This window comes from Gossypium arboreum, chromosome 7, assembly GCF_025698485.1.
Source record: "Gossypium arboreum isolate Shixiya-1 chromosome 7, ASM2569848v2, whole genome shotgun sequence".
Taxonomy (NCBI): domain Eukaryota; kingdom Viridiplantae; phylum Streptophyta; class Magnoliopsida; order Malvales; family Malvaceae; genus Gossypium; species Gossypium arboreum.
In genome coordinates, this window is record NC_069076.1 from 103,593,556 (window position 1) to 103,709,248 (window position 115,693).

At 31.1% G+C, this 115,693-nt stretch overlaps 15 protein-coding genes and 1 pseudogene across 19 annotated transcripts; 9 read left to right on the plus strand and 7 right to left on the minus strand.

The window, feature by feature from the left end:
* Positions 1–1,661: 1,661 nt before the first annotated feature.
* LOC108471668 (probable magnesium transporter NIPA9) lies at positions 1,662–5,236 on the plus strand. The gene is made up of 9 exons (XM_017773255.2): positions 1,662–2,054; positions 2,280–2,378; positions 2,532–2,661; positions 2,926–3,014; positions 3,731–3,787; positions 3,878–3,936; positions 4,106–4,226; positions 4,484–4,632; positions 4,794–5,236. The coding sequence occupies exons 1-9, from the start codon at positions 1,944–1,946 to the stop codon at positions 5,011–5,013; spliced, it is 1,035 nt and encodes a 344-aa protein (XP_017628744.1). The 5' UTR covers positions 1,662–1,943; the 3' UTR covers positions 5,014–5,236.
* A 2,259-nt stretch (positions 5,237–7,495) lies between these two features.
* Positions 7,496–10,550, plus strand: LOC108468380 (IQ domain-containing protein IQM1-like). Its single transcript, XM_017769270.2, has 8 exons — positions 7,496–8,046; positions 8,145–8,259; positions 8,376–8,441; positions 8,626–8,714; positions 8,823–8,910; positions 9,011–9,241; positions 9,656–9,757; positions 9,846–10,550. Exons 1-8 carry the CDS (start codon positions 7,748–7,750, stop codon positions 10,242–10,244), a joined length of 1,389 nt encoding a protein of 462 aa, XP_017624759.1. The 5' UTR covers positions 7,496–7,747; the 3' UTR covers positions 10,245–10,550.
* An 8,931-nt stretch (positions 10,551–19,481) lies between these two features.
* LOC108467112 (protein IQ-DOMAIN 6-like) lies at positions 19,482–21,854 on the plus strand. The gene is made up of 5 exons (XM_017767630.2): positions 19,482–19,761; positions 19,852–20,100; positions 20,536–20,763; positions 20,846–20,959; positions 21,031–21,854. The coding sequence occupies exons 1-5, from the start codon at positions 19,678–19,680 to the stop codon at positions 21,685–21,687; spliced, it is 1,332 nt and encodes a 443-aa protein (XP_017623119.1). The 5' UTR covers positions 19,482–19,677; the 3' UTR covers positions 21,688–21,854.
* A 1,380-nt stretch (positions 21,855–23,234) lies between these two features.
* On the plus strand, positions 23,235–27,446 carry LOC108459834 (ATP-dependent zinc metalloprotease FTSH 4, mitochondrial-like). Its single transcript, XM_017759231.2, has 7 exons — positions 23,235–23,438; positions 23,940–24,003; positions 24,103–24,366; positions 24,593–24,829; positions 24,918–25,039; positions 25,133–25,609; positions 25,960–27,446. The coding sequence occupies exons 1-7, from the start codon at positions 23,412–23,414 to the stop codon at positions 26,899–26,901; spliced, it is 2,133 nt and encodes a 710-aa protein (XP_017614720.1). The 5' UTR covers positions 23,235–23,411; the 3' UTR covers positions 26,902–27,446.
* Positions 27,447–28,741: 1,295 nt separating this feature from the next.
* LOC108485366 (LOB domain-containing protein 22-like) lies at positions 28,742–32,061 on the plus strand. 4 transcript variants are annotated; one of them, XR_008286063.1, is made up of 5 exons: positions 28,742–29,226; positions 29,313–29,388; positions 29,479–29,629; positions 30,296–30,421; positions 31,645–32,061. XR_008286063.1 is itself a non-coding variant. In XM_053031230.1 (4 exons), exons 1-3 carry the CDS (start codon positions 28,923–28,925, stop codon positions 30,399–30,401), a joined length of 561 nt encoding a protein of 186 aa, XP_052887190.1. In that variant the 5' UTR covers positions 28,742–28,922; the 3' UTR covers positions 30,402–30,421; positions 31,645–32,061. The 4 variants fall into 4 exon arrangements, 2 of the variants coding, with proteins under 2 accessions (XP_052887190.1, XP_017644688.1); XM_053031230.1 differs by lacking the exon at positions 29,313–29,388; XM_017789199.2 differs by lacking the exon at positions 29,313–29,388 and having other exon boundaries at positions 30,296–30,360.
* Positions 32,062–38,986: 6,925 nt separating this feature from the next.
* Positions 38,987–41,069, minus strand: LOC108470793 (NDR1/HIN1-like protein 13). The gene is made up of 2 exons (XM_017772268.2): positions 40,143–41,069; positions 38,987–39,328 (listed from the first exon to the last, which is right to left on the minus strand). The coding sequence occupies exons 1-2, from the start codon at positions 40,891–40,893 to the stop codon at positions 39,228–39,230; spliced, it is 852 nt and encodes a 283-aa protein (XP_017627757.2). The 5' UTR covers positions 40,894–41,069; the 3' UTR covers positions 38,987–39,227.
* A 4,941-nt stretch (positions 41,070–46,010) lies between these two features.
* On the minus strand, positions 46,011–46,873 carry LOC108486513 (extensin-like). The gene has a single exon (XM_017790605.2). The coding sequence runs from the start codon at positions 46,771–46,773 to the stop codon at positions 46,183–46,185; it is 591 nt and encodes a 196-aa protein (XP_017646094.1). The 5' UTR covers positions 46,774–46,873; the 3' UTR covers positions 46,011–46,182.
* A 20,458-nt stretch (positions 46,874–67,331) lies between these two features.
* LOC108452214 (protein ALP1-like) lies at positions 67,332–69,239 on the plus strand. Its single transcript, XM_017749984.2, has one exon. It carries the CDS (start codon positions 67,556–67,558, stop codon positions 69,020–69,022), a length of 1,467 nt encoding a protein of 488 aa, XP_017605473.1. The 5' UTR covers positions 67,332–67,555; the 3' UTR covers positions 69,023–69,239.
* A 3,954-nt stretch (positions 69,240–73,193) lies between these two features.
* LOC108452195 (aminopeptidase M1) lies at positions 73,194–79,635 on the minus strand. Its single transcript, XM_017749966.2, has 19 exons — positions 79,261–79,635; positions 77,911–78,056; positions 77,722–77,824; positions 77,433–77,619; positions 77,197–77,290; positions 76,893–77,046; positions 76,700–76,804; positions 76,502–76,618; positions 76,283–76,396; positions 75,767–75,949; positions 75,307–75,583; positions 75,108–75,229; positions 74,929–75,026; positions 74,465–74,642; positions 74,258–74,372; positions 74,111–74,178; positions 73,933–74,007; positions 73,742–73,819; positions 73,194–73,608 (listed from the first exon to the last, which is right to left on the minus strand). Exons 1-19 carry the CDS (start codon positions 79,474–79,476, stop codon positions 73,423–73,425), a joined length of 2,616 nt encoding a protein of 871 aa, XP_017605455.1. The 5' UTR covers positions 79,477–79,635; the 3' UTR covers positions 73,194–73,422.
* A 1,611-nt stretch (positions 79,636–81,246) lies between these two features.
* LOC108472288 (uncharacterized protein At4g33100) lies at positions 81,247–84,314 on the plus strand. Of its 2 annotated transcripts, none has more exons than XM_017773796.2 (4): positions 81,247–81,435; positions 81,518–81,602; positions 81,700–81,840; positions 83,982–84,314. In XM_017773796.2, the coding sequence occupies exons 1-3, from the start codon at positions 81,341–81,343 to the stop codon at positions 81,805–81,807; spliced, it is 288 nt and encodes a 95-aa protein (XP_017629285.1). In that variant the 5' UTR covers positions 81,247–81,340; the 3' UTR covers positions 81,808–81,840; positions 83,982–84,314. The 2 variants fall into 2 exon arrangements, with proteins under 2 accessions (XP_017629285.1, XP_017629280.1); XM_017773791.2 differs by having other exon boundaries at positions 81,248–81,435; positions 81,700–81,818.
* A 1,417-nt stretch (positions 84,315–85,731) lies between these two features.
* Positions 85,732–89,133, plus strand: LOC108461771 (protein PLASTID MOVEMENT IMPAIRED 1-RELATED 2-like). Its single transcript, XM_017761733.2, has 3 exons — positions 85,732–86,070; positions 86,174–88,352; positions 88,462–89,133. Exon 2 carries the CDS (start codon positions 86,249–86,251, stop codon positions 88,082–88,084), a length of 1,836 nt encoding a protein of 611 aa, XP_017617222.1. The 5' UTR covers positions 85,732–86,070; positions 86,174–86,248; the 3' UTR covers positions 88,085–88,352; positions 88,462–89,133.
* Positions 89,134–89,387: 254 nt separating this feature from the next.
* LOC108488116 (probable WRKY transcription factor 50) lies at positions 89,388–90,946 on the minus strand. The gene is made up of 3 exons (XM_017792425.2): positions 90,565–90,946; positions 90,034–90,175; positions 89,388–89,944 (listed from the first exon to the last, which is right to left on the minus strand). The coding sequence occupies exons 1-3, from the start codon at positions 90,818–90,820 to the stop codon at positions 89,821–89,823; spliced, it is 522 nt and encodes a 173-aa protein (XP_017647914.2). The 5' UTR covers positions 90,821–90,946; the 3' UTR covers positions 89,388–89,820.
* Positions 90,947–92,422: 1,476 nt separating this feature from the next.
* Positions 92,423–93,119, minus strand: LOC108470271 (17.1 kDa class II heat shock protein-like). Its single transcript, XM_017771571.2, has one exon. It carries the CDS (start codon positions 93,030–93,032, stop codon positions 92,556–92,558), a length of 477 nt encoding a protein of 158 aa, XP_017627060.1. The 5' UTR covers positions 93,033–93,119; the 3' UTR covers positions 92,423–92,555.
* A 4,214-nt stretch (positions 93,120–97,333) lies between these two features.
* On the minus strand, positions 97,334–99,864 carry LOC108482610 (PHD finger protein ALFIN-LIKE 4-like; annotated as a pseudogene).
* Positions 99,865–101,240: 1,376 nt separating this feature from the next.
* LOC108464321 (pentatricopeptide repeat-containing protein At1g05670, mitochondrial-like) lies at positions 101,241–103,767 on the minus strand. The gene has a single exon (XM_017764603.2). It carries the CDS (start codon positions 103,625–103,627, stop codon positions 101,912–101,914), a length of 1,716 nt encoding a protein of 571 aa, XP_017620092.1. The 5' UTR covers positions 103,628–103,767; the 3' UTR covers positions 101,241–101,911.
* Positions 103,768–105,447: 1,680 nt separating this feature from the next.
* On the plus strand, positions 105,448–109,346 carry LOC108488702 (omega-amidase, chloroplastic-like). Its single transcript, XM_017793021.2, has 10 exons — positions 105,448–105,786; positions 105,868–105,984; positions 106,677–106,901; positions 107,233–107,326; positions 107,459–107,533; positions 107,619–107,697; positions 108,226–108,241; positions 108,603–108,683; positions 108,788–108,870; positions 108,978–109,346. The coding sequence occupies exons 1-10, from the start codon at positions 105,535–105,537 to the stop codon at positions 109,054–109,056; spliced, it is 1,101 nt and encodes a 366-aa protein (XP_017648510.1). The 5' UTR covers positions 105,448–105,534; the 3' UTR covers positions 109,057–109,346.
* Positions 109,347–115,693: the final 6,347 nt, after the last annotated feature.

The following is a 115,693-nucleotide window of genomic DNA, read 5'->3' on the forward strand; positions in this document are numbered from 1 at the left end:
CTACTATTAGTATTAGTTTTAGTTCGAATAGATATTTTAACATTCATATATATATACTTGTATGTAATATTGTTAATGATTATTTTAATATCCTTATTATTTTTAATACATGCGTATATATATGTGTATATTCTTTTAATATATATTATGTATATATTTCATATATTATTTTTAACTTTGCATTATATATGTATTTTTAATGTTATCCTTTTATATCATATACATATTTTCAAAACTATTAATGCGTCATTAATACCTATTATGGTATATATCTTAATAAGGTGTATATATATAGCACTATTAGTATTGTTAATATTATGTTTACGTCATTTCATTTATTATTATTATATGTTTATGTATATATATTTGTAGTTTTATTTCGTGTTTGATACTATTACCATGTTTAATCTCGCATGCATGTTTATTCCTTTTAATATTATTGTCATGTTTGTTAGGTGTTTTGATATATTTCTAACTCTTGTTTCCTGCCCATTTATATCATTTTGTTATTCACTACTTTAAAGACCCTTTTTTACTCATATTCTTTTAATTCCAATAAGCAAGGCAACGTATCGGTTTAACATTAAGTTATCGATTTCATCGCTATGTTGGGTGAACATCAATTGACTCGTGTTAAAACGGTATTTCCTTCTCAAAAATCCAAAAAAAAGTTATTAAAAATTCTCGTGTTTTAACTGGATCATGACTAAATCTTACATTGAACTCGTATTTTTGAAAATCAAGACAACACGTGTTTATAAGATACCAATTTTGGGCGTCGCGAGGGTGCTAATAGCTTCCTCGCGCGTAACCGACTCCCGAACCTTAATTTTTTCTCTGGATTTTGACGTAGACCTAAACTTGGCCTTCTTTTTGTTTTAAAAAATAAATTTATCAAGTGTCCGATTACACCTATAAAAAGGATCGGTGGCGACTCCCCTTTTTATTTCAAAATCAAACTTCAGCTTTCAAGTTTTTACTAAATCACCACAATTAGCGACCAAGCTAAAAAATTAAATTTTTACGTCGCTACATATATTATTAATTGAGTTTTAATTTTGAAATAATAATTCTAAATATTAAAATGTTTCGTGTTCAAATTAACAAAAAATTAATAATAAATTTATGAATTGAATTTTAATTATTAAATCAGAACTTTGAATATTAAAACATCACATATTCAAATTGAGGTAAAGTAATATTTAGTTTCTTAAACTTGGTAATTTTTTCTACTCTGGTTTTCAAACTTCTTTTTGGTTCACATTAGTCTAAAAAATTGACAACTTTTCTCAATTTGGCCTTTAAACTTGGATTTCGTTAAGATATGGTGATATAATGCTCCAAAATTGTTCCATGTCATCAATTGAAACTTTTTTGAAAAAAAGATTATAATTTCTTTATATTTTTAATATCAAAGTGTCATGTCATCGTACTTTAATAAAACCTAAGTTTAGAAGTCAAATTGAGAAAAATAACCAAGTTCGAAGACTAATGTAAACAAAAAAAGTTTAAGAACTAAATTGAGAAAAGCTGACAAATTCAAGGGCTAAATTTTGTTATATCCTATTTAAATTTAGCAAAAATTGATTAAGAGTATTATCAGATAGACTTAAATTTATAAATCAAATAATTAAAGGGATTAAATTTTAAGTACAAGGACTAGGTGCAAATTTGAACCAAGATCCAATGTTATTGCAAGACACGTTTCTACAGCTGAGGGTAAAGCCAACCCCACATGGGATTTGAGAACATGCGATGTGACGAGCAAACGACCGCCTTTGCCAATTAACCAACCCTTAATTATTAAATAAAAGGGGTTAACGTAAGGCAACAACAAGCCTCTAGCCCACTGCCCTCACCCATAAATCCCTGTTTTTAGGTACAAAAAAGAGAGATTTTTTTAAGTTTTCAATAATAGAGGTAGATAGCAAAGAAGAAGAAAAATGTGGGAATCGATCTGTTTAACATTGGCCGCTACCGCTGGTAATAACATAGGCAAAGTTCTACAAAAGAAGGGCACCGGTATTCTCCCTCCTCTCTCCTTCAAGTTCAAGGTATCATTCACCCTTTTTTTTTTCTGGGTATCTTTCTTTTTGTATATTCTGCAATGATTCATACAGCCATTATACTTTTTTAAGCTACCGTAATATTGGGTTTGGTTTGAAACTTTTCAGTATGTGTGATTTTTGGGATATTGATCATAAAAAAAATTATCAATCTCAGCTTCTGATCAGGCCTTCGCTTGAAATTTTGACTTGTTTGTACTTTTTTTTATGTAGGTGATAAGAGCATATGCTGTTAATAAATCATGGCTGATTGGGTTTCTGATCGATATATCCGGTGCCTTGTTGATGCTGAGAGCTTTATCGTTGGCTCCGGTAAATTGATGTTAATGATATATAAGATTACTACTTTACTACTTAATGATCAATGCTTGGCTGCAGAGGGATTCAATTCTATATATGATGATTGATAGTGTTAAATGTTTGGTATATTCTTTTATCTTTGTGAATGACAAAAGTGTTGTTCAGGTATCTGTCATTCAACCAGTTTCTGGATGTGGACTTGCCATTCTTTCAATCTTTTCACACTTCTATCTACAAGAAGTCATGAATGTTATTGACTGGTTGGGGATTACATTAGCTGGCATTGGCACCATAGGTAATCCCAGTTAATATATTCGATTACTCCCTATAGAACCAACCATGGCATGATAATTCTCAATAATGTATTTATAATCTTCCCCATTAATATCTCCATATTACATTTTGGGTTTGAACTCTGTTAAATGCACCTTCTCCTGATGGTTATGCTTACAGTTTCTTCGATAACCAGAATCATCCAGTTTAGCTTTATGATAGCACAGTAGAAAACTATTGACCTATACATAGTAAATAGTAATAATCTCTTTTTTTGTTCATTTAGGAGTTGGTGCTGGTGGAGAGGAGCAAGTGGCTTCTTCAGTATCTATTTTACAGTTACCATGGTTGGCATTCTTTGTCGTAATCTTGTTTGTAGGTACCTTTTTCCCGCACTCTTATCTAATAGTGTTGCTTTTATATTAATATCACATTTGTAGGATTCACTACTCTATTTCATGATTAAATTCTTTTCTTGCGAACTTGAAACTATTAAGAAATTCGCAAATTCAAAGAAATTCTAAAAGCTTTGATGCATCATACCAAAAATGTTGTTCCTTTACAGGGAACTTTTAGAAGTTATCTGAAGGACAATTTCCACTCAATAATATCTACACGGTTCATCTAATAAAACAATGCAAGTACTAAATCTCAGTCTGTGTAGGACATAATTGGATCTTTAGTTTAATCATATTACACCAAGTGATATTAACTTACTGCTGGTGCATCCCTCCTAGGTGCAAGATTTATTGGGTGGCATGATGATGGCTTTTATTGATGAATGAATTGTTTTGTAAATCTAGTATTGAAGCTGTTTTCTTGTGCTCCTTAAAATACTTGTAAATTATCAATTCCTGTTGGATTTTATATTTATTGAATATACAATTTAGAAAAATTTGAACTTCAGTCAAGCTGAATTATTTTAAAGAAACTAAAAGAACTGTTGTTGCTGTTTGTCATTGGAGTGCCCTACTCATGATATCTCCAATCATCCCTGTTTTTCTGCTTATGCTATGTTCTTTGTTCCTTTGATTATTTATTGTGGGCTAATCCATCCTGCATGCTTTTGTGCTCTGTATATGGTTATACAGGTACTCCTGAATGGGTGGCTTCGCATCTGCAAGCGTCAGCGGAGAGAGCAAGAACTGGTAAACTCTTATGCTATATTTCATTGTTCCTTTGATTATCCCCCCTCTTTTCTCGCATTTGTGCACTTATTAACAATTTTTTTCATGTAGATGGAGTATGAGGTTGTTGAAGAGATCATATATGGCTTGGAATCAGGAATTTTGTTTGGGTAATCTTTTTTACCTTAACTACTTTTATTGGACATGTTATTGTTGCTCTTCATGGTTTATAATTGATCCCTGTAGCACCGGAATGTGCCTGCATGGCTGCATCAAGACTGATGGGGTTATTGTGGTTATGGATGTTCATTTTAAATGTAGCTCCATTTTTCTTTTCAGAATGGCATCGGTGATATCAAAGATAGGATTTGTCTTCGTGCAGCAGGGCTTTTCCAAAATGTTGATTCCTCTATGTGTCTCAATCAGTATATGTTGTAGTGGTACTGGATTTTACTACCAGGTATTTCCGCTACTCAAAGTGGTTCATCGAGTTATCCAAGCATGTTGACACCTTTACCTTGTATTTAACCGTGTCCATGCGTGTGATTAAGAAAATTCATGTTTAACATGGTCCACTTATGTTTTGATTTAGCGGAAGAAAGGTTCATTATCAGGAATTTATGTTTAACAGGGTCCGCTAATGTGTTACTTTGCCAACTATTGTTATATACTTGAGCCTCTTGATATGTAACATGATCTTTTACACCTTGTGAGCAGACTCGCGGCCTGAAGCAAGGTAGAGCAATTGTGATATCCACATGTGCTGCTGTGGCATCAATTGTGACTGGTGTACTGGCTGGTATGCTCGCATTGGGTGAGCGGTTACCTTCAGCACCAGTTGCTCGTCTTTCTCTTCTGCTTGGATGGTATATATGCTCATTCTATTCTTTACACAATTTCTGTGTCGAACGTTCTCTCATGTGGCTTGCCACTTGTATCGCATTTTTCTTGTTTGAAATAAAAAGAAAAATGAAGTTTGGATGAGACTGCTGAAACAGCAATTTACCTGAAAATTTTCTGATTGCAGGTTATTTATCATGATGGGTGTGATCTTGCTTGTGAGCTCGACGAGACTGATGCGGCACCTTCCATGGCCATTGCAGAACTTAATACCAAGTGGAGCAGACCGGAATTTCAGTCTGAGGAAAACGGGGTCTCATCGAGTCAAGGATCCTAGCCCAGCTGCTGTTATCCCAGCAACAACATTGCACCATCTGTTACCAACACCGGCTAAGGAGAAGGCATAAGCAAAGAATGCAAAAGATGACTGCATAAGCAGACAAATATGACAATCTCCGATCAACTTTTGAGTCTTCAGTCTGGGTACTGTTTCCATTTCGGAGGGCATGAAATTTTTTAAGATCACTCTCCCATTGATCTGTTTGACATTATTGACATTATAACGTTTGAAAATTGTAAAATATAACCATTCTAAAATTACTATAATACAATATACTTAGTTTCTTGCAATTATCATTTTTAAACTTTAAGGATAAACTACACCAGTTCTTGATTATTTAATTTAAAAAATTATAATTTGGTTACTGAAGTTTTAAAATTATTTTTTACCCAACTGTTAAATTACATTTTTTAGCTGGTATAATAATAATTTTAGTTTTTAATTTTATATTCTTTTGTCAATTTGACCTTAATTATATAAAATGAGAAATATTGAAATTCTTTTTAAAAACTTAGAAAATTCTAAAATTAAAATAAAAAATAGATAAAAATTTTAAAATAGATAAAGTGAAAAGGAAAATTTGTTATTAAACCCTCCAAAATTTTTCTCTTATTGGTCCTCTGTTTTTACTTTTTTTTGCTTTTTGATTTTGCTTTTCTGTTATAAGAAAAAAGAATCAAAATATAATTTGTTTTTATAATCTGGGTTTTGGAAAATAATTTAAATGAATTAAAAATCTTAATTGAGTCAAAAAGAAAAAGTTGTGATATATTTTGCACTTTTTGCTAAAAAAATACCATCGAGTCGATTTTACAAGTATTTATAATATGAATTTTGGATGTTATTCAAGGGCATGAAATTTGACTTGAAGATATTATTAATTTAATTTCGGAAACATGTAATGATTTAAAATTTTTGTTTTGTTCTGTTTTTAATTTATTATGGAATTCTAATAAACAATGATTTTTTATTTTATTTTCCATACATATTAGTCCTTCAACAGCAACATTTTATTTTTAAAAAATAAATTTGGTTTTTAAATAATTTTATATAGAATTAGAGTCAAATTGATGAAAGTATAAAAGTAAAAGACTAGAGTTGTTATTATACTAACTAGAAAGTGCCACTTAACAATTGGGTGACCTAAAAAATAATTTTAAAAATTTTAGTGACCAAATTGTAATTTTTTTCATTAAGTGGTCAAAAAAAAACTTACACATAATTTAATGTCTAATAATATAGTTTACCTTAAACTTAAATTACTAGTGACAAAAATAAGTTTCACAGGTGTGTTCATGACCGAAGCTAAATATGATATTTTCACATTTTATGCTTTACTCAAGCTTGACTTGTCCAAAATATTGGCTTAAAATTTTGCCCAAATTCTCTTCATATTTGTAAATAGTTAACTCAATCTCATTTTAAACTTACTCATATTATTATTTAAAAATATATTTGTATTATTTTTAATTTAATGTTAATAATTTTATATAATTTTTACTTATTAAAATTTTATATATGATCGTTTAACATTTTTAGTACTTACATTATACTATCATATATTATTATAAATTTAATTTTAAAATTATAAATTACATAAAATATAAAATATTATAAACTAAAAATAATTCAATTAGATTAAATTCGGACCTTAAATATTTAAAATTGGTATATTTTTAAACTTTATTTTTATCTAAACGTTTCTAAATTTGGAGCCCAACTTCAAGCAGCTTTTGACATATCATTCAACCAAAGATATTTTATAAAATGGGTACTCAGCTGTTGGCCGCATGGTAGCCTTTAACACGTTTGACCTGACACTAGATTTCAGTAAGTCAAAATAGACTATCAAAAGGACGCGGTAGAAGACTTTCGCTAATTTTTATTGCGGATAAAATGGTCTTTTTAAAGTATTTAATATTATTATAAAAATAATTTTGAATAATAAAATATATATGTTAAATAGGATATTACGAAGTAAAAATATATATTTAAATGATGTTTAAATTTAATAATATTATGATATTTTAATAAAAATATAAAAATAATTTATTATAACTTATTATTAATATTTTAATATATAAAATATAAATTTTAAATATTTATAAGTAATTAATATAAATTATTTGTAAATTTAAATTTGAATTTATAATCTATATTTTAATAATTATTAAAATATATTTATTATAAAGTTAAATATATAATTTTATATATTTGAAGAAAATTCAATAGAAAAATAATTATATAAAAGACGTTACTTTGAAAAACAAAAATTGCTTTTGCTTTTTTACTTTTGAAAAATCAATGACGTACAAACAACTCCACCTTTATTACAATTACAGGGATCCCCTTGTCTAATTTTACCATTATTATCTGCTTCCTGTATGTGTTGTTGTTTCTTCCTTCCTTTTGAAACATGTGTTATTCCTCTCAACTGATGTTTCTTCATTCTTTCTAATCAACTTCTTTGAAGGTCACCCTTAAACCTCACTGCCACTCGTTCAGTGGAAATCAGGTAAGGGTTAACTATCTTTATGCATGACTCGCCAACTTTGAATTGTTTTTAACATGGTGTCCTTTTCATAGTGTATTAAATTTTCCACGGTATAGCTTGAATTGTTCAACCTGCCACCCAATTGCCTATATATTAAGCTGTCTGTCTTCACCTACTTCAACAAGTTGAATTTACTTTGCAGTTGAGCTCAATAAGTCAGAAGAAAAAAAAAAAGTTTTCTTTTTGGTTTTTGGACTGCTTTCTTTATTGTAGGTGAGGTTCTTGATTTTTTTCCTCTTTGAAATCAATGGGTATTTCCCTTCCTTCGCTTTTATCAACACGGGAGGAAATCCTTGAACACGAGGTTTTTGGTAGTTTTGATAATGGTGGTGATTCCCATGAAACAAAGCTTGAACCATCTATTAAACCAAATAGAATAGTTATACCAAAAAAACCCACCATAAAGCTCCCTGAACCAGTTGTATTTTCTTCTCCAAGGCCTGTAACTGAGCTTGATTCTGCTGCAACTAAGCTTCAAAAAGTCTACAAAGGGTATAGGACAAGAAGGAACCTTGCAGATTGTGCAGTTGTGGTTGAAGAGCTGTGGTTTGTCTCCATATAATCTCAATTTTGCTGTTCCTTTTTTCAGTGTTTTCGATTTCGAGTAATTTGTTTTGGTTCTTACATTCACTCAACATTTGCAGGTGGAAGACCTTAGATTCTGCAGCACTAAAAAGGTGTTCTATTTCGTTCTATGAGATTGAGAAACAAGAAACTGTGATATCAAAGTGGTCAAGGGCTAAAACAAGGGCTGCCAAGGTACTTTTCTAAGCTGTTTCCAGTCCTTAAAATACATTACTTAGTTCTTTTTTCCCCCAATGGTTCTTAACATTTTGCTTGAAGACTGACAAGAACATCCTTTTTTGAATTTGTAGTTAGGAAAGGGTTTGTCTAAGGATGAAAAGGCTCAAAAACTAGCACTTCAACATTGGCTTGAAGCTGTAAGTCCATATCATCCTTCTTGATTACTCCAAAATTGGCTTTTCCATTTAGTCCCCTTTTGTGTGTTTATAGCAAACTCTGCTAAGATATGGTATCATTAGAACTCACATGGACCAGATCTGGATGTTATGTTATTTTCTTAGATTTATGAGTAACTGTTTTTTTTCTTTTATATTGCTGCAGATTGATCCGCGCCATCGTTATGGACACAATTTACACTTCTACTATGATGTCTGGTCTGAAAGCAAGAGCTCACAACCTTTCTTCTACTGGTAATTTACTTTCGTAAAACTAAACTCCGAAGTTACATAAGTGAAGGCGACTCTTTTTCACCCTTATGTTCTGATATTTGAAATTCATTTTCTATCATGGAACTGAAGGTTGGATATCGGTGATGGCAAAGAACTAAGCCTTAAGAAGTGTCAAAGAACTAGTCTACAACAGCAATGCATTAATTATCTTGGACCAGTGAGTCTTATTAGTTCTATCCCATTTGAAATGCTCCAATTCTGTTTAAAGTTTTTTTTTGTGTATGTTTTTAATCATATCTGTTTTTTCTTGCTTGCAGAAAGAGAGGGAAGCATTCGAAGTGATTGTTGATAGTGGAAAGCTTGTTTACAAGCTATCCGGATTACTTGTTAACACCATTGATGATTCCAAGTGGATTTTTGTACTTAGCACATCAAGATCCTTGTATGTTGGGCAGAAGAAAAAAGGTGTTTTTCAGCACTCAAGTTTCCTTTCCGGTGGGGCTACAACCGCAGCCGGAAGATTGGTGGTTTCTCAAGGAGTTCTTGAGGTAAATACTGTGCACACTGCAATTCCAAATACCTTGCACCGGATTTTTTTCCCTTTAGACTTTGTTTCGTTATAAATTTATATGAAGAAGAGTAATCAACATGAGATCAACTCATATGCACAAAAGACACTATTTTAATGAAGTTTGGGCCTTGTTGCTTACGTCCATGAATGAGAGATGAAAATCCACTATAAACGTAGAGATTATAAAGATCTCCAAAAACTTTATAAAGAAATATTAAACCTGAGCCACGAAACAAAACCAATTTTTATGCTCTCTAGTGTTCAAACACATGGAATACACCAGGTGTTGTGCCGAACTCTTTCTCGTATCCCTACAAAGCTTATTACTTGGTCTCCAAGAAACTTATTCTTAAGATATTACCTAATACAATATTTGGATCTTCCTTTCCAGGCTATTTGGCCTTACAGTGGTCATTACCTCCCAACTGAAGATAATTTCAAGGAATTCATTATTTTCCTTGAGGAACAGAATGTAGATTTGACCAATGTAAAGGTAATAATCAAACATTATTTTCTCCAAGTTTGCATGTGTTTAGCTTAAATAGTCATTTAGGCTTATTGGTTCCCCATTTCTTATGCAGAGATGTGCAGTAGATGATGACTACACTGCATGCAAAGTTGCTGTTGATGAATCCAAGCATGGGGAAATCAAAGATCCAACGTCAACAGTGAGTCTACAAAGTAGCATGGGCAACAGTGTAGCCAAGGTGGAAGAACCAGCATTCAATATGGCGAACCGTTTGTCTTGCAAGTGGTCAAGTGGTGTTGGCCCTCGAATTGGTTGTGTTAAAGACTACCCAAAAGAGCTGCAATCTCAGGCATTGGAACAAGTCAACCTATCTCCAAGGATTGAACATGGTCGCTTCGGAAACTGCGGTCCGATACCTTCACCGAGACCGAGCCCCAAAATTCGTGTCTCACCAAGGCTTGCATACATGGGACTCCCTAGCCCAAGGGTGTCTGTTATGGCTGCCAATTGAAAACTTACTGAGCATTCACCAAATGGTAGGGGGGACAAAAGTTGAGTTGAGCACTTCTTATGCTCACAATTTTGGAATAAAAGCGTATATAACAGATAGTAAAAAAATGTAAAATAGGTAGAAGGGAAGGGATCTAACCGAACATTCTTTGTTCTTTGATTTGTTTTATGCATTTAGGCGCAGTAAACCATTTGTCCTGTGACGTTCCATTTGTTGGCTTATTAAGCTCTAAAAAGTCCTTTCTTAGTTGAATTCTTGAAGGTCAAAATTTTAATAAATTAAGTCATTTAATCCTTAAAGTTAAAAGGTTAACTATTGAAGAGTAACATGGCTATTTTGAGGTTGTTTTAGTAATGTAACATGTTAAAATTGTGTAACTTGTCGAAATAAGATATTTTATATTTAAAATTATTAAAGATAATTAAAAATAAAAAATAAAAAATTAATATATTTTAAAATATATAAAAGTATAAAAAATTATACACAATTATTATAGATGAAAATATATATAAATTATTAAAAATTCAAAAGCATTTAAAATTTATTAAAAGAAAAAATATAAAATTATGAAAAATAATTTAATAATATTATAAAATTTTGAAAAGTGCAAATTTTATAAAAATTAAAAAATATAAATTACAAAAACAAAAATTGTAAAAATTATAAAATAAAATAAAATTTTCAAAATGTTAAAATAGGGTTCAACATACACTATTAGACTAAGACTTAGACCGACAAATGATACGCCATTATGGCGAATACTATTCTTCCTGTTTTCGAAGTATCCACAAATGGGCACAGTCCAATGGCAGACACCATCCGCTATTAGAGACTCGCATATGACGGACACGAGGCACAACTGCTCTGCATGTACGCCACCTTTTTGGACTACCCCTTTATGACTGTTTATCGTACCATTTACACTTCATATAATGTTCACATTTTGTTTAACACAATATACGCTCTTTTATCCGTATACTCCCTTTATGCTAGCTTTTGATCCCAATTCCGCAGAACCATTATTCTTGTATCTTTATACCGCTCATTAAAGCCACTAAACCAGTCATAACCTCCATATATCCATTTGTATTTCGAACACATGAGTGTTCCCCTACAAGGTCGGGTATTCACCAATCACGGTTTGCACTAAAGTATCACGTCGTAGGCAAAACATAATATCTTGTATCTTCTTTTCATCATCATACGTAGAGGTGCTCATGGGCCGGGCCGAGCAGGATTCGGGTCGAGCTCAACTAAAAATTTAGGCCCATTCATTGGGCTCGGGCCAGACCGGGCCTAAAAATGGGCCTAAAATTTTGCCCAAGCCCGACTCAAATAAAAATACTAAAACCCGAGCCTGGACAGCTCATATTAATTTTTTATATTATTTTATATAATTTTAAATATATATAATACATCAAAATACTAAAAAAATCAAAATAAATATTTTCAAACAAATTGAAAATAAATTTTAAAAATATGCGACTTAAATAGCACTAAGATGGATGCAACTTAATAAGCAAATACCTCTAAAATAATAACAAAATTAACAAATGCCTTTAAAATAATAACAAAATTAATAATAAAATAAGTTTTATATAATATCCAAACAATAACAACAAAATAGTAGTAATATAATAGTAATATGATAGCAAAATAGAGAGAAAACAACAAGAAAATAACATTAAAAAAAATAGCAGATTTTTTTTGTCATTTAGTGAATTTGGGTCGGACTGGGCCGATTTGGGCTCGGGCCAAAAATACCTTACGCCCGACCCGTTTTTTAAACGGGCCTTATTTTTTGTTCAAGCTCATTTTTCGGGCCTATATTTTTGCCCAAACCCTCCCACATTTCAAGCGGGTCTTCGGGCCGGGCCGAGTAGCCCGACCCATGAGCAGGTCTAATCATACGTAACAACCTTCCAATGTTTCCTTACACCATTTTGGATACGGAGCTTGTGCACTAAGGAAGGAGTATTTATACCCATTCACATGCATGACTTTTATTTTCGATTTACTGATTACAATCGTACATGCATCGCTCCTTAAATCAGGACCAAAGGTTAAAGTCACTTCTTTGAATATATAGTAGGTAGGTTTAAACGAAATAATGCAAATAACAGACTCAAGGTATAAAGGAACTCACCATAAATCTTCACTCAGAGTTTTCCTACTCAACCCTTTAGCACTAGGACCTTCTCTAATATCTTTGGCTAAAACAATCAAATGACTACTTTAAATATAAAAATAACCAAAACTTAATGAAATAATATGAATGAATAAACATGCAAATAGTTTCCAGATGGAAGTTTACTTCCTATCTAATCTTCAAATGAAAGCCCTATTGAATAGCTCTTACAATAACTCATTTCTATCTAGTAAACTTAAAGAATGATTGAAGAATTTTACCAACAAACAACTTAAGGGAATGAAGCTTCTATAAGCTTGACAAACAACTCTTTCGTTAATGATGAAGAACACTTCTAGTTTTTCTTCGATGATAACAAAGGCTAGTGGAGAAGATGAAATAGAAATCTTCTCCTATTTAAGCTATCTCTAACCTAAATCTCACTCAAGGTTAAACTCTAATTAGTAATTATGCTCACACGCTTCCACTAATTAATCACATCCTACGAGGCTCCCCAAGTGTTCAGATTATTGACACGTTACCTCCACTAGAATGCTAGATGACTTAAACGTGTCTCACTAACCACTACAATTTCATCTACAGCAATACAAAAACATGGGAGACAAACTTATTAGTGGGAGAGTCCGCCAAATAACGGATCTGGCCGCAAGAATGAACTCACCAACCGCAAAGTAAGATTCTGCAAACTCGGTGAAGTTCAGTAAAATACTTCGCTAGGAAGCTTACCAACGCTAACCTATCTAAGTCTTGCGACTTAGGCAATCTCACCAGCACAATCTCCCAAACAGTAATAGCTTGCCAAATGAGGGTGTAACACAACAGGTGGCAAGTAAATTTCAATGAAGAAGATGAAAGTGTAGTTCTTAATAAAAGAACGACCTTATTGGTAGTCACAATTGTTATTGTTGGGTTTGAAGGAAAAAGGATATTGATAGGCAATGGTAATGCGGTAAAAGTCTTACTCTGTGAATGTTCAACTTCAAGTCAATGTCCACAAGGATTACTGCCTTAAAGCCAAACATGAGGTCGAATGGTGTTCCGCGCGTGCCTGTATGTGATATAGTTTGCAGGGCCTAAAGGATTCTTGATAGCTCTTCCAACCATGATCCCTTTTTCTCGTGAACTTTCTTTTTTAAAGCTTAGAGGATTTTTCTTGTTAACGGTCTAAGTCTGCTCATTTGTTTATGGAGTTTTAACCGAGTTATGGACTAAAAAATATATAAAGGCTTTTACAAAATCCTTAATTAGGTGTCATTATCTGTGATTATTTAAGTGTGGGAGGTCATACGTATATATTATCGTCTTTTAAACAAATGCCTTCATTTGCTTTTCCGTGATTGTAGATAAAGTCCTCGCTTTCATCCATTTTGTGAAAACCTCAATGACCATCACCAGATACTTTGATGACAATAATTGATTGGAGTAGTGGTTAAACATTTTGCTTAACACTTAGATGACATGAATCCAAATATTATTGTTCAGCTCTTTTTTTCTTTCACTTTTTTTTTTTAAATATTGCAATGATAAAAAATATATAATAAATTTATAAATGTATAAAATTTTGTCTAAATTAAAAAAATAATACAAATATGAACAGGGGTGAAGGGCACGTGAGAGGGACAGACAGACAGACAGACAAGGTGTTCATTCCTGGAACCCTGAGCTTTGACTATTGACTATTGACTATTGCCCTCTGTCTATAAACATTAATGAAGCTCTCTGTCTAAGTTAAAAATATGTACATAAATTCACCAAAACATTAGTTTATTTATAAATTCTACTTATAACAAATTTGTTTTAGTCAATTATTCTGTTTCTGGAGTTTTAATTTTAATAAGTTTGAAGGAATTTATTTGATGGAAAAGTCATTTTAAAATTTATAAAATTTTAAGTATAATTATTTTTTAGTCTTTCAATTTTATAAAAAAGAAGTTATTTTTAATCTTTTATTTATTTTTTCACTTTTTTAATTCTTAATTTTGTATTTTTTTGTTAAATCACCCTAAAATAAATAGAAAAATTAACAGGTTTTAACTTTGCTGGTGTGACACGTACTCCACGTGGCTGACACGTTATCATTTAATTAAGTTTTAAAATTTTAAAAATATTTTTAAAATTTAAAAATTATTAAAAAACATAAAAATTATTTATTTTTCCACATTTTTATCTCTTAAACTTGTGTTTTTTGTTAAATTACCTTAAAATTGATGGAAAAATTAATATTCTTTTAACTTTGTTACCCGTGTGGATGACATGTTACCATTTAATTAATTTTTAAAAAGAAATTTAGAAAAAATATAAAATTGTTTTTAAAAATTCAAAATCATTAAAACTATTAAAAAGTGTAAAATTTTAAAAAATAACTTTATAAAATTAATTAAATATTTATATGTCATCCACATGGCAATTCACATGTATGTTATAGTTAACAAACGTTAACTTTTTCATCTATTTTGGTGTGATTCAACAAAAAATAATGCCAATTCAAGGGTTAAAAATATAAAATAAATAAAATAAATAGAGGGCTAAAATGATTTTTTATAAAGTTAGAGGGCAAAAAAGTTATTATGTCAATTATTTAAAGATTTAAGTACTTTTATAATAATTTTATTGTTTTTATGTCCTTTAGTTCTTTATTAATTGAGTTAATGTTCAATTAACTTGTGACACTATATCTCTTAGGGATTTTATAAGTAATATAAATAATTAAATCGTCATTGTGTTTAATTGAGTTAATATGCTTTCAACTAAAAACATTTTCTATAGAATGTATTTTCTATTTCACTCTCTAAAATAAACATAATTCCCTAAATATCGAAAAAAACTCTAAAATTCTAAATAACTTTTAAAACCAACATATACTTCTAAATTACCAAAGCAATAACCTCTCTTAAAAAATTATCTAACCTCTTTAGTGTCTTAAACCCTAGTTGTCATACATGCAGTCGGCCACTTGGTCGACCACCATTTTACCCTTCTAAGGGCTAGTTCTGCATTGTTTTTTAAAAGCACTTCTAGCTCCAAAAACACTTCTGAAAGAAAAGTGTCATGCGAAACAATTTGCTTTTATTGAAATTTTAGTTTTTCAGAAGTGCTTTTCAAAAGCACTTCTGAAAAGGAGAAGCTAAAATTTTTAGCTTTTCCTCTCCAAAAAGCACTTTTAATGCTTAATTACATTTTCACCCATCCAATAACATAGTACTTTCTCTTTTTTTTTTTAGTACTTAATTACAAATGTGTTAAAATCATTAATTAAAAATAAAAATATTTTTAAAATACTAATTACAAATATTTAATAGTTATATTTAAATATTTAAAATATAGTTTATATATTCTAATTAAATTTTATAAATAATTAATATTTATTGCTTAAAATATTTAAAATTTATATTTTATATATTAAAATATTAACAAGAAGTTATAATTTTTTATATTCTTACTAAAATATAATAATATTAACTAATTTAAATATTATTTAAATGCATATTTGTTACTTTATAATAACATGTCTAAAATTGACATTTTATTTTTCAAAAGCACTTTTTAACAGCAATGCTAAACACTCAAAATTTAAACCAAACTTTTCAAAAGTACTTTTTCACAGCACTCTTCAAAAGCGCTTTTCAAAAGCATTGTCAAACTAGGTCTAAAACCACTCACTCCCTCATGTTCTCTAGTTCCCAACAAAGCATCTGGCACACGCAAAGGCAGGTGGCAGGACACTCTTAAAATGGAAAAAATTTGCTTTAGACCCCATAAAATCTATAAAGTTTTAAACTAATACATATAACATTATAATTTAATCCCCAAAATGATAAACTTTTAATTTAATTATTCTAAAATCTATAAATATATATGTCAATATTATAGTGAAATTACATTCTAGCTCTTATGAAAATTTATAATTTAATCTTGCCCTCTCTATACAAAATTTATCATTTCACCCTTGACTTCAGGTGAGTTGTTTTCTCCAAATACCATTAGCCATTCCTTAAGCCTTGCAGATGAGATGTGGAGCTGTGATACCAACACACGCAATTAAAAGGTTTGATGGTTAAAGCACCCCATCCTTTAGGGTGTATTTAGTTGGCTAAAAAAGTGAATGGACAAATGGAAAGAAAATAAACTTTAATTGCGCTTGGTAAGAAAAAAAATAAGTGAGAGAAAATAAAATAGGATGATGATCATTTTTCATATTTTAATACATAAAATTCAATCGTTCCAAATTAAATGATGAAATAAGAGAAAATATAAAGTAATAGTCGTCAACAATGGCTCCAATCAGAACATTTGCTGATCTGGATATTCTCTCCCCTTTGGGAGTTTAGGGTTGTTTAAGAACCGGGCTTCAGTTTTGTTTCACCATTTGACTCTCCTGTTATAACTAATTACATTAGTTTTTATTGTTAATATTAGAAGTTTATGGTATCCATCTTTCAATTGAGTATTAATTTGATTTACATAAATATTATTGTTAATATAAAATAACGTGAATTTAAATTCGTTGAAATGTAATATCTCTCATTTATGTTTTGAAAAAGGATTACGGGTAAAAAAAAACATATGCAATACTGGACAAATTAAGAAGCACACCAACCTAAGAAAAAACATTGAAAGTAATTAATTAACCCAAAGAAACTCCCAATCCCCAATTTACATGTTTTTATTTATTTATTTATTTTTATTACTTCAATGTGTCTGTCTATGTCTTCTTCACATTTCAATTAGGATTTAAATTAGAGCCTAAACTTGACTTTCTTTTTACTCCAATTACATTATTAAACTGTACTTCTAAGATTGACAGAGAATCCTAAGCTAAAAAAAGTTTCAGTTTTAGATATTAATTCACTATGATTTAATTGCTAATACACAAAATAGATCTTACTGTTTTGGGTTCTATGAACACATTTGAATCAAACCCTTCATTGCCAACAAATTTCAAAAAAAAAAAAAAAATTGTCCTTTTTACACTGTAAAATTCAAATGATATTTGTAGTTTTATGAAATACTTGCAGGCATCAAAACACCAACCAATCAACTTCTCACCTTTTTTTCTCCTTTGTTTTCTTGTGCTTAACCTTATATAGAAAAATAATTAATTATGATTTTAGTCCTTCTGTATTAAACTATATACTTTAATTGTTGTTTGAATTAAGGGTGGAGTGAAAAAAATGTTTTTTTCACCAAAAAGAATAATGTTTCTGAAAGAGATTATAAAAATATACAAAAAAAAATAAAGAGATTAAATTAAAATGAAAAGGATTAAAGTTTTAGTGGTGTCGTAGTAATAACTTTTCTAAAAGAAACGAAAAAGGATTTTTTTGAAGTTGAACAGCGATTTAACACTGTCCATACAAGTGTGCGTAAAGCCAGCTTAACCACTGTTCTTCTTTTTCAGTCTTATTTGGAGAAATGAGATACGATACCAGGAAAGTTTTCAAATATTTATAAAATTAAAAGAAAATTAATTGGTTTTGAATGATTCATAAGTAAGATCTGTTTATGAGTTAGGTCGGATATTGACAAAGTTTAAGATCCGTTTGTTAGGTTTTAGTTTACTTTAATCTGAATTTTAATACGGATAAAAATGTTAAAATTAGTATTCGGCTCACCCAACATATCAAGTAACATAACAAGTAAATGTTTTATATAAATTTAAAAAATATTTATACTTAAATAACATTAAAATATGTGCAATATAATAAGTAAATATTTTTAAAATAGTAACAAAATTAATAATAAAATAAGAGTTATATAATATACAAACAATAATAACAAAATAATGAGAAAATAGTAAGAAAACAACAAGAAAATAGTAGAAAAATTTGAGCTAGACCCGAGCTAAAAAAACTTTATTCAAGACCTGAACTGTTTTCTAAATAGACATTTTTTTTATTCAAATCCTTTCACTTTTCGAACCAACCTTCTAATTTGACTGAATAATCTAATTTATAAATAAATTTATTCATAAATTAATTATTTTAATTTTTATTTTCAAATTGATATATTAATTGGTTCTCAATTTAATTTAAATAGTAGTTAGATATGAAGAGTGCAACATAAACATAGTTAGGGGGTTGGGTATAACAAAAGAAACCAAACAAAAATCTTGAATGGACAGATTAGAGGGATCCTTTGTCGGGTAATTTGTTGTCTTATTTTATTTTATTTTCTTCGGTTTCCAACTTTTGTTATTTCTATAAAACAAAGGCGACGTACCTTTTCACACGACAGTGGGACCAAACAATCTCGAACGCCATAACACAAATTTCCAAATTCAATTGTCAGAGACTCAAAAAGTGAAGGAATTCCATTGAGCGGGATCCTTTCTCCCCTGCTTTTGAATTTCAAATTATATCCCAACTCCGTTATTGCCTCCTTTTATTTTTGCTTCATTTCTACTTTTACACTTCATTTTACTTAACACTATGATTTAGTCCTTATGGTTTAATTTAACATAGGTTAACATATACCTTAGATCCCTGTACTCTTCACAAGTTTAAAATTTAATCCTTCTACTTTTATGATTTCAAAATTTTAATCCAATGTTAACAAGAAATAAAAGTACAAGAACCAATGGAATATTTTAACCTTTAATATAATTTGAAGTAAGGAAATCTCGGAAGGGAGATCAAGAAAAATTATAAATTTTTAAGAGATTAAAGATAAAAAAAATGTTACATGAACTTAAATTATTAATTTTTGGAGGGGTCAAAAATGATTTTTTTCATTAATTAAATTTTTTTCCTTGATACAAATTTTACTACTATTTATTCCTCCAAAACCCTTAAATCGGGAAATAATACACATTTAAGCATGCTCAAATTCAAATTATCCCATTTAACCGAGAGAAGAATGCCCTACCTACCTGATCTTTAATTAGGTGAAATTTTTTCCCCTAAAATGAGCATAGTACAAGGATAAAAACTAAAATTTAACCTACGTGTATAAACTAATGATATTACAAAACTAGGGTTAGATTTCAAATTGAGCATAGTAGAAGGATAAAAACTAGAATTTGACCTTTATTTTCAGTTTTCTACTCACCATTTTGGGTTCTTAGTGGTTTTCAAAATTTTAACTCAAATATGTTTCCTTTTTCTTAAAAGAAAGGGATTTTTTTTCTCTTTGAGTCTTGTTGAAGACTTGAGGTTCTCTCCCCACCTTTTTTGGTGCAAAAAGATTTCCTTTTTGTCACTCATACTCTGTTATCAACTGTTTCCATCGTAGCCCATTTCCTTTTTCTTTTCTTAAATAACAGTTGTTTGTATCTCTGAGAAAAATATGTACTTTGAAACTACCATGGGTGCTTCAGCGAAATGGGTGAAATCTCTTATTGGTCTCAAGAAAACTGTAAAAGATGACCAAGTAAGCTCTACTTTTTTTTGTGGTTCATCTCAAAGTTACCTTACTGTTATAAAAAATTAATCACCAAAGTGTTTTTTTTTTTTTTTGTAGGAAAAGATGTGTGGCAAGAGCAAGAAATGGAAGCTATGGAGGAGTTCTTCAGGGGATGGAATAGGTTCCTCATGGAAGGGTTTTAAAGGAAAGTTTAAAGCAGATTACGAAGGATCTGATTCTTCACCAAGGTCTGAAGCTTTCTCTGCTGCCATGGCTGCTGTGGTTCGAGCTCCTCCTAAAGATTTCAGGGTTGTAAGGCAAGAATGGGCTGCTATCCGCATTCAAACTGCTTTCCGAGGCTTCTTGGTACTTTTTGCTGCACTTTGTTTCCTTGTTTGGTGTCTGAGAAAGTGAAGGAAAGTTTCTGTAGTGTAGTTCTTTACTGTTTGAATCTATCGGTGTTAAACACATACTCATATTTAACGTTCACACTCGAGTTCGAGTAATATAGATGGAAGGGACTAAGCTAGACTTGCTGAGACATTACCCCAAGTAAACCAATGCTTTCAATGAGGGGCTTTATCATGATTTGATCCCAGATTTAGAGGAAAAAATGTGTTTGAACATGCATCAAACTGTGTCTGTTTTCTGTTTTTCTCATTTTGCCATATCCACGCCTATTTTGCCATGTCGAATACATGTCTGCCGCTGGTATGTACCCTGCTGTGTTTGTGCTCACCGTGCTCGTTTCAGATACATTTGGTGATGTTGTTCAGCTATTTACCAGCAATACTTTTGCAGGCAAGAAGGGCTTTAAGGGCTTTAAAGGGAATCGTTAGGATCCAAGCCTTTGTTCGCGGTCGACAGGTGAGGAAACAGGCTGCTGTGACACTCCGGTGCATGCAAGCTCTCGTTCGTGTCCAAGCTCGTGTTAGAGCTCGTCGTGTCCGAATGTCCATCGAGGGCCAGGCAGTTCAAAAGATACTCGATGAACACCGCAGCAAGGCCGAACTCTTGAAACAAGCCGAGGTAAACTAACTGAAAACTTTGGTTCCTACATGAATGTCGTTATAAGCTGTTCGGATAATTCTATGTCGAAATATTTTTTCAGGAGGGCTGGTGTGATAGTAAAGGAACATTGGATGATGTTAAAATAAAGCTACAACTGAGACAAGAAGGTGCTTTCAAGAGAGAACGAGCACTTGCTTATTCTCTTGCACAAAAGGTAAGGGAATTCCCTAAACTTTGCACCATTGTTTATATCGAAAGATGATCGAAGTTTATTTGGTTTTGCAGCAATGGAGATTGAACATGGATTCAAATACTCGAACAAATAGTTCGGTTTCAGTTCCATATCTCAAAAACCAAGTGTTTGATAAGAATAGTTGGGGATGGAGTTGGCTTGAACGTTGGATGGCAGCCCGACCGTGGGAAACTCGATTGATGGAGCAATCACAGGCAGACCCTTCCGAACCAACTCCACCATCGAAAACTTGTTCAGAGTCTAGAAAGATTACTAGACCGACCGAACCATGTTCAGTGAAGGTACGAAAGAACAATGTCACAACTAGGATTTCAGCAAAGCCTCCCCATATTGGTCAAGGTACTAGATCATCATCGAGTCCAAGTTCCGAATTCCGGTTCGAAGAGAGCTCCGCATCATCATCGATATGCACATCTACAACACCGGTCTCGTGGAATACAATGCCGACTTCAGAGAGAACGGAGAAGACGGGGAATAGTAGGCCAAACTATATGAACTTGACAGAGTCTACCAAGGCAAAACAAAGAGCTGCAAATCATGCCTTACGAAGAATCCAAATGCAGTCCATGGATGAGTTCCAGTTAAAGAAAACAGCTGGTTTGTATGATGGGGATTCAAAGAGTAGTGTGGGGTCGGATCCTACGGTCCATATGTCTCGGCCACTGTATCCACCAACAAGGTTAGGTTAAAAGTGGTTGTGTCTGTGATTAAGTAGATCGTCAGTTTTATTATGTTTTCCAACATCTTGTTGTTTAGTTTTAGTGTGATGTAGCAAACAAGTTGTTGAGTGTTTTTGTATCTAATTCGACGGCAATTCATTCTGCATTGGTAGTGTACATTAATTTTGTCTTAAAAATTATTTTGATCAACTGATAGATATGTTCATGATATTAACTGGGATTGGAGCTTGTTGGTCATATTCTTATCCAACATATGGTAATACATATTTTACCACCATTAATGTACTACTGTGGGGAGGTGGGACTCTCTTGCAAGTTGAATAAATTTGTTGTACAAAAAACTCAATTTCATTTTTGCAAAAAAAAAAAAACTTAAAAAGTAAATTAATGATGAAAATGAAAACTTATTATAGTCCTTGTACTCTTCATAAATCTATAATTTAGTCATTAGCCTTTATTTTAGTTCTATAATTTAGGGTTCATTATAATGTCATTTTTAGTTACATAATTACCAAGTTTTTTTATTTTAAAATATCACATCAATAAATTTAACAAAAATAATAATGTTAAAAATTAAATTTAAAATTTAAAATTTAAAATTTGAAAGATTAATTTCTTGAAAATCAAAGTAAAAACATTAAATTTCAAATCTATAAAGAGTATAAGGACTTGTGACTGCCCTATTTTGAACCAAATAACTTTCAAAGAAATATAACATATTATAAAACAAAAATAGAGTCAAGCCGAGCTTAAACATCTATTTTTATTTTTGAAAATAATATTTTAAACTTTTTTAATGTAATAAATATAATTTTAAAATAAAATTAATTGTCAAATCAATTCGATCAATTAATTCGATTTTAATTAAATAAATTATTAAAAAATTATAATAATAATTAAAAAAGAAAACTAGTTCAATCACCCTTCAGTCGATTTTTTTGACCTAATTTAAATGATTTTGATTGGTTCACTCAAAAGTCAATTAAATCATTTATCTTTGATATACAAACCAAATTTCCATCCAACCAATCCCAACAACAATTGTAATAACCTTTTTTTTATTACGGCTTAATACATAATTTGATACATGAGTTTGACACTTTTTTTAATGTGATATCGGTGTTATTTTTTGGTCAATGTGATACTTGTATTTGATAAAATTTTTAATGTTTAATTCATATTTTAGAATTAATTTAATAAAAATTTAGCTAATAATATTACCAAATAATTTTAATAAGATCAAACCCTAAATTTCAAATTAAATAAAACACGTTAGATTATATTTGATAAATTAAATGTAAAATTAACATAATTCACAATTAACATTAAATTTAATCTATTAATAAAATTATAAAAATTCAAATATAATAATATTAATAATTTCACAAAAATTCATGATATTCACATTTTAATCCAAAAGTATCTCCTAAAAGAAAATGACAACGTTGAAAGGGTCAAAAAGGGAAAAAGAAATGTAAAATTGAAAGGGCAAACATGTCATTTGGAGTAGAAGATCTTCTGCTACTGTTACTATAACCAATAAAACAAAAAACCGAACCGAATTTGCCATTTCCTCACTTACGGTTCGTTCTGCTCTCCAGAATTTCCTCTTTTTTACTCTTTCATTTTTCGCATTTTCCTTCATTTTCTAGCCAACCAAACACGCCTTTCAGCACCCATATAAGGAAAAAGATAGAAAGATCAGACCTCATTTTGGTCTCTGTAAAAAGGCGATGGCTTGGAGACGGTTAATCACTCAGGTTCCTTGCCTTCTTTCTTTTCTCCTGATTTTTAGGATTTTTTTAAGATTCTTTGCTCCGTTTAATATATTGGATTTTGCATGATATGAAACTTCTGAAAATTTGGGGGTTGTGGAAACCCTAGTCTTGAATATCTTGCATTGAACATTCCAAGTCGAGTTAAGTTTTAGCAGAGTAGGTAATTAAAAAAATATTGGAATTAGAATTCATTTGCTTATGCTGATTGAGGTACGGGACCTTTCATTTGCTTAAAGAAAAAGTTTTCTTAAGGGATTGAAAGCAATGACGTCATCCATCTATATATTTTCAATGAATTTTTGCATGAGATTGTGGTAGAAATGGTAAAGAATTGCATTAATCGGGTTGGTGTGTGGCTTAGTTAGTATATTGTGTGTGTTATTCTTGCTTACTAAAGAAGCAAATTGCATGTTAGACAGGGGTTTGAAAGTTAATTCTTTAGATAAACAAGTGAGATTTTTCTTCAACTTCATCTTAAAACAGGTTTCACGACAGCAATCGGAGTCGGGACGGATCGGTTGCTTGTTTAATAGAACTAATCTTTCTGGTATGTTTGTTTCTTTTTCAATAAAATACATGGATTACCCTTTCATTGTTCTCAACTCAAAAACTACTTTGCCTAAGCTGAAATCTTGTTTGGTTGCAGGTAATAGCCTTTTGAGTAACCAACAGAGGTTTAGGTCAAGCTATGTAGGCAGTTTAGCTCGAAGATTCCGAGATGCGTATGAATCTAGTGAAGTTGCTAATTTAAGAGAACTTTACCTTAGAAATGATCCTGAAGCAGTGATAAGACTATTTGAAAGTCAGGCATCATTACACTCTAACCGTTCTGCACTTTCTGAGTATGTTAAAGCATTAGTCAAAGTTGATAGGCTGGATGAAAGTGAGTTGCTTAAGACATTACAAAAAGGTGCATGGTCTTGTTCTTGTGCTTCTCTATCTCTCTTTAAAGTTTCACATTGCTTCTTTTTTGTTCTGTTTTTTTTTTTGTTTTCTTTTTCACTTTTCTGGAGAAATCTTTTAAGACATGCTTAGAAATTCTATGTTAAACTATAATTTGTTCATTTCATTCTGGACGGTTTCCACTCTTTGCCTTTATTAATATTTGTTTTCTAAGAGATTATATTAAATTACAGGTATATCTAGTTCAGCAAGAGAGGAAGAGATTAAAGGTGGACTTTCAGCTTTGCGAAATGTAGGAAAACCTACAAACAATGGTGCCCTAGGAACTGCTAGTGCTCCTATCCACATGGTTTCTTCAGAATCAGGGAATTTTAAAGATCAATTGTGGCGTATTTTTCGCAGTCTTGCACTTGGCTTCTTGTTGATTTCTGGTATTGGTGCACTTATTGAGGATAAAGGGATTAGTAAAGGTAGAGCCTTTAAGCAGCAAGTTTTTCTCTCAGTTTCAAATGGAGCATGTCTTTTTCTAAATTCTGACTGACTATATCCTCGTTTCAGGACTTGGTCTACAAGAAGAGGTGCAAGTGGTGGAATCTAACACAAGATTTAATGATGTCAAAGGTGTTGATGAGGCGAAGGCAGAGTTGGAAGAGATTGTTCACTACCTTCGAGATCCTAAGGTAATTGCTGTTTTGGTTTTCTTAACTTTGTCTCACTCATTCACTCACTCACACAACAGAAACACTCTCTAAATATGTTTGTCTTTATTGCAGCGTTTTACTCGTCTTGGAGGCAAACTTCCAAAAGGAGTCTTGCTTGTCGGTCCACCTGGCACAGGGAAAACTATGTTAGCAAGAGCTATTGCTGGCGAGGCTGGGGTACCTTTCTTCTCCTGCAGTGGCAGTGAGTTTGAAGAGATGTTTGTTGGTGTTGGAGCTCGAAGAGTGAGAGATCTTTTTTCTGCTGCGAAGAAGCGATCACCATGTATTATATTTATTGACGAGATAGATGCCATAGGTGGAAGACGTAATCCAAAGGACCAACAATATATGAGGATGACATTGAATCAATTGCTTGTTGAATTGGATGGGTTTAAACAGAATGAAGGAGTTATTGTGATAGCAGCAACTAATTTTCCAGAATCATTGGATAAGGCATTGGTAAGACCCGGACGTTTTGACCGTCGCATTATTGTTCCTTATCCAGATGTTGAAGGGCGAAGGCAGATTATGGAATCCCACATGTCAAAGGTATTATGTTGACTGTAGAAGTTAATTTCTTCTAGGAGTTTTGAGTTTAAGTTGACAGCTATTACTGGCAGATTCATCAGATTTGTGACAGTACATCAGGTGGACTGTGTTTGGCAGGCCCCATTGGAGCATGTTCCATAACATTTGGCTTGATGTTAGCTTTTCAAACATGATTCTAATTATTGTCTTTGCTGTTTTACATGTTGCTTTAGTTGCATCAACATTCTGTTGTCTAATTTTCCGTACTAGGTTTGTCTTATATTTATATTAACGATTAGTTTTTGTGATATTTTTGGTAGAATAATTGTGTGCAGCCATGATGTCTAACGATTCATTCTTGTTCATTACAGGTCTTGAAGGCTGAGGATGTTGATTTAATGATCATTGCTAGAGGTACTCCTGGATTCTCTGGTGCTGATCTAGCAAATTTGGTCAATGTTGCTGCTGTAAAGGCTGCAATGGATGGTGCCAAAGCAGTTACAATGACTGATCTAGAATTTGCAAAAGATAAGATCATATTGGGAAGTGAACGCAAGTCAGCTGTGATTTCTGAGGAGTCACTAAAATTGACAGCTTTCCACGAAGCTGGCCATGCCCTTGTTGCAATCCATACTAATGGGGCACTTCCTGTTCACAAAGCAACAATAGTCCCTCGAGGAAGCTCTCTTGGCATGGTGTCCCAGTTGCCTGAGAAGGATCAAACAAGCTTTTCTCGAAAGCAGATGCTTGCGAGGCTTGATGTTGCTATGGGAGGACGGGTTGCAGAAGAGCTTATCTTTGGGGAAAATGAAGTTACCTCTGGTGCAGTGTCTGATCTTGAGAATGCGACTAATCTAGCTCGAAGAATGGTTACAAGGTATGGCATGAGTAAAGAAGTGGGGCCTGTTACTCATTTTTATAATGACAACGGCAAGAGCATGAGCACTGAGACTAGACTTCTTATCGAGAAAGAAGTGAGGGAGTTGCTGGAGAGGGCTTATAACAATGCAAAAACCATTCTCACCACCCACTGTAAAGAACATTATGCACTTGCTAACGCATTGCTTGAGCATGAGACACTCACAGGAAGCCAGATTGAGGCTATGCTTGCCCAGTTCAACTCTCAGCAGCAGCAAGAACAGTGTGAACAGAGGATTGAACCACAGAATGGATCTAAGTCCAACCCTGTGCCTTCAAGTGCAATTCCAGCCGCATCTGCCGCCGCTGTAGCAGCAGCCACCGCCACCGCCACCGCCACTGCAACTGCAACTGCTGCAGCTAAAGGCAAAGGGGTTGCTCCCGTTGGATCTTAGCATGGAATGAGCTGGTAGGGTTTCTTGCCTGTTGGTCATTTATTTAACTGAATGTGCACATACATATATTCTTCTGCGGCCTTTAGGTTTTAGTAACCTGATTGCTGCTGCTGCTCTGCTGCCACTGGGTTTAGTTATGTACAACCTTGTGTCCGACCATGGATTGAAAGATATATAAGAAAAATGAGTGACTTTGCCATGGAAGTAGCAGTTGAGTTGTGGAGAAATGCATGGCTTCCCCCTCCACCCCAATTTTTCCTGAACACCCTTTTTGACAAATTTACTCGTGGTACAGTGGTAATGTTCCATTTAAGAGTATACTCCCCTTGGGATAAATTAGTAAAAAGCCTTAATAATAAAGTGCTATATTATCACCATTTTGCTGTTGGAGTATATTTTGATTACCTGGTCTTTGTGTTATTTTGGAAAGTAAAAAAGTCGGGAAATGCAGGGTCCCTTTTTGCCAACTTAAAAATGTAATAATGTAATGGAAGCTTTTAAACGAAATGCAGGTTTTGGGTAACTTTTGTTAATTTCTAAGAAAATTCAGCTCTTGAATTATACTCTACTTCGGTGTCAACTTTGCACCTTCATTCATTTTGGTATGGTACCTACCAGCCAATTAGAACGTGCCACCTTATTTGTTTAGATCTTTTGTCAATTTAATTATTATTATTATTTAGTTAAATTTAATCATTAATTTTTTTAAAAAGAGTAAAATTTAATTTAATAAAAGATTAATGGATTCATTAAATGTTTTTAAATAAAATGCACTTTTTAAAAGATTGAAAAATTGAGTGCGAAATTTAATTTTAGAAAAGTGGTTAATTTAATAAAAGATATAAAATTAAAAGTTGAAATTGTTATTATACCATTTTAAAAAGCATGGTCAATTTTATTTGGTTTTTGAGATCTTATTCTTTAAAATTTACTATAGATAAATATAATGAAAAATTTCAATGATGTGATTTTTAAATATATTTTATAAACTTTAATTAATTAAAATATTTAAAATAATTAAGGTGAAAGGTTAAAATTTTAACTAAAAATTATTAACTGTGATAATTCAAAGGAAGTATTTATCTTAGAAAATGGATAAATATAAAATTATACATAAATTTTGGGCTAATATATTTATAAGTGAACTTTAATTTGATATATTATACACGTAAAATTTTGATTGTAGTTTAAATATATACAAAAACTTTAATTTTGAAGCAATTGTGCATATTTAAAGAAAAAATACATCAACTTATTTTTATATTGAATAATAATAATTATTTGTATACGTGATATGTAAATGTAAAATAATGTTATATAGATAATGGCATTTATGGTTTGTGAAAATTAACTTAAATCAACATTGTATATATAAAATTGTACAAAATTAATATTTATATTTAACATTATATATTAAATTAAAGTTCATATTTTCAGCTTTATCCTCAAAAAATTTTGTTAGGGTACAGCCCAAACCAGACTTGGACCGTCAAATAAATATATACATTTTGTGTATTATAAAAATGTTAAAGTATATATGTTACAGTTTAAAGAAAAATAGTATTTACAAAATTAACAAAAAAAATGACTAAAACTAAAAAAACACAGAAAAAGAAAAAAAATAAAGGGCTTTCTATATATTTAACAAAAAGAGTTTAATTTAAATACTAAAAATACCTCTTTTCTAATAAAAGTTAACATCAAAATCAAGTAAGCAGATAAATTAAAGTTCAAAATGCAATTATCAAAATAAATAAATAAAAAATTGTTTCAAATTTTAAAAAATATATATTATTTTATTAATTTAAAAGAACGATTGCACGTAGAGTACCACGTTCCCTAATTTTTCTCCAAACAAAAAAGGAAATCAGTTTACAAAAAGAATGGCTTAGGGTTCCTTCTTTCTCTCTTTATTTTCTCCTGTTCTTATTTAATGTAATTCAGGGATTATTTTGCGGCTGGATTTCTGCAAATTATCCATGAAATAAAATTATTATATTAAGAGCACAAATCCCAATAGTATGCAAAGTCACACGGCGACCAACAGCGCCGCTGGTTCACAAGCTTGTGCTGTTTGTAAATTCCAACGTAGAAAATGCACCAATAACTGTCTTTTGGCTCCATTTTTCCCTGCTAATCGCCATAAAGATTTCCTTAATACCCGTAAACTTTTTGGGGTTCGAAATATTATCAAGCTCATTGAAAATCTTAACTTTCAGCAACGTGTTATTGCCATTAGAACCATCATTTTTGAAGCTAATATGAGGGCACAAAACCCCGTTGGCGGTTGTTATGGGTTGATATGCGACTTGAATAACAAAATCGGTGAGTACAAGACTCAACTTAATCTCGTTAATCAACAGCTTGCTATTTATAAATCACAGTCAGTTTTTACTCAATACCAACAACAGCAGCCGCAGAAGCAGTACAATGATGGTGGTGATCAGAATTTGGATGCTGGTTTTAGTATATTTGATGGTGGTGGTGGTGGGTCGTCGTCACCATTGTTGTCTGCCTATGATGTGTTTGAATCTAATCTTGTTAAAGCTGAATTGGAGGGTTCGAATGTTTTATCAGATGTGGATGAAGATATGAAGCCATTGTTTGGTGATAATAAGAGAGACCAATCGTTTTCATTTGATTCAGAAGGGCATGTTGTTTTCTCGGATGATAAGAAAGAGAAGCAAACATTTTGCGTTGACTCTGGTGGATCCAAAATTCAAAACAGGTTTGATTTTTGGGTTTATTTTTTATATTAACAAAACTGGGTTTTTTTCCCTTTCTTCTTTGGTTAGTATCTTGTGATTCCATAAGTTAGCATGACATTTTGATTTATTTTTTCTGATTGTCAATGCGAGTTTGAGGTGGTGTAAAAGGAAGTTTTATTGGTCATAAGGATTTAAATGCATTAAATGAATCCATTAATCTTTTTTTATTACTATAGTTATAAAGATTTAGGTGATGTTTTTTCAGTTGGAAAAGAATTCATTGCCTTTCTTAGATTGAAAAAAATAGTATTGAGAGCTTGCTCTCGAAATGGGTCTGATCCGGCTTGACTCCTGACTACTAGTAAATACTTTAATGAGCACTTTGAACATTTACTTCAATTCCAGGGCTAGTTGCATATGCTTTAGTAAGGTAAATTGGTTGTAAAAGATAAGATTTTCAAAGTATGAGTTTATACGTATGTTGGAGATAATTCATTTCCAGGGCTAGTTGCGTATAACTGGTTGTACTGTCCTCTGAGAAAAATTCTTAGTTGAAAGAATTGAAAGATGCATGAGAGTAGAAAGTTTGCAACGTATAGAAGAGTTAAATATAAGATCTTGTGAAACATATAGCAATCTGTTTGTTTTATAAATTGACAACTCAAAAGGCATTGTTTTTATTTCAGTGATCAACATGTGTCAAAGCAAAGGGGTGGCTTAAACCAACATCAGCTGAAGAATGATCTCAATGGTGGTGCTTCCATGTTTACTCTCACTAATGGCAAGGAATAGATAGATAGAACTGATTTTTGGTATCTTTTTTTTTCTCTAGCTATGATGTAAATATGGTTTTCACAAAGCAGGTTGTGCACAAAACAGAAAGTATTTCTGTTTACATGTTTGACAACAAAGGAAAAAGCTAAAGAATTAAAAGGGAAAATTGTAGCCTTTTGAAGTGTTAACTCCATTTTGGGTTTAATATGTTGGATTTTGCTCGATGATTTTATTGTAAGGTGAGTGAGTTAGGAAGAGTCGGAGTTTGTCTTTCAGGATGCTTGAAGCTAGTAAAATTGTAGCCGAGAATAGGGAGGTAAACCTAAAAGAGTTTAGGTAGACAAGGTGTGATGTAATATACTTCTAAGGAATCATGTTCAAAGGTTGAGTTATCCTTCAAGCTTTAAGCTTGATCTGATATTAATCTTCGTGTCAAAAGATTTAGTATTTTTTAATGCAATAGCTAAACGTGCAATTGAATAATCGAGATCAGGTATTTGGCTGTTATTAATCTTCAAGTCAAAAAATTTGTTATTCTTTTAGGACAGTACTCCATTGATATAGTGACAAGTAAAGCCAAAAATTATTTAGATGTGATTAATCACGTAATTCAGATTGAGTGCTTAAGTTGTCATCTATGCTTGCATTCAAAGAAAATCATTCTAAATTCAATAATTGAAAACTATATATAACTAGTATTATTTGAAAACTATATATAACTAGTATTATGCTCAACAAAGGGGAAGAAGAAATATTCAATCTTTATACTCAGTCCAAAGAAGTTATCTTAGAAGTATGCTTGAACTTGGTTATTTCTCTTAGATTATTCTGAATCTTGTTATGCTTTGCACATTATCAGAGGGATAGTTGCACATTCGAGCACGAAGATCTATTATTTCTATTCTTTTTCTAATTACATAAATTATTGTTGCTGTTATGTTTTACTTATCCTATGAGATTTCAACTTTATACATTGTAACTTGCTCATGAGATCTAGCTGTATATACATATGTTTTCAATTGTCAAAGTCAAGTTAAATATTTCTTTAGGTTGCATTTTAGAATTATTGTTTTGCTTTAGTACAAGTAAAAGTTGTGTGGAGTATGATGAGTCATCATCTTATAGATATTTTTGTACCGTGTTCATTTGGATTTATGTGAGTTTTTAAAGTATTGCATTTAGTTGCATAATTTGAGTATTAATGCATTGCGTCATATTTACATTTTATGTTAATTTTAGTTAATGCTTGTTATTTCAATAGGTGTTTTAGTCTTAATTAGATCCAATTTGGCAAGAGGAGCAAATTCGACTATGAGCAAAAGCAAGACGTGAACCGAAAATTGAAGAAAAAACATAGGAGCACTGAATTTACGTGCGCGCTGCGGCACCATGTTCCACAACACAAGCAAGTTGCGTTGCTTTATTGTCTTTTTGCTCCTGATTTCTATTCTTCACTCCCAAGTCGAATGAAGTCCTAATTAGATCAACACAAGACTAAATAACCACAATTAAGCCTTAGTTAGAAAGAAGAGAGAAGTGCTTAATTAGGTTTTAAGTTTTCTTATTTTTCTCTTTTTAATTATCTTTCCAAAGTAAGTGTACCAAAGCAGCTTGGATTGAAATTTAGAATTGTAATTGTTTAATAAGTTTTTTTAAGAAGTTTTTTTTTTCTCTTAAACTCTTTTCAATTATTGTTATGTTTGCTTTATTGTTTTTGTTTGTTGTTTCGATGCTCGTTATGAAATAATCGGCTCAAATAGTGGTGAAAGAAATCGAAAGTTAATGGGTTATTAATTGATACAGGTTATAGATAAGTTTAAGTTAGTAGCAAGATTAATTGCTCAATTCGTTCTTTATAATTAACCTAGGTGACAATTAGGTTAAAGAATAATTTAAGGGAGAGTTAAACGTACGGAGTGTTCGATTAACTTAACAATCTAGTTGAATAGTTACCTAAACTTGTTAAGATATACACCAACTTAGGTCATGGGGGTTGATAAGACATACACCAATGTAAAGTTCTCTAAACACCTGTAAGCTATACACTAATGCAGGTACCTATGTCACGGGGCTAGATCTTTTTTGTTGTGATCCCTGAGGCCTTAGGTGATCCGTTCATTCCAAACTCGCCTAATTCAGCCTATCCACCATAAGTGAGGATTCTTTTAAAACTCCTCCAAGGCACCAATTTGTATAGTGGAAGCGGTTATGCCAAAAGAAGTCACAAAAGAACAAAAAAAAAGCCATAGAAAAGAACGCACGAGAGATGTTTGAGTAAATGCTCTTAATATTCTCTTATTTACAAAGAATAATGAAACAATGAATGAAGTCGAGTTACAAGTGAGGGGGAGGCTCTCTATTTATAGTTGAGCTCTCCCAAAATCGACGGTAAAGATCAAGTTACATCAATGGACGAGATTAACTTATTCATTGATTTTAGAGATTTACAAGATTACATCATATCAAATCTAACCTAATCTTTACTAGATATGATTCCCTGTCAATCTTTTAAGATTAGTTCTCATACTTATCAAGATAGCCTAAGTTGTCATATCGTCATCATTGGGCCACCCAGGCTTCAATCTTATAAGCTTCTTCAACAGCTTATTAAATCGGGCCAGTTCTTGTGGGCCAAACAATCCCTATCTAAACAATAAACCTCCATTGGATGTATTTGGTGTGATGGTCACAGGCTTTGGACTGCGGCCCATGACATTCTCTCACACCCATTCTCGTAGCGCCCTCATTGCGTCTTTAAAATGACACTGACTTGATTTACATCGGTCTCGTCTCGATGCCTTAGCTTTTTCCTTTCTTCGAAACTTTTGCATTAGCTTACATCGCCTCTTAGTCGAACTGTCTCACTCATTTGTACATCTCGATGGCAAGAAGTTATGTCACTCTCTTACCCACATTTTAACTTGCTTAGAATAGAATCATCTTAATTCACAATACTTGGCTTCGAATTGTCCACAGTCCCTCGATCCCCTTCCTTAAGAACTTTGAAAGGGTTCCCTATGTTTTTGTCAAGTTAACAAGTTAGAACACAAAACACTGTTAGTGTTTAGAATGTACCTTCCTCGTTGTGTCTACTCGGGTTAACTGTCCAACTTGCATTACCACTTTCCCATAGCTTGATGCACGCCTCACCTCTCTCATGGATGGTAGCTGATGTGTCAACAAAAATGAGCCTCATTGATCCTAGCTTCAAGGTTTGCATCGCGACTTCTTCTAATAAATCCGATGCCAAACTCACCTCTCCCATGGGTGAAAGCCTTGCCGACGACTCGGCCAACTCTGTCGCTTTACTCAAATTGAGTCTCATTAGTCCCAGCTTCACTGTTTTTATTGCAAATTTTTCCTCTAAGTTCGATGACAAACTCACATCTTCCTCATGTGGAATCCCCTTCGAGACTCAATAAGCTCCGATATTGCCTTTTCTTTGACCACAACTGACTTAGATTGCTTTAGACAGTTTCGAAACTCATGCGGACCACAGCACAAGAAGTATTTTACTCTCTTCTTTTTTCTCCTCTTTACCCTCTTGCTTCGACATTTCCCTTGCTCGAACCAAGCTTCTTGGGCTCGTTGTCTACTCCATCGTCCCTTTCAATGACAAACTTTTCGGACACTTCCGCAACCTATGCGAACCATGACACAAAAAGCACTCCAATGGCTTCTTTTTGTTTTCGGCCTCCTTGGCTTCGACACTTCTTGCGCTCGAACCAAGTCTTAAGGCCTTACCTTCCGGTTTCTCCTTCTTAGAAAGTGCGAATTTCTTCAGCCATTTCTTCAACATATGAGGACCGTCGCAAAGAAAGCATTTCAACTTGTCCCTCTTTCTGTTGGGTTTCTTATTCCCAACTTGTGGTTTACCACCATCGTTACTGTTGCCATTGCTATCATTATCTTCCTTGTATTCTTTTCACATACGTCCCTTTATTCGGACTTGAAAGATCTAAGTTTGTCTTTCTCTAGACCATGCTTGACCACGGACTCCGCTACTGTTATGACTTCCGACAGCTTTGGACACCTCTTGTTTCACTTCCTGTCTGACCTAAAACTTCAATCCATTCTTAAAAATAATCAATGCTTCTTTCTGGTCACATCTGAAACTTGGAGCATGATTTCCTTGAACTCTCGAACATACTCCTCCATCATGCCCTGTTGCGTTAACCATCGCAACTTTGCTTGAGCTTCTTCCTCAGCAAATTCTGGGTAAAATTGTCCCTTCAACTCACATTGGAACTCTTGCTACGTCTCAATCTCAATTTGCCTTTTATCTGTAGACCTGCCTCGCTACCATAAAAGCGCAATATTAATAAGAAACATTGAAACAGTATTTACCTTAACCACATCGTCTATGATGCCTTTGGCACAGAAGTAGTTTTCCATCCTCCAGAAGAAATTATCCACATCGTATGCAGACCTTGTCCCCACAAACTCTTTTGGCTTTGAGACATCCTCGTAATTAAGTGCTGCATTTGACACTCCTTTCCCCACAGCTGCTCGACACAAGACCAGGTTTTCTCAAGCTCTTTTATTCTTGTGTTCAAAGCCATTGTCGTGGTCATTGTTTCCTCCTTTAAAGCCATCACCATGGCTTTGAAAGCACCGTTCCTTTTCGTCAGCTTATTCCTGTGTGAATTAAACAACTCATTTACCTCATCCATAGTGGAATCAAGAAACATCTTCACATAATCTCTAGACTGCTCCTTTCAGTTGTCTATGCGATCCTCGACCACATTGAGTGACTCCTTTATGTCTTTCATGGATCCCTCGAGTTTATCCATACATTCTTCAACAACTGGCAGCATCTCCCTCAAAGGGACTAATTTTCTGGCCCACCTTTATTCGAACTCTTCTTTCGACATCCCAACAGTGCCTTCACAATCAGTAGCTCGTATACCACTTGTCACAAGGCTAGATCTTTCGTCTCGCGATCCGTACGGCCTTAAGAAATCTGTTCGTTCCAAACTTGACTAAGTTAGCCTAACCACCACAAAGTGAGGATTCTTTTAAAACTCTTCCAATGCACCAATTTGTATAGCAGAAGCGATTATGCCAAAAGAAGCCACAAAAACACAATAGAAAGCCACATAAAAAGAACGCACGAGAGTTGTTTGAGTAAATGCTCTCAATATTCTCTTATTCAAGAAGAATAATAAAACAATGAATGGAGTCGAGTTACAAGTGAGGGGAAGGCTCTTTATTTATAGTTGAGCTCCCCCAAAACTGACGGTTAAGATCAAGTTACATCGACGGACGAGATTAGCCTATCCCTTGATTTTAGAGATTTACAAGATTACATCATATCAAATCTAATCTAATCTTTATAAGATATGATTCCTTAACAATTTTTAAAATTAGTTCCCATACTTATCAAGATAGCCTAAGTTGTCATATTTTCATCATTGGGCCACCCAGGCTTCAATCTAACAGGCTTCTCCAACAGCTTATTAAATCAAGCTAGTTTTTGCGGGCTAAATGATCCCCATCTAAATAATAGACCTCTATCAGATACATTTGGTGTGATGGTCATGGGCTTTGTACTGCGGCCCGTGACACCTACATCTTGATACCATTTTAGTCATGAACCATTGACTTATCAATAACTGAATGAATCTCATTAACTAAAGATAAGCACCACCACTATGATTTATTTTGCATTGCAGGTTCAATTACCAAATTAGTTATTTTATTTCTTCGCTTTAATAATTAATTTTTACTCTTTTGTAAATTGATTTATTTATTCTTAGTTAATTTTTATATTTATATTAGTTTGATTAAATTCTTGATGTTTTTATTTTATTATTTTATAAGTTACAAAATATTTTAGTAAAACCGACTTTTGGAATACTTCAACGAAAATATTTTGTTGTAATTTATTACTTGGCAACAATCTCATGTACTTGTAAGTAGTGGTAGAAAATGGTAACGACTATTGAGCTTTGAATTTATATATTAATTTTCACCATTATTTTTATATCCACTTTTCTCACATCAACTATACTTGGGAATTCCAATGAAATTGTAGGAAGAGTTTTGGCTTTTACCCTGGTCTTAAGGGGGTATTTATAGAAGGAGGGATGTCGGGTGGATCCCAATCATTGAGTAAAAGTGTTATGATAGGGTGGCTGATGTTAGGGCATTATTAGAGTCGACTTGAAGGGATTAGATGAGGAATCTATTAATATAATGGATTGATGAGTGCATTATTAGAGTCGACTTGAAGGGATTAGATTAGGAATCTGTCAAATGTGATGGATTGATGAGTGTTGTTAGGACGTGAGGCCAAACTGACTAGATTGTGTTGCTAAGTCTCTACTATGGTTGATTGTATAAACTATTTTTTAGAAAATATGAATTCCACACTAACCCTTTAAAAGATTGTTGACAATTACAACTAATTATGCTGATTATTTGAGTTTGCTTTTGTTGTAATGTACATATATTGGCATTGACGATTTACATGAACCGCAAATTTAGCCATTAGCCCCCAAACCCAGCCGATTGGCACCCCTTAGATCGGCCGAAAAATGGTTTTCTTGGCAATATGCTATTGAAGCAGACAAGACCATGTGAAAATGCTGTATTCCTTTTTTTTAACTGCTTCTAAGATTTTCTCCACTTATCTTCTAGCTTTCAGCATTGTCCCTCTCACCCCCTCTTGTGTACGTCTCTTGATAAACTTTCATAATCTAGTCCCTGCGGTACAAAATAAGTAAATAACAAAAATAAAAAATCGAAAATATTGAAATTAGAATTTTGAACACTTTGAATATAATATCATAGTTTGTTTGTTTTTGTTTCATAATAATTTGTTCTTGGAGGGTATGCCAAGATTTGATTGACCCATCTTCCATGCATTGAAGCATCCAATTTGAGATTCTTGTTCCTTCATGGTGTGACACCATCTTCTGCCTCTCCATCCATTATTACCTTTCCATTTTGTGTCCCCCATGCACCCATTTCTCTTGAGGTTGAAAATCATCCTATCAAAATAAAAAAATAAAAAAAAAAAACTTTAACATTCATATGCTTGTACTCTAGCAACATCGAATGATGTAAAATTTTGATTATCTTAATCATCATAATCTCAAATTTTAAAATTTTTAAAATTTTACGTATACAATTTAAATTTTATTTTGGTTTGAGTGATTTGCAATACATAACACTATATATATACGCATCGTATGTATGTGAAAACCATGTATTTAATACATAGAGATATATTTAAAATTAACATACAACTAATAATGAAACATATTATTTGAAATTAATTAATAATAACACATAAAATATATACGATATTAAAAATTAAATTAAATTGTGAGTAAAACGAAATTTAATCATGTAAATACATAATATTAAGAGTACTAAATGAATACAATTCTTTAAGATTGTGTTGTCATTAATCTTGAGTTGGTGTCGAGTTACATTAGATTAAATTGTGAAACCAAATTTAATCAACAACACTCTTAAAATGTACATATTAAAATAAAACTGTGGTCAAATGATTAATTTAAAGTTTTACTAATGCAATTAGCAATAGATTCAAATCTCATTATATATATAATTTTCTTAAATGAATTAATACTCGGTTAACTTGTGATAACAATTGATTATATGTATAGATTAATATATATTATTAGACGGTCCAAAAGTTAGGTATAGATGTGAAATAATCAATAATGTAGTTGTTATTGTTGTCACAATCCCTATGGTCCTTTTGTCACATTTCCTATGGTTTTTTTTAGTGTCTTCATTGCTCTTGATTTAACTTACCAAAGAGGCAAAAGACCAGCCAAATGGTCCAAACCCATAAATGGCAGTGAACCTCAGTGGGATTTTATATATAAATATAAGTATATTTATGTGTGTGTCAAATTGTATAAAATATTCCTATACTATGTGATTTTTTCAATTTAATATATTTATCGTAATTTGATTATTTTAATCTCAAATGTATATTTTAGTTTTCAGATAAAAAATTTCCCATTAATTTCATCAAATAATTCGATGTAAACATATGTACTTTCTGCATTTAAAAGTTTTGCCCCAAGACAGAAACCATACATTTCAAAATGTAAAGAATTTAAAATAATAAATTAAGAGTAGAAGGATTAAATCATAAAAACGTATTTTACAGGGACCTTGGATAGAATTTAGAGAGAGATATAAAGTGTTTAAATAAGAAAAGAAGGGAAAAAATCTGACAAAATTCCAACTGCCCCTGTATAAGCAGACCAATAAGACACAGAAACCACGTGCACTTGAAATTACTCTCTTTCGCCATCATGGGATGCACTTGACTCCCATTATTTATTACATCATATGTCACATTGACAACTCTCATCTTCTGCCCTTTTCTTTTTATTTTATTTTATTTAAATTAAAAATATAATATTAATAATTAAATTCATAACATTGTAAAATTTGGGGCATTAATTAAATTCTTTGTCTGCAAACTTTTTTTTATTAAAATTTATATTTATGCTTATTTGATCTTAAATGAAATTAAACCATTAAATTAAATAATAAATTTATATTCAAATTTTATAACTAAAGATAATAATTTCGAAAAAATTTATTTGAGGGTTCTACCAGCTTAAATCGGATTCAATCAAAATTTAATAACTTAAAAAGAGTTAAATTACACTAATTACATCACAAAAGAATATTAAAGAAATAATTGCAAGTTGCAAACTTATGAATTTCTTCCAGTACTTTCAAGTTTCTAGACTTTTTTTTTTTTTAAATTTCCTGCATGGAACAGTTTGGATTCAGATTCACGGAAAGCAAGAGAAAAAAAAAGCTGAAAAATCATTAATTTCAGTACTTTCAGGCACATTCTAATATCATAAAAATAAAAAATTCAAATATAGCCCTCAGTAATATACGATTGGTATACTGCTCATCACGCAATGCCAAGCACACTTTTTCTGGGGAAAAAAAGAGAGCCAAAAAGCATTAATTTAATATTCCTTTTCTTTATGGTGATCGTAAATAAAATTATAAAACCTGTCACACAAGTAGATGACTTTTAGCAAAGTAAATTTTTATATTAATGGGTTATTAATTTTCTTTTATAACATTGCATTTCATTAAATAAAAATGAAAACCCAAATTCACTTACAACATAAAATATCTTCATAATAAAAAAATTTAACAAAAAAAAGCCCCTAATTTCAACTTGTTCTTGAAAGACTAATTCACCCTAGATCTGCTTGCTAATTGATCCTTCAATTGTTTCATGACATTATCTTAGAACCCCCCCCCAAAAAAAAAAAAATTCAAAAGCATGGAGAAATCAAGGAAAAAATAATACAAGTAAATGAAAAGTCAAATTATTGTTTTATCGGTCTACTATACTTAAAATTAAGGGTTTAATCTTTATACTTTAATCTATCATAATTTGATCCTTTATCCTTATAATATCATTACTTAATTCAAATAATTAATCATGTAACTATTGCTAATCATTCCGATAAAATAGTAATAGTGTTAACTAATTGAGTTAAGTAATGATATTATAAAAGTAAAGGGATAGAATTATGTTAAATTAAAATATAATGACTAAATTCTGAATTTTAGCATAATAGAAAGACCAAAACCGAAAATTGACCTAAAAACAAATGGAATTAAAGGTACTAAATTGAGAAATTTTGTGGTCTCAAAAAGTCCATTTCCAGATCTTGATCCGAAGATCGACCTTACACTTGGACCCTGAAACATTGGCCACCGACGGTGACTTACCTTTGGGCACAGTCCCTTTAATGTCATCACACGTAACTCTAATCCCCACTTTCTTGCTCTTCAATCCATCCATTTTCACTGTCACTTTAGTATCCATCTCAATTTTCAACGGGATCCCATTTTTCTTCTTCAGATCGGGTCTCAAGTTGTTGACGGTGTCGGCATCTAGATCACTTGATGTCGTTATTACAACTCCCTTGAATGTTGTCTCGTTTTTTCTGTTACTGATGAACGCCGGCAATGTGCCGTTGCCTATAAACACATCGTTGTTACTTGTAACGCATGAGAGGGTGAATGGGTCGTAAGTGAAGGTGAGGTGGGAATTTGGGTTTTTGGAAGAAAGGGTTAAGTTGAAAAGGGTTGAGAGATGGGAGGAGGTGGAATCGGCGGTGGTGGTTAGGTTTAAGCGGTGGATACGGAGGGAAGCGAGGGTGAAAGAGGGGCGGTGAGGGCGGTAAAGGACGTAAAGGATGGAACCAGCTATGGCAACTAAAAGGGCAAGGATAAGGATGATGAGGATGGTCCAGAAACAGCAGCAGCAGCAGTAGTTTCGGCGGGGACGGTGGTGGTGACGGCGGTTGTAAGGCTGACGGTAAGGTTGGCGAGAAGTGGGGTTGTAGAGATTGGATTTTGTTGCTCCACCGTTGGTTGCAGTTGTTGTAGCAGCTGGGGGTCCGGCAGTGGCGCCGTTGGCTGGGGGCGGGGCGGCGGTTGTGGTGGCGGCTGGTTTAGAGGAAGGGAAGACAGACATTGTTAAAGAGAAAAAGAAACAGTGGCGGAGTGGTACGAGAAATGGGAGAGTCAAAGAGATGAGATTTGTGGAGAGAAAGAAGAGTGAATTTGAGGAGAGGAATGGAAGGGAAAAGTACACTCCAACCAATGGAGATGCTGCCACCTCACTAGAATATGAAAATTTTATTTTATTTTCTCATCATATATATATATATTTGTGGATAATCGGATTGATTGTATTAAAAATTAGTTCGGTACCATTTTAGGAAAGGGTGTTTAATCGATTGACCAAAAAATTAATATAAATCAATTGAATTAAAAAAAAATAATTAAATCAATTGAATTAGAATTTTAATTTTCTTTTATTTTTATGATTTTTTAATAATGTATTTATTTCTATTGAATGAACTAGTTAAATGGGTTAGATCGATTAGACCAACAAACAGATGACCTTATCAGTTCTACCAATGATTCAATTTTGAAAATATTAATCATTAGATCTAGCTATAAGTTCAAGCTTAATGGTATCGTTGGTATTCTAACATATAAGAATATATGTATTCGAATGTGGTTATACGCATAAAAGTAGTAAGAACTATATCAAGAAATAATAATGTAAATTCAAATTTATTGTAGAACATTTTAAAAATTAAAATATGTCACAAGTCAATGTAATATTTGTAAATTTAAAATTTAGTCTTGTACTTTTATTTTAAAATTTCAATTTTTTAATTTTAAATTTCTAAATTCAGTTTAATAATTAAAATTATTATGTTATTTTTAATTACATTGCTAGTTACATTGAGATTTTATAACTTCGATGCCAGAGATTAATAATATAACAATATTTTGAACCTGAATAAAAGGACTAAAATTAATTTAATTTATAATTAATGCCGAGGTCAATAATATACTAATATTTTGAGAAATTAATTAAATGTAATAACCCACATAAATATTTAAAACTTCAATGTAATTTTTTTTTACAGTTTACATTTATTATAGAATCTTCATACACGTAAAAGAGTTCTAATAGACTTATATTTTTAATCTCCAAAAGAAAACTCACTCCATATATTATTACATGTGATTATGATATGATTATGATATGAAAGTGAAATAAACCTTCAAATATTAATATATTGTATGAATATATTATATTAATATATTGTATGAATATATAGTATATTAGCACCATATATAAATACTCACAGATAGATTCGATTGAGTTTTAGTTCGATTGGTACAAGTATTGTTGTTAATACATGAGAATGTGGGTTTAAGTGCATGCATTATCCTCCTATTTATAAGCTTGAAAGGGTTATAAATAATTTTAAGTATTATTCTGTAAAAAAAAAAGAACAAATATGATCGAAACTATATATAGTGAGATTATTCAAAAAATTAAAAATAAATTTATATTTTTAATTCATGATAAAAAGATTTTAATTTTTAAAAATTTGAGACCAAAATATCATTTTAAGCTAAATTTGGCTTTTAACCTTTAAAAAAAAGTCAAATTTGACAATCAACCTTTCAACAAAGGATTGAATTTTTGATTTTTAATTGAAATACCGACAAAAATGTTAAATTTTAAACATGACAACCCTTACGGTAATCCACGTGTATTTATTAATATATATATATATATATATATTCTTAATAGTGAACTAGTAGATATCATACATTACAATCATTATACTTTATTTATTAATATATTAATTATGGTTACAATTATGATTATGGTTGATGTTGCAATCACTTTTCATGAATTATTATAATTATGATTTATAAATTTATTTTAACATAATATATTTACTTATTAATATATAAGTTGTAATAAAAGTGAGAATTGTAATAATTTATCATAATTTTACGAGAATTGAGACTAAAAATATTAAAAGAACTAAAACTATTAAAAAACAAATTCTATAACAAGGACAATTGAGTAAAATACTTCTAGATAACCTTATATTCCGTCAATCAAACACTTGAATTTTATATTCAAGCCAAATAAATTAAATAAGATAATCTCACATTCTACCTATAATATTACATTCCCGTAATCCTATTATGAAAAGTAATGTAAGATTTAGAAACTAAAGACTCCAAAATTAAATTAAGACATGCATGTCGAATCTTATAAAAGAAAAAACAAGGCTAAAATAATAATAATAAAAAATCCTCAACTTCAAGGCAAAGACAATAATTTTGTTTAGGGGTTTCGGGGTCAAAAGATAAATATATTGCGTTAAAAATATTTAAATTAAATTATATATTTTTAAAAAGAGACCGAAATTAAAAAATTTTCATTTAAGGAAAGATTTAAAATGCTTAAATTTAATATTTTAATTATTGGAGGGCCTTCTATAGATATTTCACCATTTGGCCAAAAAGGCCAAGGCCCCCGCCTCTCCTCAACTTTGGATAAGTCCCTTTTTTTTTCTCTCTCTGAACATGCTCTTAATTTTTAACGTAAACTAAAAATAACCCATTATCTTTAGAATATGACAACATAAATCCCTAACTTTTAATTTATATTTAAATTAACCTTTAAAATAACCCAGCCTTTCATTTAAAATAAGGTTTACGCTCAAATAAGGGCTTATATATTTTGAATTCTATTATGCAAGGTTTTCGAAATCGATTTAGACAATTTGGTCAGTGTGTTCGGTTTGATTTAATAAATTATTAAAAATTAAATATATTAAAATTAGAGAAAATTTGTTTAAACAGTTTTTAGCTTAATTCAACCGGGTCCAGTTTGTACTAATTTTACGGGTCAATCGATCCAACCTTTTATTTCAGATCAATACCATGATCGATTCTCAATCTAATATCGATTGATCCGATTCGAAAAACGATTATAGGATTTTAATAAAATAGTAATGATTGAATCTCTAATGTATATTATGAAGCTTTAAATCCATCATTGGGTTGACCATTCAAATAAAGATTTAAGAAAATATGATTGATTTTGTTCTTTTAAGGCAAGAATTAATGAAAGGTGGAGCAAAAAGAAAAAATATATAATTACTAGTTAAATCACCCAGTTCCAGTTGTATTAACTTAAAACCCAAGTTAATTTATGACTTCATTAATTAACAAAAGCAGGTTTCGAGATTGGAGGATCCACTAATTAAATAAGCTGTTCACATATTAATGGCTTTGATTATCAAAATCATTAATTTTGTACTTTCCTTAACACTCAATGTCCATTTCAAGGCTTTAGCCTTCACTTTTTCTGCTTTCTCCTACCTAATTCTTAGATTAGACAAGTTTATTACCATCAACAAAATATTCATTATTTTTTCAGCCAATAAAATATCTAAAATTTTATATTTTAAAGAAGGAATCTGGGTAATTTGGTATCCAGATTTAAAATTATAAAATTAAAAATAAATTATTAAAAACAAAAATATTTTAAGAAAATTTAAAATTCCACTCAAGTGAAAGTCAAAACAATACAACAAACTAGTGAAAATTTTAATTTAAAAATAGTTTCTTAAACACATTTTAAATACATATCATAACATATATATATTATTCTACCAATTTTATTTCTACAATTTCTTGACATATTTTAATGAATATTTCATTATTTAAAACTAATAATTCGTTATTTATATTTTATTTAAATATTTTATTAAATTGATGTCATAAGTCAACAGACCATCAATTCAATTAAATACTTTTTATATACAAAATAAATTATATTATTAATCAGCATGTTTTTATCTTTTATATTCATAATCAACATGTAAATCAGATTTTTACTGCTGACTAAACTCTTTCCAAGGTTAATATGATTGTGTTTACAAATTCAAATTTAATATTTAATATTTTTATTTATTAAAATTAGCAAACTTAACATTTTTCTAGTGTTTACATTATAGTATCATATATTATTATTAATTTAATTTAATTTTTGTGCTATAAATTATATAATATATACTAAAATTTCAAAAAGTCTTCCAAAAAAATTAAAATATCAATTAAACTTCTTATTAAAAGTGTACTCAATTGAATCTTTTAAATCATGATTTGTACTAAATTAAACTCCTTAAATTCATTTTTCCATCAAAGCCGTTAATGAGTCACTAAGTACGAAGTGGCATGAGTAATTGATAAAAAGAAAAAAACGATGTGAAGGATTTAATTGATTTTTCTATTATTTTATGAAAATTTAATCCTATTTAAAAAATTAAAATATAAAAATATTGAAACATCATTAAATATTATAAATTATTATAAATTATTAAAATGTTACAAATAAACTATGAATAAGTTATAGAAAAATTATTAGAATTTAGTAACCTAGTTTTATTTTCAGAAATTTAGTCTTTTATACTTTTTAAATTTTAAAATTCCTTTGCCGTAATTCATTTAAAATTAAAATAAACACACTTGGAAGTCATGTAACAAAAAGAAACGATATAATGAACCTAAATTTAATAGAAAAACTTTAACGGTGTTAATAATTAGACTTATATTTTAATTTTAAAAAATAAAAAGACTAAATTCGTTGAAATAAAAATAAAGAAACTACATTTTGAATATTTAAAAATATAGACACTTTTTAACCTAATCAATACACGTCTTAGCATCCCTTTTGAAGTTATATGCCAAATAGAAAATCTTGGTGAAAGAACCATGAATTGAATTGGCTTAGTTAATGAAATTAGAGTTTGTCCTTTTTTCTAATTATAATGAAACTCTTGTACTAGAAATTAGATTGTATTGTTTTTTACTAAAAAATGGGTAAATTAATTAGTTAAATCAAAGAGCAAATTATTTTTTTATTAAAAATTTCATTCATTTTTACTGTTAAAAACCGGTCCATATATGTCAACATGATGTATATGTGGCATGCTATGTATCACTATTCGATTATCGCGTCAGCCACACAAATTTTTAACAGTACAAATGGATCAAATTTTTAACAAAAAAAATACCAAAATGCTCTTTGAATTAAGATACAAAGACTAATTTTTTAATTTTTAAGTAGAGGGAACAAATTTAGGAAAAATTTTCTCTCATTTAAAGTTTCACTTAATTCAACTTTAAATTTTATTAAAATTTAATGTAATCATTATATAAAAATTATTAATTGCAAAAAGAAAAATCTATAACAAGTTGATTGAGAAATATAGTTGATTTTTAAACACCAGCAAAATCATGAAACAACATACACCCCAAGTGGTTTCCAAATTTATACATACATACATACATACATACACATAAGTGTATATATATTTCATTTCTTTGCCCTTACTGAACTCAAAAATATTATAAAGATCCAAATAATTCAACAATAAAACAACACAGCATTGAAAAACAACAACATTACAGCCGAGATAGAGACTTGAACAGGTAGAGATGAGGCCTTGGATGAATAGAAATAGTAATAAGGGTAAGGGTAAGGGTACTGGCGTGGTGTAGTAGGTGGCCCTTGACCTGATGGCTCATTGTAGAAGTATTTAATAGGAGGTGGTGGACTGCCCTTGGAGGAAGGTGCCGGTGGAGATAGAGGCGGCCGTGGCGGAGATGGAGGTGGTGAGACTGATACCGATGGTGGTGGGGAGTGTTGGGGAGTTTGTGGTGACATTGGTGTGTAGTAAAAGTAAGGTACATCCGGTGGCGGAGTGTGATGAACCGACACCGAGGGCGGCGGAAACGACTTCAACGGTGGCGCAGGTGGTGGAGAACAAATGACAGGACATGTTGAACATTCACTGATGCATAGTAAACCGGCTGGTGGTGTCCCAATTTCTTCCATTGATGTTACACTAGGAACCATGAGCATCATCATCATCCCCATGAACCCTACTTTGAAAACCAATAAAACCCATTTGCTTCCTTGGGATAATTGACCATTTGGAAACCTCGTGATCACCATTTTTTTTATCAACACAATGGAAAAATGAAGACTATATGCACCAAGATAGGCAGGCCACTTAACCCTTTTACATGCGTGTGTATGGCTCTTTTTTAAAGCCTAGTTTTTAGATGCTTCAACAAAATTCTTTGCTTTCATCTGTGAAATACTTTTTTGGATTAAATTACAATGGAAAGTTAATTTGATTCAAATATCATAAATACCCTCCCAAACTCACTTAACTTTCATAACATAAGACCTTGAAATTTTGGTTACCCTTCCAATATGAATATATTTATATTATACTGGAAAAAGTAGTGTAGATTCTTTGGAAAATAGAGTAGGATTTATGGTATAGAATTTTCTTTCGGTGTTGATTTTGAGTTTTAGTTGATAGAATTTTAGTTTAGTTGGTATTAATATCGTTATCTATGCAAGAAGATATGATTTTGAGCAAACTAAAATGCGTTTATCCTCCTATTTAAATCTCTTTATGATGATGTAAATATGATTAAAAGAGGCAGACAATGATAAATTGGGGTAACCCATATAATGGTGTAAAGACAATATTGAATGACATGGTTAAACATTAGTGTTAATATATTTTTTTTATCTATTGATATTTTGAAGGTTTGTATATATTTCATGGAGGGGGAATTCAATGTTATAAATTATTTTTATTTTATACCTTCCTCTTAACATAAGTTCACCTTTGTATCAATTCTCTCCTTACAATGTCACTCAATTAACACTTTATTCTTTGTTTGGTGCTTTGCTTTCGAAGGAGGGTTCTTGAATATCCTCCTACAATATATCTCATTAGTTATGTCTGCAATCACAATAAATTTGTTGACATCCTCGAAAAAAAAAAAAAAGTCCTTCACCATTATTCAAACACATGACCAAATTTCAAAGCTAAGTATATTTGTTAGAATTGTTGAATTGAAAATTAGTCGAGGTAGATTAAAAGGTTGGAACGGTTGGATCGGAGAGTGAATTCTTTTTGATTAATCACAATATAGGTTTTGATCATATCTGTTCTTTTTGACATAATACCTAGAATTAATACCTAGAATTACCCATAATCCCTCCTCAACTCATAAATAGGAGGATAATGCACTGCAGCATACTTGAACCTACGTCCTCTTACATTAACAACAATACTTATAACAATCGAACTAAGACTCAATCGAAAAAACTCGAGTAATTTGCCACCCTCTAAACTCTTGCTCTCAAAAATTAAGGGAATAAAATAAATATTATAAGACCATATATATAATGTAGACAGCAAATTTGGTTCCAACCCAAATGGAAACTTTTGCGATAAACTTATTTTCAAATCTGATTTTAAACTCAAGACTATTGTTGATTTGGACTAAAATATCTTATTATGTAAATCTGAATTTTAGGCTTTGAAATTGGATTGAAATTTGGACTAATGAAAAAAAAAAAACATTGAATTAATGGGTTTTGAGCTATTTTCTTTTTAGGATCATTTGTTTTTTGTTTTAATAAAAAATTGGGTTTGCCCATTGGTTTTAAATTTTAGGTACCTATTTTTTTCTCAATTTAGTACTTGAATTTGTCAAATATTTTATAAATTACTTTAATATATTAACACTTTTATTTCTTATGAGGTAGTAAAATAATCAATGTATAATCTACATGTGACAAATGACATGATATTTCTTTTTGTATTTTATATGCTCAATTACTTTTGATTTTATTAATTTTATTTATTAATTTAAAATAATAAATTTCTTTTAATTTGGGTTTTTAAATTCTTGTTTTCTTATTTAATATTAGGGTCCGTTTGTCCGATGAAAATGATTTCGAAAATGACTTACTTTTCTCGAAAAGTTAATATTTTCTGGTGTTTGGATGAATCTGTGTAAAATATTTTCTGTTGTTTGGCAGATTTCTTGAAAATATTTTAGGAAAACTGTTTTAAATAAAACAAACATATATTTGAGAATTTATTATTTTTTCATTTGTTTAATTGAATTTATTTTATATTTACATTATTTTTATATATATTGCAATGATTTTTTATAAATAAATACATCAAATTAAATATATAATAGTACTGAATTATTATGTTAGAATATTAACAATAAATAAAATTGAAAATAACCAAAGCAAATAGATGATTACTAATTGTGTTATAAAAAAACAAAGATTAAATAATAAAAATTAGCTTTCAAGCCACAATTAATACTACAAATTAATAATATTATCCAAGTGCATAATTAGTAGCATATCACATTATAACTACAATATTTTCCAAGTGCATAACTAGTATTACACCACATAATTAGTACTACATCATATTAAAGCATATATATCTTCAACCTTGAGAAAATTTTTGAAGTCAGATTTTTTTATGCTTTATACTTTTAGCTAAAAAAGCTTTGGCCTTAGATTTACAACCCACAAGATAATCAAATACACTACAAAGGAAGTCGTCATTAAATCCTTCTAACTCCATCCACATTACTTCTTCGTAAGGAATATCTCAAACAAAGGAACACCAATTAATGCAATAGCGAGTTGCCTGACATAAAAGAGAATCAATCAAACAAGATCAAAAAATAATTATTGAAATTACAAATCAATAAGTACGAGCAAGAAGTATAAGAAAATTTGAGCCAATTCAAAATGTATAAACAAGAAATGCTTGTAACAGCAAGACAAATACATGTACAGACCAACAAACAAATGATTTATAATACACATGAAAAAGGGGAGTGATTACCTGGGACATAAAATTAAACAGTATCATTTAATTGAATCAAAATACATCTATAAACCAACAAACAAACGTAAACTTATACTAAAATCAACAATTAAATTCTCTTTTAGAAAATACAAAGGTATTAGTTGTCTTGTTGTGATCATGAATCTATTTACAATATCATATATGGTTTTGTTATTTATCTATTATTACATGAAGGAATACCATTTAGTATAACACTACCTTAAAAATAAAATGAATATAGAGTCCAAAACTAAGGAAATTGATGTTAATGAAGAAAAATGCTTGGTAAGCCTATGATAAACTATTGCAAACAAAAACAGTTACAGCCTGCAACATCAAAATTAAGAAAAGAAAGATATACAGAGACATTGAAGCAGGAAGTGACAAACACAACAAGTAAAACCACTTAAGTTTCGGGTTTTAAAGCACTAAAATCTAACCTCCAACCTTAGTAGATCTAAGAGAGCAAAAAAAACACTTGTATTACAAACGTGTAGAAGCCCAAATTGCTCGGGCCCGATTACATCAAAACCCAACCAAACCTCTAAACCCACTAAAACCCTTAACCCATGACTCATTTACATCTACCCAAACTCATTACAAAACCCAAATATTAAATCCAATTCAAAAGCCCATTAAACCCCAAAAAAAAAACCTAACCCAAAAAAAATAAATCAAGAAGCCCTAGCCACCTAGCCACTTTCCCACTTGCCTCATTTTCCTCCCATTTTTGATATCCATTGTCTGCCACCATCACCTACTCCATCAAGCCACACCCTGCAAAAGCAAAGCAAACAAGCAAGACAGACAAAAGAAATAGAAAAAGAAATAATAGAAAATCATGTAAAAGATAACTATAAAGAGCCATTCAAAAATCATGTAAAATGGGGTTTTTTGAGGAGTTTTTTTTTTTGAGATTTTTTTTTTTGAAGAAGTTTTTTTTTTGGGGGGAGAAAGTTATTGCAAAGGATTTTTAAGAGGTTTTTTTAGAGTAATCAATGAGAAGAGTTATTGTAAAGGTTAGTTTTTGGAGAGGCTAGTTTTTTTTTTTTTGAGATTAATCAAAGATCAAAGCAAAAAAGGTTTCTTTGTCTATTCTCGTTTTAAGTTCTTTGTTTGCTTACTGTTTTCCTTTCAGTTTTATTTTGTTTCTTTTATACGAAAGTAAAAATAAAAGGAGGAAGCTTTCTCGTTTTTACCGAAAAAGTTTTTTAAGGTTCTATTTGCCGTGTGTGCATGGCGCCTAACGGCGGGCCGGCATGTCCGGTGAGCGGATTGATGGCGGCCTTATGGCCGGAAATCACCTACTCTTTCCCTCTCTCTTTTTTTTTTGTTATTATTATATTTCTTAATATTATATTATATATATATTCTTTTAATATATTAGGTATATTCTAAATTCTATATTACGTATATATATATTATACTATTTTATGTATATATCTTTAATACTATATTATTTATATATATATTTTTCTACATGTTATCTTATGTATATATTTTAATTATATTATCTATGTATTTTTTACACTATATTATGTACATATTTTTAATATTATCACATATTTATTTTTTATATATGTACATATTTATGTAGTATTATTAATAGTATTATTTTTAAACATCATTATTATTTCTAATATATATATATTTATTTCTATTTTATTTTTTATTTGTCAATATTAATTATTATTATTCTAATATTTTGATATTTTAATATTTTATATTTTATATACTTTATTATTCACATCACTATTCGCATTTTTACAATAATATTCTTAGATTTTTTTACTATCATTTTAGAAACTTTTTACATTTTAATTTTAAGAATAAGGCAATGTACCGATTTTAACATTAAGTCATTGATTTCATCGCTATGTTGAGTGAAGTTAGTCAGCTCGTGTTAAAAACAGGATATCCTTCTAAAAAACCAAAAACTTACAAGTTCTCATTTCCTTCAATTGGATCACGAGTAAATGTCAAATTGAATTCGTACTTTTGAAAATCAAGACAACACGAGTTTAACAAGATACCAATTTTGGGCGTCGCAAGGGTGCTAATACCTTTCTCGCGCGTAACCGACTCCCGAACCCAACTTTACTCTGGCTTTTGACGTAGACTTAAATTCGGCCTTCATTTTTGTGCAAGAATAAGTTTTCTTTTCTAAAAAAGGATGATTTATTAGGTGTCCGGTCACACCTAGAAAAAAGATCGGTGGCGACTCCCTTTTTAAAAAAAATCAAAAGTCGGTTTTTAAATTTTCAAATAATTGCCTTAATTAGTGACCGAAAGCAGAAATTGGTATCTTGTTAAACTCGTGTTGTCTTGATTTTCAAAAGTACGAATTCAATTTGACATTTACTCGTGATCCAATTGAAAAATGAGAATTTTAGTTTTCGATTTTTTTAGAAAGGGTGTCCGTTTTTAACACAAGCCGACAATTTCACCCAACATAGCGATGAAATCGATGGCTTAATATTAAATCGGTACATTGCCTTATTTTTGAAATTAATTAAAACATGAGAAAAATATTCCTAAAGTGAGAAATTAAAATAGATAAAAGGCATAAAAAAATGATATCATTAATGAAAAATATTAACATGGAATACTAGAATATTAGAATAACAATAATAATGATATTTACAAAAAATAAAAATAAAAACAAATCATGTACTAATAATAAAATAGGAAAAATGATATATTTGGTAATAATAATATAAAATAATAATATGTACATAAAAAAAAATATATATATATATATATATGCATATAATAAAAGTATGTAATAATAATAATATCTACAATAAAAGAAAATATTAGGAAGCGTACATAAAAATATATACATAAAAATTTACAACAATAATATAAAATAATGATATGTACAAAAATATATATATATATACATATGTACATAAAATATACACTAATATAATAATAGTTATAATAATACTAGCAATAGTAATAATTTGTAATAATAATATATACACAATATGGTATTTAAAATATATATATATATATGTATATATAATAGTATTTAAGAATATATACATAAGATGATATAAAATACATACATGGAATAGTATAAGAAATATATAACTAATGGCATTAAAAATATATACATAATATATAAAAATACATATAATATATATATATTATTAGAAATGATAAAAAATTATTAACACACTACATAAGTAAATAAAATATAATAATAATACTAAAATAATTAATTTAAATAGTAAAGTAACTAAAAGAATTAAATTGAACTAAAAACAAAATATTTGGGGCAAAATTGAAATAAAAATAAAAGGAAAAGACTATATTGAACACGCGCGGAAATAGTGGGGGGCCAAAACAGCAAATATTCCTTCCCATCAAAACTCAGCACATCAGCGAGGACTAAATTGAAAATCGCGACAAATTTTGGGGCCAAATTAAAAAAACAAATAATGACTTAATTGTAAAGCAATAAAAAGCGGAAGGGCTAAAAGCGCAATTAGCCCTTCCTTTAAAAAAACACGCGGATCCTAGGCGGGCCGGGTCGGGTCGAACCGATCGATGTCAAAACGACGTCGTTTTGGGGTTTAATGGCCAACCCCAAAACGGCGTCGTTTTGGGGGCTATAAAAGGCCCTTTTTCTTCAAAAAATTCATTCTTGCACTTGAAAAGAAAAAAGAAAAAAAAAGAGAGAGAGGGAGAGGGGTGAGGTGATTTTCGGCCACAAGTCCGGTCACCGTCCGATCCTTTGGACCGTCGTCGCCGCCATGCGCCGACCACAGTAAGCCACCGATCACGGTGGTTTTAAAAAATAAAAAATTTTGTTTTTTTCTTTGTAATATTTTTATCTATGTATATATATATATATATATATATATATATATATATGTTTTTATATAAAATAAAAGAAAAAAGAGTATATATATGCGAAAGAAGAAAGTAAAGATAAAAGATAAAAAAATAAACTAAAAAGAACAAGACATTCGTGTGATGAATTGGTTTTTGATCAGCTTGCTATCTTTTGTTTAAATCTTTTGTTTTTTTTATATATCAATGCCTCCCATTTTACATGATTTTTGAATAGTTTTTTATAGCCATCTTTTACATGATTTTCTATTATTTCTTTTTCTATTTCTTTTGTCTGTCTTGCTTGTTTGCTTTGCTTTTGCAGGGCGTGGCTTGGTGGAGCAGGTGATGGTGGCAGACAATTGATATCAAAAATGGGAGGAAAATGAGGCAAGTGGGAAAGTGGCTAGGTGGCTAGGGTTTCTTGATTTTTTTTTTAGGTTAGGTTTTTTTTGGGGGTTTAATAGGCTTTTGAATTGGGTTTAATATTTGGGTTTTGTAATGGGTTTGGGTAGATGTAAATGGGTCATGGGTTAAGGGGTTTAGTGGGTTTAGAGGTTTGGTTGGGTAGAAGCCCAAATTGCCCAGGCCCGATTACATCAAAACCCAACCAAACCTCTAAACCTACTAAAACCCTTAATCCATGACCCATTTACATCTACCCAAACCCATTACAAAACCCAAATATTAAACTCAATTCAAAAGCCCATTAAACCCAAAAAAAAAAACCTAACAAAAAGAAAAACCTAACTCAAAAAAAAAAATCAAGAAACGCTAGTCACCTAGCCACTTTCCCACTTGCCTCATTTTCCTCCCATTTTTGATATCCATTGTCTGCCACCATCACCTGCTCCACCAAGCCACACCCTGCAAAAGCAAAGCAAACAAGCAAGACAGACAAAAGAAATAGAAAAAGAAATAATAGAAAATCATGTAAAATATGGCTATAAAAAGCCATTCAAAAATCATGTAAAAGGGGGGCATTGATATATCAAAAAAAAAGATTTAAACAAAAGATAGCAAGCTGATCAAAAACCGATTCATCACACGAAGGTCTTGTTCTTTTTAGTTTATTTTTTTTATCTTTTATCTTTACTTTCTTCTTTCGCATATATATACTCTTATTTCTTTTATTTTTATATAAAAAAAACATATATATATATATATAGACATAGATAAAAAATATTACAGTAAAAAAAAAACAACAAATTTTTTTGACCTTTCCCGGCCACCGTGGACGGTGGCCGGCGGTGGTCGGCGGCAGTGGCCGGCTATGGTCCAGTGACCGGACGGTGACCGGCCTTGTGGCCGGAAATCACCTCACCCCTCTCCCTCTCTTTTTTTTTTTCAAGTGCAAGAATGAATTTTTTGAAGAAAAAGGGCCTTTTATAGCCCCCCAAAACGACATCGTTTTGGGGTTGGCCATTAAACCCCAAAACGACGTCGTTTTGGCATGGATCGGTTCGACCCGACCCGACCCGCCTAAGATCTGCGTGTTTTTTTAAAGGAAGGGCTAATTGCGCTTTTAGCCCTTCCACTTTTTATTGCTTTGCAATTAAGTCATTATTCGTTTTTTTAATTTGGCCCCGAAATTTGTCGCGATTTTCAATTTAGTCCTCGCTGATGTGCTGAGTTTTGATGGGAAGGAATATTTGCTGTTTTGGCCCCCCCACTATTTCCGCGCGTGTTCAATATAGTCCTTTCCTTTTATTTTTATTTCAATTTTGCCCCAAATATTTTGTTTTTAGTTCAATTTAATTCTTTTTAGTTACTTTACTATTTAAATTAATTATTTTAGTATTACTATTATATTTTATTTACTTATGTAGTGTGTTAATAATTTTTTTTATCATTTCTAATACGTATATATATTATATATATTTTATATATATTATGTATATATTTTTAATACCATTAGTTATATATTTCTTATACTATTCTATGTATGTATTTTATATCATCTTATGTATATATTCTTAAATACTATTATATATACATATATATATATTTTAAATACCATATTGTGTATATATTATTATTACAAATTATTACTATTGCTAGTATTATTATAACTATTATTATATTAGTGTATATTTTATGTACATATGTATATATATATATATTTTTTTGTACATATCATTATTTTATATTATTGTTGTAAATTTTTATGTATGTTTCCTAATATTTTCTTTTATTGTAGATATTATTATTATTATTACATACTTTTATTATATGCATATATATATATATATATTTATGTACATATTATTATTTTATATTATTATTACCAAATATATCATTTTTCCTATTTTTTATTAGTACATGATTTGTTTTTATTTTTATTTTTTTGTAAATATTATTATTATTGTTATTCTAATATTCTAGTATTCCATGTTAATATTTTTCATTAATGATATCATTTTTTTGCGTCCTTTATCTATTTTTAATTTCTCACTTTAGGAATATTTTTTCTCATGTTTTAATTAATTTCAAAAATAAGGCAATGTACCGATTTAATATTAAGCCATCGATTTCATCGCTATGTTGGGTGAAATTCGTCGGCTTGTGTTAAAAAACGGACACCCTTTCTAAAAAAAATCGAAAACTAAAAATTCTCATTTTTCAATTGGATCACGAGTAAATGTCATATTGAATTCGTACTTTTGAAAATCAAGACAACACGAGTTTAACAAGATACCAATTTTGGGCGTCGCAAGGGTGCTAATACCTTCCTCACAGAATCGACTCCCGAACCCAACTTTACTCGCTTTTGACGTAAACCTAAATTCGCCTTCATTTTGTGCAAGAATAAGTTTTCTTTTCTAAAAAAGGATGATTTATTAGGTGTCCGGTCACACCTAGAAAAAAGATCGGTGGCGACTCCCTTTTTTAATAAAATCAAAAGTCGGTTTTTAAATTTTCAAATAATCGCCTTAATTAGAGACCGAAAGCAGAAATTTTTACATCGCTACAAAACGCTATTTGGCTTCAACTTGAAAAAACTTAAATTCATCTTGACCATCGTCAAATCAAGCTCGAGCTAGTGAAAGAGCTGAACTTGAGTATCTGAGTCAAGTAGTTTAAGAGCTTAATCAAGCTTTTTCTTTTTAATTACTATTGTTTCAATTTGAATCAAACTTGAGTATAAAAACTGAGTTTATATTTCACTTTAATTGAGGTTCATCCAGTTCGACTATTATCTGAAATTGCTTCAGCTATAAAAGCAAAATTCAATCAAACTCAAGTTGAGCTTGAAGCCTTGCATTTCAGATCGAGTTTCGAATGATTTGAGCTCGACTACACCCTGTAAATTGACCTACCCTTTCGATTTAGATTACATTACTCACTTGTAAAATCAAAATTATAAATTCATAATGATACTAAAAGAGAGCAAAAAAGTTGAACCAAATCATTTTAACTTGAAACAAGATTATGTCCAAGACAATAACATCCATAACTTCTGTAGCAGATTATCAGGAAATTACTAACCAAATTATTGTTGCATCACGAATCTGAATTACCTAAAAGTTTACAAGCAAACTAAATGCATCCAAATAAACATTCAAAAAGAGCATTTTTAACATTCCGTTCCATTATAATTGTTTGTATTTAACAATAATTCATCGAAATGAAATGCAAAAAGAGAAGAAAAAACATGCAATTGATTCATTAGATCAATTATTAGAGAAGGGTAAATAGAGAAAATGTACCATAATGGGTCAAAATTCGAGCTAATCAATGATTTATATAAGAAAAAAAGATTTTTTTTTACCCCAAGAAAAAGGGGAAAACAAAATTGATTTTTATTGGAAGAAAAAAGAAAGGGAAGAAAATAAAATTATGCCCACTAATCCCATTTGAACAAATAATGTGAGAAATTAAAGACTTTGAAGTTTTGCTCATTAGTTGTGTCTCAGCCACCACCACCATTACCATATCTTAATTATTCCATTACCACCAACAAAAATTCAGCTTGCACAGTTAAAAAAAGATGAAACATAAAAATAACAAAAACCATAAAAAAATAAAAAGGGATTAACCAGCAACCAATTAGGCTAAAACAACATGTTGCTACTAAAAAACAACTACATATTTCTTCCTTTTTTTCATTCTTACCTTCGAGAGAGGAAGATGAACACCATCGTTGATTGGTGCAATGCATATTTCGACAACGAAAGGCGAAAAGGAGGAAAATCAAAGGTAAATGCCGGCGACTAGTGTTGGGAATCGTTGCTGGTTGGCGGCAAGCACTAGATTAGAGTGGGAAGGAAAGGGGAAGGGGAAAGAGGCTTTGGGTTACGTTTACTATTGAAGAAAAAAACTTTGGAAAAGGTCTTACCAAATGAAAACGGTAAGACATTTTCCTGAAATAAAGCCTTCTTTTCCCGTGTTTTGGAGAAGGTTTTATGGTGAGAATTCATTTTCCATCAAAACAGTGGAAAAGGATGAAAATATTTTTCGTAAATTATTTTACAGGTAAACAAACACAGCCTAATTGTTTGGCATAATTTGCATAACATTTAATAAGTTCAAGTATTAAATTGAACCTAAAAAAAAGGCTTAAGTACTAAATTAGGAAAAATGCCTAGTTCATGTGCCAAATTGAGTAAAAAAAAGTTTAGGTGTCAAATTAGAAAAAATATCAGGTGTCAAATTAGACAAAAAAATTAAATACTAAATTAAGAAAAATTGTCAAGTTAAAGTACAAAATATTATATTAAGCTCAAAAAAAGCACCAATGAATTGGTGAGACACATGTAAATTGAGGAATAGCTTAAGGCCTTCCTTTTATATATAGTTAATATTATAGTTTTCATCCATGCTTTGCATTGGATTAATTATTTTTTACTAAATTACAAGATAAAAATTTTAAAATTATAATTTGCTCAAAGATTTTTTACTCTTCAGATATTTAAAATTTAATCTTTATGTCTTTATTGTCGAAATTTAATCTAATTATTTTTCTAATTTAAAATTTAGGTCAATTTGTTCATACTGTTAAAATTCTTTTGTTAATACTGCAAAAATTCTTTTATTAAATTTGTTGATGTAGTATTTTGAAATTAAAAAAATCACTTGGTATTTAATAAAGAATTTTAACAATGCTAACAATTCTTAAAATTCACATCATCATTTTAATTAGAATAAAGTATTTAGACTAACAAATGACATTATAAAATTGAGATACCATATTATGTCAAAATTAAGATATATAGATTAAATCTCAAATTTAACCGAAATATAGAGATTAAATTGAAATTTACCCATTCTTATAATCTAAAAAAGTAGAGGAATTGAACTTGAAATTTACTCATTATGTTGTTATGTCAAAAAAGGGGGAGAAAACAATGGAGAGGTGTCGGTTGTGGAACCTTGGGACATTCCTTTTATACAGCAGTATAGATTATATTAAAACAAGTACTTAACTATATTTTATTAAAATTAAAAAAATTACAAGAAATTTTAAAAAATACCAAAATTACAAAAATATATAATTGGGAAAATTACAAAATGACCCCTATTTTTCTAAGGTTTACGATTTAGTCCTTGTAATTGCCTAGGACAAGTTGTGGCTTCCGGTCCAGTGGCCAACTACCCATACCTGGCGACGCCCTCCTCTGCCAGCTCTCATCTCTATTTTGGCATCGTTAAGAACAAAAAACAGAGGTTAGTAATTTGCGCAATTTAACTGTTGAGTTCAGAGCTAACCCTAACTCTCGGCCTCACCAAACACCGCAAGCCACATAGTTCCTCACCGTTTTTTAAATAATAGAAAGGAAATGTATAATTCACAATTTGGCCCAAAAAGCATACTCATTTTTCTATTTTGGTACTTAATTCTTTTGGTATCAATTTCTCTATTTTTAGTCCATTTTGTAATGGTCATTTAAAAAATATGTTAGACAACTTTGTTTAATAAAAAAAAGCCATGTGACATCTTTTGACCAATAAAAGATGTCATGAAACAAATAGATTTATTTAAAATAAAAAAATTTAAATTTAAATTTTTAAAAAAAATTATAATATTAGAATTCACGAGCAAATATTTAACCAATTTGATGTCTGGTGTTACCAACAAAATTATTGAAGACATGATATTGTAATTGCTTAATTTAGACAAACATGGAACTAGTTTACCAGCAAAATATTCTTCCAATTTCAATTAGAATTCACTTCAACCTATGACATCTTCATCTTATGGAAAACAAAAAAATATCTTTGAAAAAAAAGTATGAATTTGTGATGTTGATGAGTCACTTCCAATCTTTGGAGTTGGGTAGTTTGTTCTGAGTTGAAGTATGATTAACTTTGTCTTAATCAAAATTTTTAGAATTGGATTAGTTTTTGAATTGGTTAGGTCAATGAATTGTCGGTTTAACCGTTCAACTAGTTTGTTTGATTCAATTAGGTAAATCATTAAAAATTTATTAAAAGAATAAAAAATATATATTAAAAATTTAGTTCAATGGGTTTTTTACCAAGTTCAACCAATTCGTATTAGTCTCTTAGTCAACCAGTCCAAATTTCCTTTCCGGATCGATACCTTGATTAGTTTCCAGTTCAACTAGTCCAATCGATCGGTCCAGTCCGGTTCAAACAACTTTGTTCCTAACTATCATCAAATGAACAAATTATTAAAGGGTAAACTACATTAGTAGTCATCCGACTATGGTTCTTTTTTTTTTTTGTCGCCCAACTATAAAATTTGTCTTCTTTTTTTATCACCCAAATATCTTAGATTTTTGAGTGTTTCCTTTTTACGTTAGTCATCTGGTAACCGAAAAAGACAAAATTAAATAAGAGAATGACCATTTTGTAATTTTTCATAATTTGATGAGAAAAAAAAAGAAAACCACAGTTGAGTCACCTCTGCTATAATTTTTCCATTATTAAATTATTATTTAGGAAACTCAGTATACTATAATTGAAGTGCTTTATAATGTGAACGTAAGAAGTAGTTGGACTGGAATGAATAGTGAATATAAATGGGTTTTCCTGCAATTTTGCCAAACCCAACAAATATTTGGAACTTCAATTTTGACCTTTTTTAGAGTTTCATGCTTTCACACCAGATAACTATTTTTGTACATTACCCATAGAGTTTTATGAATTTTATAATTTCGCAAAACCGTTACACCATATAATAATCTTTTAATATTTTACAAGCGAAATAAAAAAGAAATTCGGTATTTCAAATAATAATCTTTTAATAAATAAATTGATATAATCAAATTAAGAGTGTGGGATGTGTATCACAAGATTTGATCTTTAATGCCACAGTATGGTACCTCTCACCCCATATATTTCCTTATTTTGTCACAATATTTATTTCTTTAATAAGTGACGAGATTCGCGTCACACAAATTTTATTATGTACATATATGTATTTAAATGTAAAAATATGTTTGATAATTGCTTTGAAAGAAACAAGGAAGCAGACTTTGTAGGTAAACTCATTCAACAACTTTTACTGTTACCAAGATCTCATGTTAGTATGTAAAATGAGAAATCATTGCTTTACTGATCAAAAAAAGGCTCTTAGAGGAGATACAACAAACACATGGAGGACTCCTTTATTTTTTTGGACTTGCCTTTCCTTTTATTCAACAACTGGGAAACTAAAGGGAAAAGTAGCAGCAGAAAATGTTGAATTTGTTAACCCTACATGGATCCACTGACCATTACTAAATCAAGTCAATTGCAGCATTAAGCCCCTAATCTTTTTGGAGGCTACTACTTTCCTACTAATTTTACTCTTTCCCTTGTTTTCAGCTGCCAAATCACATGCTCATCCATTAAATAAACCAACGTTTTGTTTTGCTTTATCGGTGTAATTGTTGTTTTAGTCCCTCTAGTTTACTAAAGTTTAGAATTTATTCGACATAATTTGGGTTTTTTTTTTTTTTTACATTTATAACATTATATTAATAAGTCTAAATTTATATTATCATTAGTTGTTTGCCAAAATGCCTAGAACTATCTATAACCCTTCTGCAACTCATAAGTAGGAGGATAGTGCACTCGAACCCATGTTCTCCTGCATTGGTAATAATACCTATGTCAATTGAATTAAAACTCAGTCAGTCTTTTTAAGAGAAATTTTATGTCATCATTTTAACGAGTAACAATATTATCCATTTGAACTTACTAATAACATTATAAAAGTAGAAGAATCAAATATGCTCATATTAAAATAAAGAGATTAAATAAAAATATTCAGATAAAAGGACTAAATCCATAATTAGGCATAGTTTATCTACGTTACATAATTGCAGAGATAATGAGGTTCTTTTTAATTATCAAATAAAAAAAATTTAAAAATAGAATAACGTAAATATAAAATATGTGTATACGTAAATCTGCATGATTACCGGGGAGTTGTTGGATCAAAACGTCATCTATACTTTATTCCAGGGCCTATACTTTTATGGAAATATAAAGATTCCCATGCAATTTTTTCCCCTTTTATTTTTCTTTTTACATAATAATTTATTTTTGGCCCTCCAACTCTTAAAAAAAGTCAGTTTAGTCATTCATCTATTTTTTTCCCTCTTTTAGTCCTTGAACTGACATTATTTGTAAAATCAACCCAAAATGGAAGGAAAAATTAATGTTTATTAACATTGCTGACGTGGTATGACATTCACATGGCAATCTATGTTACGTCAGCAAAGTTAACAAACATTAATTTTTTCATTCATTTTGACAAATAACTAAAAGAGAGTTTTCGATTGATGTAGGAGATGTGAACAAAGAAAGTCATACAATAACGATTTTAACAATCCAATGACTTAAATAAAAACTTTTGAATAATTCAATGATTATTTTTATAATTTATTAAAATTAAATGTCTAAAATATAAATTTATTAATAGTTTCATGATTTTAGATGTAATTTATCTAAAAAAAAAGGTAAAAGAGAAAGGGAAAAGAATAAATGAAAAGCAGGTAGACAAAAGACATAAATTTCCACAAAATTGGACATTGGCATAAAAAATAATGTAAAGGAATCCATTGTTAAAAAGGGTCAATTGTCAATTTCAGCAAGCAAAGCATCTCTTGCTATACATGTTTCTTTCTGGGGATGATTATTGAGTACGTCATTGCCAATGACTCAAGTCTGCAACGTTTTGAATAGTTATCGTTAGTTCGATTAAATAAATTTTAAAAATTTAAAATAAAAAAATTCAATTGATTTTTAATTTGATTTATAAGCCAATAGTTTTAATATTTTTTAGGTCATGTCCAAACAACCATGCAAATCCATTTATTTGTAGATTATGATAAAAATCGGAAAATAAAAATCATTCTAATTATAGTGTTTGTTTCGACTTCAATTAAATTTTGAGTAAGTTGTTAATTAAATTTATTTGATTCGATTCAATTTGATTTTCGATTTATAAGATAAGAGTTATTACAATTCAAACAAAATTCAATTTCTATTTAATTTATAAGTAGTTTTAATTTTTTGTAATATTTTATATATAAATTAGTGAAAATAATTTCAAAAAGTATATTAAAAATTTTAAATTTTCTTTAAAAACTGAAAAATCGGATATTAATTATTTTTATGTCAAGACTTAATTATTTTATTTAAAATTTACAAAATTTAGTTTTTATTTTTATTTTTATAATGTCAAGTGATGAGGTGAAATATTTTATAAAGGATCCTCAAGTATTTAGTTTCCTAACTATATAATTGAATAACAGTAAAAATAAAAGATTTCACATTAATGATAGCAACTGACGGTGAATATCAAAATAGATATGCTAAAAGTATGCCAAATTAAAATCAAGGATTAAATTATAAAATTTAGTATAATAAAAAGACTAAAATTAGAATTTGACCAAGTCAAATGGAGGGTCTGCGACGCAAAGCAAAAGAAAGTTCACCAACCGCCCCACACCGACCGCCACCAGTCATAAGTTGTAACGTTTGACTTTCTTTCAATCTAATTCATACTTTATTTTTAATATATAATTAATATAATGATAAATTTAGTCCTCAATATTTAAATTTTTTTGTCAATTTAATTTTAATTTTGATCATTAAATTTCAAAATGAATCAAATTACATTTTTAATGAAAACGCTGACTAAATATTAATTTTTTTAACAATGTTAGTGTGGCAATCATCATATGTGTTGCCATATTTAAAAATTTAATGTATTAATCAATATTTTCATTAAGAAAAATAATTTTTTTTTTTGGAAGGCTGATGGCCGAATTCGACTTTTTTAAAAAGTTAAAGGTCAAAGCTAGCAAAAAATTAAGAGCCAAATTGACAATAAATGTAAATGTTAAGGGCTTAATTTATCATTATGTCCTTTTAATTTGGTATATGAATTGTGACAAAAGAACTCAAATACCAAATTGAACATTAAAACAAAATTCAAGTATCAAAATTATATTAACCTTAATTTAAATTTGTTAAATACAATTTTTTTTATGAAAATACATTCCTTGATTAAAATCAATGTCTATAAATGTTTCCATGGCAAATCTAAATATTAAAATTGAGCTATTTTTTAATGTTTTTAATTCTAAAGAGTTTTACCTTTAAATAAGCAATGATACTTGATACATAAGGATTGAAGTTTGAGTCTTACAATATACAATTATAATATGTAGATCATTTTTTCATATTATTTTAGAGTTAAATTTTAATATATGTGGATTTTGTTCATATTTATTTTGATTTAGGTGTGATTATATTCTGAATTTCAAGTGCTTTATATTGAATTAATTTTAATTATGGATTTCATGTTAGTTTCATTCGAGCCACATTTTAGTATTATTCGTTGTTTTATTTTGATTTACCGAAGTGTAGGGGCTCATCTTACACATTAACAATTTGCTAACCAATTCATTTATTGAAAATATCTATTCAAAACTCTTAAGTAGAATCTATAGTAGCTTGACATGTTCTTTCACATTTTCCATTTATAGTCATTAGTCTTTATGTGATTCATATACATCGTTTTCATTTCTTTGAACTATGGCTTGCTTAAATCATCAATTTCCTTAATATCGATTAAGGTAAGTTCACTAGGTCCCACACTATTAAAGCTCATTATCATGTGAAATTCTCTTTTGATTGCCTATACATTTACCTTATTTTCATCTCTTTTAGTTACATGACACTTAGTTCATAACACTTGCTCTTACTTTTTTTCCATCTATAGTAACATTTAAAGTTTATTAACAACATTTAACTCATTTTCGCCCATAGTAAACTCTAGTAAAACCAACTCGGGTACACGAGACTCCTCTACCACACCAATGAGCACCGAAGTGTGAAACTATAAGATAGAGCTAGCATCCCTCCACCACACCAAAGAGTTCATGAAAGCATAAACTACACATCAAGATGCACGTAAGTGCAAGGCTTGAAGGCAATATAAAGTGCACATAAGTGCGAAAACTCCGACAAAACTCCAACACGCTATAGCCCCTAATTGGTTTGCTAACCATATCCTAACATTTTAGTAAGTCTACTAGGGCACTTTACAATTATAATTAACAAGTATCCAACAAAGCCATTAACAAACGCATGTACACACATCATATAAGGGCACCTTAGAATATTTCATGTTCAAAATCATATTAATAAAGGCCTTTTGAGCATGTTCATCTCCACATATAGGCACCATACGTTCTTTTTATATACTTACTCATTTTTATATTTCTTTAGGCATTGTAAACATATCCATTTCATATAATAGCTCCCAAAAGCAAAAAGTCATATTTTCATTCTTCTTTATCTTTTACATATCAATTCTCATATTTTAACATGATATCGACTAAAACATAAATTCACCAATAAATCTTATTTTTGCCACAATGCTATCTATTCATATTTTTACATTAATAATATATTTTACATGTCAAACCATGCTTACTAACACATTCATAACAATTAATATCTCCATATCATGCATATTTTTATTTTACAAAGCATTTCTTAACTAACAATTCCAACATAACACGTTATAGAGTTATTTCATATATCCTTTAAACCATGGAATTTGCATATGTTTATTACAAATTTCCATTCCAAATTTATCACCTATATTTTTACCTAATTCATAAACTTTAATATAAGATACATAAGAGTATCCAAGGTACTTACTTCAATGGATGTTCTAAAACACTTAATCAAGCTTCCATGAGCTCCACTCTATCGTCATTTAAGCTTATAATTTCCATAAATCACCATCTCTTTATTTTCGTATAACAAAAATACATTCAAAAATAAATATAAATTTCTTCTAAGCTTTCTCATGACAAATCATTGCAAATATCAAGCTAACGTAGGTGTAGGAAATCATTTCTTACCTTATTAGAGTTTTCTCACTCAAGCCATAAATTATCCCACTAAAACTCATGAAACCCTAGGCTTCCATGGCTGAAATTGATGAAGGAAATGAGATTAAGGGTTGATTTCATGAAGATTTCAACATTATCTCAATGTGGGTAGTGGAAATTTTGAGAGAAAATGAGGAAATAAGCAAGGAGATGAAGAAGAAGAACAATGGCTAATGCTACTAGCTGGAAAAAAGAAAAATAGAGAAAATGAGGCTGATAAGGGTTCTCGTCCCCTACAAAAATATCAACATGTGGGTCATTTCCTTAATACGGAGTTCCCACTGTCTAAAATAATTTCGGATACTAAATATCATATTTAAATATTATTTTCATCATAAAGGTCTCGGAAATTGAGCAAATTTCCCTTTTATGGCAAAATTACCATATTTCCCCCTTTTGTCTTTTTTAGTGATTTTTTTTCAAAACTCAATACTTAAGACCAATTCAAGATTATAAATCATAATAAATATTTAATATAAGTCCTTGAGTGGCGAGAATTAAAGTTTTTCCCTTTTTCTGGTGAAAATGTGAAATTTACAATTTAATCTCTAAATTTTCAAAATTTTCAATTTGATCCTTTTGTCACATTTCCACTTCTAAATTCTTTTCAAAATTTTCTCATCTTGATTATCAACTTTGATTCCATAAGATTCCTTTAACCAATTCAATTTCCAAATTTTCTCACCAATTCACTGTATCAGTTACCAAAATTGTGTCACGTGTCCAGTTGAAAATTTTGGAATGTTACATGTTAAACTAGCGCTTTTTGTCAAAATACCCCGAAATGAATAGAAAAGTCAGCGTTGTTAACTTTGTTGACATAACAATCCACGTGTATGTAATAAATTAAATCTTTTCTTATAGAATATTATCATAATTTTTATTATTAAATAAATGTTATATTTTTATCATTTTTAATCATTTTAATATTTCTATTTTTAATTTTATTTTTTGACTTTTATATTTTTAAAATTAAAAAATTATTAATTGTTGGTGTGACATATACATGGATGTCATGTGAGTAAAGTTAACAAATATTAACTTTTCATTCATTTTGGTATGATTTGACTAACAACGTAAGTTTGAGGGCAAATAGGTAAAAAATATTAAATTGATGACTAAAATGACCTTATTTTTTATAAAGTTGAAGAGTCAAATAAGTCGTTATGTATTGGTTTCATACATTTGTGATATGAATTTTGAATTATTGATTGGTATAGTGAAATTTTTAATTTCGTAAGTGTTGATGTAGTCGTACCAAAGTAAAGTTAGAAATTTTGTGTTGGAATCAAATATAAAATCAAAAAACTTCAAAATTTATGTTTAAATGAATAAAATTAAATTAGAAATTTTAGAAGAATGAAAATGCTTCTTCTTTTTTTTCATTTAATCAACAAATAATTAAATTATCAATTTATAAAAATTAAATAAACAATTATATCGTTTTATATTCCCCATTTAAGTATAAAGATATATCTATTTTGGTGGATATATTAAGAATACAAAATTAAATTCAATGATTAAAAGAGTGAAATAGATAAGCCTCATTAATGTTGATAGATTGCCACCTTACCGTAACAATTGTCTCACATATAAAAGGCTTCGATGCACAAATAATGCTTCATTTGTCAAATTGAACCTCTTTGTGTTCACACACGCCCTTCACCTTTTTCACACCTTTTCTTCACTTTTCAAACCCTATTTTTTGCCCTTTTTTTAAAAAAAAAATCAGTATCTTTCCAATTTCACCTTAAATCTCTTTGATATATATGAATATCTCAGCTTTGGCATTTCAAGACCCCATTTTTTTTCTTGTTTTTCTTTGTTTTCTTTTGAAATGAATAACGGTGACAATTGCAAACGGCGACGAAAGGAGGGGTTCACTGCCGACGAAGACGACGGCGAAAACGACGATAGCTGTTCCAGTGGTCGTGAAACGAAGAAGAAAGATTTGAATGGTATCATCACTTCGTTAATCTTGCTTGATGAGCAAGAAAAGCGAGATCGGGAGGAACGAAACGATGCGTTCAAAGAAGAGAAATCGGTTATGGAGTCTACTCATACCAAAGGAACCCGAACCATGCTTGAATTTCACTCTAATTTAAATGATTATTACTCTAAAATCGACGAAACCGACCGTGTAAAGCGGAAGAAATCCCGTGTCAAGGCGGCGACTGTGGTTGCTACCGCTTCGAATCATGTGGCTGAGGACGGGAATGGGAAATCCGGGTCGGGTCAACAGAGACGGTTATGGGTGAAAGATAGGTCAAACGCATGGTGGGATGAATGTAACCGACCCGATTACCCGGAAGAAGAATTCAAGAAGGCGTTTAGGATGAGCAAGTCAACGTTTGACCTCATATGCGATGAGCTAAAAGCCGTTATCGCCAAAGAAGACACCACGTTACGGAACGCGATCCCGGTGAAACAAAGGGTAGCTGTTTGCATTTGGCGTTTGGCGACGGGTGAACCGTTACGGCTCGTTTCGAAACGATTCGGTTTAGGCATCTCGACGTGTCACAAACTGGTCCTCGAAGTCTGTTCAGCAATACGCAACGTTTTGATGCCGAAATACTTACAATGGCCGGACGAAGACTCGTTACGGAAAATAAAACAACAATTCGAGGGCATTTCTGGAATACCAAACGTCGTCGGATCGATGTACACTACACATATACCAATCATCGCTCCGAAGATAAGCGTGGCTGCATATTTCAATAAAAGACATACAGAACGGAACCAGAAAACGTCGTATTCGATCACCGTACAAGGCGTCGTCGACCCGACCGGTGTTTTCACCGACGTATGTATCGGTTGGCCCGGTTCAATGACCGACGATCAAGTCCTCGAAAAATCAGCTCTTTTCCAAAGGGCTAAAAACGGTGGTCTATTGAACGGCGTTTGGGTGGTCGGAAACTCTGGGTATCCATTAATGGATTGGGTTTTAGTTCCTTACAATCAACAGCATTTAACATGGACACAACACGCATTCAATGAAAAGATTGGTGAGATCCAAAAGGTAGCTAAAGAAGCATTTGGGAGATTAAAAGGGAGATGGTGTTGTTTACAGAAAAGAACGGAGGTGAAATTACAGGATTTGCCGGTGGTGCTCGGAGCATGCTGCGTTTTACATAATATTTGTGAAATGAAGAAGGAAGGGATCGATCCTGAGTTGAAAATTGAGGTTATTGATGATGAAATGGTGGCTGAAGATGGGTTAAGATCGGTGAGTTCATTGAAAGCTAGAGATGCTATTGCTCATAATCTTTTACATCATGGTCTTGCTGGTACTGGGTTTCTGTAATTTATAATATATACCCAAAAATGGAAATATTTATGTTCTTTTTTTAAAAAAAAATTAGAAATTCATAATTTTTTTTGGGGTTGGGGGGATTAGTTGTTGTAGAAGATAATGTGTGTTAGGGTTTATAGTTCTTTGATTATGGAATAAATTATATGAATGAAAATCTAACATAGAAACATTCTTTTAAATGTTCAATAATTGTAAAGTTATATTGAAATTCTGTTTTTATTCGTCTTTTCAATTTTGTTTTGTTGATATTAGTGCAATTGTTTGTAAATTTAGGGTCTATTTCTATATTACAGAATAGTTGTTAATTTTAGCCTTAATTTATTTTTTTAAAGTTAAATTTGATTATTAATTAAAAATAAAATTTTCTTTTTAATAGAAATGTTAAAAATTTTATTTTTGTATTTTATATTTACACAATATTATTTATCTTATATGTCAATGTCATATGCGAATTGACATATGCGTTATCATATTTAAAATTTAACGTTTTACTTTATATTTTCGTTTAAAAATAATATTTTCGTTTAAAAATAATTTAATTTTTTTCAAATATAACTAATTAATAAAATAGTTAAATTAATAAATATTATAAATATTAAATTTAAATTTATGTTTATGCCTTAAAAATATAATTAATTTTTAAAAATCATAAAAATTAAAGTAAGGAATTGGAAGTCGAATTACACTTTTACTAGATTGTATACCTCGCTACAGTCTGAAATTAATTATAATTTTCAATTAAAATACAGTTCAAAAATTTCAATTAAAATATTATTTTATATCTTTAATATTTTATGAAAATAAGTTTATAATTAAATTAAAATAAATTAACAAAATATGTGGTAATTTTAGATTAGAAATATGATGTGATAGAACTAAAACATGATTTAATGGATGGATTAATCACTTCATAATATAATTTAAAAATTAAATAATAAAATATATTTATTTGTAAATAATTATTGTGATTGGAAAAAGCAGGACACATGTCCTCTGGGCCTTCTTTTTATCACGAGAGAGAGAGTTTTGTTTATTTGGATAGTTGTCGAATTGAGAAATGATTTGGACACTACTTTTATATGTAGTGAATAGATTTATGGATACAAATTTAAATTTTGAGGATCTTTTAAGGACTAAAACTAAAATTATACCATCGTTTTAAAATTCAGAAAAAAAAAGAAAGCTTTGTTTATTTAAACAGTATCAAAACCTTTGTTTTTTCTTTTTTTTCAATACTTCTTTGATAAACTAATAAAAAGAAAATTTTAAGGAAGTGATTTTCTAGATAAATAAATTTTGGGGTGGTTTTCAAAAATAGGTCCTTGTAATTTTCAAAAATAGGTAAGTAATTTTTCTTTTTTATTTCAAAATTTCACAACAACCAATTTAACACCAAAAAAGAAATAGTATTAAAAGCTGAAACTAAATTTTAGAATATGAAAAATAAAGGGATTAAATTCTTAATTTTTGAAAAGTAGAGAGACTTTAAGCAATTTTAACCTCTCTTATATTACATGACTGATTAATTGTATAATTGGTGTAATTAATGATAAGCATAAAGAAGCTTCTGAACAAAACTTAATTTAAAAAATTAGTATAAACTAGAAAACAAAATAAAGAAATAGAAAAAATAAAAGAAGCTTCAAATTGAAGGGGACGGCAAGTTTATCACCACAATTATTGATTTATCAAATAAATAAATGAATAGTTGTGAATATAAAAAAAAAATGTTTTAATCCTGGTGACTTAATCCCCAAGTCTAGAAACCATAAATAATACTAATTTGACTTCATGTACAAGTCTCGAGATCAGAATTATTTGTGGGACGACTTTGAACAAGAACAAAATAGTGGTATTTTTAAAAAATTCTTTTCACATTGAAGTCTTACCACTCCCAAAGTGGGATGGTGTCAGAAAATAATTGACAGTTTAGAAGCTTTTAGATGACATGACAGAGAATTGCAGGTATATTCCCACCGTCAAATGCATTTATGTCATTGCATTCAAAAATCTAAGGTAATTTACAATTAAAGTTATTAAATTATTAATAAGTTTTCGTTTTAATTATTCAACTTTAAAAAGTTACAAATTGGTTACTGAACTATTTGAAAGTTTTTATTTAAGCTATTAGATTTTTTTTTTAAGTCCTGTGAGCAAGTTTCCAGTGATTATTCGACGATTGATACAGTATATCAATAGACATCGATAAGTAGAAATATATACCTTAGATCTAAAGTTGTTAATAAGATTTGTGATGTTTAAAGGTGTTTTATGAAGAAAAATATTGAATTGTAGAAGAGAATGGGAAGGAAAGCTTTTGATTGATGCAGACAATGCGAATAAAAAAAAGTCAAATTGATAAATTTGGCCACGAACGTTTGTATGTTTTGTTAAATGATCTTAATTATATTTTTGAGTCTTTTTTGGCCATCAATCTTTGTTTTTTTATTCAATCTGCTTTTTCTAATAGATTTAATGAAAGTACCATTAAAAAAGTTAACGGGGATGATGTGAAATATTTTTAATAAGACGTAATTTATTACTTAGGTAACCCAATAAAATAATTGTGTGTAGAAAATGATAAAATAAATAAATAATACATTAAATTAAAAACAAATCTTAATTTAAATAAAATAAACGTAATTATCTAAAAAAATTAACTCAATAGAAAAACTTTTCAATAAATAAACGTAGGAAAGATTAAAACATTGAATTTATTCATTAAATCTATTAGAAAATGCAGTTTGAAAAAAAAATAAAAGGTTGATGGCCAAAAAAGGCTAAAAAATATAGTTAGGGCTATTTGGAGAAAACATGTAAATGTTAGGGGCTAAATTTATTGTTAAGCCATTACTTAAATGAAAACTTTCAATCATTTTGTAACTTTTTTTAAATTGAGTGACCAAAACATAAATTTACTAATAGTTTAGTGACTTTGGGTGAAATTCACCCAAAAATCTTCTGTGAATTTGAGATGATTATGATGAGGTTTTTCCAAGAGCAAAAAACATGAAAAACATTTTAGGAAAAATAGGAAAATGTATCCAAAGTCACAAACGATAACCTCTTATTACATCTTCACATGCCTCCACGCGTTTAAATAGGAAAATGTTTGAAAAAAAAAATTATTTGGTTGGGAAAAATATAAAATAACCTAATAATTGTTTTTTATTAAATGTATCCTCTATCACAAATAGGGAAAAGACTATAAAATTATTTAAAACAAGTCCATTAATAATGACAATAATATAAGATTTCTTCAACTAAAAATAATTAAATAGTAAAAATAATTTAAAATTAAAATATAATTATTCAACATGTGAAGTTTCCTAAAATAATAATAGAAATTAATAATAATTAAAATATAATTAAAATTAAATATTACTAAAAGAATATAGGTAAAAATTGGATGGATATACAAATTTACTTTTATTCTTGGGTTGAAAATTGAAATTTGTTATTATATTTTTTAATTGATATATATCATCATACTTTTGAACTAAAAGTAAATTTATCACTATATTTTTAATTTTATATTTTTATTTGATTAAATCTTGGTACTAAAATTAGAATTTTTTTAAAATTTTTCTATTCAATTTCAATTTAAAACAATATAAAAGAATTAAATTAAAATTATTTAAATATATTATTTTAATAGTTAAAAATACTAAATTAACATAAATAAAAATTACAATCATTTTATTAACTTATTATTAACTATTAAAATAAAATATTTGAAATAATACTATTTGGGGTTGCATTTCATTTTCAAATAATCAAAAGTGAAAAAGTTTGATTAAACAAATAAAATTTAATGACAAAATTCAATCACAATAATTAAGAGTAAAATTTATCCATATTTTCAATATATAATAACAAAAATTAATTAAAATAAATAATTTTTAAAATTTCTCAAAATACCTGCCAAAATATGTTCACTAATTAATCCTCCACCTTCTATAGGCCTATTGAGGAGGTAAATACAAACCACAAGTTTTAAAATAAATAATTTCAATATTCAGTATGACGAAAATTTTGTATTTCAAACAAAAAAATTATTATTTCGTTGATAAAATTCATTAATTGAAATTAAAAATAAAATCGTCAAAAATCTCGTATCACCGTTACCTAAGAAAAATGCAAATATTAAAATTATCCCAGATTTAGATGTGGGACAGTCCCAATCCAAAAGGCAACACTAATATTTAAAAAGAAATCAATAGGTAACAACTAAAAATAACTAATGCCTAATGCATTGTTTTTATTAGGATGATTATTATTCATGATATTACTAGAGAGTATTCAGTTTAGTAAAAAAGTATAACAACAGTAAAAAGCCACCACAACTACTTTCCATACTAGATCTCTAGTAAAAAACAAAGACAAATCCCTTAGTATTTCCTGTAAGCTAACTCCTGTATGGCCTCACCCAGATTTTCCTCTGCCTGAATGCTCTTAACCCAGTTGGCATTAATGTTAACGCGCTCCAGGCTCTGCTTCAATGTCCTTGCAATCGAAGGTATTGACCGGTTGGCAAAGAACTCCTCCACTTCTTTCACTTTCTCAAATGATGCAAACTGTTTACAAACAAAAACAATCAGATATCATAATTTATAACCACCTCTACGCTAACTAAACATGGTCGAATACGAGCAAGAGTATGCAAATGCAAATTCCAGATCATTAAGTTGCGCAATGAGTGGCACAAACCGGTGAGACAACTGCACTGACAAAACGTGTTATCAGGAATCCACTACCGTAGGTTTTTAAAATGAGATCCCAGTTTTCCTACATCACCATTAGCAGAAAGATTGGATTTAGAAGAAAGAAAATGGTAATAAAAAGAAAAAGGGTACTAAAAATCAACAATAATTTTGTTCGTGTTGTGCCAAGGAGATTACCTTGAACCAAGTCCAGGCAACTTCACGACCTTCCTTGCTAACAGCAAGTGCATACATAGCGTCTTGGCTGCGAACCTGAACAAAATGAAAAAGGGAAGGAAATTATTTTTGAGAACATTGCATTTTAGAGATTTTACTTATATTTGGATAAAAGGTTGCTCTTCAACGGTCAGAATACCTCAGGAGACAATGAAAACTTTAGAACTTCACGAATTATACCCTGATCGGGACAAGATGGCAATGAACCTACAAATTGTGAGAAGTAATATCATCATCAAATTCATTGACTCACAATCTGAATCACAATGAAAAGGATTCTTCGTACCTAAAATGCGGATTTTCTCCTGGCTTAAATCAGTCTCTCTATAAATTTTCAAAAGAGAGTCAAAACCAGCTCTATTGGAGGAGGTGACTGTCTGCATGACAGCTACATATGCTGCCTGAAACCGTAGTTAATAGTTAACCGGTGGGTATAAAAATGGCGGACAATTGTCTGAATTAACCCTTGAAAACCAAAAGTAATCTCAACTACCTTTCTTGTGTCTGGGGGGAGGAGTGGTGTGTTTCTGTCTTTCAAGAATGCATCAAATCGTCTGCTTGCTTCACTCAATGTCTCCTTGTGTCCAAGCATAGCAAGCGCAGTCAAAATTTCTCCTCTCAACATTGAATCCAGATGACTCTCACCTTGTGTAGCGTCCCAACCGAGCTTCCTATAAGACGTTAAAACAGGGAACTTAATTTATACTTTGGAATGCTATCTATGCAGATAAAAAAGATGTAATAAGCCCGAGTTTCCATTTGCTGATGAAGCACAGGAAGAAGCCATGAATCAAATAAAATGGACAATAGCCTCTCAATTGGTTTTTAAAAAATTGCCATGTATGTTACTATACCCGATCAGAATTAACATCTACTTGGAAGTCATCATTAATCCACAGCATGCAAACAGTATCCCATATTTCCAGGAAACCCATAATTACATTTAAGATAACTTACTCAGCAGAATATTGGAAAATGTTAATGAAAAATTGATTGATGTTGTCCATTAGCTCAGGTCTTGCATCAGCTGCAATCCTCCCAACCTTGTATGTTATCTGTGAGAAGCAAGAGCTGGAATCAGGACTCGAAGCATAATTGAAGTAACTTTAAAACAAGAATTGAGAAATAAGCATTACACTAATCAAGTTGGACAGCACGGTATAGTCAAGTTCCTCTCTGTAGGCACCCATCAAGGTAAGCAAGGAAGTCAAAGGCAGCTGGCGTGCCATACAAAGTGCAAATGAATCATCAAGAATGCCTGTAATAGGAAGAAGTAATGTTATCTCTTCTACCATTCTCGAACAATATGCAATCTCATAAAAATATTCAAATTACCAAATCTGTCAGTTGGAGTCAAGTATTTGTTTTCTATAGCATAGCGGAGTCTAGCGGCAAGTTCCTCATCATATTTCACCCTATAGAAACCAGTCTGATCCACATTAAGCTTTATCCAAGCACTTTTATTGGTATCAGAAGCGAACTCCTTTACATCATAATTTTCGGACTTAGTTTGCAACAAAAAGCTTTTCTTCTTGTCATATGACCCACAACAAAATGTTATTGGGACAATCCACTGCCCATCCCCAAGCCAACCACTAGAGAAGAATTGTGACTGCCATTCATTATATCAATTGTTAGCAGTAGCTACGATAACAACAGAAAATAAAACCAGCATAAAATGAAACAGGTCAACGAGTTTGAATTGAAGGATATCATTTTAACGTATTAACTAAACAGAAAACCCCATTTCCCCATACCGATCCCCCAAACATAAAAGAACTAAACACGGTAAAACCTGCTCAAATTCCAACTTCTGATCTTTGAATTTGACAGAGACAACCGGATACCCCTTTTGTTTTGTCCATGTATTCATTAGTTTGGTCACTGGTTCACCAGATCCCTCCTCAAGTGCAGCCCATAAGTCTTCTGTCTTCGCATTTGAGTATGCATGTTTTTTTATATATGAAGCAAGTGACCGCTGATTGTAGGGATATTTCACATGTAAATAAATCAATTAACCTTTTGAGTTTAGAATAGTCAAAGAAAAACGATACTAATTTAAATTCATAAATGTGAGAAGATTCACATAAACATATGGCATCAGACACATTTATGAAGTAAATAATAAAAATCAACATTCCATCATTTGTTCTCCTTCAATGTTTACAGAGAAATACTTATTAGCAAGAAGTCTTAATACAGATTCAAAAGATGCATTTAGAATAAGAACAATCACATGCAAAATATTAGCACAATCATTAGGAAGTCAACTCATACCAGAATCATAATGCATGTAACAAGCCAGACCAACCTGAAAGCATTCAGCACCTAAATAGCTTTGTAGCATGCGTATAACAGAGGCACCTTTTCTGTAACTTATAGCATCAAAAATTTCATCAATTTCAGCAGCATGATTTATTTCCACCTGCAAAGTAAAATAATTTAAATTTAAAATATTCTAGAAAACAAGTCAGTCATACCCTTAACATAGAGAAAAAATAACTGTATAACAATGCAAGTATCCATTTACCTCAATTGGATGGGATTCTGCAAGCCCATCCAACCTAAGACCATCGGTTAATTCATCAAGAAACTGAGTCCATATTCTCCATTCTGGAAATATGCTATCAGTTGCCAAGTAGCTTACCTGGAAATTTGTAATCATTAGAAATTCAGTTTGTGGCACAAGCTGATAATAGAAAATATAAGGAAAAAAAAACTGCCTTACCCATGTTGCAAAACCCTCATTCAGCCACAAATGAGTCCACCATTCCATTGTCACAAGATTACCGAACCACTGGTGTGCCAGCTCATGGGCCACCACAGTTGCAACCTTCCAGAAACCAGGTAGGATCATCAAACACTTTGTCAGATGCAGGATAAAATAATCTGAGGACACCAACATGGTTTACAAATATTACCCTCTGCTTATTGGCAGCTGCAGAATGTTGCTCGTCATAGAGCAAGGCTGTTTCACGGTATGTAACTAAGCCATAATTCTCCATTGCGCCAGCAGCAAAATCAGGAATAGCAATCATATCCAATTTGGGAAGAGGGTATGGCACAGCAAAATAGCTGCAGAAGTTAGCTGAATTAATTCAGGACTAAAATCCAGAAAATAGATCATAAGCAGTAAGCATCCACGTGAAAGAGCATCCACCAGTTTTTAAAGACTTGGGGGAATAGCAATCAATAAGCAGGAAATTAAATGAAGAGAAAACATACTCTTTGTACAACTCAAGCGTCCTCACAGCAACTTTAAGAGCAAATTCCCCTTGGTTTGCCTTCCCAACTTGACAATATACTCGAACTTTAATCCCTGTCCAAAGATACAGGTAAAAAGTTTTTAAGCAATAAATAATAGAATATGACTGCACCATCAACAATCCACATAAGAGAAAAATCCACAGATTGTGACTGCATTGTCATCACAAGAAATAATTAACAGAGTTTGTTCATACCATCTGACGTGTGATCTTCCACATAATCAAACAAACCAACAACGTAAGCCACTAAATAAGTGGACATGATTGGTGATTCTTGATAAGAAACAGTTTTCAGAGGCCCATTAACTTTCTCCTCGATGACTGGCATGTTTGAGAGGGCCACTAGCTCAGATGGCACATCTAAGGTGATCTTAAACGTAGCCTATAATTTCATATTAAAAAGAACAAAAAAAAAAGGAAGTAAAATCAAGATCAAACTTAACAATTAATAAAAATGAGCTTTTAGAATATCTAAAACAATAACCTTGAAAGAAGGTTCATCCCAACATGGAAAGGATCGCCTAGCATCAGCTGGCTCAAACTGTGTAACTGCCATATTCTTCTTCTCACCATTGTGCTCATATGTACTGAATGCCAAAATATCCATAATTAGATACATATTCTAATCTTCTTTCTTTCAAACACAAGTACCATATAAGCATCAAACATGTACCTTCTATAGAAACCTTTCATTCTGTCATTTAAAATTCCTTCAAATCCAATAGCCAAAACTCCTAGACCCAGAGGAAGTGCCTCAGCAAAATCTAATACCAAAATCTCATCTTCTTCAACTAACTCAACTTTTTTCGGATCAAATACCTGCTCAAGAATCAGTTACACTCCAAAAAGTTGGCCAAAATTTAATCAAACAAAAGAATCTTTGAATCAAAAAATTAAACTAACTAAAGTGGAAATATAGAAATGAAGAGCTATGAGGTAATTTAATCAAACAAAAGAACATATTATGGATCTTACTTCAAATCCAAAAATTAAGCTAAGGCCTTGTTTGATAACCAATTAAAAAATTAAATCAACCAAAATTAATATTTTCAGTCATTTAATTTTTTAAACAAGTTTGATAATCCATAATAGAGAACAAAATGATAGAATTTTTTCAATGAAAAAGTGTTGAAAATGATAACATAAGGAGCTACTTATCACTTATGTAGAGTTTTTTCAATTATTTTTAATCTTTTAATATTACCCTTTAACGATTTACCTTTTCAGTTTTAAAATTCCTATTTATCAAACAATCTAATTATATTTTGTACTTGATTTTAATTAATATACCAAACAGATTTTATAACTTAAATTTAGTAATTAATTTTTCAATTTATCAAAGAACACCAAAGTAAAGAGGAAATATGGAAACGAAGAGCTATGAGGTAATTTAATCAAACAAAAGAAAATATCATGAATCTTACATCAAATCAAAAATTAAATTAAGTAAAGAGGAAATGTAGAAATGTAAAGCTACGAGATAACTTAATCAAATAAAAGAACATATCATGAATCTTACTTCAAATCCAAAAATTAAACTAAATAACGAATACATACAGAAATGAACTATGAGGAATTTGATCAAATATAAACCGAAACATACTCTAAATCTTACTTCGAATCCAAAAAGTAAACTGAAACATACTATTAATCTTACTTCGAATCCAAAAATAGAACTAAGTAAAGCGGAAATATAGATGAAGTGCTATGAGGCAATTTAATCAAACAACGGAATATATTATGAATCTTACTTCGAATCCAAATATTAAACTAAATAAAGCGGAAAGATACAAATTAACTATAACGGAATTTAATCACACATATTATTAATCTTACTTGCAATCCGAAAATTAAACTGAAACATACTAAGAATCTTACTTCGAATCAAAAAAGTAAACTGAAACATACTATTAACCTTACTTCGAATTCAAAAATTAAACTAAGTAAAGCGGAAATGTAGAAATGAAGAGTTACGAGGTAATTGAATATCGACGAAGAAGAAGTTAGATATGATCGAGGAGACCTTAGAAGAGTTACGAGGGGAGAAAGAGACAGATCCAGGGTTGATAGAGAGTTCGGCGGCATTGAGGACGATGAAGCGAGTTTCGGCGACGATGTCAACGTCGATCGAGATGGAGCCGGCGAATTTGCAGGCCGAGAGGTCAGGCTTCAGCTGGAGATCGTAGCGCTTAGGTACCGCGAATTTTGGAAGACGAGGTTGCCCCTTGAAATTTTCCATCGATTGAGAGAGATGACTTCAGGCGATTTAGCTTTGAGAGTGAAAATACAAGGGCAAACGAGAGAGGTGGGGATTATATAGCTTGCTCTGCAAGAGCCGAACTGTTGGAATCCTAAACGGCAGCGTTTGTTTGCATCTGCAAATTAGAATGTTAAACATTCATTAGGCATAGATTTTCTTTTCTTTTCTTTTTTTAAATCTGTTGACTTTTTAAATTTTATTAAATTGATATACATTAAAATACATTGATCAATTCCTAACTAATTTACTTGTGATTTTTTTAAATGAAAACATTCTAAATTTTTAAATAATTATTAATATTTATACTATTATTTAAACATTTAAATTAGTATTACCTTCAAGCGGATTATTAACTTAATGATAAAATTACAAGAATATTATTTTTAAATTATAATTAATACTATTGTAGTAACGCTTTCGTCTTTTCACATTTTTATATCATTTTTAAATAAAAAATTAAAAATTACAAATTTAATTATCAAACATGTGTTCGATATAACATTAAAATATAAGTTAATCACCACTCAATTTATATTCATTATTAACTAAATTTTAAAATATATATAATTTTTAACATAAAATATTTTTTTCACTCACGTCTTGCGTATAATAAAATCTAAATATAATTATTTATTTTAATTTGATTGCTTTGTATGTCGATTAAAGAATTTGAAAATTGGAAAAAGAAAATTCGGAAAAATATAATTACATAGTATATTTGGTAAAAATAAAATAAAGATTAAATAAATGATAAATATATTTAACTTTACTTTAAAAATGTTAAAATTGAATCTTGTAATAGTAAATTTTAGTCGAAATTATTAATATAGTTATTTAATTGTACTTTAAAAAAACTAATATTATTTCTTTCAAATAAGTTGCAAAATTAGACGAAGCTCTAAGTTAAAGAAATATGGGAATCTTGGAAATGGGATGAGGTAGTACACTCTAAATTCCTTTAGTATTGGATGCTTAACTTAGAGATATAGTATCACTTTTTAGGTTTTATTATTATCAAATTGTTTTAAGAAAAACAATTGCTTTCTTAATTTGATGGACAACCATGTATTTCTATATGATATTATATAAGCAATATAGACCGTATAAATTACATTATGTTCTTTTTAAAATAATGGATGATGTTATTTTAAAAATAATGGATGATGAATGAGAAAATTAGCAATAACATCAACGTTGATCATAATTATTTTGTTTTATCATGGTTTCAGTTAAAACTGAATTAATCGATCGAATTGATCTAATTTGGTTAGTTAATGATTTTTTAGAAATTTAGGTATTTATTAATCGAATTTAATAATTAATAATATAAATTATATATTGTTTTAATTCAAATAATTCGCCAAATGAACGTTATCATTTTTATATGTTTTATTATTCGGTTAATTCGTTTAACTAATTTTAAAATGTCACACCTATAAATTTAAAAAAAAAATAACATTAACAATTGAACTTAAGTGAAATCTGAAAATAAAAGAATTAAATTTTAAAAAATACATAGTTTAAAATTTAAATTTATGAAGAGTCTAAAAATTATAATATATTTTAATTTGATTCTTCACGTATAAAATAATAATGATGTATAAATCACATTTTAATTATAAAATTCATGCAATTATTACAATTTTTAATAACAAAATAAAAATTAAGATTAGGTACTAAAATCTTACAAATGAAAATATGAGCATTAAATTCTAAATTTAAGAAGAGTAGATGGATTTATGAGACATTTTAACCTATAAAAATAAAAAAGAAGGGATATAAGCTTTGACCCGTTCATTAGCCGAATCGTTGTACGGAGAGGTACATTTAGCAGGCAAGTGAGATGGGAGCAGCAAGCAAGAGAGACAAGAAAAACAGTTCTACTTCAACATCACCTTGTGCCCATCTCCGATCTGCTTACCACAATTGCTTTAACCAGTTTGTTCATCCTTCCTTTTTTTTTTTCTCTAAAACCCCTCTTAATCCCCACCTATTCTTTACATATTTATCTCATTTGCAGGTGGTACTCTGAGAAATTTGTAAAGGGTCATTGGGATAAAGAGGAATGTGTTTCCGAGTGGCAAAAATACAGAGATTGTCTCTCTGTAAATTCCCATCTTAACCTTCTTCTTTTTTTTAATTTTCCCTATGGAATTACTTTGTTTTTTGATTGATTGATTGGGTTTTTTTTGTTTGGAAAAGGAACATCTGGACGACAAGCATCTTAGTCGGTTCTTAGAAGCTGAAGCTGCTTTTGGTTCCGTTTTTCAAGAGGGGAAGGAAAACCCAGTTGAGAATTCTGCTAAATAGTGTCAAAAAAGGTTAACAAGATTAATTGTATATGTATGTATGTGTGTGTATACATTCATTAGCTTATGTTTAAGAAACATTGTGGTTTACCTAGCTGATTCTGTAGGAGATTGGGGTATATCTTGTTGCTAGGTAAAGGTACCCCTTAGTATTCATATTGCATTTTGCTACTCTATTAAAAAATAGTAAATTGCTACTCTATTAAAAAATAGCAAATTAGTACTTGTCCATTAAATCAAAGAGCAAATAGATTTGGTTAAAAATAATCAAAGAGCAAATAGATCTTTTTGGTTGAAAATTTCATCTGTGTCTGTACAGTTGAAAATTGATGTAGATGACTTAATAACTAGATAAGGATAAGTGATGTGCCATGTGTAACTCATGTTAATGTACAAGGATCAGTTTGTAATAGTAGAAATTGATAAAAATTTTAATAGAATGATCAATTTACTTTTTAATCTAACTTATAAGGAATAATTTGTTAATTTTTAGTAGATGACCTAATAAACATTATGGTTTACCTAGCTGATGCCGTAGGAGATTGGGGGGTATATTTTGTTGTTAGGTAAAACTACCATGTAGGTCCTGTACAAGAAGTCAAATTGCCTGTACAAGAAGTCAAATTGTATTTTGCCTCTTCTACTTATAAAATAGGCAAATTAGTTCTTGTACTTTAAATTAAAGAGTAAATTGGTCATTTTTGTTAAAAAATTCATCTATTTGTACTGTTAAAAACTGTTGAAGATGACTGAATAACTAGATAGTGACAAGTGGTGTGCCATATGTACCTCGTGCTAATGTACAAGAACCAGTTTTTAATAGTAGAAATGGATGGAAATTTTAATAGAAGGACTGGTTTGCTTTTTTATTTAATGTACAAGAACTTATTTTTTCATTATTTTAGTAGAGGGGGAAAAATGTAATCTGACTCCTAGTACAGGGGCTTCTATGGTACTTTTACCCTTATTGTTAGGGTGATTTTTACATATTTAGATAAACCATATGTAACATTGTTGCTAATGCATTTATTAGACAAAACTGCGAAAAGAAACATTGATCCATGTGTTCCATAAGGGAAGGTTCATTACTCCAAAAATTGTGATATATAATACAAGTAATTCGGCTGGAAACTGTGGATAGTCTATTTATTGAAAGGAGCTTATATTTGATGTTTTGACAGTATACAATTTTCTCTTTTTCTTGTTCGAAATAGTTTATTTACATACTGTTAGCGAAACAAGAGATGATGGACTAAGAAAACCGGTTCTTTATTTTTAACAATGTCTGATCATCTAATTTACTGATACATGCAACTTGTTTCAATCCTTACCACATAGAATCGATACTTTATTTATGTGGGTTTCACTGCAGAAAACCTATGATGTTTGTATCATTCTATGGTCATTAGTTCAGTCAGTCCTCATAACATCACAGGCTACATTGAAGTAGCAATAAAAGTATTGCTTCTTCTCCATGCTACAATGTATTGTTCTGATTTTGCTGAAATTCAATTTTGTGTTGTGGACAAGCCCTTGATTGGTAAAAGTACCATGGAGGTCTCTGTACTAGGAGTCAGATCGCATTTTGCTCCCTTTACTTAGAAAATGAACAAATTATTCCCTATACATTAGATTAAAGAGCAAACTGGGTATTTTTGTTAAAAAATTTCATCCATTTCTATTGTTAAAAACTAGTGTAGCTGATAGAAAAACCAAACAATTACATCTGATGTGTCATGTGTACCTCATGTTGTCGTATAAAGACCAACCGGTTTGCTTTTTGATCTAACGTGTAGGAACTAATTTGCTCATTTTTTAGTAGAAGGGACAAAATACAATTTATCTCCTAATATAAAAGCCTCTATGGTACTTTTACCACCCTTGATCTCATGTTTCATCCTATATATCTGTTGATTTTAAGTGATATCTCTTTATCTAAAGGCATCAGCATATACTGGAAAGCATGTTTCAGAATCCGTTTTTCTATTTTCCACTATGCATTGCATTCTTTTGATGTTGTAGTTTCTAAGTGGATCACCATTGTGTGGATATGACTATAATCTTTACTGAGTGGTAATTGGATCTGATTCCTATTTTCCACCATGCATTGCATTCCTTTATAGTTTCTAAGTGGAGATATTATGGATAATACGATGATTGTTTTTTTTTCTGCAGGCAATCGACGGATGTCATTGTTACAGCTAGTTTCAAAGAACAACTCGTCTTGGCTGCAGATTTTAACGACACCGGTACTCACATAAAACTAACGATTCTCTGTTCAAAGCTTAGTTACTAGTCTGTCATTATATAATTTGTACTATATGGAGCATCTTGGTTGATAGGGACTTGATAAGAAGAAGTGAAAAGTGAAAGCTTATAGTTGAAATACTAGTCAGAATGTGTTGATTTTTTATGTAGAACAGTAGAAAAACTCATTAGTGTTCATAGACATTGAACATTTATTTGATATCTTTTCATAAGCTTCGACACGAAGTATGTTTTCCTAAATTTAATTTTTCTTTCCATTGTTATACATCATTTCCCTTATTAAAACCTAGCAAAGGTATAATTATCATTATGATGGTCGTTTGAATCGAACTTGCCAAGGTATCAATTTAAGAGAGGCATTAGATCAATTGATTGAATCGGGAATTAGTCAAGGTATCAATCTAAGAGAGGCGTCAGATCGATTGACTTATAAATCGATATGGATCACTTGAATGAAGCTAAAAAATTGGTTGAGAACTAAATTAATATTATTTTTAAAAGGGTTTTCCAAAAGTATCGTGATAAAATAAGATTAATTTAATGGAAATTAATTATTAATATTACTAGTTAATTATGAATTCTTTTTAAATTTACTTTAAAATTTGAATTAAACACTAAAAATTTAACCATTATTTTAAGCACCAAAATATATAATTTTTATAAAATACAAATATTATGTTAGAAAAAGAAAAAGCTTACAATATCACATTAAAAATATCTAATAAATTATTAACTCATTTAAAAATTAATAAAAACTGGGTGAAATGGATCAGAAATATCTAATCAATAGATAATAAATATGAGAGACAATAGTCTATAATGGAATGGTCGGGTTACTTTATAAATTAAAATAGGTAAAATAATAAATTTAATTCTTAATGTTTATATTTTAATTAATTTGATATTATGTTTTTAGTTAAATTTGACCATTAACATTTTAAAAGAGTCAAATTATTTTTAATAAAAATAGTGATTAAAATATTAATTTTTAACGATGTTAACATGACAATTCACATGGCAATCTGGTATACTTTATATTAACATCACATTATTTATTTTATATGTCAAGTCAAAAACTAATTTAAAATTTATAAAAATAAAATTAAAATATATAAAACATTCATAAAAATTAGAAAAAGAAAGTAATTTAATGTACGAATAAATTGCCATACGGGTTGCTATATTTAAAATTTTAACATTTTAATCTATATTTTTATTAAAAGAATAATTGACTTTTTTTTTAAATATTGATAATTAAATTTGATTTTTTATTTAAAATTAAGAACTAAATGTAACTCGAGAGAATAAGAGTTAAACTGACAAAATATGTGAACGTTAAAGATTAAATTTATCATTATGTCTATTAAAATATACAAACAAAAATCAAAATTTTTCATTCTTATCAATATTATTCGAATTGGATCAAATTGATTAGTTAAATCGTCATACATAATGGAGAAAAACTTTGAACCAATATTAAGTCCTGACCAATTCAACCAACCAAATTAGTTTATTTTTTTAACTTCTTAATAGTTTATTTAATTTAATCTTCCGAATTTGTCGGAACAATCAAACTGGCGAAGCTTGATTCTCACCAATCGGACGGCCAATATAGCCCATTCTACGAATAATAACGTGAAGTCAAAACACTTATCTTAACTCTATTAGGAAAAAGTACAGTGGTTAAATCTTCGGCTTTACCCAACTCAATCAAAGTCCATGCTAAAGACAAATTCTCCATCTTTCTTCACGTGAAAAATTTTCTGGGAAAATACAGAGAGCATTAAATAAAATTAGACGATCCCAACAAAATCCCTACTAAATCAAGTAACCCCCTTCTTCTTATCGTCAATTTTCTATTTCCGGGACTTTATTTTTCTTGCTTGTTACTCTTTTGTATTGTTTTTGTTAAAAGCTTGGTCACTGAAAGCGATCAAAGGTTTCGGATTCACCGTCTCATCTCACATCTCATAAAACAAGAAGAATCAGATATCTAGTAAGTCACCTTTAATTTTGCTATGATGAATTCCTTTCTGGGTTTTCAATGATTTATCTTTTAATCCATTTTTTTTTACTTCCTTTCCGGTGAATGAATGAAGATATCCGGTGTAACTGAAATTGTTAAGGGTATATCTCTTATACTTAGGTTATAGTTTTTAATTTGTCTTTGTTGAATGGACAAAATGAACTCCAATGATGGCGATGTTGATTCTGATAATGGTCAGTTGTTGCGTGACATTGAGGAAATAAGCAATGCCCTTTACTTGCATAAACCCTCATCACAAGCTTTGATTCCTCTATCCAATTTTAGATCTAAATCTGTTGGAAGAACCCGAGTTTCAGAATCTGAAAAGGATAAGAAATCATCATCATTTTGGGATTGGAAGAAGCCTTTGAGGGCATTAACTCATATTAGGCATCATCAGTTTCATATTTGTTTCTTTCTCCATGTGCTTTCTATTGAAGGCTTGCCTGCTTATTTAAATGGCTTTAGCTTGTGTGTGCATTGGAAGAGGAAGGATGAGTTATTGTCAACTCGTGCGGTGAGGGTTGTTGATGGAATTGCTGAATTTGAAGAAACTTTGATGCATAAATGTTGTGTGTATGGTAGTAAAAGTGGGTCTCATAATTCTGCAAAGTATGAGGTCAAGCTTTCCTTAATCTATGCTTCTGTTGTTGAGACTCCGGGGCATGATATAGGCGAGCATTGGATTGATCTCACAAGATTATTGCCGCTTTCGTTGGAGGATTTAGAAGGGGAGAAAGGATCGAGTAGGTGGACAACAAGCTTTAAACTTTCTGGCAAGGCTAAGGGTGCTACACTAAATGTCAGTTTTAGTTTTTTAAATCTTACAGAGAACGGTTCTAGTGCAATGGGAGATAGCGGAGTTCATAGGATACTTCAGCATGGTGGTACTGTTCTAAGTAATGTAAACCAAAGGTCTCTATCACCTCTGTCTCTTGATGTGAAGTTTGGTACTGAAATGTTGCCAAATTTAGGGCTGGAATTTTCTAGATCGATAAGTATTTTATATCAGAAACTTAATGAAGAGAGCTTACATGGTTCTTCAGGCTTAGATAAATTGTCTGAACAAGTGGAGCCACTCAAACCCGATTCTGAGTCTGCTAAATATATAGATGAGTATAAAAATGAGTTTTTTGCTATTGAGCAGGGTGAAAAATGGTGTCTGAAAGATCCAACTTCAATTGAACAAAGTGCTATTCAGACTATTGATGGCTCTTTCATTGAAACTATCGATGTGGATGAGATCCTTAAAGATTGTGACACAGACATTGATGAGGTGGTGGATCCTGTTTTAAATACATCCTGCTCCAGTTGTATGCTGGAGGTTGTGGTAGACGATTGTGTACGAGAAAAGAGTAATATATGTTCCAACCCAATGACTGTGCGAGAGCTGGAGTCGGTTTTTCATGACAAATTGGTTACAGAATCATCAGTATCGGAACCTCCATCTGCTTTGAATGAGTTTATTGAGAATGAAAAGTTTATGGAACGTAAATCACATTATGAGGCTAGTGAACTGACAAATAAATCGCCAAGCTTGGACGACATTGCTGACACTGTGGCTAATGATTTCTTAAAGATGCTGGAAATTGAACATGATCCATTTAGCTTCAATTCTGACAGTGCTCTTGAATCTCCTAGAGAGCGTCTGTTGAGAGAGTTTGAAAATGAAGCCCTAGCTTCCGGTGATTTCATCCTAGATATTGGCGCAGCAGGGGAAGAGGAGGAATTTGATTCCACCATTCCTGGTCTTTGCTGTGGAGATAGTTCTGAAGATTTTACTTTCTTGTCTGTTGTTCTGCCCAGCAAGGAGCAGAAGATGGAAAGTTTGTCACTGAAAGACAGAAGGACGGTTGAAATGGTTGAAGACTTGGAGACTGAAGCTTTAATGCATGAGTGGAGCTTAGATGAGACACTGTTTCAAAGTTCTCCTCATGTTCGAAGTGATGGTTTTGGAAGTCCAATTGTGCTTTCACCTGAATGAGATCAATTTCCTCCACTGGGAGGTGGATTTTGGCATTTCATCCCGGGACGGGATGGATTTGTTTTGCAAGCTACGAATTCCAGGCTTTCAGAAATTTTAAAAATGTTGGCCACATGGTCTCATGCAAGTATAGTTCCTGCAAGATTGGGTTACTGATATCAACTTTGCTTCACTTGGAATTGAGAGCCTGTCGTTGTAGGTCTATGAGTAACTTATGCCTTTCAAGGATGATAATGGAAGCCGCTTCTAGAGCTGTTGTGCTAGAAAGGTATGTAATTTGTCAGTTGGATGAACTTATGCATTAGTCTCTTTTTTTCTCTTTTATCCCTTTCTTGTTCTTGATATACCTGTTTATTAACAAAATCATGATTTGACAGGCAGTATGAGTTGCAGCAAGAATCACTGTGCCATACCGGATTCCTTTCATCAGAGAAAGGAAGTTTTAGGACTTCATTTTGTTACTATGAACCAGTTGGCACTTCAATGATTGCTTTAATTCAAGTGGTGACGGCACCTCTCCCTCTATTGAGACATAGGATCAATGGGAAGGGATTCCAGTTTTCAAAATCCCTGAGTTCCACATTGCAGGTTAAACACTGCAACCCTTTAAGCAGTGCATATATGGGGTAGAAAAGCACAGCAGCGTTCTGGGACCCACTGGTTGCTTGCCACTGGCACTTCTAACTCCAATGAGAATACATTTTCCAAGTCAAAGCTGATGTAAGAGTCTACCAACCGGCGATGAGAAGGTGCAGGCTGAGAATGTGCTATGGAGTCTAGCCTCTAATGGCAGATTTAGGTCCAGATTCTTGAAGCCCTGATGCCATCATCCAAATGAAGGTGTCAAAGCTTGTTTGAGATTGCAGCATTTGCCAACTTATTGAGAATATGTCTTGATTTGTAGATTGAACATGTAGCCATTTTTATCATCACTGTATGTATTATCCAACTTTTCTGGAACTTTAAGTTGGAAAGGACTGTGCAGTCCTATAGGAACTGTAATCAATTCATGTTCATTTGACAAAAGGAAGCATATATGTTTAAAGTTTTCTGCCTTTTCCTTTTGTTTCTCTTGCTTTGGTTGTTTATTCATGCTGTAAATTCACATGCTCACCTGTCCATAATTATAGTTATATATCGTCTCAAGTGGTCAAAGCACTCAGTTGAACCTAGTTGATTCATGCAGTCACTTAAAAGAGTAGACATCTAACAAGTTTTGGATTCACATTATGGTATTTGTTATTCTTTATCCTCGGACTGCGATTTCCTTTGTATCAATATATCCAAAGAAAGAGACAGGAGATTTCTACCAATGGTCCGATAGAAACGTAGGGACATGATACTTTTTTGCCTATGAAAGGGAGGCATGATTGTACTCGACACATACTCAAACACGAGTGATGGATATATATATGTATACGACACTCGTTTACTCTTAAACAAAACTGGATCAAACAGTTAAAACCTCAGTAAATACCCTGTGTTTCAACTTAAGACATCAGTTGAAACTCAGGGTTCTACAAGCCAACAAATTATGTACATAACCAAAACAAGAACAAAATAAAGTTGGCCAAATTTAAAGATGCATACATGAATAAAACCAACCTCGGCTTTTCCGATATCATCTTTATGTTTCTTAATCATAATGCATGACTCAAGTATCATGCAGCTGATGCGATCATCGATGTTGGCCCTTCTGCCGGACTTAGGTAGTGGTCAAAAACAAAACCACTGATTCAAGATACACTTTGGTGATTATGGATCCCCTCATAAGTTGTAATGACATAACTTGGATCCTCTCTATCTCTTTCAACTCTTTTCTTCACAGGGCATCCTTCAATCAAACATTTGTAGTAGTTCCTATGAATCAATTAATAAGAAAATGAATGAAAACATACGTAAAACATGTACCTTGAATATAAATATTATATATATATATATATATATACCTTGGATTTGGGCTGTTCTTCACCATTTTCTTCCCATATTTCCTCCACCTGTACCCATCATCCAGTATTTCAACCTCAGACTTGGTCTTGAATGCATATCTTTCTTTGAATTCCGACATCTCTCCCACAGTTTCACTTTCTCCTGTTTTAACATAACAAAGATGAATAATTTTCAGTAATATTAGGAGCTCAGGATATTTAATTATGTTAGAGCATCGTGCTGATAACACAAAAATACTATTTTTTTTAGGTGGCATTGAAAACCGGTACACCTACAAGGTTTTATCTCCAAACGATTCTAGGAGCACCTCTTGCCTCTGAAAAACAAGCACATGGTGTGGTGCTAATGCATGCAACGTGGTTTAAACCCAAGACCTCTTAGCTATAGAGATACTTTGGGCAACCAACATACCAATACCCTAAGCTCTTCTTAGAGACGGGAGACAAATTAAACTTTAACGGTGCGTCGTTTTTCCTCAACACAATGACACTAATACTCTAAGTAATGACTTTTTTTTTTTTTTGTCTTACTGTTATCATCTGGGGCTGGAATAAGTAGGCTGCCATTGCAAGCAAATTCATCAAACACTTCATTGGCTTGATTAAAAGGATTCTCAATTGTCCCTGAGATCATAGCTTCTCTATAACCCTCATGCAGCCAACCATCAAAATAAGCATCAGGGAGCTCGAACTTGGTTCGATCGGCACAGTCGCTTTCCGGCGAGTTTGGCAATCCAAATTTGTTATTAAACATCTCGATAATGAGACTGAACAATAATATATGCATGTATTATCTATTGAGCTTATAATAAATCATCAGAGGTGGCTTCCCTATGAAGTTCCAGTGACATTGCAGGAAGCTTCAATGGTAAATGCTGAAAAGGCTAATATTGGTGAGAAATTTGGGTCCCATTTACATGCCATTAAGAAGTTTAATGGAAATGGGGTTTCCCCAAGGAGACCAAGACTTTCAATTTCATTTTTTGTGGGTGTGAATTTAGCTTTTTCAAATATCAGTCTCGTGCTTAGACTAACCCTTCAAAACGTTGTTAATTGTTGAAGAAGACCAGTCAAAAAGTGATTGTGACTTCACTGTACCTGCACCATAACATTATTTATCCAATAGCAAAAATAAAAAATAAAATTGGATGTTGTCTTAGTCTTGACCACTAGCTTTTATGGCGAAATCCAGAAGCTATTACAGTGAAGTTCAACTGCAGACAAAACATTTGTTCATCATTCATTAAGACAGAAGCGTAGCTATGAATATGATGATGATCTCCTCCACTCAAGATTCCTTCACCACCCCACTAAATTCATTTGAAACTTCCATTGTCACCTGTCATTGTAACCTTTTTTAAATTTCCTTGCTCTCCTGAGTTGACTCGTCAGCTAGGCTCATTGGCTGGTTTGCTTTACCATTGTATTTGTTTACGATCAGAGATCAAATTAAACCACAACTTGGGTTAAAGTCACCGCATCTTCAGGCGCCGTTTCTTTTATTATGGGTAAATTTTAAAATATTCACTTTATTTAACTCATATTATATTTTAATTATTTATATTTAAAATATTATATTTTAATTACTTACCTTAACATAGTAGTATTTTAGTCATTAAACTGTTAATTATCGTTAACAGTGTAACGATAAACTGATATGGCACGTTAAATCATCATTTCAAATAAAAATTTTAAGTTAAATTATATAATTTATTCCCATATTTTTTTGTTCTGAACAATTTAATTTTTTCTTTTATTTTTTTAACTTTTTTCTTTATTTTCATTCTCTTATGCTTTTTTTTTTTGTTTTCCTCCTTCCCCATCTCTTTTAACTTAGTTTTCCTATCTTTTTGTTTGTTAAAACTAGTCATATATTTTTATTTTTAAACAATTTAATTTTTTATTTCTTTATTTTCTTTAGAGATGAAGAAACAGAAAAGAATGAAGAAGAAAATAAAGTTAAAATAACATAAAACAAAACAATTAAATTATTTAAAACAAAAAAAAGAGATTAATTATATAAGTTATTGAAAGATAGCGAAGATGGGAGTAACTTCTTGGGATATATTATACCTTGATGGCTTGATTGAACAATCTAAAGACGCTATTTTTTTTCATCATATGACAAAGAAACCATTTTTAAAGCTTGTTTTTTTAGAACATTGTGATTGATTTGTGTTGCACAATCATACTTTCTGTTACTTCTTAAATTTATATATATAAAAGGTTACATCTTTGTATTCGTACCATGATCATAAATCGAAAGATTCAGATCAAAAGTTGCGTCAAGAGGATTTAGAGAGAGTTCAATCAATATTTAAAGTAAAAGGGTATGGTGTCGGGAGCAGAGTAAGATGCCATTTTGGAAATGGCAGAGGATCACAATCAGTAGAACAAACATCAATTTATCATTATCAACTATAACATAATTCCATCACAAACCCCAAAAACTGGAAGCGACACATCAACTAGAATTATTTAAAGGCCAAAACAACATTAACTAAAAACAAAAGCAACGCTCTTCAACAAATCTCGACCTCAATGGTCTTAGGCTTCTTAGGTTCAGGCGGTGGCAATTTCTCCACCGTCACAGTCAAAACCCCGTCTTTACACACCGCCGTTATACCATCCCTATTCGCATTCTCCGGCAACACAAACTTCCTCATCAACTTCCCCACCCTCCTTTCCATCCGAATATACTTCGCCCCTTCTTTCTCTTCCTCTCGCTTCCGTTCTCCGCTTATCAACAGCACATTCTCTTCCTCCACTTGCACCTTTATGTCCCCCGGTTTTAGCCCTGGCATGTCGACAACGAACATGTACGACTTCGAGTCCTCTTTGATGTCCGCCGGTGTCACCGCCATGGCTTTGGCGTCTCGTACGTAGGTCCTTGACGCGGCGTTGGGGTTGTTCTTGTTATCACCGTCTTCGTTGAGGTCCATTATGTGGTGGAGGGTATGGAACAGTGGTGAATCGAAGCCCATGACTCTGAAATCCATTGTTTTAGGCGAGAATGGTGACTTTCGATCTTTCTTTTCTTTTCTTTTTTCTGTGTTTTTTGGATGGGAATTTGTGTTATATTTAAAAAGCTTGGCTATGAATGTTCCAAGGGGAATTTACGAGAGTTTTCCGGAAGGTTCTATTACTTTCTCGAAGTGTGTTTCTAGAGTTTCTGGAATGTTGCAGATGGAGAAAATTTGTTACGCTAAATGCGAATCATTAGCTTGTTTCTTTAGGTTAAAATTTAATCCCTATATTTTTATTGGATCATTGTCTTTATTTTTAAATTTTAATATTTTAATTCTTATAAGAAGATAATTATCAAAATTTATTAAGTTTTATTATTTTCTAAATTTGATTTGGTAAATATGGTATCATTTTCAAAAGTATAAAATTTACAATAATTCAATTAAATAAATTGATTAAATTTATAACGTATACATAGAACAAGATTAATAATTAAATTTATCCAAACAGATTTAAGCATTATCATTTCGGTTGAAATTAAAATTTAACATTTTGAAAAGTATAAAGACTAAAATTAAGCGGTTTAAAAATACAAAATTAAAATTTATCAAAATACAAAACTTTATAAAGTATAAGGACTATAACAAAACTCAATCTAATCTTAATCTAATCATTATCATTGTTGGTTATTTCTATTAGAACATGTCAATTTAACATGCTTATTTTCTAGTACAACATTAATATGGACCATAACTTGGGGTTGAATAAAATTAAGCTAATATGTATATTTTAGATCGATATGATAAAATATCAAATTAATTCTAAATTTTACAAGTATTACAAATACAATTATATTAATAAAGTCAACAATTAAATTGTTAAAATATCAATTATAAAAAGTTAGTAAAATATATACGATGATGTTAATTTTACACTAAACTATTAAAATTGTTGTTGTGTTGTAATATGCTATTTTTTGCCCGGCCCACTAAACCAAAAAACAACGAACCAAAAATAAAAATAATACTAAGTCCAGTCCAAGTTTTTTTACAAGCCCAAAAACAAAGAAAGCCCAAAATTACAAGGCCCGACAGGCCCAAGATGCTTAAAAATTTTTAGATAGCCAAAAACCTTAGGGTTTCTAGCGTCGCTGCTCTCAAGCCACGTCAGCGAGCCCCGTCTCGAGGCTCCTCGTCCTGAGGTCTGTCTCCCTTTCACCAAAGAGGCCCTTCTCCCCTCCGTTGACCGAACACCAAACCAGCAAAAGAAAACCAAAAAGCACAAAAACATAGCAGAGAAACAGTAGCAGAAATAAAAAGCAAACAGTATCAAAATTATTTTTTTTTATAATCAGCTATAAAGCCACAGAAAAACCAGATTGTATTTGGGGAACACACAGATAAAAATACAAAAGTTCAAGTTTTGAAAGGTAGTTCTTTTATTTTTGAAACAAATAAATAACTAAAAAAAACTAAAAAACAAAAAGAAACGAGTCATTGAGTCGCCGTAGTCGGAGTCTTCTCCAGTTTGGAGGGTGGCCAATTTAGTGGGCTCGCCAAAAACCTTATCGTCGGCACCGGGGAACCAAAAAGTCCCTTCGTTTTCTTCTCCTTTCTTCTTCACTTTTTGAAATTTCGGTGGGTTTTTTTGGTATTTCGGCTTTAATTTTGGTCTAAGGGCAAAAAAAGTGATCAAAAAAGGATTTTTTTATTTCGCCGACCACCATGAGCGGCGACGCCGTTGCCGGTGACTAGCGGACTCCATGGCAGGCTGACGGTGGCCCGATGGCTGGAGAAAATGAGAGGGTGAGAGAGTTTTTGTTTTTTTTAAAGGGGTTGGAAGAGAATGAAGTTTTTTTTAAAAAAATAATTAATTTTTATAGGCCCATCAAATGGCACCGTTTTGAGCTGGCCACAATAGCCCTGAAACGGTGTCATTTTACCCCTATATCCGCGCGCCGACCCAATCCACTTTAGAGGATCCGAGTATTATCAACTTTGGGTATATTTGCACGAATAGTCCTTCCGCTTTTTCAGCGGATTCTATTGTGGTCCTGTTTCTTTTTTAAATTTGTCCATTTAATTTTATTTTGTTTTCACTTTGGTCCCCATACCATTTTAAGAGAGGGATACCTGAAACGACGTTGTTTCAGGTGACCCGATGACCCGAATTCGGCCCGACCCGATTCAAGGACCCATGTGTTTTAATAGGAATAGGGTCTATTTGTTTCTTTGGTCCCTCTATTTTTAATTGTTTTTAAAATAAAGTCCTATTTATATTTCTTTTTCTTTTTAATTTTTACCATGCAATCTTAGTTTTCTTTCATTTCGGTCCCTCGATTTGCCAAGGGAAATGGCACGTTTGGCAGGGTTTGGGGATATTTTCCCAATTAATCCCTCGTACTTTTTGTGCATTTCGAATCGGTCATTTGCATTGTTTTACTATTCAATTAATTTTATTATGTTTTATACTTGCAATTTTGTCTAAACATCAATTCAATCCCTTATTTATTTAAATTTAGTCTTTATGAAATTTTTTTATCATTATTATTTACCTACTTATCTAGTTATTATTGCGAATCCAGCATTTCATGCAAGTTTCTTTTTACTATTATCGCTTTCGTTCGTTATTGTCTTGTTTATTTTATCATTGTTGTGATATGCTTATTAATATTATTATGACTATTATAGATACACTAGCATTATTATAACATCCATTTATTTATTATATATTCTACTCAGATAGCCATTTTATATTATCTTATTTAAATATACATATGATAAATATACATTGTCTTAAATATTACGTTTGATATTATTCAAAAAAAAAAAGTTTCCAAAATAAGGCAATGTTCTGTATTTAGAAACTCTAGAAAGTCGTGCCTTAACTTACAGAGTTTCGATTTTTCTCGTTGGGTCTAAATAACCGAATATTCTTTTAAAAGTAAAGCACATAAGATTTTAGATAAAAGATCAAGACAAGCTTATTCTCAAAGGTTCAAGGTGTCGTGTCTTAACTTATGGGATGTGACACTTTGTTATCTCAAGACGAGTGGGTCTTTAATGTTTGTTTCGATTTATTCAAGTAATTTTTAAGTAAAATTAACATTAATATAAAGAAGGATCGTATTTTTAAACTATTTTCAAACTTTTAACTTTTGACAATAAGACATAAATTAATTAATTAGGTACCAATTTTGGGTGTTACGAAGGTGCTGATTCTTCCTCGTACGTAATCAACTCCCGAACCTATTTTTGAATTTTTGTAGGCCGAAAAATATTGTTTTAATAAATTAAACATTTTATTAAAAAGATCAAGTTTCGAGTTGATCTGATCACACCTCATATAAAAAAGATTGGTGGCAACTCCAATTTTTATTTTCAAAATAAAAAAGTTGATTTCAAAATATTGATTTCGACAGTACGACGTTCTCCATTCACACCGCCTACATTAATCTGAAGCCCTTCTTCCCATTTTCTTTTATAGTTTGGTTTTTATGTTCATAAAACAACTTTGAACATCTCATATTAACGAACCAAAATCTAAATAGCTTTTTTCTCCGATCTTCAACACTAACCGTTAAATCGACTTGAATCTAAAGTATATTCTTTAACTCGTTAATAGATATTGATCTACCGTACTTATCATTAGTTGAAAATTGCTAGTCAAACCTTAAAAATAAAAAACTTAACTTTTCTAGTGAAATTATATGCACTAGCTAGAGCTAATCCAACCCACTTTCCCTCCATTAACACCTTGTATATAATACAGGGTAGAGGTGTTTCACCACTGAAAATGGCTACCAAATGCAGCATGGCTTGACCTGTTCCCATTCTCCATCTCTCACATATATAAGCGCACAGGTCCGCGTTGCTGGTCCTTTTATATGAACAGGTTCTAGGTGTTTTAGAGATCCAAATGGTGAAGAAGAGCTCACCCCCATTGTTAAGCTGCTAATCAAATGGATGGCAAGCAGCAACACTCCCAGGCCACCTGCTTGAACCCATGTGTTAGCTTAAACAAGCCTAGCTAATACCCAATTGCCTATTGACAAAAGATGAAGCCTTGAAGTCAATGCAAAGTCCTGTTTTTTTTTTTTTTTCTTGTAAGAATTGAAAATAAAGTGTGGGTTCGTTTTGTATTGTGAGTAAATGTTGGACATGTTTGGTTTTATACCCTAGAAGAACTAAAAGATCACCGTATTTCCTTCCATTTGTAGCTTTATATAAGATACAAGTAGCTGTAGTTTGTATATATTACTTGGTGTGAGTTGGTTGGCTCATATTAGATTTTTAAATATTTTTTTCTTAGTTAGAATACAAATGCTTGAATATAGAGACAAGATTCAAATATTAAACAAGTTTCAATCCCAATGGTAGGAAGAAAATGATTCTCAACTTGTTTACAGATATTCCTTTTTCTTTCTTTCTTCTTCTTCTTTTTTTTTTTTTTTTGGGTGTGATAATCCTACACATACAATTCATGAAGACTTCCTGGGTTAAAAGGACACATTGACTAAGAACATTAACTCGAGTACATCACCTAGAAAAAGAGTTAGTAGTCCATGATGCTGGAATTCACATAAGAGGCGCTTACCAGACATCAAGAAGGCCGTGCGCTCTTGTTGCCGCTGCATGACGGGCATTTGTACTGCTTAATATGCTCTGCCCCTGCTGGTGTAATCTTTACACATTTTCCATGGAACCATTTCTCACAGATATCACAGCAAATCCAGAATTCATCACCTGCATAATTCTCCCCGCAAGCCCCACATAATGCCTCTCCATGCTCATCCTCATCTTCCTCTTCGATACCATCATCAACCTCATCCTGTGATGGCGCTTCAGAGCCTTGCTGCATTTTTTTCAAAAGGAAAAAGAACATAGGGTCCCCTTCGAAATGTAAATAGTTATCTTATTTTTACCATTCAATGAATAGCGCGGAAATATTGATAAACTAAAATGCACAATTTCATCGGCTTTATGTCCAAATGAACTATACTTCCACCATTAGGGATTTTACTATCTCAACCCACCCTAACTTTCTATCATACAAACAGAATAATATTTAATGAAATATCTAAGCAAGAAAATTTTCCAAACCTTAGAGTTTGATTTAGACTTCTTGCTGCTATGATTTGAAACCGATGATTTCTCCTTTGTATGTTTCTTAGCTGCTCCTGTCACAACTTCAAATATTGTTGGAAGATCATTTATCATATTGAAAAGGCATTCCCTGCATCACATTAACCAGCACAGTATTATTGAGGAAAGGACATAGCTCAAAATATAGCATGCCTGTAGCTACATGCAAGTCCCATATGCAGCACCCCGATTTAACACACTAACTCATGCTAAGCCTAGAATTACTATTTACTGGTACACTGTATGACCTTTACTCAGAAGCCTAAATTTATGGATCAGACGGATCATACTTTTGAATGGATGACAACTAGGACTTCAAAGTTATCTGCATTAACACCTGCCTTCAGCATTTTTATGGACGAAATAAACTAGTTGACAATGCAATAAATGTTCAATAAAAGCCTTATAAATAGGTATTATATGCTTCCCAAAGCAAGTAGCAAATTCTAGCCAAATTAAACAAGTTTCAACAAATGTACTAACAATTTAAGAGAATCCATTTATTGCAAAATGAGTAGCTTAGCATATAAAACACTACAAGAGATTTGGCTGAACCGTGGCTGGTTTAGTGTGCATGCCTACCAAGCAGCTTAGCATATTTACACCTAGAACACGTAAATAAGCCAAGACAGGAGACGACACTCAGGCAAGAAAAAAATATACCTATCAGTTTTATAGAATCCAAATCTAGCACCAAAATAGAAAGCCACAAAAAGTAACCACGCATGACGCATCACTGTGTACAGCAACTAAAGATAACCAGTCCCTTTCTTGCACCCCATCTCTAGCGAAGTTAATACCGAGTGCAGGCTCCGGAAGCTCGGGAGGCAGCTCTTCAGCAGGTAGATTCACTTCCCATTATTCACTTGGAAATCCATAAAGGCAAAGATTCTCCTTTTCTATAATCGAAATTTTTTAATTTTAATCAACTTATTTCAGGCATTTAAAGACCCTAACAAGATAAAGCGAGTAAAAGCAAGGGTATGGCAACCTATTAATTCAATATTTCTCTACTCAGGGCATAAAGTTAAACAACAATAAGCTATAACCATAGATACCATCACATGCACTAAAGTTCATTTCAATTATACTAAACTTTAAACTACTTAACCAACACCTGTTTAGGGGTATGACTCGGCCTAACTCCGGACCAGACACTGGGGGGCTCTACAATTACTGGGTTTGAATTTCTACTAAATTTATATTAAAAATACCTTGAAAATAAAAACTGTAACTTCAATTCTTCAGCTAAATCATTTGGCCTGGCGAATCATATACAAAACCCAACAGCAAAGTCCCGATTTCAAGAAAAAAAAACAACAAAGACCCAGTACCTGGATCACACTGCTGGAAAAACTCTCCCACATCTGCAAAGAAACCAGACCCAAAAATTAAATTAAATAAAAATAAACTTTAAAATGATAAAAAAAAAGTGGATTTTCTTTTCAAGAAAAAGAAAAAGAAAAAGAAAGGCATTACCAGTAGTAAGGGCTTTAATCATGCCAGCACGGCGACCCTTGAAATCTCGAAAGACTTCTTCAACAGTACGTGGGTTGTAAGCGTCCATTAGCCACACTAATTCTTCTCTTTCGAGCGAGGATCGTGAAGCACAGGGAGAGAGAAAGAGAGGAAAGAAATGGAGGGAAAGTAAAAGATTTGCGAAGAAAGTTGAAAAATATAGAAAAATAAAATAAAATTTATGAGTATTTGACTGACCCCTCTCTTTGCATTCCTCTCGGTTTGGGGGTAGAGGTGTGCACGGCGGATTGGGTTGGGCTCAAACAAAATTTTAGGCCCATTTCTTAGATTTTGGTTTTGCTTGGCCTGAAATAAAATTGTTAAGTTTGAGTTTGGCTTGGCCCAGTTCATATTAAATTTTTTAACTTATTTTATTAAATAAAAATTTAAAATATAATAAATCAAATATATCTAAAAACATAAAACAAATATTAAAACAAGAAACAAATAAAAAGTTAGACAAATAATTCTTAAAACAATACACAAATTGAAAAATAATAAAAAGTGGTTATATTAAAATTAAAATAAAATATAAATATGATTAAAAATAAAAAAATATATATTTAATATATAATTTAGGTCGGGTCGGGCCAGGCCCAGGCCAAAAAAGTTTTACCTGAGGCTAGACCCGTTTTCTAAACAGATCTTATTTTTTTACCTAAACTCATATTTCGGGCCTATATTTTTACCCGAACTCTCTTATTTTTTGGGCAGGCCATTGGGCCGGGCCAAGTAGCAACCCATGCACACTTGTAATTTGGAGGGAGAAAGAAGGAAATACAGAATTGGGCGAATTTCGAAATACAAAATATTTGGGGTTTTCCTAATTGAGCGGATCTGATGAGACAGGGAAAAACTGTTGCTCTGATTTTTGGCCCAATGTAAAAAAGAAAAGGGAAAGAGAAAAAGAACCCTAAATGGAAAAGTCCCCTTCCAATGAAATCAAATAAAAATACCAAAAATGTCAAAAGGGGTGGTTCTCCCTTCCAATGAAATTAAATCAATGTGTTTGAAACTTAATTATGGTGGAATCCATTGGACCAGTACTTTTCTGTTTTCAATTGGTTTAAATAAAATAAATTACAAAAAAAATTATAAAAAATTTAAAATTTAATTCAACCGCTAATTTAATTAATTTACAAGTTAATTAATTAATTTTTAATTTTACAATCTGGTACTTCAACTTATTTCCGATTTTTAAAATACTGGTTTAAATCAATTTAACCCATCAATTTAAATATATAAATTTATTCAATTTAAACTTGTCTTTTACAACTTGAAAATTCAATATGATGTGATTAATTCAAGTTGAATTTAATTAATTTAAAAACTAACACAAACTCAAAACCACCCCAAATCCAAAATCACTCAAACTTGAAACAATTTAAATCCAATATGACTCGAACAAGTATTTTAAAATGTTCAGGACTAAAATAACCCAAACCTGAAATATATCAGACCCATACTAACCTAACTCAACAAATTGAGTCTCAAATTTAAACGATCCAACACGATCTAAGTTGACTCGATTTTGAAGGTAATATTTATTAGTTTCTCTCACTTTTTAAAATGGATAACTAAATAAACCGATCTTCCCGACTATTTTTATTTCTAAAAATATTTTACATAATATAAAAGAAATACAGTTCCATGATAAACCATAAGAATTTTGAGCATGAATGGGGAACCTGTTACTGTCATTATGAGCTGCAGTGGGCACATGCTGTTGTTCTTTTATGTTATTGATTATGTTCTAAACACAAAAGCATAAACCATCTTTCCAAGCCAAAAGGAGAAGCAAAAGATGAATTTCAGATGATTAAATACAATGCCGATCAAGAACCATCAATCCGAATACAAGTTTTAACGAATGGCGCTCAGTGCTGACTGATTCTCCATCTGCCGCTCAAGGTATGTAGCTCGTTGCTGCAACATTTTAGCCAGTGTAAAACAAGGAATGCTGTGTTGTCACCAACATAGGGAATTGAATCTCAGCAGTGTGAGGGATACATAATGGTGCTCCCATCAGATGAATATCAAATTTATTCAGACTGCTAAAGCCTGCAGGGTGATGAGTAACGAATCCCTTTTGCGTTTCCACCATCATAAACTCTCTTCTCCATGGAGTTCCTTACTTGAGACTTCGAGTTTTTTTTGCAGATGCTCATCTAAGATTCTTCTCTAACAAGTTTATTCAGACTGATAAAGCCTGCAGGGTCATGAGTAAAGAACATTTCATGTTTCCACCGTCACAAGTTCTCTTCTCTGCTGTTTTCCTTACTTGAACCTTGGGTTATTTGCAGATGCTTATCTAAGATTTTTCTATAACCATCCCTTTCAACCACAGGGAATGTCCTACAAATGTCCTCGAAAAAGTTTTCAGCCTTTTCAATCATCCCTTTCGCACACAGCATTTTGACAAAAACCGAGAAGCTCTCCGAACTAATGATATAACTCTTGCCAATCATTTCATTAAAAACTTGCATTGCCATATCTTCATTTCCAGTCTTACTGTATCCCTCAAGCATACAACCATACATTGTAGCATCAACAGGAATACCATATCGAAGCATGTCATCGACTAGATATCCAACCTCTCGCATCCAACCTTCGGTCCCACAAAGACTGCATATGACAGTTCTATATGACACAGAATTCGGCATGCAACCCATTTGCGGCATCTGTTTTAGAAGCAAAACAGCTCTATCAAGTGCATTTAACTCGATGAGAGCTCTAAACATTAAATTAAAACAACTTACATTGTGACTAAACCCTCTTTCACACATTCCCTTCAAAAGGAAAATTGCTTCATCAATCTTCCTCAACTTGCAATATTCCTTCACAACAACAATATATGCTTTTGCATTCAAATTCATATTACAACCAGCCATCCATTTAAAATATTCAAGGGCTTCTAAAGACCTCCCTGCAACAGCTAGCCCTTTCAATATATTCAAATGAGTTGCAGTATTATCCTTTACTCCATTCAACCTCATCTCGGTTATCATCTTCTTTGCCTCGTCTACTTCCCCTTTAAGACACAAAGCATATATAATAGCATTATAAGTAACAACATTAGGTGAGCAACCCGCTTTCATCATCATATTCAAACACCTCTTTGCCTCAACAAATTCTCCTTTTCTACAATACCCATCAATCAAAGTAGTGTAAGTCACAACATCGGGCAAGGAATCCACCTCGGTTAATAACTTATCGAAAACCAAATTTGCACTCTCTAAATCACCTTTTTTACAATACCCATTAATCAAAGTGTTATAAGCAATCAAATTCGGCTCGCAAGGCATTTCATCTAACACCTTTCGTGCACTCTCAACCATCCCTTTTTTACATAAACCTCTCATCAATATAGTATAAGAAGACACATCAGGTTGAACCACACCTTCCTTCACAACGTTATCAAACAAGGTTTCAACTAAATCTATCAAATTAGCCTTAACTAAAACACCCAAAATCGAATTAAACGAATAAAAATACTTATCTTTCTCAAAGGATTTCGCTTTATTAAACCAAAAGATAGCAGCTTTAATATTACCTCTATCTCCATACGCCTTGATGATTTTACCAACAAAGAAATCAGAGAGCTTTTGGGATTTCTCAAGGAGTTTGACTGTAGGGTGGAATAAAGAGTGGCGAAGGAGGAGATCTGTGATGGCTTCATAACAAGTGTGATTGTGGGAATAGTTGTTGGGGTTTGGGATTGGGTTTGATGCCCAGTTGAAGAAGAACAAAGCGTGGTAAGGGTTGGTTTGTTTGTGGATGACAAGGGTGACTAAGTTTGGGTCTAGGAAAGGTGAGAAGCGGCTTAGAGGGGATGATGTGAGGTTGATGGGGATGGGGTTTCTTGGGTTTAGGGTTTGAAGAAGGGAAGTTATGGAGTTTACGATAGGGATGAGGTCCAAGACTTGTGCCGAATTGGCAATGGCCCTGGTTGATGGCAGTGCCATGGAAGCTTGTTTTTACTAACCTTACTCGCAGTGCAATTTTGGCATATGTACAGCCTTAATAATCCTCGAAAAAGCATAGGGAACTTTTTAAGGAAAAGTAGCATGCGGTGAAACTAGAGTTATAGATGGTTGGGACGGGCCGAATAAAAAATTTAGGCTAATTTATTGGACTGAAAAATTAGTTTTAAATTTTGTTTAACTCCGACTCAAATAAACGAATTTAAATTTAAATTTAGTCTAGTTTAACTCATATTAAATTTTTATATAAAAATAATTTAAAAATATAATATACTAAAAATATCAAAATAGATGTATTCTAATAAATTTTTTAATATGTACTTAAATAATATTAAGATAAGTGTAACTTAACGAACAAATACCTCTACATTCATAGCAAAATTAACAATAAAATAAATGTTATACAATATCCAAACAATAAAAATAAAATAGTAACAATATAATAGCGAAATGATAGTAAAACAATGAAAAAACAGTGACTAAACAGCAACAATTTTTTTTGGCAAATTCGGGCCGAGTTGAACTTGGGTCAAAAAAAGCTTACCCAAAGTCTAACCCATTTTTTAAGTCTATATTTTTAACTAAACCCTCTAATTTTTTTAGTGTACCTTTGGGCCGAGCCAAGTAGCCCCACTCATAGACAAATCTAAGTGAAACTAGTCGGTGACTAGTTTTCGACCCAATAATTAGATTGATTTAAATAGTTTAAAGAAATTAAATTTAAAAATATTTAAAGATATTAAATATAAAAATTGTTTGCCGGTTTATATTAATTCACGAGTTAATCAATTTTATAATAATCAATTTCGATCCAACTGGTTCAATTAAAAGAACAATAATTTTAAACAAATAATATATAAATTTTGTAATAATCATGTTATTAGAGAAAATTTCATGGAATTCATGTTAAAATTTAATAGTAATTTATGTAATTGGATATTATGATAATTTGTATAAAAATATAAATTTAAAAGGTAAATTGTGGTTAACTATTTTAATTTTTATATAATTATATTTAAAATTAATAGTTATTATATTTTAATTAATATTTTCAAAACATATATTTTCATATAAATATATTTATATGAATGTAAGGAAGATATATTTACATTTATATATCATATATATCTTATTAAGAAACTAAAATTAAATTATAAAATATATTGTAAAAAAATATTAATAAATTCAAAATAACACATTAAAACATGTAAATATCAATGTGTACGGATATTAAAATAAAAATAATATGCATACCGATATAATTCTTAGAAACATTTAAACCAATATTTTAATCTAAAACAAAATCAACCCTACCCTCGATTCAAAAGTTTCCATAAATCCAAACCCTTATTAAGACGTGTGAGAGCGAATTGACTAAAAACTCAGTGAATATTCTTGAGAAGCCCCTCTATAATAAAAATTTGATTAAATTAGTCCATCTACTTTTAAATGGATCAATTGAGTCCCTATATTAGTAAAAAGAACTAAATAAGGTCAAATTGAAATAGAATTAACACTTACTATTTTAAAAAAATATCATTTACTATTTTATAGAGTTAATATTTTTAAAATTTCATAATTTTATAAATAATTTTTATTTAGAATTGAATTGCAGTAGAAAAAAAATTCAAGAAATTTTTATATGCTAAATGTTATATTTGTTATAATTTGGATTTATTTTATTCTTTTTAACAGTATAGGACTAAATTATCTATTTAATAATAGAAGGACTAATTTGATCCAATCCTTATATTACAGGGACTTCCTATGGATTTTAACCCTAAAAATTCCTCATACCATCATACCCACCAAAAAGAAAAAGAAAAGAGGGAATCAATCCCAGAAGGGAAAAAACGTTGTAATCGAGCCCCAGAAGAAACTGAAATGAGATGAAGTCAGCGGTGTCATCACTTGTTAGGTCCAACAATTCTCCCATCTCACGCACCCTTCTTTATCACTCATCAAAACCCATTTCTCAATCACCTTTCTTCCTTTCAAATACCCCCAAAAATCTCTTCAATCAACGATATCAAAAGCTCCAATTCAGCCCCAACTCAACATCCATAATGGCATCACTTTCCAAGTCTGAACAAGCCAGGGAACCCCCTGCTCTTCCTCTTCCATCACCTCCTCTCAGCAAGGCAATCTCTTTTTTCTTTTGTTTATTCATTTGTTTTATTATTGCTTTGATTGTTTGTTTATTGATGAGTTTGTTGTTGTAGTTCAAGATTGGGCTTTGTCAGCTGTCAGTGACACCCGATAAAGAGAGGAACATAAAGCATGCTAGGAAGGCCATCGAGGAGGCTGCTCAAAAGGGTGCTCAGCTTGTTCTCTTGCCTGTGAGTATTTTTGCTATTATCTGTGTTTCAAGGTTTCACCTTTGCTGATTATCAAATGAGGGCTTTGTTGGGTTATAATTTGTATTAAGTTAAGGCGGTAAAAGTTCCATGGAGGCTTGTATTAAGAGTCAAATTGCATTTTGGCTCTACAAATTAGTCATTGTGTCTTACATCAAAGAGCAAACTGCTCATTTTGTTAAAAACTTCATCTATTTCTACTGCTAAAAGTCCGATCCTGTACGTCAGCATTAGGCACACTAGGCAAGGCAAGCCAAGCCAAGCCAAGCGTAATTCTCTGATTATTCTGTCAGTAGCGCTAGTTGCTAATAGTATAAAGGGATGAAATGTTTAACAAAAGTATCAATTTGCTTTTTATCTAATGTACAAGGATTAATTTGCCCATTTTTGAGTAAAGGGGGCAAAATGCAATCTACTCCTAATATAGGGCCTCTATGATACTTCTCACATTTTAGCTAAAGCCTTTACTTTTGGTGAAAACTCTATGATACTTCTCACATTTTAGCTAAAGCCTTTACTTTTGGTGAAAATGAAAGTGAAGATTTTCATCTTTTAGTCTGACAAGCCAATTATATGTTGTTTTTGGTGGTTCACAGAATGCATGTAATAGGTTTTTGCAGTCAAGATTTTAAATTTGTCTATATCTGATCTTCCTGTCTGTTATTTTGTGTCAGGAAATATGGAACAGTCCATATTCAAATGACAGCTTCCCGGTTTATGCTGAAGATATCGATGCAGGTGGTGATGCTTCTCCTTCAACAGCTATGCTGTCTGAAGTTGCTAGTCGCCTGAAGATCACGATAGTTGGTGGCTCTATACCCGAACGCTGTGGTGATAAGTTGTATAACACTTGTTGTGTCTTTGGTACTGATGGAAAGCTGAAAGCCAAGCATCGCAAGGTAGAGGCTCTTCCTTTCCCGTACGGTAGTATAAACACAAAGTTAATTTCCATATTATTTATTTGCTGGACTCGGTGAAGGAATGTGTTTTGGAGCCAAATAAGCTCATACATAGACATATTACTTGATGTTTGAGCCATCTAACATTTCAGTTTTACCTATCCTGTCTTTTGAAACCATCTTATAAGCATGCAAAGACAGAAATTCCGGATTCAGATACCAAGTTGGTAGCATCCCTTAGATAATTCTATGGTTTTAGTGATACCATTTTGAAGACTCCCTCTTTAAAGCTGGCGTGCATAATATTTATGACATTCTTGTGGAACTACAGATTCACCTTTTTGATATCGATATTCCTGGGAAGATTACCTTTATGGAATCCAAAACCCTTACTGCAGGGGAGACTCCTACTGTTGTGGACACAGGTTTTGATGTTTCCTTGACTTTATGCAAGTGAACATGTTACGATTTTCTGTCTATAACCTGTTTCAAAAGCAATTTTTAGACCATGTATTGTTAGTTTAGCACACTAGTTTGATAATTTTTAGTGCATGCAGATGTTGGGCGGATTGGTATAGGCATCTGTTATGACATTCGCTTTACTGAATTAGCGATGATATATGCTGCAAGGGGTTTGTTTACTTCTCTGTTGAACCGTGATACAGTTATCATTTTTAATATATGCTGAATTTTGACCCATCATGCTTTCCAAATTAGGTGCTCACTTGATATGCTATCCTGGAGCATTTAACATGACAACCGGACCATTGCATTGGGAGTTGTCACAGAGAGCAAGGTGCTTGTTTTTCCCCTTCTTTCATGCTCTTTATTAATTCTTTAAAATGGAAAAGGTTGAGAAAAACAAGGTTAAAAGACAGAATTTGCTTTGCCTAGACACCAATAAATTTTCTTTGATGCATTTTCATTAGAGTTTATCATGTTTGAGCATCCTCCAAAACCGTCATTTCATTTAAGCGTGGACAATTAGCTTACATATACAACAATGAATTAATGGTTAAATCAAGTCATTCCTCCAGATTATTTCTTTTTTGCTCAAACATCCAACCTATGTTACTCGGACTTAGGTGTGAATGTCCAATAGGGTATGTATCTGAAACAGGTATGGTTAAATATTTCTAAGTGTTTCCATGTATTTGGAGGATCATAGGATCCAACCTTTCTTAGAGCTGAAGGGGACTGCCTATTTGATGATTTAGTGAGCTAACCATTGTTTTGCAATGTAGAATGGTGTAATTCGTTCTGTTTGTGTTTCAATTTGTTAGTTGTTCATCTTCTAATGAGTTTCTTGCTGTGCCATGTGCAGGGCTATGGATAATCAGGTATGGTTCCAAATTTTTCCCATTTTCTTAAATTGACCAGTGTAATGGTATACTGTAATGTTTGGTTTAGTAGAAAAAATTGTCCTAGTACTATTGAAGCAGTTAAAACTTATGTAGATTCTGTCACGGTATTGTCAAAACTAGAATGCAACGGTCTAATGCTGTTCTTCTGTTTTATTAAGCTCTGAAATACTTGTTTATAATTCATGTGCCAATGTCACCGTGGATACTGAATGGTAAAAGTGAAGTTGATTCATCAGAACAGGAAACTTGAGATCCTTAAGAGCTCTTTGCTGTCTATAACATGAAGGTCTGACTGCTTATAAAATGCCTCTATTTTTTTGTTTCTTTTAAATGACAGTTATATGTTGCAACTTGTTCGCCTGCTCGAGATCCTGGAGCTGGTTATGTGGCTTGGGGTCACTCAACCCTTGTAGGACCTGTAAGTTGATAGCTCTTCCATTGTTTGCATGTAATACGTGTATTTTGTGGTTTTAGAAGTCTTTTAACCCGAGAAGCAATACTTTACTGTTTGCATTGTGACAGTTCGGAGAAGTCCTAGCTACAACTGAACATGAAGAAGACATAATAATAGCCGAGATTGATTACTCAATACTCGAGCAACGAAGGTGATCAAAAGTGACTTCCACGTAGTATTCATTACATGCTTATGGAATTTGTTTATTTCGACCATGCTTTCTGATCATTCTGAGCCGTTTGCTTGTGATAAATTTAGGGCGAATCTTCCCTTCACGAAACAACGACGAGGAGATCTTTACAAGCTGGTGGACATACAGAGGCTCAGCTCCCATTGATATAAAGAGAGGAGAAAAACCTTGTGATGAAACTCATTGATGTAAGAGTTTTCATTAGAGTTCCATTTAAGAGTCCTTGATTCGGTTAATAAAACTCAGTAGCCATTGAGTTGATTGCTGTAAACTCATGTTAGACCAATAATGATTTGCTAATTCAGAGGGATGGTTGCAGATGAGAATGTGCATTCGTAGTTTATGTATCCGGATTTTTCTTTTCCTGAACATGGATATGAGAATATAACCTAACCGTACCGAAGTATTACGATGTTAATTTACTATTTGCCCAAAAATCAACTCAAATTTTTACAATTTCTTTTCCTGTAAGAAAAAAGTTAATTCTTTTTCATACATTTCATGTATGTTTGAGGAAAAAAATGTCTAAAAGAATTAAGGATATGAAATTAGTTGGAATAGCCACAAGACAGGCATATGCATTATCAATATGCTATTTTAATGAATTCACATGTTTGACCAACAATAATTATAACTGCATATTTGATTCTAAATGTATTTATTAAAATTCACATATTTAGTTATATGCATGTGTCTAAAGATCAAACCATATCATTGTATTATTTTATTTAAAAACTTAAAACATAAAAATATCACCATTTTTTTATATAATAAAATATTTTAATAATTTTAATAAAATTAATATTTAATTGACTCGTAAGAATAATTAAATATGATGCTTCATATAAAAATAAATATAGATATTAGAAATTAAACTCCACGCGCAATCTAATCGAAGAAGTTTACTTTCATTTCTTTTAACCAATTATTGATATTTTTTTTCAACAATATTATGCTTATAATCCCAATCATCAGTACGGTCTGAAATTTCCTATGATATAGTAGTCACTTGTCATCATCATGAAATGGGGGCGTGAACAGATCAAAAGGATGGAGGCTGTAAAGATGTAGTCCACGTGAAAATACAATTTTGGTGACGTACGGTTTTGTTCATAGCCACGTCATGTCACGTGGTACTCTGCTCAGCCGACAAGCTCCCGCTCCGACAACGCTCGATGTTTGCTTGTCATTCATTACATTACATACATATATAAATCTGTCATTGGGGCCTCGCCTCCTTGGCACAAATAGTCGTCTTCTCCTCTTCTTAGGGTCAACGAAACTACAAATTTCACATTCATTCTCCTAAACTATTAAAATTTTTTTTATGTATTTATTGAGTTAAACTCGAATAATTTAAGTTGATACAATGGATTGAATCAATAATTTAATTGAATCCATTATTTATTTGATTTAAAAATTCACATTGTATGGTTTAATTGGTATGAAGTGTGAATTCGGCCTCAAAGTTGAATGCCTGTGAGAGAATTTTTATACGTGGCATCGTATAGTTGGTTGAGAATCTAACTAAACTACTTAAATTTCTTTAAAAGAGTACGTGTCAGAGGCAATCTCAGATTTCGGGAGAAACACAATCACGTGATTACGAAATGGTCCCCACATTCTCATCTCTCCCTTCCACGTGGCCATTTTCTAGGGCCCACATAATAGCGTGTGACACCACACCTTTCGTTTATAATTGGCCCCATTCAACCTCAAAGGCTTAGCTGGTCCTTATCGCAGTGGACTGGACCCCACATTTAAAAGAAAAATAAAATTCAGTCCACGTCGTGAAAGACGAAAATTAAGAATACTAGATTCACATTAATGAGATAAATAAATAAATAATTGATATAAAAATATTTTTATACAGTGGGTATATAAAAATTATGATAAATATTTTTCTCATCCTGCTTCGTTATATGAAATTATCATTTATCTTTGCATACAGTTATTCAAAGAGTACAATTGTAATAATGTATTTTAAAAAATCATTACGTTTTATATGCAAATATTTGTTTGAAGAATTATATTTAAATCGTGCATGTAAAAAGTTTGAAAATATTAAATTAAAACGGAGCAACGTAGAGATGAATGCATCTACATCTATAGAGATAGTAATAGTTTTCAATATTATGCATTTATAATGGAGTAGGATGAGTGATGGAGCAAACTATACCAACTATGTAGCGATATGGTGGATTTAACAACGTTTATTCCTAACCTGCTTCATTGCAATCCCTAATAAAGAGTACATTGTTTTAGGTTTAAATCCCATAATTCTCTTTCGTATTTTTTTTCTAAATTTATCAAAATATAATATATATATATATATATATATATAAATTATTGAGTTGAAAACAATAGATAAATAACACCAATTAAACCAAACCCTAATAAATGCATTTGATTTTTCTCCATTTTTAGTAAACCTAACTCTAATAAATATATTTAGTAGAGTTCGACACCCATAGGTGTCAAGTTTAATTTTTTAACTATGTTGACATCGCAACTCACGTGACAGTCCACATGTACTTTATCACAACATGACACTATTTGTCTTATATACCACTCCAACAAATAATTTTAAGTGAGAGGATCTAGGTCGTTTCTTGGCTTTTTATTTAACGATATTCTCCACTATCCTCGAACCCCAGTTTGCTTAGAATGTGAGCTCCCACTTCATGAACTGATCACATAGACTAAAAACTTTAATAAAGTTTCAATGAAAGAATTAATTCTCTATATAGGAAACCAAAAATTTAAACTTTTAAAAAAATAGAATTTATTCTATAATTAAATTTCTACTATTTTGACGAGAAACGACACTTAAAATATGAATAACTCGAGTGTCTTTAGCTCATCTCATAGTTTCTATTTATAGGAAAATTTTATAAGAGCTTTACTTGAACAATATATAATTAAATAATATTATTTTAATAAAAATTCAATGTTCACTTACTTGGGAATATAATTTACAAATTTGGAGCATATAAATAAGGTTCAACATATAATTAGACAAATGCTAATATAAAATGATTTGAACATTATAAAACCGAACATATAATGAGAAAATAGCAATTAGACAATTACATCGATACAGTCATTAGTTTAGGTGTTAGATGTTAACTTAAATATGATTTGAAAATATTAAAAATACGTTATTCATAGTATAAAGATGTGTTTACCTATCATATAAATTATTTAGACAAGGCGTGCTGAAAAAGAAAAAAAACTATTATAAATTTTATTGACATCAATTTTAAGGGTTAGATCCAAATTATTCATATGATATGTACACATGTATTTACAAATTGACTCATATGTTAAAAATGTTCCATACCAATTCTAAACTGATATTTAACACTTAAACTAATAGTTAAACTTGTACAAATTGAAAAATTCAATTAAAATATTTAGTGGAATTAAAGCTATATATGATATTGAAAAGATGGAGACTTAATGGATTTACAATTATGAAGGCCATGGATAGTAGGGAAAGTTGGTTGAAGATGGGGATGGGGATGGGGATGGGACCAATGTTCTCAAGCCTTGGGCCTTGGGTGCAATGCCGCACGGGGTGTCATGCACATATATATGCCTACTTCAAAACCTTTATTATTACCACCGAGTCATGGCCCATGGCCCTACCATAGTAGCATAGTTTAATCTCTCGACTCGACATGCTTTAATGGCATCGGATGTTGAAAATACGCCTCCATCGCTGTCTACTTGCCGGTGGAAGCCACTCTTTGAGTTGTACCCTATTTAAAAAGAGGTTTAAACTGTTATTGCCAATGGAAAAGATTGCACTTAATATTTGGCTAAACTACTAAATGAGTCCTTCAACTAGTTTGTTTTCATTGAGTAAGTGTTTTACTTTTTTGGGTATAAACATAAGGATCTTTATCTGTTTTACGGTATATAACTAGTCCTATTTGAGTTGGGGTGGTATTCAAGTGAAGCCCTCTCAACAATGATAACTCTGAGATTTGAACTTGATCCAAATGTCTGATAAAGATGTCCACTTCTACTTATTCTAATCACTCGTTAGTAATAAGTTTCTATATTTGATTAATCCTTTTAATGTACACTATTTTCCTGTCCAATAATGTCATCTCCAATGTTTGAATTCGAGTCATTTTCTTAAAAGTACAATGTGCCTTATCATTGCACCAATACTTATTAGTAGGCTTTTTTAGCTTTGGCCTTAACAATTTATAATTTTATCTCGACTCCCCTAACAAAATAAAATTCTAACTTCGATCTTATCTACAAATGATTGAAAGCTATTTGAAACCTTTTGAAGAGACTATATATATCATATACTTTTCTACATCATTCCCCCTTTTTTCCCAACCGAAAGGGCTCACATAAACGGTTATGGTCCATATATATGTATATATTCATGAACAAAGTAACCAGAAACATGAAGTTACATGTGATCTTGATAGGGATTAACCGGACAAACCCTTTGTTCAATAACCCCCCCTGCTTTAATCTTGTAGCTATCCCATCGTTTTCAAGCATTATACACTAAATGTTCTCTCGAAGTTTTGTTGTTTTTTGGAGAAACCAACTAGAAATCCATGTCTGCTAACTAGGTTAACTGAACTTTGCATCATCATTGCATGTGAATTTTCCATATAGCCTCGTTGTGAATTTCGTCCACGTATGGTTCGTCGCTGTTGGGATTTCATGGATTCAATTGATCATATATTAACCTAATCTAATCATTCATGAAAAGTCACTTTCATTAATTATACATCCACAGTGATTGGATGAGAACTGTGGGAGTTGTTGCTTACAGCAAATACATTTGTAATGAGCTCTCAAATGAAAATTATGAAATCCAAACTCCAACTTAAATATATTTAATTTGATTACAGTATATTGGAGTGTTTTCGTGATCACGTTTCTCATGGAGATCAATTTCTTTATTGATAAGGTATGGTCTCTTGATTTGACGTACTAAGATTAAATAGGTTACCATGCAAATTAACACGTATCCATGCTAGGGTCAACACATGTCTCCCTTGTATGAGTTCGCTTACATTACAATGCGAATTATATGGTTTGGCGAACTATATGTTTACCGAAATAAAGAAGAGATCGAATTGATCTTTATTGGATAACGGGTCGATTGTGATGAAAACTCTAACACAATGTCTTAACTTTTTGCATTATTAATAAATAAGATGATAACATAGAAAATAAATATTAAATTTAGTTTTAAAAATTTTGTATTGAATTATATATTATCAGTGTATAAATATAATATTTTGAAAAAAAAACATCTTGGGTGACACTTTCATTCAAAGAAACAATATATTAGTATTCAAATATTTAGGTCAAATCGTGGTTTTTGTCCCTGCGTTATACTAAACTTGTGATATAGTCCATTTACTTTAACTTAGCACAATTTGGTTGCCTTACTATTGCTACTAGTATTCCCTAGTCAAAATCACTCACAGCGTCGACTGAAAAAAAATTCATTGGTCGATTGATGTAGATTATTACAAGGATTAATTCCAAAATTTAAATATAATATAGGGACTAAAACCAAATTTGACCCAAATATTTGTAAGACTTAAATATATATGTATTTTACGTTATCACATTTAATTCAATTTGTTGACATAATTCCACCTAATACTTAAGATATATCAAATTAGTTTAAGCTTCAAATTAATTGTAACTTTTTAATTTGAATATCGAAGAATATTTCGGAACATAAACTTTAATTTATTTTCGTAGTTAAATTTATTTCAAACTCGAATAAAATTAAATATATTTGATTTAACTTGTTTGAAAGTGGATGAATCAAACACTAGAATACTCACTAAGATAGTAAATGTATATATATTGACATGATATAAATGATTTTAGTTTTGGATTAGCCGAATACATGTGGCCCAAAGAAAGAAGAGAGAAAGAAACACAACTTCGTCTTTGATATGTAATCAAAATAATGTGACTTAATTACAACATGATCGGACTGAAATGGTTTAAATCATCAAATCATGTCGGGAAAAAAACAATAATTCAATGTCCTTTTTGGTGAAGTAGGAGACACTTTGGTAGATGATTACAGCAAATTTCAAGAGCTGGGTCATTCCATGTCATTTTGGCATATTCTTATTCAGACCCCTATTTTGACTGCATTGCATTGGTGTAAGTGAGGTACGGGCTACATCAGTAATTCATAGTCATAGTATGGTTGATTTCACTAGATATCCTCAAATTATTATCAAGATTTTAAATTGGTTCCAAACTTCAAAATGTTCTAATCAAGTCATCATTTTGTAGTTCTTCCATCAATTTAGTCATTAGTTTAGGTGTTAAATACTCGTTCAAATTGGACATGGAATTTTTTAAAACACATGAATCAAATTGTAAACATGTGTACTTATTACATAGACAGATTGAACCAAACATGCTAAGAAAACCCAAAAGAAATAGGCATCTTAAATTTTATTACCATTGCTTTTTTTTTTTTTAACACATAAAATCCAAACTATCTATGTGGCAGGTACACACATGTTCACAATTTGATCCACGTATTTTTAGATGTGCTTTGCATTATATCCAAATTGATAGTTTACGCCTAAATTAACGAATAGATTAACAGACAAATCTGATGTGAATACTTTAAAAACTCAATTAAAACGTTTTAAAATTTATAAATAAATTTAAATACTTTTTGTGTACATAAATGTACCAATTAGACAGTTATATCAAAATTGTCCATTTTGATGATATATACAATCTTTTAATTGTAGAT

What these genes read in the sequence shown, in the direction of transcription:
- LOC108471668 (XM_017773255.2), top strand. Translation starts at nt 1,944, where the DNA reads ATGTGGGAATCGATCTGTTTAACATTGGCCGCTACCGCTGGTAATAAC. An exon ending in GAGCTTTATCGTTGGCTCCG is followed by an intron (nt 2,379 to 2,531) that starts GTAAATTGATGT and finishes AGTGTTGTTCAG; the next exon opens with GTATCTGTCATTCAACCAGT. An exon ending in GAATCAGGAATTTTGTTTGG is followed by an intron (nt 3,937 to 4,105) that starts GTAATCTTTTTT and finishes TTTTCTTTTCAG; the next exon opens with AATGGCATCGGTGATATCAA.
- LOC108468380 (XM_017769270.2), top strand. Translation starts at nt 7,748, where the DNA reads ATGGGTATTTCCCTTCCTTCGCTTTTATCAACACGGGAGGAAATCCTT. An exon ending in GCATTAATTATCTTGGACCA is followed by an intron (nt 8,911 to 9,010) that starts GTGAGTCTTATT and finishes TCTTGCTTGCAG; the next exon opens with AAAGAGAGGGAAGCATTCGA. An exon ending in TTTCTCAAGGAGTTCTTGAG is followed by an intron (nt 9,242 to 9,655) that starts GTAAATACTGTG and finishes CTTCCTTTCCAG; the next exon opens with GCTATTTGGCCTTACAGTGG.
- LOC108467112 (XM_017767630.2), top strand. Translation starts at nt 19,678, where the DNA reads ATGTACTTTGAAACTACCATGGGTGCTTCAGCGAAATGGGTGAAATCT. An exon ending in CTGCTTTCCGAGGCTTCTTG is followed by an intron (nt 20,101 to 20,535) that starts GTACTTTTTGCT and finishes ATACTTTTGCAG; the next exon opens with GCAAGAAGGGCTTTAAGGGC. An exon ending in AACTCTTGAAACAAGCCGAG is followed by an intron (nt 20,764 to 20,845) that starts GTAAACTAACTG and finishes ATATTTTTTCAG; the next exon opens with GAGGGCTGGTGTGATAGTAA.
- LOC108459834 (XM_017759231.2), top strand. Translation starts at nt 23,412, where the DNA reads ATGGCTTGGAGACGGTTAATCACTCAG. An exon ending in TAATAGAACTAATCTTTCTG is followed by an intron (nt 24,004 to 24,102) that starts GTATGTTTGTTT and finishes GTTTGGTTGCAG; the next exon opens with GTAATAGCCTTTTGAGTAAC. An exon ending in GGATAAAGGGATTAGTAAAG is followed by an intron (nt 24,830 to 24,917) that starts GTAGAGCCTTTA and finishes TCCTCGTTTCAG; the next exon opens with GACTTGGTCTACAAGAAGAG.
- LOC108485366 (XM_017789199.2), top strand. Translation starts at nt 28,923, where the DNA reads ATGCAAAGTCACACGGCGACCAACAGCGCCGCTGGTTCACAAGCTTGT. An exon ending in GGATCCAAAATTCAAAACAG is followed by an intron (nt 29,630 to 30,295) that starts GTTTGATTTTTG and finishes TTTTTATTTCAG; the next exon opens with TGATCAACATGTGTCAAAGC. An exon ending in GCTGAAGAATGATCTCAATG is followed by an intron (nt 30,361 to 31,644) that starts GTGGTGCTTCCA and finishes TTATTTCAATAG; the next exon opens with GTGTTTTAGTCTTAATTAGA.
- LOC108470793 (XM_017772268.2), bottom strand. Translation starts at nt 40,893, where the DNA reads ATGTCTGTCTTCCCTTCCTCTAAACCAGCCGCCACCACAACCGCCGCC. An exon ending in TAAAGGGACTGTGCCCAAAG is followed by an intron (nt 39,329 to 40,142) that starts GTAAGTCACCGT and finishes TTTTTTCCCCAG; the next exon opens with AAAAAGTGTGCTTGGCATTG.
- LOC108486513 (XM_017790605.2), bottom strand. Translation starts at nt 46,773, where the DNA reads ATGGTGATCACGAGGTTTCCAAATGGTCAATTATCCCAAGGAAGCAAA.
- LOC108452214 (XM_017749984.2), top strand. Translation starts at nt 67,556, where the DNA reads ATGAATAACGGTGACAATTGCAAACGGCGACGAAAGGAGGGGTTCACT.
- LOC108452195 (XM_017749966.2), bottom strand. Translation starts at nt 79,476, where the DNA reads ATGGAAAATTTCAAGGGGCAACCTCGTCTTCCAAAATTCGCGGTACCT. An exon ending in GGAGAAAATCCGCATTTTAG is followed by an intron (nt 74,179 to 74,257) that starts GTACGAAGAATC and finishes CACAATTTGTAG; the next exon opens with GTTCATTGCCATCTTGTCCC. An exon ending in TTGCCTGGACTTGGTTCAAG is followed by an intron (nt 73,820 to 73,932) that starts GTAATCTCCTTG and finishes ATGGTGATGTAG; the next exon opens with GAAAACTGGGATCTCATTTT.
- LOC108472288 (XM_017773796.2), top strand. Translation starts at nt 81,341, where the DNA reads ATGGGAGCAGCAAGCAAGAGAGACAAGAAAAACAGTTCTACTTCAACA. An exon ending in TACCACAATTGCTTTAACCA is followed by an intron (nt 81,436 to 81,517) that starts GTTTGTTCATCC and finishes TCTCATTTGCAG; the next exon opens with GTGGTACTCTGAGAAATTTG. An exon ending in AATACAGAGATTGTCTCTCT is followed by an intron (nt 81,603 to 81,699) that starts GTAAATTCCCAT and finishes TGTTTGGAAAAG; the next exon opens with GAACATCTGGACGACAAGCA.
- LOC108461771 (XM_017761733.2), top strand. Translation starts at nt 86,249, where the DNA reads ATGGACAAAATGAACTCCAATGATGGCGATGTTGATTCTGATAATGGT.
- LOC108488116 (XM_017792425.2), bottom strand. Translation starts at nt 90,820, where the DNA reads ATGCATATATTATTGTTCAGTCTCATTATCGAGATGTTTAATAACAAA. An exon ending in TCCAGCCCCAGATGATAACA is followed by an intron (nt 90,176 to 90,564) that starts GTAAGACAAAAA and finishes ATGTTAAAACAG; the next exon opens with GAGAAAGTGAAACTGTGGGA. An exon ending in AAGAACAGCCCAAATCCAAG is followed by an intron (nt 89,945 to 90,033) that starts GTATATATATAT and finishes ATTGATTCATAG; the next exon opens with GAACTACTACAAATGTTTGA.
- LOC108470271 (XM_017771571.2), bottom strand. Translation starts at nt 93,032, where the DNA reads ATGGATTTCAGAGTCATGGGCTTCGATTCACCACTGTTCCATACCCTC.
- LOC108464321 (XM_017764603.2), bottom strand. Translation starts at nt 103,627, where the DNA reads ATGGCACTGCCATCAACCAGGGCCATTGCCAATTCGGCACAAGTCTTG.
- LOC108488702 (XM_017793021.2), top strand. Translation starts at nt 105,535, where the DNA reads ATGAAGTCAGCGGTGTCATCACTTGTTAGGTCCAACAATTCTCCCATC. An exon ending in CTCAGCTTGTTCTCTTGCCT is followed by an intron (nt 105,985 to 106,676) that starts GTGAGTATTTTT and finishes ATTTTGTGTCAG; the next exon opens with GAAATATGGAACAGTCCATA. An exon ending in TCCTACTGTTGTGGACACAG is followed by an intron (nt 107,327 to 107,458) that starts GTTTTGATGTTT and finishes TAGTGCATGCAG; the next exon opens with ATGTTGGGCGGATTGGTATA.